Below are 144,179 nucleotides of genomic sequence, written 5' to 3'. Positions count from 1 at the left end.
ACCTCCACTATTATCCTAGGCATGCCTTGGTTGCAGGTTCATTCCCCGCAGATAGACTGGGCCACAGGACAGTTGACAGCATGGTCACCTCATTGTTTCCAGCAGTGTTTGGGGAGACTGACATTAGGTCTAACTAAGGTACAGGTGGAAGGTATACCGGAACAATACTCAGATTATGCCGATGTGTTTTGTCCCAAGGCCGCGGATAAATTACCCCCGCATCGCCCATTTGACTGTCCCATTGACCTTCGTTCCGGTTGTATGCCTCCTCGAGGCCACCTGTATAACTTGTCTGGCCCCGAGAAACTAGCCATGCAGGAGTACATCCGTGAGAACTTGGCAAAGGGCTTCATCAGGCCGTCCCGGTCCCCCGCTGGGGCAGGCTTCTTTTTTGTTAAAAAGAAAGACGGGGGTTTACGGTCTTGCATCGATTATCGTGGCCTCAATAAAATCACAGTGAAAAATCGCTACCCGTTACCACTCATAGACGATTTGTTCACACAGGTCACTGAGGCTAGGATATTTTCAAAGCTGGATTTACGGGGGGCATACAACCTGGTGCGTATAAGGAAGGGCGATGAATGGAAGACGGCCTTCAATACCCCTGATGGGCACTACGAGTATAGGGTGATGCCCTTCGGTTTGTGTAATGCCCCGGCCGTCTTCCAGGAACTCATCAATGAGGTTTTTCGGGAGGTATTGGGAAAGTTCGTTTTAGTCTATCTAGACGACATTCTCATTTTTTCTAACAACCTCCCGGAACACAGAACCCATGTCAGGATGGTATTAGACAAACTGAGGCAGAATCTGTTATACGCCAAACTCGAGAAATGTATTTTTGAGGTCACGTCGGTTGCCTTTCTGGGGTATATAATCTCCACCTCAGGTTTGTCTATGGACCCTGCCAAGGTCTCCGCGGTCCTGGAGTGGCCGCAGCCGGTGGGGTTAAAATCATTGCAACGGTTCTTGGGGTTTGCGAACTATTATAGAAGGTTTATTAAGGGGTACTCCACAGTAGTCGCCCCTCTCACTAGCCTTACTAAAAAAGGGGCAGACACCACTCATTGGTCTCCCGAGGCCTTACAGGCTTTTTCTAAGTTAAAAGGATTGTTCTGCTCAGCACCCATACTCAGGCACGTGGACACTTCTTTTCCGTTTATTGTTGAGGTAGACGCCTCGGAGATCGGGGTGGGGGCTGTGCTGTCCCAGCGTTCTGGTCTCCAGGGTAGACTACACCCGTGTGCCTATTTTTCCCGAAGGTTCTCTCCGGCAGAGAGAAACTACGACATAGGCAACAGGGAGCTCCTAGCCATCAAATTGTCCTTCGAAGAGTGGCATCATTGGCTAGAGGGAGCTGAGCACACTATCACGGTTTATACCGATCACAAAAACCTGGAATACATCGAGGGGGCTAAAAGGTTAAGCCCAAGGCAGGCTCGATGGTCACTATTTTTCTCGAGATTTACATTTTTGATCACGTATACGCCAGGTAGTAAGAATACCAAGGCAGACGCACTTTCTAGGTGTTTTGAGCCGGAGACAGCACAGCCCTCTGTTCCTGAGACCATTGTCCCACGAAGTGTGGTGTTAGCCGCCACCGAGACTTGGGAGGACTGGAAAGAGACTTTGAGTCCTTTTCAGCAGGATATCCCAGACGGGAAACCAGACGGGGTATTATTTGTTCCGTTACCATTCCGTCTCCAGATCTTGGAGATGGTTCATTCCCATAAAAACGCGGGACATCCGGGAGCGTCTAGAACGCAGGATCTTGTGGCCAGATGTGCATGGTGGCCTTCGCTAGCCGCTGACTGCAAAGAGTTTGTCAGGGAATGTGCGGTGTGCGCGAAAAGCAAGCCCTCCCGGCTGGCATCTGTAGGTACTTTGCAGCCTTTGCCCACCCCGAGTGAACCATGGACCCACTTGTCCATGGATTTCGTGGGAGAGCTTCCGAGATCTGAAGGCATGTCAGTTATTTGGGTGGTGGTCGACCGTTTTAGTAAGATGGCCCATTTCGTGCCTCTGAAAGGACTCCCCTCGGCTCAGGAACTGGCCGATTTATTTATCATCCATGTCTTCAGACTGCATGGCATTCCAGAAGACATAGGCCTCGATTCATCAACACTTAGCAAATTTGTTAACAACAGTTTGGTAAAATACCGAATTTGTTAACTTCATTTCAGGATTCATCAAAGTTATCTACAGCTGTTAGCGAACATTCGGTAACGATTCGGTAACGATTCGCTAAAACGGAAGAAAGTGCAATCCATGAAAATGAAAGTGGGCGTGGTTTAGCGTTACATTTAGAATTAGTTATCTCCTTCACTGCTCTGTCGTTATTCCTGTCAGATCATTGCTGACAGAGAAGATGGAGCCATTTGTAAGTGGTTATGTATCAGCTGAGAGTGATTCAAAGGCGCAGAAGGGCAAGAATAAGGACTACAACATCAATTTGCAAGAGAATAGATTTATTTGCTATAACAGGACATCTGCATTTCTCTTGAATCATCTTGTAAGAGAACACAGGCAGTGCCAGGGTTAACTAATTTGCTAGCTGCACTATATATTTTTTTAGAAAAGGCTCCTATCAAATTGTGGGATTGTCCCAAGCCACTTACAGAATCCTGGTCCAGGTGTTAAGCCCTATTCAGAATGTTGCTACGTAGTGTTCAAAGGACTGCCTTTTACCCACAATTCCATGGGAATCTTATGGCCTTGTGTTAAATTACCGCTGTAAAATGGAAATATCGACACGTTACCGAATGGTTAGCGAATCGTTATCGAATTCACACCGAATGAGGAAAAACCTTGATGAATACAACTAGAAATCGCTAAACTTCGAATTCGGTAATTTAACAAACTGGAAAAAGTTATCTCAAAGAGAATGATGAATCGAGGCCTAAGTATCCGATCGGGGAGTTCAGTTTGTTTCGAAATTTTGGAAGGCATTCTGTCACCAAATGGGCATGAAATTGTCATTTTCCTCGGGGTACCACCCACAGACAAATGGCCAGACGGAGAGGGTCAACCAGTCGTTAGAACAATTTTTGAGATGCTACGTTGCCGAGGCACAGAGTGATTGGGTTAAATATTTACCTTATGCAGAATTTGCCCACAATAACTTAAAGAGTTCGTCCTCAGGTTTCTATCCATTTCAGATTGTGACAGGTAAACTGCCTAAATTCTCCCCATTGCCAGTTGCGGCCACTCCATTCCCAGCCTTGGAGACGTGGCTAAGGTCATTTAAGGACATGTGGTGGACCATCAAGAATAACCTTGTAAAAGCTTTCCAGAGTCAGAAAGGTCAGGCTGACAAGAGACGCTCGTTAGAGTGGAAATTCCAACCAGGAGATTTGGTTTGGGTGTCAACCCGTCACCTGACCCTGAAACAACCCTCTGACAAACTTGGTCCCAGGTTCGTGGGTCCATTTCCAGTTACTAGGAGGATCAACAATGTCACATATACCGTTGATCTTCCCACCAGCATGCGCGGAGTAAGGTCTTTCCACGTATCACTTCTCAAACCCGCAGTCCAGGTGGGTCCCACTCCTCCTCCTCCTGTCTTAGTCGATGCCCAATCCGAGTATGAGGTGGAAAAGATCATAGATACACGTACTGTACAGAACTCGGTGCAGTATCTCGTACATTGGAAGGGGTACGGCATTGAGGAGAGGCAATGGGTACCTGGGAACCGCATGCATGCGGACGAGTTAGTGAGAGAATTTCATGCTGTACATCCAGAAAAACCTGGAAGGAGCTGTCCGGAGTCCACTCCTCGGGGGGGGGGGGGTACTGTGAGAAAACGCGGAGGAGCCGCCGCCATGAGCCAGCGGCAGGCGGCTCCTTCCGCACACAGCAGTCACTCGCACGGAGAGGCAGCCGCCTCCTCGCATCATGAGGCGGCTGCCTCCGTGCAACAGGTTACGGAGCATGGCGAAACCGCCGCGTTGGACGCGGCGGTTAGCACGCATGTCCCCGCTGCGGAGACACCGCAGAGCGGGGCTGTGGTGGCTGGGACACGTAGTCCCTCAAGGTTCAGAGTGACGCGCGCGCGCGCACTCAGACAAGATTTATAACACCCAGGAGGGAGTCAGCTGACCAGGCAGGTCAGCTGACTCTAGCTCCACTCCCCATTGGTCCAGCAATTAGGGAGGTGCTGGGGGACATCTGTGGTATATATACTGCTGGCTGTTCGCTCATCTCTTGTCTGGCGTTGCGATCACATACGTGGGAGCACCCAGATCCGTAGTCAGATCCGTTAGTGTGCCGGGACCAGCTGGAGCTGTAATCCTAGACTAAGCTAGATTCTGTTGATAGCTTAAAGTACTAGTTTGATTGTGATTATCTGTTATGACCTTTGCCTGCCTCGACTATCCTCCTGAACTCTGACCTTGTACCTCGTTATATCTGATACTCTGTTGCCGAACCCCGGCTCGTTCCTTGACTCTGCTTCTGCCTCCTGATTTTGTACCCCGATATATCTGATACCCCGTTGCTGAACCCTGCCTGTACTTTGACTCCGCCTTTGCCTCCTGATCTTGTACCTTATCTGTCCGTGTGTGTACGACCTGGCTTGTCCGACCTCGAGAACCGACCTTATTGTTAGAGGCGGTTCCTCGCTCTGTTAGTAATCCTTCCTCCTGAAGGTTACTTCCAGTCTGTCCTTCCCACTGTCAGTCTGACTCCTCCCGTCTTGGAGAGCTCAGATCTGCGGAAGGAACCTGTGCAGTCCTCCTTGCTGCACTGAGGCTTGTCCTCTGTATTACTGTTGCACCAATCACAACACTCTACTCAGGTGAACAGAGGTTAGCTAGTATATTGGATTATCGGTGATACTGCAGATCACATATAATCTGGTATACGTCTGTATTTCCTGTGATACTGCAGATCACCGGTAATCAGACCTCTCTGTGCTTCACCGATCGTTACAAGTAGGTTATATTTTCAAACTTGTCAATGAAATGCCTTTTAAACCGCAAGCAAGCAAGAAAACACTTTAAATAATTCTCTGACAATACTTTTTCAACAACCTTTTGTTACTTTTTAAATTGCAAAGTGGCAAAAGTTCTTTTAATAGAAAATGAAAGAAGATAAGAAAATATGCTCAGTTCCCAAGAGGACTAGTTTGTGGTTATGTCAACCAAGTAGGTGAAAAGTAACATTTTAGAATTCGCCAACACCTTATTTTGGCAAGCTCCGCAATTGCTTAGGGCCCCACCCTTATCAGTTTTAGCTTGTGAGGCCATTTTATCTTTCCTCTTGCCAAATGCGCTCTAAGCTCAGCTGCATTATTGTTTTGGCATGAATACTTTGCCAGATGAAGTGGGTTCAGCCCACGAAATACATCACCATTGTCTAAATAAATGATTCTCAATAGTAGTAAAAATCCACTGCGCTCTCATTCCATAGCCACGATCTAAAATTGAAGAGACAAGCTACACATCGCGTGATATTGTAACAACATAAATGCAGTAAGACCCGTGTAGTTGTGAACACTCTGTGCTTCCACTCGTGACACCACCACCCAATACTGGGGAGGCTCACCAGATTCAAACCACCTCGCTTTGCAGGTGGATCTCTCGCTTTGCTTTATGTCTCACTCAAGCACATCAGTGAGGCACATCCGTTTGTAGGTATCAAAAAGATTTAATGTCTTCATAAAATAACAACTAAAACATAATAAGATAACACCTCATTGCGCAGTAAGTTAAAACAATTGGCACATATCCGTGCTTCTCGCGCCTCCTAACTACTCACAAGCTCCACAAAGGTATCAAGCGTGTCACAGCGGCTCTCCTAGGGCCCTTGTAGATGTACTCCAAATCCCTGCGGCGTCCCGCCGGTTGGAAACTCCACTCTGCTCCGGGCTTCCGCTTGCTCGCCTAAGGGGGCGTGTCTAGGTCTGGTGTCTGGCGTACTGGCTCCGCCCTACGCGTTTCGTCATCAAAACAGACTCATCAGGGGCTCCGGAATTATCTCTCCTTATACTTGCAATAAAAAAAACATTCAGGGAAGATAATTCAAGAATAGTGATGAATGTAATCAGCTAATTACGATTACACAAAATTTCCCAATATGCCTATACATAATTATCATTTGTAAATTCAAGTGATTTTGTGTGCACATTCGTAATTTTGCGTACATTTTCACGTAATCTTCATGTAATTTTGTGCCAACTTTAGCAGTGACTAGCAAAGCCCCCATACATGCTACTATTGGTATGGTATACTATCTGGTATGTACTACTATCTGCATTGTGTGGTGTATCTTATTGCTATTACCTGTATTGTTGTATCTATGGTCTGTTACCTGTATTGTTCTGTCACCCCAGTTATCATTGTCTGTAATCCACTGCTGCGTAATATGTTGGCGCTATATAAATCTAATTAATAATAATAATAATATTGACACCACAATTGCTATATCAGTTAAGGAGAATCTGAGAATAAGTTAAGAAAATACTTTTTCAAAAATAATTTGTAGTTTTTGGGAAAATTGATTTTAAAACTGCAAGATTGTAACGAATGGGGATTTATTTCCGTGGTCAGCGCACAGGACGCGCGCCGACACTACAGAAATCCTCCACAAGTGTGTAAATTGAGAGAACCAAGCTATGATGCTATGCACCTGTAGAGGGAGATTCCCACCGGCAGATGGAGCTGTGGAGTGCAGACGAACACGGCCTCTGCACTGCCACAGATGCCAGATGGGACTTGTACGAGTTGAAACAATGCAGGGCAAGATCGCCCTTAAAGAGAGAGAGAACACAGAGACCGAATGTATGTGTGTCCACCAATCTAGTCGCCACCCAGCGACGGTGAACACACAACAACGGAAATGAAGTGGGAACGCAATCGCCAGAGTGGCGATTGCCAATAGTGACACAAGACCGAACAAGACAGAGCACAAGTATAAAGAAAGAGCACAGAGACAGAATGAATGTGTGTCCACCAATCAAGTCGCCAGCCAGCGACGGTGAACACACATCAGCAGAAACAAAGTATAAATGCAATTGCCAGATTGGCAATAGCCAACAGACACAAGACTGAGCAGGACAGGGCACGAGAGTAGCAAAAAGCACAGCAAGCAACAACAATCAGAACATCAAGGAAAATAACAAACGCTAGCTAAATGCGAACACCTCACTCATTTACAACAGCGAATGCGTTTTAAACACGACCACCACGCGTTAGGTGCCCAGTGATAAGCGTGCCACCCTAACTAACCAATACCACACAAACACAAAATAGAGAATAGGAGCGCTTGCTAAATGGTTACCTCACCGAGCCTACAGCAAGCGTTCATACCAGACAAGACAGAGAGAAGGAGTAGCCAGCAGCAACCGCAGCTCTGGCCTACACTCCCAGACAGAGCACAGAAGGAACCACCGCTGCTACCGCTAGAGCGGATGCGATCCAGACAGACAAACAGATGGGTCTACCAGTAACAACCGCTGCTCTGGTTAGCACCCCTAAGGCAGAATACAGAAGGAAGCACTGCCACTACCACTAGGGCGAATGCAATCCAGACAGATGGAGCTGCCAGTAGCAACCGCAGCTCTGGCCTACACTCCCAGACAGACAGAACGATTTCCTGGCGACCGCCGCTGGCGACAAGACAATCGAGACAGAGAGACAGAACAAGGCAATACAGATAATACAACCTGACTGCACTATAAGGGATGCCTAGTGCAGTCCCCAGGAATTACTCTAAGATAATCTTAGCAAACGACAGCAAGGCTGACACTCCAGGAGAGTTTGCAGGAACAAACCATCATGACCAGCAAGGGATTCTGGGAGCAAATGGTATTTATACTGCAAGCCATCAGAGGAGTCAGCTAGGCAATTTGCATGACAAGTGTATGCAAATTCGGCAGCAGAGCAACTCTGAAACTTGCAAAGCGAAGACAGGTCTCTTTTCCAGAGACCTGCAACACTCAGACCTAAAGAATGGGCAAACAGCTGTCTGCCCGTGCAGACAGCTGAGCAGATCATTACAAAGATAAAAAAAATGTTAAACTTGGAAAAATGACTGAATTGATTTTCTCGAAAACTACTAAGTATTTTAGAAAAATTATAATTTTGTTTACTTCTTTCCAGTATTCCCCTTAACATACCTAGCAATTGGGTGTTTATAACATGTATGGAGGTTATTAATGTTAACCGCCAAAGTTGGCATGAAATTACACAAAATGTTGCACAATTATGCAAAATTATGGATGGATTACCTGTACATGGGAAATTATTACAAATTTTCCCAAAATGTTGCATTGAAATTTTGAATCAAATTGAAATTATTGACAGGTTTGAAAATATCCCCTAGGAGAAAACTCAGGAGAAAAAGTTACTTGCATATAGGACCTTATCTGTTTATCTCATGAATTATTTCTCCTTATTTGTTTATCTCATGCATTAGCTCTCTAAAGGTCCATACACGCCTGATCAAAGGCAACAACAGGTCCGTCGTTACCTCCTGCTGGGCGTGTTTTCAGCAGACAGTCCACCGACAGACTGTACACACGCTGTACTGTCTGCTGAAAACACGCCCAGCAGGAGGTGACAACGGACCCGTCGTTGCCTTTGATCAGGTGTGTGTACAGACCTTTAGTCTTTACTGTTAAGTTGAAAAATAGGTAAACTTTGGGAATCAACCCCTTAAAGTGCAAACTCATAATGTCCTCTCTGCTCTAAAACATTAGCCAGAGCATGATAATGGATTTATGGAAAACAATTTTTTCATTACAGTTTATGGAGATCCTTAAATTTTACTTAGGTCCACTTTTGCAGAAGGCAATGAAAGGCGTACCAGAGATATCGGCGCAGGAGACTTGGGTGCAGGATTCAGCCAGTATATGGCTGATCCTGCTGCCGCACAAGTTCCCGGCCGTGCTAAATACTATTCCCTCTCCAGGCCGCCATGGATGTTGGGGAATTAAATAATTTGGCTTCCAGCAATTGCCGAATTATTGTGTTTTAAAAGTATCTCCAGCTTCGCCTTCTGACGGCGCCAAAGTTACTCCCTGTGCGCTGCTATAGCCATAATACCTATTACGGCCTATGGTGGCGCCGGCTGCACCCAAGTCTCCAGTGCTGTTTGAATGAAAGGGCTAAGCATCAGTGTTTTCTCTATAGAGAGCTGCCATGGCAGAGCTCCCCTGCAGTTTATTCACAGTTAATGATAACAGCAAATTAGACCCCTTTAGTTTATCTCATGCACCATTGTTTTTAATTTTATTGTAGTATCCCATGCAGTTTAGTTAGGAGGGGGGCAGATGAGAGGGAATATCCTGCACGCTGGTGCCCCCTGCTGGTCATATAGCCATTGTCTATATGCAACTGAAGCCCTCTCCAACTGACTGGCTGACTTGCTCAGCTTCTGCTTGATTAATCACTGCAAGCTAGGTGTATTATATGTGTGCATTTCTCATTGGCTTATAAGCAGCCTGCAGGCTTTATAAAGCAGCAGAGAACTGTTTGGGAGTGAGTCTCTCCAATTGTGTGTTTGGTAAGTTTTAGAGCAGTAGGAGACAGGCCTTGGGGGTGGCAGCTCCAAGGATTTGGCTGCGCTCACATATGGTGTTAGATGCTGGTTCTGGGGCCCCGGGCAGTGAGAGTTCCCGGGGCCCCAGGCTGGCTCATGCACCATTGTTTTTAATTTTATTGTAGTATCCCATGCAGTTTAGTTAGGAGGGGGGCAGATGAGAGGGAATATCCTGCACGCTGGTGCCCCCTGCTGGTCATATAGCCATTGTCTATATGCAACTGAAGCCCTCTCCAACTGACTGGCTGACTTGCTCAGCTTCTGCTTGATTAATCACTGCAAGCTAGGTGTATTATATGTGTGCATTTCTCATTGGCTTATAAGCAGCCTGCAGGCTTTATAAAGCAGCAGAGAACTGTTTGGGAGTGAGTCTCTCCAATTGTGTGTTTGGTAACCCTTTAGTTTATCTGTCTGAACAAACACAGAACACATAAAAGGGAATTTCTTCAGCAACTATATGTGGATTAAAGGCTTTTCACGGTGTGCTTAGCAAGAGTTTAAGTCCGCTTTAAGCTCATTTGGACAGGGTCCTATTATCCTTCTGCTCATTATTTGCAGTTGTTCAATGCTATGTAAAATTTTTGGTTTTTATTATGAAAAAATAATCACAGTAATAATAACAACAAGTTAATTGCACATGGCTGCATGGTTTAAGTGCACCTTTGTGTTAATACAACAAACAAATAAATCATAGCTAGCATCACATGAGAGCATGAGCATTGGATGCACTTTAATGTATGTTCACTCATAATGTCTGCCAGCTTGAGCCACAGTCATCAATCTACACACAAGTCAGCTAAGCATGATCAAAAAGTATTTACAGGAAGGTTATACAGTGTAGAGAAAGAATATACCTAGATTAGGGAGCTGAACTGATGGGATATATGCTTAAATGAATATAAATTAGCTGATAACGTCCAAGAAAAAATAACATTTCCCTCTCCTTTGTTATTTTGTTCTATTTTATAGATCATTGGTTTTTTGTATCTGTAATTCTCTCCTATCAGGATATATGAAATCAGTCAGCATGGATATATCATTCTCTTACTATCTAGAATGATATTAAAACCATGCAGCATTTTTTTTTTATCCTTTTAAGAAAAAGCCTCCCCCTCCTCTATTTGCTTATCAGTGTATCCACCATTACATTTTTAAATGAAATTGTATGATTTCTTCTCTTATTCTCGCACCCTCCCCATTTTCCAAATTCCGAGATGTGGAACAGAAGTAAGAAACGCCTTCTCGCGTCTGAAAATAGTGACTTAGATTCAATTACAGATAGTCACAGAGCCTACATTTGCATATATTGCCCTCCATTAAGAATATCCAATTGAAACAAACATTTTAGCCAAAAACATTGGTTTAGAATTATTATTGTTAATTATTATTGTTATTATTACTAATACTTATTTTGTCTAATACTCCTATCACTATTTCTTTTTGCTCACAGCAAGGTGAAGGTGAATATGAGAATGCAATTAATGTCTAAGGCAGTGTTCACACTCATGCATGTGAGTCCCCCATGTGATTTACTGAATTTTTTTCCTCATATGTATATCTGGGTTTTGTGATGTTTTTGTCATTTGAGTTTTTCATTGTGATTTTGCCATTTTTGTGTGTTTTCATATGTGTTTTCATATGAATTTTTGAATTTTGACTTTTCTGTGTAAATTTCTGTATTTCTTATTGTAAATGGGCCTACCATAGCTGTAATCGGAAATTGGTCTTGAAAAATTGGGATTCAGCTGAAATACCGCATGAATGCAACTCACAGAGCTCAAAAGTATTTAACCAATCACAGGCTGCAGAATTTTTCAGTGAATACCGCAGAAGTTTTAGATTAATCACAAGTTCAGTAGAACTTGGTAGTATCCAACTAAAAAATTTCTGTGGTATTCCGATTTCCGGGGTAAATTACTGCACTCTCTGATTAGTCAGATACTACTTAGTATTTCTGAATTTCAAGTGTTTTGATTGGCCTAAAATTGGAAATTTTAGGCCAATCATAGGACTCTCTCTATTGTTAGATGAATCAAAGAATGCGGAGGTTTACCTTGGAATAAAGAAACATTCTACAGCCTGTGATTGGTCCAATGCTTCAGACTCGGCCAATCAGAGAATTTGGTAGTAGATCAAGGATGTCCGAATAATAGCAGGCATACGCAAATTCTGCAAAACACCTTTAATAAAAAAAAAACCATAACTTTAATAACAAAAAGAGCAAAAAAAAAACGTAAGTGGAAATCGCTAGTTGGTATTGTAAATTCAGATTTCCATGGTAATCTGCATTTTTGTTAATCAAAATTTCTGCAGAATTGGAAATCAGCATTTCCAACCAACCCTACTTAGAGGACAAATTATTTAATTTACTGCTAAACTCAGGGAGGACTATAAACAGAATATACTGGGTTTCTTCATGAGGTAAATAAAACCTACTCTTTATTCAAACATGCTCTGACACAGGAGAGAAGAGAAAATGTCACGCCTCAGCAAGTGGTTGTCCATGGCAACTCACCAGCTCAGGACTCTTTCTACAGAACTGTTTTCCATTCTAGGACCTTTAACTGTTCCCGCACCATCTATTGTCTGCAATGTGATATGCATCCCTTTTTGCACATGTGAGCTCACTTCCTGAATTATGTTTTGAAAGTGCTTCCCTTGCTGTGGCTCACTGCCTGAGCAACATGTTTCCTGTTTCCAGAGAGGCTTATATCTTTTAAACGGATATCCCTGCTTTTGATCTTGGTAATACTATGACCACCCATTTGTTCTTCATTCCTGTACCTCGCCTGACTCGGACTAATTTCCTTATGATGAATGTCTGGCTTATCCCTGACTATATCTTCTGTCTGTTGTTCCTGTACCCCACACTGGACTATCCACTTCCACTCAGCACTTGCCTTCGGGCACACCCATCTGGTCTTCAGGGCTGGTCCCACCTGGACACACAGAGGATTACAGGTACATGACAGAGAAATGGCAAAAGGCAGTGGCCGCTTAATTCTTTTATAAAACTATCCAACAAATGCTTACTTGGATGCAACATAAATATATTAGGTGATATTTTAAGTGGGGCAACAAACCAGGCTCCCTTCTGGCATGAATAGCCAAACCCCAAATTCAAAAGGATGACACCGTCTCAATCACTGGCCCAGACACAGGGATTAAAGTGGAATAAAACTCTGACATAACATTTAATAAAAATGTGTTTTCCTACTTTTATTACCCATTAGGTACCATATTTGCTGTTGTGTGCACAAGTATTATTGTCTGTCTACAAATTACAAGTTCCCAAAATAAAGATAATCTGCTCTGAAAGATGGCCTTGTATTTCAGCCAGCTAGTAAAGTTTCTGTGTCTGTTTGTCAGCTGTGTGTAGCCATTGCTGGCTGTAACTAATTATCTGTTGTTTACATTGCTGTGTTGATACAATGTTATCATCTCGGACCACAAGCTAAAAGTTTGGATCACAAGCTTTCACTGCAGAATGAAGTGCTGTGTTTAACTGTTTGAATGCTGCAAATTTTTGCTGGTGGTTGGTTTAAGCCTGTAAATAATCTTTTAGAGCAAAGAAGAATTTCTGAGTTTCAGACCACTTTAACTGGATGCATTGTGTGACACGGTCGTCCCCCTGAGAGGCAGAAAAGCGATCGGCTTTCATAGGCTGATGCCTATGACAGCCGATCATGGTGATTGGCTGGCAGGGGGAGGGAGGGGCGAGTATAATAAAAATAGTAATATTTATTTAAAAAATTACAAATAAATAAAGAAAAAAATAAATAAACATGCTGGTGGGGATCAAACCCCACCAACATAAAGCTCTGTTGGTGGGCAGAAAAGGGGGGGGGATCACTTGTGTGCTGAGTTGTACGGTCCTGCAGTGAGCCCTTAAAGCTGCAGTGGCCTAAATTGTGAAAAATAGCCTGGTCACTAGGGGGGTGTAAGCCTACAGTCCTCAGGTGGTTAAAATGACCTCTTATAAACAAATCCTAGAACATATAGAAACATTTGATTCAAACTTATACCAAGCTGACTCTTCAAACCTCCCCCCTTTTCATCAATTATTGAATAAAATGAATCTTTCTAAAATTAATCCGGTTAGTGATCACCAATTTAGCTGTGATTTAGCTGTGATCGGCCGTGATCAGAGTCAAACCATCTTTAAATTTCCCTCCAAGGCTCCCCATTGGTTCTTTAATGACCAATGGGGAGCCCTTTGTCCATGGGTTAGACAAGGGCTCCAGGGGGAAGGTGAAGGCTTGGCCGCCCCTCTCCCCCAGAGCCCCCCATACCGTGGACCAATGCGGGCTGGTATAGTCAGGGTGTGTAGCCCCACTCGGCAGGGGCTCCACATTCTGGCTATCCCAGCCTGCATGGGAGACAAGGGGTTAAAAGATCCTTGGGAGGAGGGATCCCACGTCATTTTTTTTTTAAATTTTCCATCCTCTGAACATTAAAAAAAAGTTTTAAAAAATAGGTAAAGTTGCCAGGGATCTTTACACAGCCGTATTGCGGCTGTATAGCAATCCCTGGCCAATGCGTTGCTGCTTCGGAGGGGTTTCCAGGGGGTCTGTATGCACTGGAAACCCCGTCATTAAATTAATTTCTTGTGATATATGTAAAATTACACTACCGTTAGGTTTGCTACATTAATTATCATTTACCGCATCTAATCAATACTTTTCTCCTTTTAAACTTTAAAATCAATTTTTTTAAAAACTATAATGTATTTTAAAAAAAAATCCTCTTGCTCCCACTGTTCTTCTAAACATATCTTCAAATTTGGTGTTTCTACCATGTAAGGAGGCTTTGCTATTATCTGCTAAAGTCGGTGGGTTTTGGCGGGTTTTTAATCAAGAATACTTTTTTCATTTGAAACTTTTAAAGCGGAATATAACCCTGCATTTCAACTTTGCTCTAAAACATTATTTACAGTATATTATATGCAACCAGCATTTTTTTTTTACTAGACCAGCATTGGAAGGGTTACACAGGGCTTTAAAGTTCCTGGAGATTTCTGCAGACGCATCCGAAGCTGAAATAGATACATTTTGTTTACATAAATGTATCTAAGTGTTGAATGTGACTCATCTCTCTGACTGAGATGGAGCTTGGAGGACAGCCAAAGAGTGTGTAACATTTATCAATAGATACATATAACTAGATAGAATGTAACAATCTGAACTTCTGCATATCTCTCCACGGAACTTTAAACCTCTGTGTTTAACCCTTCCAATGCTGGTCTAGTAAAAAAAAAAATGCTTTTTGCATATCATATGCTGTAAATAATATTTTAGAGCAAAGTTGAAATGCAGGGTTATATTCCGCTTTAAACCGATTTTCTCAAAAACTATATCACGCTGGTGCGTGAAGAGGACTAGCGTAATAATTACAATACACAGTGCTAGTGAGAAAAGCGTAGTCAGAAACAGGCCGAGGTCGTACACGAGAGCAGATAGGAACAGTACAGAAGGGTTAGGCAAAATCTTAGTCGAATAACAGGCAGAGCCATACACATAGGTCAGATGTCAGACGTATTGGAGGGGTTACACAGGAGCGAAGTCCGAAACAGGCCGTGTCATACACAGATATCAGATGTCAATACTACAGAGGGGCTAGGCAGATTTGAGGTCGGGAAGGCAGGCAAAAGGTCAGTACACAGATAAATGTACAATATTACAAATATATAATACTGACTGACTAGAGTACATATATGTGCAATATATGAAATGTAGCTCTCACAGATTCTCACTAGGCTAAGGGCCAAGAGCCAGAGAACTGATTAGTATCAAGGCCAGTGAGCAAATTACTCACTTGGCCTGAAATACCCAAGAGTCACAGCAAAGGAAAAGCGGCGCCCAATATATATATATATAAATCTCCTTAAAATCAATAAAATAAAGAAGGTTGAGGTGGCTAACCTCATAGACGACAAAATGACTTAATTAAGGAAGTTTAATGGATAATTAAGCACAGACAACGCGTTTCGCCAGACTCGAGAGGCGCCCCGAGTCTGGCATATATGGAAACTTCAATTGTGACAGCACCAGTGGAGTTCGACGTGCAGTGATCAACCCTGGAGTGCACAGGGTACTGTATCAAATAGGATGTCAGGATCTGCACAGTCTAAAATGAAGTAATGTATATTCTGGCGTATAAGACTACTTTTCAACCCTTGAAAATCTTCTGAAAAGTCAGGGGTCGTCTTATACGCCGGGTGTCATTGATGCCGGGTGATACGCCCTATCCTGTTACCGCCTCTCAGATCTCTCTGCTGAGGACTCTAGTTAAGGGCTGCAGGCGCACATGTGCGAGATCTGAGAAGCGGAGGAGATAAATAGGATACAAGGGCGGGCCAGACATGTGAAAGGGGCATGTTTTATGGGCACGGTGTGATCTATTCTTCCATACCGCTCTGATAAACAGGTAGACAAGGAGAGCTGACCAATGCACTTATGGAGAGAGAGAGAGTTTACTAATCCAACCAGTCATACACCTGTATACTGTTATATACTGGGTACCACATACAGTACAGCACCAGTATCTGTGCATACACAGCACCAGCATATGATGGGTTTTTTTTTTATTTTTATTTGGTGTGCGTTGGAAGAGGGGTAGTCTTTTATGGCGAGTATATCTTAAATTCTATATTGTAACTGTAAAAGTTGGGGGGGTCGTCTCATACACCCAGTCGTCTTATACGCCGGAATAGACGGTAATTTATTAAGACTCATTAAAATCCACAACAGGCATGATCTAGGCTTTATTTATCCCTCCTTGATGGTACGTATACAATATTATATATGTGAATAGATTGTATGAATACGCAATATATGGAAATATTATCATATGGTTTCTGCTCATGAATATGGATATATGCAAATGCTGAGATTTTTTCAATCTTCCATCAGGTCCTCTTCAGTGCTTTATTTAGCAGGCTTGGTGAGATGTGTATTAGAGTGTGTGCCTATACCATCTGAAGAAAGAGCTATACTCAGAAACGCTGTGCGTCATGGTGACCCGGCTCACACTTATTTATGCCTGTTGTGGATTTTAAAGAGTCTTAATAAATTACATCATTTTAGACGGTGCGGATCCTGACATCCTTTCCGAGTCTGGCATATAGACGGCTCTGGCACTTTTAATTGACCTGAGGAAGTGGGCATGGTCCCGCGAAACGCGTTGCCTGTGCTTAATTATCCATTAAGCTTCCTTAATTAAGTGAGTTTGTCGTCTATGAGGTAAGCCACCTCAACCTTTTTTATTTTATTGATTTTAAAGTGTTTTATATATATTGGGCGCCTCTTTTCCTTTGCTGTACCCCACTCCCCCACCTATCCAGGAGGGGGGCTTTGCACACCTGTTTTGGGTGCGCAAAGTTTTTTTGCTAAGAGAGCCCCTAGTGCAACCCACAGTGTGTACCCTTTTTTAGAAGTACTTTTGATACTCAATACTTGTGACATACTGCACCATTTGGGCTCCCGTTTGTCTTTGTCTTTTCCGTCCAGTACTGTACATACCTAAGAGGCAGAACAGATCCCGCCCCAGGACGACAGCCCCTCCTGTCAGACACGCCTCCTCAGCCTGTAAAGGCTGCTCTGCCCCGCGCGCACCGACAGGCGGAACTGCGCATGCGAGTCTGTTGATGCACAGCCGGAGGGATGCCGGGGATGCCATTGGAAGCCGGCAGAGCGGAAGTCCCATCGCCGGAGATGCTGCGGGACCCACCGCTGGAAGGTAAGATCGTTACATTACCCGCACCCTGAGGAGTGGTCTCCGAACACTCTCTACCCGATTTATCAGGGTATTCAAGATGAAAATTATGCACCAATTGATCTGCATGAACCTGACATGCAGGGACCAAACTTTTTTCTTCAGGGCCATATCCCTTGCAATCCACCAAGTACTGTAAGGAACTACGGACCTTCCTGGAGTTGAGAATTTTCTCTACTTCATATTCAGGTTCTTCATCCACCTCAACAGGAGGTAGAGGAGCAGAAGATGAAATTACGTTAGCAGCCAGTTTCAAGAGAGAGACATGAAATGAATCGACTCCTTTGATGGACTGAGGTAAGGTCACCCGATATACCACGTTACTAATCTTTTCACGAATAGGATAGGGACCAATAAACCTAGGGCCCAATTTTACAGAAGGCTGACGTAAAGGAATATTACGCGTGGAAACCCACACACAATCTCCAGGGGAAAATTTATATTCAGGTGAATGTCGGGCATCAGCGTAGAACTTTTGATGAGAAACAGCGTTCTGTAAATTCTGTTGAACTGGGAATTCCATTCCTCTAAAGCTGGAAAAAGAGAAGGCAAGGATGGAAAAAACGTGAATCTGGGATTATGAACAGTAATGATCCAAAAAGGAGACAACTTAGTAGAAGAACTGGAGAGATTGTTGAAGGCGAATTCGGCAAAGGGTAAAAAATCCAACCATATTTCCTGGAAATCTGAAACAAAAACAACGGAGGTACTGCTCTAATGATTGGTTAGTCCTTTTCATCTGCCTATTGGTTTCAGGGTGAAACACAGAAGAAAAGGATAAAGAGATACCCAATAGAGCACTGAAGGCACACCAAAAACGGGACACAAATTGAACACCCCTGTCTGACACTATGTTTTCTGGAATTCCATGTAACCAGAACACATGAATCACAAACAATTTAGCCAGTTCTTGAGCAGAGGGCAGACCAGAGAGGGGTACAAAATGTGCCATCTTGCTGAAACAGTCTACAACAACCCAGATTACATTTTTACCCCCCGAGGAAGGCAAATCTACCACAAAATCCATTGATAAATGGGACCATGGTCTAGCTGGAATAGGTAGATGCATAAGATGACCTCGGGGAGCGACCCTAGAGACCTTATTTCTAGCACAAGTGGCGCATGCTGCCACAAAAGCCTTACTGTCTTTCTTTATGGAAGGCCACCACACATGACACGACAAAAGTTCTTACGTCTTGGTCTGACCAGGATGCCCTGCCAGCTTAGACTTGTGAAATAACTGTAGAATTTTAAGTCGAAGGTGTAAAGGAACGTAATCTAAGTTAGGAGGCTTTCTAGGAGGACTCTCTTGCTGAAAGGACTGCAGTGAATCATATAGATCAGGGAACTCTTGCGTGTGAATGACCGCAATAACGCAATGAGAGGACACAATCATTTTAGGAGTGGTAACTTGAGATATTTCTGGTTCAAAACTTCTAGATAAGGCATCAGCCTTTACATTCTTGGAACCTGGCTTGTATGTGATAGTGAAATTGAACCGGGAAAAAAACATGGCCCATCGTGCTTGCCTGGGATTGAGGCTTTTGGCACCCTCAATATATTCCATGTTTTTGTGATCGGTATAAACTGTGATAGGATGAATAGCCCCCTCCAACCAGTGCCTCCACTCCTCAAAAGCCATTTTTACAGCCAACAGTTCCCGGTTCCCTATATCGTAGTTGCGCTCAGCTGGAGAACATTTCTTGGAAAAGAACGCACATGGATGTAAGCGTTCAGGATGGCCAGAATATTGCACGATAACTGCTCCCACACCAAGCTCAGAGGCATCAACCTCGACAAAGAAAGGCAAATTGACGTCTGGATGAGTAAGGATGGGAGCAGAACAAAAGGCTGATTTGAGGTCAGAAAAAGCCTTACAGGCCTGAGAGGACCAGTTAACATGATCTGCGTCTTTTTTAGTCAAATCAGTGAGAGGAGCTAGAAATGGCCTGAACGGTTCGCCGGCGAACGGTTCGCAATCGCGAACCTTCCATGGTTCGCAATCGCGGAGAACCGCAAACTTTTCTGGAAGTTCAGTTCGCCCCCAAAGTGCATCATGAGGGTCAACTTTCACCCTCTACATCACAGTCAGCAGGCACATTGTAGCCAATCAGGCTAAACTCCCTCCTGGAGCCACTCCGCCCCTTGTAAAAACAGGCAGCGTCAGGCTTTTCACTTACTTGTGTGCCTCCATTAATTAGAGAAGGGAGAGCTGCTGTGCAGAGACCTATAGAGAAAGCTTAGTTAGGCTCTTGTAGGCTTCTTAGCTTGCTCCTTGCTGATTCTTATTGCTAAAAAAGCACCCCTCAACAGCTGTTTTGAGAGCTAATCTTGTTCTTGTGATCTATTTTTTTTTTTGTGTGTGTGTGGCCCACTTGCGTTATATACAGCCCTGTCAGTCAGTCGCAGCTGGTCTTTAGCCCCTTGGTGGTATAATTACTGCGGTGCCAGGTGCACATTATAATACCCATCACTGCATATACCTACCTGTTGTTCACAGTGCACCCACCTACATACGTGAGTGCACCCAGTGTGATATACCACTCCGTGCATACCTGTTAACTGCACCTGTGTGACTGCACATTGTATTAGTCAAGTCAGTGCATACCTTTCACTTCATCCCTCCCAATATGGACAAAACAAAAGGCAGAGGCAGGACACCTGGCAGGTCTGTTCGAGGTCACGCTGTTGTGATTTTGTGTGGCACTCGATCAAAATACAGCGTTCAGAAGAAGACACGTGCCATCAACCTCCAGTATTATCAGGACGTAGTTGACTATTTAACACAGAACACCTCATCTTTCTCAGCTTCCGCACGGAAGCGTGACATATCTTCCTCCTCCTGCTCTGATTCTGGCACCCCACTTTACACTCAGTCGGCCGCCACCACCAAAGTGCCATCACCCCAAGGCTCAGAGGTGGGGAAATGTTTGTGTGTGTCTGCCTCAAATGAGAGCAATGCCATCTGTACTCTCTGCCACCGAAAATTGAGCTGTGGAAAGACCAAGACCCACGTGGGAACAACTACCTTACAAAGGCACATGATTACAAAGCACAAACTGCAATGGGATGACCACCTGAGGAAAAGCAGCACACAAAAGCAAAGCCACACACCGCAGTGTAAGATACCATCATGCAATTTTTTCTCAAAAGGCAAGTAGGAAGGCAAGTAGTGACATCTCTGGCACACAGCGTTGGGTCAAGGGTCCATCTGACCACGGATGTCTGGTCTGCAAAGCATGCTCAGGCCTGCCCAAAGACTAAGTCAGTCCCCACACACAGCATCTCTGCCTGCACACTGTATGACTGCCTACCCCAAGACTAAGTCGCTCCCCACACAGCATATCTGCCTGCAGGCCGCTTGACTGCCTTCTCTGCCACCACCAACAGGGTCCAGGACTCCAGGTGGATTCTTGAATTTTTAAGGCTGCTGCTAGCAGCGGCCGCTATAATAATTTTTCTGGTGCATGATCATGCCTGCCTAATTTTTCTGGCTGCACTGCAGCTGCAACAACAAAACAAAAGGCATGGACATGCCCCAATTCCCCTTCGTGATCATTACCTTGCTGTGGTGAAGGGGCTTCCATATCACAATGAAGCAATGACCGATGGCTATATGAGTGTGTCGGGGGGGGGGGGGCACACCCACGATAATAAAGTCGTTGCTTCATTGTGGACAGACCAAATTTGGCCAGCTGGACAGTCACTGTGCTGTCATTCAGCTACCTCAGCCCAGCGACCATATGGGCTGGAAAGCCGCCATCACCTGCACTCTTGTCATGGTGCACACCAGTCCAGCACGGCCGTCACTACACAAACAGCTGTTTGCAGTCACTGCATACCTTTCACTGCATCTTTGACTGCACATTGTATTATACCTGGCAGTCAGTGCAAACCTTTCACTTGAATGGATGGCAGACTTGCCCTCCATATCAGATTCTCGTTAAAGGACTTAAAGTTGGTTCATCTCATATACAGCAGGGCCTCGAAAGTCCTCCTGTATTGTTATTTTTGGTCACTACCTCGGGACGTGCATGCCATGCCTGCTGCCTTCCTTGGATGTGTGGTAGCCGCTCCTGCTCCTTTGCCCACAGCATGCCTGCTGCCTTCCTTGGATGTGTGGTGGTGGTAGCCGTTTCTCAGGATCCCACTTCGGACCAGAATCGAACCAGGATTCCCCGGCCATTACGCGTGGTCACTCACAATGGCAGACTTGCCCTCCATAACAGATTCTTGTTACAGGTACTGAACAGCCAGCAGAAAATGTAATTTAAAAAAATAGATTTAAGCTTTAACAATGGTAGAGAAATAACCATCAAAAGTTGATAAGGCGTTCAGACATTACCTGGTATCACTGAGGAAGAGCAATCTCTCCATGGTGCACACCAGTCCAACACGGCCGTCACAGCTGTTTGCGTTGCGTTACACAGTGAGTTTGGTGTGTTAGTGTGAAGCCGTACTCTAATTACTCTCTGATTGATGTATAAACATGCAAGATGTTTTAAAGCACTTTAGGCCTGCAATTTAGCATTCAATGTGAATTCTGCCCTTAAAATGCTGCTTTGCGTCAAATCCAGATTTCCCCCCGGGACTTTTAGCATCTATCGCACTCCGCCATGCCCCTTCCAGGTGTTAGACCCCTTGAAACATCTTTTCCATCACTTTTGTGGCCAGCATAAATGTTTCTAGTTTTCAAAGTTCGCCTACCCATTGAAGTCTATTGCGGTTCGCGATAGTTCGCGCAAAACGGACTTTTGCGGAAGTTTGCGAACCCGGTTTGCGAACCGAAAATTGGAGGTTTGGGCCATCTCTAAGAAGATCAACCAAGGAGAAGAAATTAATGATAAATCTACGGTAGTAATTGGCAAACCCCGAAAACCGCTGAATAGCCTTGGGTTGTGGCCAGTCCAGAGCTGCTGACAGTTTTTTCTCATCCATCAAGAGTCCTGTGTCAGAGATTACATATCCTAAGAAAGGTACTCATGTGACCTCAAAAAGACATTTTTTGAATTTTGCAAACAAAGAATTTTTTTTAAGTTTTTGCAATACAAATTTTACATGGCTTGGAAGCTATGATAAAGTATTAGGATACATTAAAATGTCATCTAGGTAAACTACCACGAATTTACCCAAGACATCCCTGAAAACATCATTTACAAAGTCCTGAAAGACAGCTGGGGCATTACACAGGCCAAAAGGCATCACCAAATACTCATAATGGCCGTCCTGGGTGTTAAAAGCTGACTTCCACTCATCTCCCTGGTGTATTCTAATCAAGTTATATGCACCCCGCAAATCCAATTTGGAAAAAATTCTGGCTCCTGAAACCTGAGAAAAGAGCTCATCGATCAGAGGTAGAGGGTACCGGTTTTTGACAGCTATTTTATTGAGCCCCCTTTAATCAATACAGGGGCGCAATCCCCCATCTTTTTTCTCTACAAAAAAAAAACCCGGGGGGGGGGGGGTAACTTATCAGCCGACTGAGGAGAAAACACGTCAGAAAAATCTAGATACGGTGATGGTAAATCAATTTTTTTTACCCCTAAACTAAGGAGAGGAACGCTCCTTAAACAAATCCCCTGGCAATGATGTGACCAACTGGTAAGTTGTCCTGAACCCCAATCTATTTTAGGATTATGTACCTGTAACCAGGGCAGGCCTAGAACCAAAGGGCTAGATGGCATCCTGAGTATGTTAAACTGAATTTTCTCAAAATGCATAGCCCCGACCTGCAAAGAGACTTCAGGAGCAATTGAAATGTTTTTTTTAGTCTGTAACGGAGTGTCGTCAATGGGCATGATGTAGAGTCTGTTCTGTAAAGATATGGCAGGAATCCCTAACTCTGCGGCAAAGGTAGTATCAATGAAATTACCAGCTGCCCCAGAATCAATGAAAGCCTCAGAATGGAAAGACTGATTGCCCCAATGAATAGTAACTGGTAATAAAATGTTCTTTATTTTAAGGGGAAGCAATGGCTCACCCAAGTGAAGTTCCCCTACTTCACCTAGGCGCTGGAGTTTTCCAGAGCCTTCTTTGCATAACAAGACTGTGCAAAATGACTCTTCCCACCACAATACATACAAAGACCTTCCTGTCTTCTTCTGAGTTTCTCAGCGGAGAAGAGTTTGGAGAACCCCAGTTGCATGGGCTCTTCGCTAGAAGTGGGAGAAGAGCTACTCGGCCTAACATTTCCTGAAGCAGAGTAAGCCCTACTACCCTGACGTCAGTGCCTAATCTGTCTATCTACCTTTATAGCCAAAGTGATAGCCTCCTCTAAAGTCTTGGGTTCAGGGTGACTTACATTCACCGAATCGGCTAAGCCGAACAAAAATTGATCTAGAAGTGCTGCCCCACCCCATTTAACAGAAACTGACCATCTCCTAAACTCAGCAGCATACTCCTCGACAGTATGACGGCCCTGACGGAGGTCTCTTACTTTACGAGTAGCGGTAGCTGATATGTCTGGATCAGCATAAATGATTGCCATGGCATCAAAGAAACTTTCTACGGAGGTGAGCGCTTTATGATCAGGACTCAAACCATAGGCCCAGGTTTGAGAGTTACCCTGAAATAACATTTTTATTAGTGTGATCTTCTGTGACTCGGTTCCAGAAGGTCTGGATTTAACTTCAAAATAGGACATACAACGATTCCAAGTTACTGAAATCAGATCGTGAACCCATACATTTCTCTGGTAAGGGCATTTTAGGCTCGAAGACAGGCATGATAGGAGCGCTTGGAGGAGCTTGCGGATTATTGGCATTAGCAGAGACATTCATCTGAGCTAGAGTGGTAGACAATTGAGTCAACTGGGTCTGCTGGGTGGAAACCTGCTCAGCGAGCCAATTGACAGCTTCTGTGAGTGCCAAAATCTGGTTTTGCAGCTCATCCATACTTATGGGCCTTGATAATATCACCATGGTGCGTGAAGAGGACTAGCGTAATAATTGCAATACACAGTGCTAGTGAGAAAAGAATAGTCAGAAACGGGCTGAGGTCATACACGAGAGCAGACAGGAACAGTACAGAAGGGTTAGGCAAAATCGTAGTCAAATAACAGGCAGAGTCATACACATAGGTCAGATGTCAGACGTATTGGAGGGGTTACACAGGAGCGAAGTCCGAAACAGGCTGAGTCATACACAGACATCAGATGTCAATAGTACAGAGGGGCTAGGCAGATTCGAGGTCGAGGAGGCAGGCAAAAGTTTGGTACACAGATAAATATACAATATTACAAATACATAATACTGACTGACTAGAGTACATATATATCGCGCTGATGCGCAATATATGAATTGTAGCTCTCACAGATTCTCACTAGGCTAAGGGCCAAGAACCAGCGAACTGATTAGTATCAAGGCCAGTGAGCAAATGACTCACTTGGCCTGAAATACCCAAGTGGCAGAGCAAATCCCGCCCCCAGGACGACTGCCCCTCCTGTCAGACACGCCTCTTCAGCCTGTAAAGGCTGCTCTGCCCCGTGCACGCCTGACAGGAGGAACTGCACATGCGAGTCACGTTGATGCACCGCCGGAGGGATGACCGGGATGCCATCGGAAGTCGGCAGAATGGAAGGCCCATCATCGGAGACACCATGGGAAGGTAAGATCGTTACAAATTAAAAGTTCTTTTTGAATTTTCTTTTAAAGTTGTAGCCACATCTCACCTTTATAATCCATGCAATTTTGGTAATTGTAGCATGTGTGGTGGCTTTGCTATTAACGTTAAAGTCTAATCCGTAATCACGGCCATAATCATGGATTCTACATGCAATCATGGGTAACATCTGAATCGAATTAGGAATCCCGTTTCAAATCCGGATCACGATCATGGCCTATCCGGATTTTGATACTGCCGTGGGCGGATTCACTCGAATCCATGATTGGGGGTATTCGAGCACCACTGTTTATCAGGGTAATAATACAAGACACAGAACATTTATATCACTCTTTTCTCCTGGTAGAATCAAAGCGCCAGATCTACAGCCACTAGAGCACACACTATATGCAGTAGCAGTGTTATGGAGTCTTGCCCAAGGTTTTCTCACTGAACTCTGCACAGACATGAGATAATGATGACATGCTCACTTCAGGTTCCCTTTAAGTGTATATTTATGTGCAGGGTCAGAAATGGAAGTGGGAAAAGAACACTGGCATAAAGGCATAGCATATTAGCCCCCCATATCCCTCTCACTTCAGGTGCCCTTTAAAATTAACCCAAGGAGTGAGACCTATGGAAGCTCCCATATTTATTTCCTTTTACACAACACCAGTTGCTTGGCAGTGCTGCTGATCTTTTTGGTCAGTAGGGTCTAAATCACACACCTGAAACAAGCATGCAGCAAATTTTGTCAGATTTGTCATAGACATCTATCTGATCTGCATACTCGTTCAAGGTCTGTGGCTTAACCACTTAAGGACCAGGGGATTTGCAATGATCGGTGCTGTGTGGGCTTTACAGCCCGCAGCACCGATCAGGAATGTGGCAGGGCGATCAGACTTCCCCCCTTTTTTTCCCACTAGGGGGATGTCCTGCAGGGGGGGTCTGATCGCCGCCGGCTACTATTGATTTGTGGGGGGGGGCTCCTCAAAGCCCCCCTCCGCAGCGTTTTCCGGGCTCCCCTGCTTTCCCTCCCTCTCCCTTCTCCTGTGTGCGACGCAGGACGGATATCCGTCCTGTGCCTGATAGGATAGGCTTCTGCCTATCAGATGCCGGCGATCCCCGGCCAATCAGAGGCCGGGGATCGCCGATCTACATCACGGCGCTGCTGCGCAGCAGCGCCGTGTGATGTAAACAGCGGGGATTCCTTCCCCGCATGTTTACATTATGCGTGCGAGCCGCGATCGGCGGCTCGCACACTGTTCACGGAGGCAGTCTCCGTGAACTGGCATGGAAAGGCCGCTCGATCGAGCGGCCGTTTCCATGCTATACCACTAACGACCCGCCAACGCCTATGGGCGTTAGGCGGTCGTTAAGCCAGGAAAAAAAATGAGTTTTACTCACCTGGGGCTTCTACCAGCCCCCTGCAGCAGTCCTGTGCCTTCGCAGCCACTCACTCATCCTCTGGTCCCCCGCAGCCAGCTAGTTTCGCTTTTGCCGACAGGCCCATCAGGACTGGCCATGCATAGCTTTTTCCGCATTCCCGACTGTAATTAGCGCTATTGCGTACAAAAATACGCGTTGCCACATTACGCACGCATAGATATGCTACAACGCGTATTTTTGTACGCGTTGCGGCCCGCAATGGCGCTAATTACAGTCGGGAATGCGGAAAAAGCTACGCATGGCCAGTCCTGATGGGCCTGTCGGCAAAAACGAAACTAGCTGGCTGCGGGGGACCAGAGGATGAGTGAGTGGCTGCGAAGGCACAGGACTGCTGCAGGGGGCTGGTAGAAGCCCCAGGTGAGTAAAACTCATTTTTTTTTCTGGATTAAGGTTCACTTTAACGTATTAGAGGCAGAGGATCATCAGGACAGCCAGACAATGTGCTTTATTAAAAGGAAACAAACATGTCAGCCTCCATATCCATCTCACCTCGGGTTCCCTTTAAGTCAAGTAAAAAAAAAACATACATGCAAATACTGTATGTACAGACAAGAAAATATTTCTACAAACCGTATTACTTTCATGCTTAAAACATTATTAAATAATAAATAATAATAATAGTAATTGTATGAAACATTCTGTACATTGGTAAATTTTGGAAAAAACTAAAAACTTACATTTGTGTGCACCACTCTGCTATTCAAGAGTGTTTCTGGGGAAAAAAAAAATATAATGTACAGAGCTTTCAGATGAGGGAAGAAACTGACAACCATCTTCTTCTGAGGCCAATACAGCAGATGAATGTTCACAGAGCACAGATAAGGGCAATGTGGTGTTGTTAGACGAAAAACACACAACTATGTCATCCTCCAGCCACAAGCATCCTCTCCTGCATTATGTAGTGTACGGCTGTGAGGATGGCAGATGGATGGGTGCCCTTTACAAAAGATTAGTAGATACAAGGAAGAACTGTTTTCAGGAGACAGAACAAACAATGTGGTTCCGCTGCACTGTCGTTATAAAAATGACACATGAGCTGTAAACCGACCCTACAGCGTATTTACAACAATGGCCATGAAATAACTTTATTTTTGAGCAAAACTTCACTACAGTTTGTAGAAGCAAAGCATTTTACTGCTTCAATATATACCATAACTTACTAGAGTTGATCTGCCAAATTCACCAAATGGAAATTTACCTTAAACTTCCTGGTTTTGCCAAAAGGAGAATTGAATTTTGGCAAGGATATTTTTTTGCAAAAATAGCAATGGATTATTTGCCTGCAAATTTTTGTAATGTTTAGGGCATAAAATGTATCATTTTTACATTTGTAACCAGTTATACAATATACAGTATATATATTTTTATTTATTTGTATCACAATCACAGTCCCTAGCAACAAAGCAGAATTTAACTCTCACAAAGAGCTCCCTCTGTTGTCTGCACAAAATACTTCATCTGGTAGGGCAGAATTTACATCTCAACAGCTTATTGACACAGAAGGCTTAAAGCTTTAAAGTGGGATGAAATTCCATATTAACTAAAAAAAATATACAATAAGAAATTACTTATTTAGCTTACCTATCCTATTCTGCTGCTTTTTATATTTACTGTTTCTCTGTGATCCCAAAAGTGACATCACTTCAGCCTTTTCCTTTTTTTGTCAATCCAGCTCAGTGCTAATTTCCCCTCCCTACTGCCACAGCTTACTGCCCCTCCCACAGAAAACCTCACTCAGAAAACTGTCTTACATCACTCTGTAAATTCTTGGATTACCTTCTGGTCATAGTGTCCTTATCTTATCTAAAATAAGAAGTTTTCTGTTATTTGCATGCTGAGGTAAGCTTGTTACTGTAGCTAAAAAAACCTAAAACCTTCCCACAATCCTGCTGGCACGACACAGTTCCTGCAGTTAGGCAAAGGCACCCAGACTAGGTAAAAAAAATGGGGGACATATAGAGGCCTATTTTAGAAAAAAAAAGGGGGTTACATATATTTTTGGCACACCAACTGTTTTTTGGCCATTTTATATTTTTGGATGTTACAACCTCCGTTAAACTCCAGCGCTCATCACTATATGCTGTGCAATTATTTATTGATTTATTGTATTTATAAAGCACCAACATATTACGCAGCGCTGTACATTAGTTAAGGTTACAGACAATATTTAGGGGTAACATACAGCAGTAAGACAATACAGGAATACATGCAAACCAGATCACAAGGTAATACATGCAAACTAGATCACGCAGCACAGTATGAGTACAAGGTAGTGCTTAGTCAGTCATTGGATGGGAACATGGAGATTAGGCAAGTTGAGTTCACTCAGATCCATAGGATGGGCGTACGGTAATGGAAGTGCGTGACAAACAGGTAGGAGACATAAGAAGGAGAACCCTGCCCAAAAGCTTACAATCTAGAGGCCCCCTTTTTATTTACAGGCATAGGAAGAAAAATTAGCAAATACAAAAATGTAAAAAACAAAATAGGGACTTTAACAGAGATGTAAGTACAATCTAGAACACAACTGTTAATGTGTTTTGTTCTTAAAAAGTGGGGAGAAGATGTATATAAAAACGCTATCATATAAAATATAAATACAGCCGTTACATAACATAAATCAGTGAAGGCCTGCAACGTGTTTCACAGCTCAACAAGGCCACTTCTTCAGAGGCAGGTTCAAGTGATATAGCTTAGCTGTGATATAATCAACAATGAATTCTTATATACAATTGAAGTCAATGGACAGCCATAAAGTCAGTCAACAGAAAACCAGGCCTGCTCGGGGACACAAAGATTATGGTGCCACAGTGTAGATTGTTTGAGGCGAGACCAATTATAGGACACCACCACAATCAAATATGAGAAAAAACAATGTGTATTGATAGAAAGTTTGCCATGCAACATGAGTGAGAGACCCCCTCTTGAGTCTCTATCCAAGCAAATACATATACAGCAGCTATTCAGAGGCTGAGCACCAGTGCCCAAAATAAACAAAGAGCTTTATATAGCCATTCATTTGGCTTGGCTAATGCTCAGGGCAGTTTCTAGGCTAAAATTCACCCAGGGCGAGGGTGTAAAAATTGCGCCCCCCCCCCCCCCCCGACTCGGTACGGACCAAGTATAGGCAGTCAGGCATGGGGTTCCCCAGTATTGGTAGCCAGGCATAGGTGCCGTCAGTATAGTTAACCAGCTGCAGGTGCCCCAGTATAGATAATAATAGCAAACATTTGTATAGCGCTTTTCTTCTGTCAGACACAAAGCACTCAAGAGCTGCAGCCACTGGGGCACGCTCAAGAGGCCACCCTGCAGTGTTAGGGAGTCTTGCCTTGAACTCCTTACTGAATAGGTACAGACCCTAGCCAGGATTCAAACCCTAGTTTCCCATGTTCAAGGCAGTGCCCTTAACCAGTACACTATCCAGCCACTAGTGTAGGTTAGCCAAGTATAGGTGCAGCCAGTATAGGTTAGATAGGTATAGGTGCCGACAATATAGGTTAGATGGGTATAGGTGCCAACAATATAGGTAAGCTAGGTATAGGTACCGCCAGTATAGGTTAGCCAAGTATAGGTGGATAGCTGGGCACAGTGACTGCCAAGTCTAAAAGGTATCCATTACCAGTACCATTCCAGAGCGAATCAATCGTTTCTGATCACCTTGGTAATCGACTGGAAGCAATCAGTCGTGCCTATTAACTCACGATTTCCTGCTAACTAGTTACATTAGATCAATGGGATTGATCCAAAAAACAGATCAATACCACTGATCTATTTGATTTGGTTAGTGGGAATTCAGCAGTTGACAGACACAAACAATTGCCGCAGCAATCAGAAACAATTAATCAGCTGCAGGATAGTACTGTAAATGTTCACCATTAGAATGCTAAACATAGGAATGGTAAAAGGGACACTATAACATTTTAAATTAATACGACACACACACACACACACACTGCCAGCAATACAACGCGCGCACACACGCACACACACACACACTGCCAGCAATACAACGCGCGCACACACACGCGCGCGCGCACACACACACACACACACACACACCATATACACACACACACCATATACACACACACACCATATATACACACACACACACCATATATACACACACACACACCATGCATGCATACACACACACACACACACACACACACACACACACACACACCATACACACCATACACACACACACACACACACCATACACACACACACACCATACACACACACACACCATACACACACACACACACCATACACACACACACACACACACACACACACACCATACACACATACACATACACACACATACACACACACACACACACACACACACACACCATACACACAATACACACACACACACACACACCATACACACACACACACACACACACACACACACCATACACACACACACACACACACCATACACACACACACACACACCATACACACACACACACACACACCATACACACACACACACACACACACCATACACACACACACACACACACACCATACTCACACACCATACTCACACACCATACACACACACCATACACACACACCATACACACACACCATACACACACACACACACACACACACACACACACACACACACACACACACACACACACCATACACACACACACCATACACACCATACACACACACACCATACACACCATACACACACACACCATACACACCATACACACACACCATACACACACACCATACACACACACACACACACACACACACACACCATACACACACACACACACACACACCATACACACACACACACACACCATACACACACACACACACCATACACACACACACACCATACTCACACACCATACTCACACACCATACTCACACACCATACACACACACACACACACACACACACACACACACACACACACACACACACACACACACACACACACACACACACCTCCAGACTTCTCCCCCCTTAGCACACTTACAGAGACAGGATACTGCAGGCATTTTGGCTGCTGCTCTGTTTGATGAAGGCTGGCTGCACACAGGTCTCTCTTCCAGCTGAAGGGGACACACAGGCAATGCTGGATGTTGCAAAGATTCCAAAAGCCCGCGGGAGGAGGGGAAGCAGTCACATGACTGTGTGATGGAGGCTGTCAGAGCAAGACAGCCTCCCAAAAAGTGTCCTCAGTGCAAGGAGGCTGTGGTCTCCTTGCCATAAACAATACATACAAAGCTGGGCTACAAAAACATGGCTGCCGCTGCTGATAGTAGCAGATTGCTCTCTAGTGACAGCTGCACAGATAGGAGTTACTGTGCAGTCATGTCATGTCGGAGAAGTCTGCCTGGGGGAGAGAGGCTAGAAGGACCTGGGGGGCGCCGCTGCTGTAGGGCTGGCATCAGAAATAGCACTATCGCTGGTAAGTGCTAGCCAGCCGCCCATTGCGCTGATTATAGTTGTCGTCCTAGGCCACGCCCACAAAACCTCGGAACTCCTGTTTGATATTCAGCCCTGACTGCGCCCACGTCCCTCACAGCGCTCAGGGCTGTCGCACGCCTGGCACACCCCTAGAAACGGGGCTGCTAATGCTATATGGTAGCCTAGTAGCATTAACAACACTGGTGAATTCCCCAGCATTGACTGTCCTCCTTTTGTGCCCTTTGAGGGAGACATGGGTATGTTAGGGTGACATGAGCAGGTGACACAACGTGTGAGAGATTATGGGAGGGAGCAGTGTGGGTGTGCGGGGTCAGGGGTCACCTTTCAGGCAAATATTCCATCCATTGTTTTCTACAGGAGGGAGTTGTGGCTCATTGGCAGGCAATCAGGATGGTACACCAGTGCGGTCCACTCGGAGGAGGGATGATGTAGCTCACAAAGTTGAAGACCCTCTGCTATCTATACATGCCGGTATAATTAATGTGTTACGCATATAACGTTATTATGACACTTGATGTAATGCCTAAGTTAATGTGTTGTTTATTTTTGTATGTTCTATTTATGTGCACAAACCAAATCGTGTGCAGCTAAACTAAACTTATGTGTTGAAAAAAAAAGTTGAATACCCTCATAAATGATTAAGGGGAAAGTTTTGGGGGCCTAATTTGTGTAAGGTGGGAAGGAGGGAATTTAAGGAACAAAACTCTTGAATAAAATGTGATTATATAGCTAATGTAACGATTGGTGTCAGTACGCAGAGAGAATCTGATTATTGGTGATCTGCAGTATCACCAAGAATACAGATATATACCTGATTATTGATGATCTGCAGACTCACCGATAATACAGATATATTGCTAACCTCTGGACACCTGAAGTATGTGAGTGTTTGGTGTAGCAGTAGAAATTGGACCATCGGGGTAGCAGGTGGTCCAATATGTAGAGACAGACTCTACTGCAGTCAAGGACTCCAGGAGAAGGAGACCCTGACTGGTTTAGCAGCAGTGCCCCCTCTGAGAAGCAGAGGGCCCCTGCAGGGAGGCTGAGCACCCAAGGGGTGGGTGACAGCCAGAAAGGTCGGGCAGGCCGGGTCGGCAACACACTGACAGATAAAGTACACAAACGGTAAGCTGATTCGGTACCCAAACCCAAGGCAAGCAGGGTTTGGCAACGGAATATCAGAAGTGCAAGGTACCGAATCAGAGATCAGAGGAGTGGTCAGGAAAGCAATACGTCATAACAGATATCAAACAATGCCTAGTCTGGGTGTGAGGTCCGTGGTCTCTACACCCTGGAACTAGTCTGATGTATAACAGGATGATAACACAAGTTCCCTAGTCTGGGGTGTGAGGTCCGTGGTCTCTACACCCTGGAACTGGTCTAAGGAATAACACAGATGATACACAGTATTCCTAGTCTGGGGTGTGAGGTCCGTGGTCTCTACACCCTGGAACTGGTCTAAGGAATAACACAGATGATACACAGTATTCCTAGTCTGGGGTGTGAGGTCCGTGGTCTCTACACCCTGGAACTGGTCTAAGGAATAACACAGATGATACACAGTATTCCTAGTCTGGGGTGTGAGGTCCGTGGTCTCTACACCCTGGAACTGGTCTAAGGAATAACACAGATGATACACAGTATTCCTAGTCTGGGGTGTGAGGTCCGTGGTCTCTACACCCTGGAACTGGTCTAAGGAATAACACAGATGATACACAGTATTCCTAGTCTGGGGTGTGAGGTCCGTGGTCTCTACACCCTGGAACTGGTCTAAGGAATAACACAGATGATACACAGTAAACTGGCTAAGTGTGGATTCCCAGGTCCTCCTGGTTCCACCACACTGAAAGATCTGACTAGGTCTGAATGCTAACACATAGGTATTCGCAACGCCAGACAACCAGCAACTGAACAGCAAGAGATATATATAGTGGAGCGCTCTCCAGCGCCACCCAGCTCCCATCAACCAATCAACCACTGAGCTGGGATCAGCTGACCGCCTCGATCAGCTGATCCTTCTCCTATTGGTATAAAGAGCCTGTCTTGCGGCGCGCGCGCGTAGCTCTCCATCTGTGCGCACTACTGGGTCCAGCCAAACCAGACGCATGTTGCTGCGGGGAAACCGCCGCTCTGTGCGCGGACACCACCGCCTCACTGTCAGAAGGCGCGGCGGTTTCTCCGCAATCCGTCACAGCTAAACTCTGGTTTGGGACTGTAGAAGAGGCAATGCTCTGCTTTATTTATATATTCAATATTTATGTAAATATTTAATATACCAGAGGGCTAAGTTACAGGTAGTGATGGTTTGGAAGTCCAGATAATCTCTCCAGTTGTTATTCTTTTGAGGAGGTCAACAGCAGATCCGGTGGAGGTCCACAGCAGGTCCGGTGGAGGTTCACAGCAGATCCAGTGGAGGTCCACAGCAGGTCTGGTGGAGGTCCACAGCAGGTCTGGTGGAGGTTCTACATGGGAAAACAATTACTACAGAGACAGCACAAGACAATGACTCCTCACTACAACAGACAGTCACTAGAGGTCACTACACTCATTTACTTTTTCCCATTATCTTGAATGACCATGTCTTGTTGCAGATCTGGAAGTAGAAATAGGACTGCTGACTATATAAAGACTACCCAGATAGCTCGTGGTGTCCCAGAACCACTTGGAAAGTATAGGGGCTAAAAGCGACCGAAATGCCAAATTACATTCTAACTATGTAAAGAATGCAGTTCAGTTATCCTCCATATATATTTTACATTTTTTGCTTGTTGCGGGGATTTAGTAAACCTTTAAACATACCGACTATTTAGTAGGCTAGATTACAGCAGTTACAGCATTAAGTGCTCAGTGGGATACCAAGCTAGTCAGGGTGCATTCTCTACTAGATTATATTTATCAAACAAAGAACGAATTTTAATTCTTTAGACTGAAGAATTCATCCAGTTAGAAAAGCTAATACAGTATTGTCCTTTCTTTACACAGGTAAATAAGTCATTAAGTTGTCAACACACCTTTCCTGAAGGGAGAATATATCTACAAAGAAATGCCACTGAACAGATTAAAGGTGTCAAATGGTTATATTTTTATTCAGTCGACAAGGCGCAAAACAGTACACAAGCCTAAAATCTGATCCTTATCTACAAGCTAAGCTGTATAAGTTGACTATATTTTCCCTTTCCTCTTTTTTATTTTTATTAGTGGTAGTGTTATCAGTAAAAGCAGAAGCAAATGTTGTAGTAACAGTAATGGTAGATGGATGGTAGTAGTAGGAATAGCAGTAGTATATGTAATAGTATGTAGTATGTAATAATAGCAGTTATTGTAATAATACTACTAATGTGAGGAATCATGTTGTAGTAGTCATAATAGTACCAGCAGTAGGAATGATAGAAGTATTAGTAAAAGTTGTAGTAGCTGTGATAAAAGTAGTTAGGCCTCGTTCAGACTATATGCGCTGACATGCGCATTTCGGCAGCGCGTATAGTGTGCGACACGCAAGAACGGTAGAAGGGCATAGACAGCCCTCCTACTGTTCCCATCATATGCGCTATCCCACTGCTGCATGCATTTTTCGTGAATTACAGCGCTGACCCATGCACTGTAGTGAATGGGATCAGCAGCACAGTGCATAGTAGCGCAGACGGTGTGAAATCATGCGCATTGCGTTCCAATCGCATGGCCATCTCCATTAAATGATGTGAATGAGGCGTAAAGGTAGCAGTGATAGGAGTAGAAGCAAAAGGAGGAGGAGTCATAAAAGTAATAGTAGCAGGAGGAAAGGCCATTTCTAGCAATTTGGTGCCCCAGGCAAGGCACCTTTTGTCCACGCAATCATGGGAATAGGAAGATCACAGCCTACATTAAACAAATAAAAAAATGGTAAGTAATATACAGAAATGATAATGTTTAACCACTTTGTCCTCCTTGACGTATAAAAACGTCGAGGAGGACAGGCGCGCACCCGCGCGCTCCCACGGCCGATCACGCGCGTGCACTTCCGGCCGCGGATTCGGTAGGTAGCCCAGGAATCAATGTATCGGGCTATGGTGCCCGATCACTGATTCCTCTCCCCTGCTGAAAAAGTGACAGCTTCTCTCGGAAGCTACGCTTTTTCTGAGACTATGTCCCTCTAAGCGTACATTGTAATTGTACAAAATTACATTACACACACTTTTCCCTAAATAAAACACTATTTACTCCCCCCCCTCCAAAAATACCCACATAAAATGTTTGATAAAAAAAACAAAAACATTACAATTAAAAAAAAAAACAACACATAAATATTTACCTAAGGGTTTAAACTATTTAAATATCTATGTAAAGATGAAATATTTCTATATATTTTTTTTTATAAGCTTGTAAATAGTGATGGATGCAAAACGGGAAAAATGCTCTTTTATTTGCAAATAAAATATTGTCGCCATACATTGTGATAAGGACATAATTTAAACGGTGAAATAACCGTGACAAATGGACAATTACAATACATGCGTTTTAATTATGGAGGCATGTATTATTTTAAAACTATAATGGCCGAAAACTGAGAAATAATGAATTGTTTCCATTTTTTTCTTATTCTTACTGTCAAAATGCATTTACAGTAAAGTAGCTCTTAGCAAAATGCACCCCCCAAAGAAAGCCTAATTGGTGGTGGAAAAAACAAGATATACATCAGTTCATTGTGATAAGTAGTGATAAAGTTATAGGCGAATGAATGGGAGGTGAACATTTCTCGGATGCATAAAGTGAAAATGACTGAGAGCTTAAGTGGTTAACAAATAAGTCTATAAAGGATTCACAAATTATTGACACGATAAACATCACCAAACCAAACTCACATAACAAACCCTGTTCTGAGCAGTGTGTGTAGCCACTAGCAGTTGTTTATAAGAATTATATAAAGTGCAATGTGCTTAGAATAGCTCTGTGGCGTAGCGTCCCCTTCTACAGGTGTCCCCAAAGCATCTGCATGTTCTCCTATGCCTAAAACCTGCCCGCCTAGAAGTCTTAGAAGAAGAAGAAGTAGAAGTGATAGTTCAAGTAGATGTTGTAGTAGCAGGTAGGGCCAGGCCGGGGCAGAGACAAGAGAGGCTCCAGCAAAATTAAAAACAATGGTGCACAAGCCAGCCTGGGGCCCCGGGAACTCTCACTGCCCGGGGCCCCAGAACCAGCATGTAACACCATATGTGAGCGCAGTCAAGCCCTGGAGCTGCCACCCCCAAGAGCCTGTCCCCAACTGCTCTGAAACTTACCAAACACACACAAAGGGAAATACTCACTCCCAAACAGTCCTCTGTTTTCCTTTGTAATATTATTAGTGCTCGAATGGGTATCAATACTGGAAGTCTCCAGAACACATATACCCTACAGTATTTAGGGAATAAGGTAATTTTGATTGCCACAATCATTCATAACCACTTTCAACACTTAAGTAGTTGTGTCAGGTTCTTTTGTGAGGCTGGGTAGTTTGCTTGGCAAAGGGTTTAATACTCTCTCTAGTGAGGAAAATCCCTAAATAAGCAGCTTCATAGAATCCCACTGAGAATGGTAATTGTCACTTGCTCTTAGGGATATCTTTATGTGTATGGCTAAATTCAAATGAACTGCTTCACTTTTAGAGCATTGATTTTTAGACACATAATTCTGCAAAAAAAAGCATCCAAGATTGTGTACAGCTGGACTCAGGGCCGGGCCGAGGCAGAGGCAAGAGAGGCGAGAGAGGCGAGAGCCTCAGGGCGCAGTGTAGGAGGGGGGGGGGGGCACAACTCACTCAGCTATCATTTCCCTATTGTGTTTGAAGCAGAGAGAAATAAGCAAAGGGGATACATGGCAGTGACTGCAAGCCTGATAACTAGAGATTAAGGTGTTGGGGGCTCTTGGGCGCCTCCTAGTCTAATAGCAATCACTGTGTGTGAGGGCTGGGGTGGGAGGGATGGAGGGGCGCACTTTGGTGTCTCAGGCTTGGGTGCTGGAGGACCTTGTACCGACTCTGGGTGGAGCAGCGAAGTCAAAAGGTAGGATATCACCAGAACTATGCTGAAGAGTGAAGACAAGCTTTATGCTGTTTCCCAGCAACTTCCAACCCCTTCATGTCTAGTAAGGTCCACATTAGCACTGGGTATTCCAGCTGTTTAATTCTTGTATCTGGGGAGTGGGGACCAGTTGCATGACTACAATTCATGCCCCCCCCCCCCAGCTAAACTTTGATGGGGCCTTCCCAATGTTCACACCCCTTCCCTTGCCTCCCTTTGATACACAGCCTTGGGACCCATCTCGCAAGTGTCATAAAACAAGTGTGGCCATCATGTGTAGCCACAAAAACACTTGATCTGAAGTACAGTCGTCTGTATCGGAGGAAGAGCAGGTTAGTAATTTGGGGGCCCCCCACAGCTCTGGACCCCTGTGCCATCACAGCGGCTTGTCCCCTCTAGTTCTGCCCCTGCTGGGGACCACACAGCTGTCTTCTACTGGTAGTTTGAAGACAAAAATACATATATCCAGGCACATCACCCCAGGTTAGGACATTTAAATAAGTTATTAGGGAGGTGCTAAAGGGGGTGTGTCCAGTAAAATAGAAAAAAAAGTTAACCCTTTGCACACTCACATGCAAATGTTCAAACAAATGCATTCACATGAATCAATCATCCAGGCACCACGGCTGTCCCTACAGTTACAGTAAGTTAAAAGTCAGGGTCTTAGTTACAAAAGAATGCGTTCCCTTGAGTAGTCACCTACACTGCGCAGAAGTATCCTGGTATTCATAGGTGTCCTAACTCTCGCCCTGTAACATGCATAGTGCAGACATGCAAACATTCATTGCATCAAACTTATCAAAAAGATTAGGAGCACACATCCTGACGTCCTCTCCTGGGACAGATAGTGCATCAAACTAAACTTACAAGGGAGCTCAAGAAATATATTAATTTCCAATATACACACACCAGCATAAGCTGTGTGCGTCCTGGCAATGGTCACAGACAGGGAAAAGAGGGAGTGCACTAGATTACAATTACCTCAAGTTAGGACATTTAAATAAGTTATTAGGGAGGTGCTAAAGGGGGTGTGTCCAGAAAAATAGCAAAAAACAGTTAATGCACCCTCACATGCAAATGTTCAAACAAATGTATTCACTGATATCAAACATCCAGGCAACACTGATTTCCCTACAGCTAAGTTATATGGTAGTTCGTGCTGCATATAAAAGCCAGACTGCCCCTAAGGCAGTACGATGGATAGTGGTTGGACTGAGATCTTCCAACTGGCTTGAGTACCATTTCAGCTGATAAACTAGGAGGCTGCAGAGGGGGGGGGGGGGGGGGGGGGCAGGGTTCATCCCTTTGCTCGCAGGCCTGTATGATCTGAATCTGGCTGTGTGTAGAGGAGTGGCAGCAGGGTCAGTTCTAGACTTTTTGCTGTCTGAGGCAAACTTGTGAGGATGCACTCCCCCCCCCCCTTTCAACAAACAACAATTTACTCTGCTACATGAGATGCTGCAGCTCAACACAAAAATAGCACACTAGCACATAAACAAACTGCTCACCCTCATCCACTCCATTCCTCCCCAGTAAGGACAGCAGTGCCACCTCCTCCCTTCTGCTGTGCAAGACAAATGAAACACTGCTGCTCTCCTACCTCTCCCCTCCTCACTCACTGCCAGACTCCTCACACAGCACAACAAGCTGCTTTTCTCTAGTGATGACCTCTTCACCTTGCTCACTCTCTGTAACGATTGGTGTCAGCATGCAGAGAGAATCTGATTATTGGTGATCTGCAGTATCACCAACAATGCAGATATGTACCTGATTATTGATGATCTGCAGAATCACCGATAATACAGATATATTACTAACCTCTGGACACCTAAGGGTAATGAGTGTTTGGTGTAACAGTAGTACTTTGAGAAATGCACCTGCGGGGCAGGTGATATAGGCAGCAAAGGAACACTGCTCTGAGAGCACAGGAACCTTCCAGCAGCCTGAGACTCTCCAAGGGGTGGAGTCAGGCTGGAGACAGGAAGGGCCAGAGAGTGAGTGACACCTGAAGGTGGGTGTCACTCTCTGGTCTGGAGACTATCTCTTAAGGGGAGAGATAGCTCTCGAGGTCGGACACGCCTGGTCGGTAACACACGGACAGATAAAGTACAAAGACAGAAGGCTGATTCAGTATCCAAGGCAAGCAGGGTCTGGCAACAGAGTATCAGATATGCGAGGTACCGAATCAGAGGACAGAGGAGTAGTCAAGAAAGCAATAAGTCATAACAGATATCAAACAATGCCTAGTCTGGGTGTGAGGTCCGTGGTTTCTCCACCCTGGAACTAGTCTGATGTATAACAAAAGGATCGCACAAGTTCCCTAGTCTTGGGTGCAAGGTCCGTGGTCTCAGCACCCTGGAACTAGTCTGATGTATAACACAAATGATTATACAGTTCCCTAGTCTGGGTGCAAGGTCCTTGGTCTCAGCACCCTGGAACTAGTCTGGAGTATAACACAAATGATAATACAGTTCCCTAGTCTGAGTGCGAGGTCTGTGGTCTCAGCACCCTGGAACTAGTCTGGAGTATAACACAAATGATAATACAGTTCCCTAGTCTGGGTGTGAGGTCCTTGGTCTCTACACCCTGGAACTAGCTTAAGCATAAACAGAATAACAGTTCAAGTAATCTGGCTCAGTGTGAATTCCCAGGTCCACCTGGTTCAAACACACTGTAGGATCTGACTAAGGTCTGAGTGCTTCCACGTAGTGTTTGCAACGGCAGACAATTTGCAACTGGCCAGCAGTAACTATATATGGAGTATAATTGATCAACCAATAGTATCCTGCTCTGGAGTCAGCTGATCGGCGTGATCAGCTGACTCTCTCTGCCCAGTATAAGAATTCTGCCTCTCAGAGCGTGCGCGCGTATTCCTAAGCCTGTGTGCACTAACAGACCCAGCCACACCAGACACATGCTGCTGCGAGCAAACCGCCGCGCTGGACGCGGAACCAGCGGCCTTACTGTTGTGGCATGCGGTGGCTTTTCCGCGTTCTGCCCTGCTACCAGACACACGCTTCTGCGTGCAAACCACCGCATTGGACGCGGAATCAGCCGCCTCCTCAGTAGCACACGCGGCGGCTTTTCCGCGTTCTCTCACACTCTCCTTTCGCTTCTTCTCCTACTCTGACTGCATGCTGTAAGTGTAAACGCAGTAGAATCATGCTGCCCCTGTAATCTCTGTGCCTGATGCAAATGTTTCACCTTGTGTTATTAGAGAACTGGCCCTGCCCGGTAGTTCCAAATCTGGCAATGCCACCTTTTGACACCACTGTACACATGCTTTCCCATTAGCAAACACGGTGTATTCAAAGTGGCACTTTCAAAAAAGAAGCAATTTTTAAAATTATGTGTAAAAAAACAAAATAGTGACGTCTCTCTCTCTCTCTCTCTCTCTGGTGCTCTAAAAACCCCTTGCCCCTCATGTAAGCCAGAATGATAGCCACAATGTGTCTCAATGGCTATCATTCATAAAGCGTTCCCGCATGCGGAAATGCTAAAAACAGCCGACTTTACCGACCACCAAGCAAAATGTGTATTCATAAAAGCTGTTTCCGCATGCGAAGCGGACTTTCCCGAGCAGAGCAATAAATTACCGCTTTATGCGGTGATTCCATGCGGTAATGTAACAAAATATCAATTCATAAAAACTAACACAGGTGGTATGTGGACGGGGATTACCGCTCCCCTGGATGTAGCGATAGGCATGCGGAGTACATGTAAGTGAATAGGACAGACCTCCCAAGCAGCAGCAGAGAGAACACCGCATGGAGGGACTCGGCCAGCTTCTCCCGTTTCCGCATGCCTACCGACAGCCTACAGCGGGATATCTCCGCACTCCTACCGCAACAGGCAACATTTTTATGAATTACCACCCAGAAGGCTGAAATACCGACAGCGGTGTTTCCCCGCATGGATTTCATTTACCGACAGCACTTCTATGAATGATAGCCAATGTGCATCACTGCTAATTGCTTCTCCTTCTAGCCACCTTTTAGCCACCTCAGTCTTTGTTCCCCACTTTTTCTCATTTTCCTTGCACTGGTGGCTTTTTTTATGGGTGTTCCTGCATTTCCAATTACAGTCTATAACACAGGTAATGCATAAAGAACATGGGTAGCACTGTAGATAACCCTAAACAGGTGGAATATTTTACAATAAACTCAACAATGACCTAATTACTACACTGCGATCATTAATGCTAACATAACACTATGCCCTAATCCTAACTGAAAACGCTAGACTTAAGGTGGCCACTCACGATACAATAAAATGATCCGATTTAACAGCAATTAAATGAAAAAGATTGTGTTTCCTAAAAAAACGAAAGCTTTTTTTTTTATTCGAGCAAGAAATCCGATCAAATTTCAAGTTTTTATTCAATAAAAGTCAACCAGGAATGGTGGATTTTTCTGATCAATTTTTATGAAAATTGGATGGTGTGTGGCAGATTGTTAATCAGGGCCGGTTCTCTACCTACAATGGGGCCCTGGGGCAAGAGTAACCTGGGGGCCCCCTGCCCCTATTATAGTAGTCAGATGTGCCTCTATCGACACCCCCCACCCCCAATTTAATAGTCAGGTGTCTTCCCCCGTGTTTTGAGCCGAAATTTTTGAAATTTCGTGTTTCCTTAATTACGGACGCAAATTTTGACGCTACGACACAAATTCATAATTTCGGAATTGCCATACAAACCGTAATTTGGAATTCTGTCAGCGAAATTTCGGTTTCGTCGCAAATTCGTGTTTAACGTAAAATTTTGTAATTTTGTGTTTTCTATAGAAACAAAGTAATTTTAGTTACGAAAATTTTGTTTCTAATAGTAATTATGCACATTTAGGTAATGACTAAACTCAGAAAAGTCACTCATTGATTGCAATTACTGATTGCAATTACTGATAACGAAAGGCCCCTGCACATGCTGTCGCTTTAAATGTATCTGCAGTCACTTCTAAGACAGGTGCTCTTTGTCAAGATGCACTTAGTGGTCATGCATGCTGAAACACTTGGTTTTGGGCCTTGCAATATCTGATAATGCAAAGGTACCTGCAAGTGCTGTCGCTTTAAATATACCAGGACTGGAACACAATTTTGAGAATGAAAGCAAAAACATACAGTAGATACTATAGGTACACTGACCTTTACCAAGCAAGAAAGACATACAGATGTTATGTCCAAATATGTATTTATTTCACTTTATGTCATATAGGGCACAGTATATAAATTGATTACGAGTTTAGAGTTCATAATCTGCATTTGATATTTTTTAGAGTTTTTCTTATATAAACATTGGAACACAATAAATCTGCTAGTGTAGGCAGATGTTATTTTATTATATGTTGTTATTTTATATTGCAGTTACTCCTATCTTTATTATTGCCTAAGAAAACAGGCTAGAGACCCATGAAACGTGTTGCATTTGTTCTGGAGTACGAATTAAATCTTGTTTAAACCATACATAGTGGTTGTGTTTGGTTATTGCGGAGGTAAGTCCACCCTTGCCCCCCAACTTTTATCTGTTTACCTATGATCAATTTTTACTCTGCTGGCGCCTCTGTTTTCATTGCAACAATTTTGAGAAAGGTTGAATTTGCGTGTTAAACACGAAATTCTGATTTGTTTGTGTTACGTAAACGATCATAATTACAAAAAAAGATCATAATTATTAAATTCCCCATAAACATGAAATTTCGTGTAATTTCGTGCAATTCATGAAATTTCGATTACGGCCATAATCGTAATTTCATGAATTACACAAAATATCGTAATTGGGTCATTACGCTCATCACTATGCTCCCCTCTACTTCCCCCTAGTATAGTAGCCAGATGTTCTCCCCCCTTCCCAGTATAGTAGTTAGATGAGCCCACTCTCCCCAGTATATTAGCTTGATGTGCTCCCCCTCCCCCAGTATAGTTATATATGCCCCCTTCCACCCCCCGGTATAGTATCCAGATGTGTGCTCCTCCCTCTAGTATACTAGTCAGATGCATCCCCTAATGACCTCCCCCCTCCCCCCAGTGTTACAAAGAGTAGCGGGGAGAATAAGCACTCCCTCACCTCCTCCAAGTTCCAGGCACTGCAGGGCCGTCAGTCTCTGTCTCCTCTGTAGTGAGGTGGTGGTGGACACTTGTTGGGGGCCCCTATGGATGCAGGGGCCCGGAGCAATTGCCCTCTTTGCCCTTATGGTAGCGCCAGTCCTGTTGTTAATTCATTAATACATACACCCAAGCAATTTTCTCAGAGTTTCCAACCATTTTTTTCATAATTGAGGAAAAATTGGACATATGTGTGGGTACATTGGTAAAATTTTGCAAATGTTACAATAAGTCAGAAAAATGTATTGCAATTCTTGAATTTAAGAGATATTTAAAAAATTGTATGGTGTGTGGCCACCTTTAAGGTGGCTATACATCAGGCGACTTGGTGGCTGATCGACAATCCGATTCAATTATAATCGGATTGGATGAAAATTGGTACCACGAGCATGCCTGATCGGTTTGGTCGCATGTATTGATCGGAGATGCTTCAAGATGTAAGCTGACATGCTCAAACAGGTGCATGGTGGTAATGGTGTGCGATATCGGGATGAATGAAACGGAACACCCGGCGCTGGCTCTTTGCCGTATACTTTACCTGTCAGTGTCTGTCTGGCTCTGTGCTCTGTCCACATACACGTGCTTCACGTGGTTGCTGGCGGTTATGTGGGGCACGTGTATGTGGACGAAGGACGGAGCACAGAGCCAAGCGAACACCAATAGGTTAAGTATACTGCACGGGGGACTGGAGGGCACATTTTACATTTGGGGTTTGGCCCCGGACGCCCATGAGGCGGGGTAAGGCAGGTTCCACAGGTGGCAGAAGTAGAAGGCCGGCACCCACCTGGCCGTGGGTGGGGGGGCACCGAGCTGGAGGGAGTAGCAGCCAGGAAGAGGGGCAGCGGGCACAGCGGTGGGGAGGGGGGTCATCACTTCCTGCAATGCTGCCCACTGTAAGTGCAGGAAGTGAAGAGCGGTGGTACGCAGCGCTGGAACGCGGAAGAGGTAAGTAATTACTTCCCCGCCTGCTGCCTGACACACGCTGCACTCATAGCTGCTGGGGGAGAGCGGATGTGGGGACCCAGGTGAGGAAGGGGGGGTCTGACCTCACTCCCCACCATTGTGCCCACTGCCCCACTTCCAGGCTGCTACCCCCTTCAGGCTACCTATACTGGGGCAATTATACCACCTATCGGGGTGGGGGGGGGGGGGTGCGGCATCCTCACAAGTTTGCCTCAGGCGGCAAAAACGTCTAGAACCTGCCCTGGGCTTAGAGGTGGCAGATGCGGCGTCACAAGGCCAATTCCTGAGAGATTGCATGCTGAAATGAATCGGCCTGTGGTGTATGTGCAGGCAACAGATCTCTCTCTGATCAGATTCAATCAGAGAGAGATCTGTCAGAACTTAACCATATCAGTTACTGGCAGCTATATATCAGTTGCTGTCAGTTATAACTGAAAGGACAACTGGTGAGCAAGGCAATGTGTGAAAGGAGAAAGAGAGTAATGAGTAGAGTACACAGGGAGTAAGTATGGTGCGTAGATGTTTATTTTGGCTTTTAATTTTCAGTTCAGGTTTGCTTTAAGCTTGATTTAATTACCCAGAGTATGATCAGCGGTGTATTTCTACTAACCTTTTTCTATAGATAAATAGATATACTTACTGACCCCTTCCCCCCCCCCCAACACACACAGACACTCACAGACACCAGACAACACCAACACACACACACACACATGCTGCCTCAGCAGTTTTAAAACAATAATAACACATATAAGAGGAGAAAAAGGCATAAAACACTAGAATGAATACAGTAAAACCCCATGGAGCATTCCTTGCTTCGATACATTACACGGCATCTTGAGAACATTGCAGGAAAATGTCGGCGTCCCAACTTCTCCAAACATATGTTGCCTGCAGATAAGTGAGGAATCTAAATATGGAATGAAAATGTTAATTACTGCGGTAATACCATTACACCTCAAGTGAGCACATCCTATCGCTGAGCACTGTGACAATGGCAGGAGAAGGAGGGGAACACAGCACAACAAGCAAATACTAATCCCTGCTTGTTTATTACAAAACTTCAATTGTCTCCCAGCCCTGTCCATCTGAATAAGCTTCATCCTCGGCTATAATAAGCAATAACTGCTGATCAATCTGAAATGCCCTTCACAGGAGTTAGAAACAGAATCCTGCCGTGCCTCTTGTCAAGTCTACATTGAATTACACAATAATGTTTGCAAGACCGTGTTAAGCCTCCGGGGCACCGATAGACCCCTGATTATCTATGGGGATGAGCAGGCCGTAAAATTAAGCCATGACAGAGAGGCTGCATTCTGTAGCATTTGTTTACTAATGGGATATAGGCAAATCAGTGCATAGATGTGCAAAAAAAAAAAAAGGAAGATCTGGCCAATGCTGTATATTTACAGCCCTGTAGAGCTACAGAATAATACAGCTTTATGAATGTTTCATTTGTGGACGATTTTAAATGTCAATTTGCAAAATGAAATGCTTTGTTTTGTTAATTGCAATACAGGTATTGAGTAAAATGTAATTATAAAGATTGCATTATTTAAGTTAAAGCCTATCAGCTCCATTCTCCGTACCTAAAGCTACACATGGCGGAATGAACTTGGCTGCAGCGGATGATAAAGACCACCTTGGCTGAGAATCGTGAGTGACTCTGCTATGTTTACAGAGGTGGTCTGATGTCTGCTAGTGATCCCTTACAAAATCGAGAGATGCACAGTGCATACACAAAATATAATTTTCCAAGCCGACGATCGTTTCAGGGCCTATACAGTCCCCTTTATCAAGGCATAAGCAGACAAACCTGTACAAACACCAGTGTGTAAACTCACTTAAATAATACTTATCAGCAGACCCTCCAGTCTCTGGCTGAGAGATGATTGGCCACTGAGTGTGCATACCAGGGTTGCTCAGCAGGACCCCGAATGCAAAGTTTCCCCGAAAATTCGGGTGTTTTTTTGGGTTTGCCGCATGCGAACCCGAACCCGAATGCTGCAATCTGAGCCGAACCCGAATATGACGCCTGCCGAATGTGCGCACACGAATTCGGCCGGATGGACCTGTGGGTTCGGCATTCGGGGATGACGTGATTGGGCCAATCAGAAGTCCTCCTGCCGAGGACTTGGCAACCCTAGCAACCAATCAGAGAAGGGGAGCCTGGCCCTCCCCTCCTCTTTATAAGGCGGCGGCCATGTTGCGGAGCCACGCACTTGTGTGACTGCTGCTGGTACTGAGAGATTCTCCAGTGCTGTGCTGTGTCTGAGCAAGTGCTTTTCACTGCTAAACCTAGCGTTTTGCTTCCTAAACACCTCCTTTATTGTTGTCTTATATAATTAGCTAGTATTTTGATTGTTTATAGTCAGCTAGTGTATAGTGTATACTGTGCTAGGCTAGTGTTAGTCTGTGTGCAGGCTAGGCCTGCTAGCCTAGGTAGCCTTAGCCTACTACTAGCTTAGGTAGGTTAGGGATTCTAGTTAGTTGTGTACTTAGTACTAGTGTATGGGAGAGCAGGCGGGCACTCGGGGTGGTATAACTGAAAGTCAAAATTGGTACCCAGTACACTATGTGCTCAAGACTAGCAAAGGAGAGGATTCTTCAACAGTCAATAGAACATAGAAGACGTCTGGCACTATAGTGTTTATTGTTCAAAAAATGTGACACATCAAGTGGATTGAAGTGCATCAGCAAGGCATATGTGCATTCATTGATCATACAGTAAAAACATACCAACAAGGTGTCTTCATTCTCAACTGGGTACGAGTGGGAGGCAGCGGTGGTGGGTGCCGCAGGGTGCACGGCCTAACGACCATTTCGCATGGCTTGCGCCAAGCTTTGTCAAAGGTGAAATGTGCAACATTTCACCTTTGACAAAGCTTGGCAGGCTGTGGTGGAAATGATGGCGGGGCAGGAAGCCACCTTTTCCAGCCAGGCCTCCAGCACCAGCGAGACCATTGCCACCAGCACTCCTGTCCGCAGCAGGCCTCCACCAGCGCTTGAGGCCATGGTCACGGTGACCCCATCGACCAGCCTGCCCTCAATGAGCACGCTCTTCTCCCCTGAGACTTTGACCATGTACAGGGATGTTTTTGAGAAGTATGAGTTGGAGATGATGGAGCCATCCAAGGAGGAGGAGGAGGAGTTTGAGGTGCAGAAGTTTGTTGTTGGCGCTGAGGAGGAGGGGCGTGATGCAGGGGATGTTGGGGTAGAGGAGTTGGTTGAGGCGGACTCACAGGATATGTTTGGGGTTGATGATGATGACTTGATAGATCCTTGCTATATGCCACCAGTACCACCAGCACAGTTGGTTGAAGGCAGCTCGTCACCGGAGGAGGACGCTTCTCTGGCGCGGAGGCGCAGCAGCAGCAAGGCGGCCAGCACAGGGCGTGGAAGGCAGGAGCTACAGCCTGCTGCTTCAGCCACTACCACCACCCACAGCAAAACTAAAACCAAAAAGGCACAATCCTCCAAGGGCACCCAAAAACCCCAGCCCTCAAGCTCAAAGAGCAGGTTGAAGTCCCCAGTCTGGCGGTACTTCACCAAGTGCCCAGTGGACCCGACCCGTGCAATTTGCAACAGTTGCATTCTCAGTCTCAGCAGAGGTCGCGATATCCACAAATTGAGTACCTCGTGCCTGCAGACCCACTTACAGAGCAGACATTTTGAGGACTTTAATGAGTTGGAGAAGCTTATGCAAAGTGATGCAGGCAGTGGTCAGAGCCAGACAGCCACTGCACAGATTTCAGCAGCAGCCGACCCTCCTGCCCATCCAGCAGCAGCAGCAGCCCCTCCTGCCCATCCAGCAGCAGCAGGAGCACAGCAGCAACTCACTCCCCTCCCCCCCCCCCCCGGGCAGCCAGTCCTCAGTGGCCTCATCATCTCCCTCCACAGTGGCCTCCTCATCCTCCCGTGCAGACAAACGCCGCCAGACCCTGCTCAGAAAAGCATTCCCCGGTGTGACCAAGGTGCTGCCTCCCGACCACAGGCGCATCCGGTTGCTGAATGGGTTGCTTACCCGGGCCATGTGCTCCCAGCTCCTGCCATATTCCATTGTGCAGGAGGGGAGTGACATCAGAGCGCTGCTGCAGGTTGGGATCCTGGAGTGGCAAGTCCCCAGCCGCCACTATTTCTCCCGCAGGGCAATCCCAGCACTGCACCCCTCTGCCATGGAGAACGTGGGCCGCGCGCTGGATCACGCTGTCAGTGCGCGGATCCACATAACCATGGATTCCTGGATCAGCCGGTTTGGGACAGAGCGCTATCTGTCCTTTATGGCCCATTGGGTCAGCCTGGTGGAAAGCCCAAGCGAGGAAGCAGCAGGTCCATCCTCGGGCGCAGCAGCACCAGTCGCCCACTACGTGGTGCCACCGCGAAGGGTCAGGGGAGAAGCAGCAACTCCTGCCGCCAAGGGATCCCGTCTCTCCAGCAGCGTGAAGGCCCGCCACTGCCAAGCGCTGCTGGAGATGAAAAGCCTGGGGAAAAACTCCTTGACGGCATCAAACGTGCTCCAGTACCTCAGGGAGCAGGAGAGGACGTGGCTGACCCCCAGAGGCCTCACTGTGGGATTGGTGGTGTCCGACAATGCCGCCAACCTGCTGTCTGCCATCAGCAGTGGAGACTTGCTCCACGTCCCTTGCTTGGCCCACGTCCTGAACCTGGTGGTGCAAAAGTTCATGCGCACCTACCTGGGGATGGAGGAGCTGTTAGAAGCGGCGCGGAAAATTGTGCGCACTTTCCGCCCCTCAGCAGCTGCCGCAGCAAAACTGGCAGACATCCAGCAGCAGGAGGGCCTGCCATGACACCGCCTCATCATAGATGTGCCAACTCGCTGGAACTCCACCCTGGCAATGTTGGAGCGGCTGGTTGAGCAGAGGAGGGCTGTCAACCGGTACATCTATGATGCCACTGTCACCGGCAGCAGAAGCAGCACCACACTCCAGCTCCTCACCAACGAGCAATGGGGGCAGATGCAGCTGGTCTGCTTGGTGTTGGCTCCCTTCCTGCAGGGAACCAACCTGGTGAGTGAACAACGGGCGGCATCCCTTTACCAGTGGGTTCCCTTTGTTTGTCTGCTGGACAGGGCACTTGGCGATTTGGTGGATTTGGGAGAGGAGGCCCTGAAGCAGCTGGAACAGCAGCCACCTGCGCAGTCTACTGCTCCGCAGGTATTTGAGTCCATGGAGGAGGAGGAGTTGGAGGTGCTGGACGTTGCTGCTGGGGGGGAACATCGGAGCGCAGCAGCAGTGGTGCGAGGGTGGAGAGAGAAGGAAGAGTCTCAGGGGGAAGAGGAGGAGGAGGAGGACACTGACCCTGATGTCTCTGTTAGACGGTCCACCCTGTTCCCCATTGCAGCGCACATGCTGCGCTGCCTGCGCACAGACCCCAGGGTCAAGCGGATGCAAGCGAGGGAGGATGCCTGCATCAGCATGATCCTGGACCTACGGCTGAGGGGGAGGTGGGATCAGTTTCTGCCTGCTAGAGACTGTGAGCAGCGAGCAAGGGAGTTGCAGGAGATCCTTGTTCAGCGACTGGAGGAAGCCTTCCCCCCGCCTTCCACTCCCTCTGTCCCTGTCCAGCAGCCAGCAGCACAGCAGCTGGTGCCTGCAGCCAGCAGCAGCGTAAGGCGCCCAGGAGACCTGCTGTCATTGACGCAGGTGTTCTACATGAAGGTACAGCAGCCGAGGGAGGAGGTGCGGGCAGCAGCCACCTTCGGTGAGAGTCACAGCCAGCGCATGATCCGGATGGTGGCCGACTACATGGGGTCCTTCAGTGGGCTTGACACCAGCAGCGAGGAGCCTGTGGACCCCATGGAGTACTGGGTGGAGCGCTTGCACATCTGGAGGGAGCTTGCGCAGTACGCCCTGGAGGTATTGTCTTGCCCCCCTTCCAGCGTGCTGTCTGAGATGTGCTTCAGTGCGGCCGGTGGCGTGGTCACCGAGAAGCGCTCTCATCTGTCCATAGAGGGTGTGGACAGACTGACAATTTTGAAGATTAACCAGGCCTGGATAGAAGGCACGTTCCTGGCACCTGTTATCGGCGAAAGGAGGACATGAGGTGCCTGCCTGGAAATTACAATACATTGCCTGCTGCCTGCCATACGTGACGACTCCTCCTCCTCCTGCTGGCCTGCTGCATTGATTTACCTATGAATTTATTTATGTATTTATTGTATTTCTACCTGACTCCTGCTGCTGCTGGCCTGCTGCATTGATTTACCTATGAATTTATTTATGTATTTATTGTATTTCTACCTGACTCCTGCTGCTGCTGGCCTGCTGCATTGATTTACCTATGAATTTATTTATGTATTTATTGTATTTCTACCTGACTCCGGCTGCTGCTGGCCTGCTGCATTGATTTACCTATGAATTTATTTATGTATTTATTGTATTTCTACCTGACTCCTGCTGCTGCTGGCCTGCTGCATTGATTTACCTATGAATTTATTTATGTAACATCGGCAAGGAGAGAAGGTAGTCTGGCACTGTAGCTTTTAATGTTCATCAGCAAACATTCATAGGTGAAGACAATGATGTGGCATCAAATAACAAATTTGTACACTGTGTCACAAATACTCATCGTGCTGCTGCTGCTGAGGTGAGGGAGGGACGTCCGTGGGCGCCAGTGGGTGCACGGCCTTACGCCGTTTCGCTATGGAATAAGCCTTGCTTCTACCGAGGCCTGTGTGCACGCAGGCCTCGGTAGAAGCAAGGCTTATTCCATAGCGAAACGGCGTAAGGCCGTGCACCCACTGGCGCCCACGGACGTCCCTCCCTCACCTCAGCAGCAGCAGCACGATGAGTATTTGTGACACAGTGTACAAATTTGTTATTTGATGCCACATCATTGTCTTCACCTATGAATGTTTGCTGATGAACATTAAAAGCTACAGTGCCAGACTACCTTCTCTCCTTGCCGATGTTTCATGATACTACTCATTTACAGTCTTGAGCACGTAGCTTCTGCTGAGGGCATACGTTCTACTTGCAAATATTTGCTGTACTTCATCTCCGAGTCAAAACCCTGAGTGCCTGCCTCAATCTTCTCCAGATCTTTGAATTTATTTATGTATTTATTGTATTTCTACCTGACTCCTCCTGCTGCTGCTGGCCTGCTGCATTGATTTATTTATGAATGTATGAATTGATTTACGTATTTATTGTATTTATAAAGTGACAACATACTACACCTCCTCCTCCTGCTGCTGCTGTTGTATTTATCCTGCTGCTGTCAGTGGTCCCACCGCCAGGGTCCACACTATGCATTGCAGGCTGCCAGTGCCACACGTCACTCCTCCTCCTCCTCCTGCTGTTGTATTTATCCTGCTGCTGTCAGTGGTCCCACCGCCAGGGTCAACACAATACATTGCCTGCTGCCAGTGCCACACATCACTTCTCCTCCTGCTGCTGCTGCTGTATTTATCCTCCTGTTGCTGTATTTATCCTCCTGCTTTCAGTGGTCAAACCGCCAGGGTCCACACTATGCATTGCCTGCTGCCAGTGCCACATGTCACTCCTCCTCCTGCTGCTGTATTTATCCTCCTGCTGTCAGTGGTCCCACCGCCAGGGTCGACACAATACATTGCCTGCTGCCAGTGCCACACGCCACTCCTCCTCCTGCTGCTGCTGTATTTATCCTCCTGCTGCTGTATTTATCCTCCTGCTGTCAGTGGTCCCACCGCCAGGGTCCACACTATGCATTGCCTGCTGCCAGTGCCACACGTCACTCCTCCTCCTGCTGCTGTATTTATCCTCCTGCTGTCAGTGGTCTCACCACCAGGGTCAACACAATACATTGCCTGCTGCCAGTGCCACACGTCACTCACTCCTCCTCCTGCTGCTGCTGTTGTATTTATCCTCCTGCTGTCAGTGGTCCCACCGCCAGGGTCAACACTATACATTGCCTGCTGCCAGTGCCACACGTCACTCACTCCTCCTCCTGCTGCTGCTGTTGTATTTATCCTCCTGCTGTAAGTGGTCCCACCGCCAGAGTCAACACTATACATTGCCTGCTGCTAGTGTCACACGTCACTCCTCCTCCTGCTGCTGCTGTTGTATTTATCCTCCTGCTGTCAGTGGTCCCACCGCCAGGGTCCACACAATACATTGCCTGCTGCCAGTGCCACACGTTACTCCTTCTCCTGCTGCTGCTGTATTTATCCTACTGCTGTCAGTGGTCCCACCGCCAGGGTCAACACAATACATTGCCTGCTCCCAGTGCCACACATTATTTATCCTCCTGCTGTATTTATCCTCCTGCTGTCAGTGGTCCCACCGCCAGGGTCCACACTATGCATTGCCTGCTGCCAGTGTCACACGTCACTCCTCTTCCTACTGCTGCTGTATTTATCCTCCTGCTGTCAGTGGTCCCACCGCCAGGGTCAACACAATACATTGCCTGCTGCCAGTGCCACACGTCACTCCTCCTCCTGCTGCTGCTGCTGTATTTATCCTCCTGCTGCTGTATTTATCCCCCTGCTGTCAGTGGTCCCACCAACAGGGTCCACACAATGCATTGCCAGCTGCCAGTGCCACACGTCACGTTTTTAGTTTTGTTTTTGTTAAGTACACCTATTACAATGTGATTTCCCTTTAAAAAAAAACACAAAAAAACCCCGAAGTCGCGAACACCAGTGGTGCTCAAATACCCCTTTTCAAAATTCGAGTTAGGTCGAATTCGAATAGTAAATTATTCGAGGTCAGTCGAATATTCGAGTCGAATAATTTTTACTATTCGATTCGACCTCGGAATTCGAGCTCACTATTCGAGTCGGTATTCGAGCTCATTATTCGAGCTGACTATTCGAAATGGCCTTAAATAGCTTCCAACACTTGTTTTGAGGGTGAATGATGCAAGAAACCTCTTTTTTTCCAAGTAACAACAGCAAGTGATTATGTGGGGATGTTCCTTTAAAAAAAAAAAGTTGAAAAGAGAAGTTGTGTCCAGAAATTTGTTCAGTACTGTATATACTTCTTCTTCTTCTTCTTTATCTTCTATATCTTCTTCTTCTTCTTCTTCTATATCTTCTTCTTCTATATCTTCTTCTATATCTTCTTCTTCTTTTATATTGTCTTCTTCTTCTTCTTCATCTTCTTCATCATCATCTTCTTCTTCTTCATCTTCTTTTTCTTCATCTTCTTCATCTTCTTCATCTTCTTCTTCATCTTCTTCATCTTCTTCTTCATCTTCTTCATCTTCTTCTTCTTCATCTTCTTCATCTTCTTCATCTTCATCTTCTTCATCTTCTTCATCTTCTTCTTCTTCTTCATCTTCTTCTTCTTCATCTTCTTCATCTTCTTCTTCATCTTCTTCATCTTCTTCATCTTCTTCTTCATCTTCTTCATCTTCTTCATCTTCTTCTTCATCTTCATCTTCTTCTTCTTCTTCTTCATCTTCTTCTTCTTCTTCATCTTCTTCTTCTTCTTCATCATCTTCTTCGTCTTCATCTTCTTCATCTTCATCTTCTTCATCTTCTTCATCTTCTTCTTCTTCATCATCTTCATCTTCTTCTTCTTCTTCATCTTCTTCTTCTTCATCTTCTTCTTCATCTTCTTCATCTTCTTCATCTTCTTCATCTTCTTCATCTTCTTCTTCTTCATCTTCTTCTCCTTTTTCTTCTTCTTCTTCTTCTTCTTCTTCTTCTTCTTCTTCTTCTTCTTCTTCTTCTTCTTCTTCTTCTTCAATATCGTCTTCTTCTTCACTTATTTCTCTTTTCAAATTTTTTTTTTTAAAGAAATGCAGCTATTTTTGAGCGTAACAAATAGCTGGTGGCGCACGCATGTTGGAAGCGCCATTGTATGTGCTCCCTGGCAGTGGAAACACACAGACAGCAGGAGGTAAATTCAGCAGCAGGAGGAGGAGGATGAGTGTGTGGCAGCAGGCAGTCAATGAGGCAGGCAGCGTGACATAATAGCCCTGGTACCTAGCGGTGATACCAGGGCTGTAAATAAACACAGCAGGCAGGAGGTCCCAGACAGCGGTCGTGCAGCCCACATTGTGTCCAATACACAACTGGGACAACACAGTTTTCAACCCGGGCACCTCAGAAAAATTAAACCTTTTTTTTTTTTTTGGTTTTTTTTGTTTTGTTTTTACAACAAATTACACAGATATAGCTATTTTTTGACGTAATAGCTGGTGGCAGAGTGGCAGCAGAAGGTAAATCTGTGTACCCTGGCAGTGGGAAACACAGACAGACAGACAGCAGCAGCAGCAGCAGGAGGAATGGAGGAGTAATTATGTGTGCAGCTATTGTTTGACGTAATAGCTGGTGGCAGACTGGCAGCAGAAGGTAATTCTGTGTACCCTGGCAGTGGGAAACACAGACAGACAGCAGCAGCAGGAGGAATGGAGGAGTAGTGTGAGTGTGGCAGCAGGCAGGCAGCGTGACATAATAGCCCTGGTACCTAGCGGTGATACCAGGCCGTAAATGAACACAACAGGAGGTCCCAGACAGCGGTCGTGCAGCCCACATCGTGTCCAATACACAACTGGGACAACACAGTTTTCAACCCGGGCACCTCAGAAAAATTAAACCTTTTTTTTTTTGGTTTTTTTTGTTTTGTTTTTACAACCAATTACACAGATATAGCTATTTTTTGACGTAATAGCTGGTGGCAGAGTGGCAGCAGAAGGTAAATCTGTGTACCCTGGCAGTGGGAAACACAGACAGACAGCAGCAGCAGCAGGAGGAATGGAGGAGTAATGTGAGCAGCTATTGTTTGACGTAATAGCTGGTGGCAGAGTGGCAGCAGAAGCTAATTCTGTGTACCCTGGCAGTGGGAAACACAGACAGACAGCAGCATCAGCAGGAGGAATGGAGGAGTAGTGTGAGTGTGGCAGCAGGTAGGCAGCGTGACATAATAGCCCTGGTACCTAGCGGTGATACCAGGCCGTAAATGAACACAACAGGAGGTCCCAGACAGCGGTCGTGCAGCCCACATTGTGTCCAATACACAACTGGGACAACACAGTTTTCAACCCGGGCACCTCAGAAAAATTAAACCTTTTTTTTTTTTGGTTTTTTTGTTTTGTTTTTACAACCAATTACACAGATATAGCTATTTTTTGACGTAATAGCTGGTGGCAGAGTGGCAGCAGAAGGTAAATCTGTGTACCCTGGCAGTGGGAAACACAGACAGACAGCAGCAGCAGCAGGAGGAATGGAGGAGTAATGTGAGCAGCTATTGTTTGACGTAATAGCTGGTGGCAGAGTGGCAGCAGAAGCTAATTCTGTGTACCCTGGCAGTGGGAAACACAGACAGACAGACAGCAGCAGCAGCAGCAGGAGGAATGGAGGAGTAATTATGTGTGCAGCTATTGTTTGACGTAATAGCTGGTGGCAGACTGGCAGCAGAAGGTAATTCTGTGTACCCTGGCAGTGGGAAACACAGACAGACAGCAGCAGCAGGAGGAATGGAGGAGTAGTGTGAGTGTGGCAGCAGGCAGGCAGCGTGACATAATAGCCCTGGTACCTAGCGGTGATACCAGGCCGTAAATGAACACAACAGGAGGTCCCAGACAGCGGTCGTGCAGCCCACATCGTGTCCAATACACAACTGGGACAACACAGTTTTCAACCCGGGCACCTCAGAAAAATTAAACCTTTTTTTTTTTTAATGGTTTTTTGGTTTTGTTTGTAAAACAAATTACACAGATATATAGCTATTGTTTGACGTAATAGCTGGTGGCAGAGTGGCAGCAGAAGGTAAATCTGTGTACCCTGGCAGTGGGAAACACAGACAGACAGCAGAAGGGCAGTACACAGCAGCCCACTGTAGGTGTAAAATGTGTGGCTGCAGGCGACGTAATAGTCAAAGTGAACCAGGCTGGCTTAGTGAGCAGGAGCCAGGAGGTGGTAAAGGGTGGTAAGGCACATTAACGATGGTTCTTAGCCAGTTCATGTCCCCCTCTCGCCGACAACAGGGGCCAGGAACTCGCCTTCCACCCACGCCTGGTTCATCTTGAGAAACGTCAGTCTGTCCACAGACTTGTGAGACAGACGTGAGCGTTTCTCGGTGACCACACCACCAGCTGCACTGAAGCAGCGCTCGGACAGCACGCTGGAAGGGGGGCAGGACAGCACTTCCAGGGCATACTGCGCCAGCTCGCTCCAGATCTCCAGGCGCTTGACCCAATACTCCATGGGATCAACAGGGGCATCGCTGTCAAGCCCGCTGTAGGACCCCATGTAGTCAGCCACCATGCGGGTCAGGCGCTGGCTGTGACCGGTGGAGGATGCTGCTGCATGCACCTCCTCTCTAGTCACTGCTGCCGGAGCCTCTACAGTCCTGTAGAGCTCATGGCTGAGAGACAGCAGGTCTGTGGGGCGCTTGCTGCTGGATGCAGGCACCTGCTGCTGCCTCTGTGCTGGCTGCTGGACAGTGGGGGTGGAAGGCTGGGGGAAGGCTTCCTCCAAGCGCTCAACAAGGGCCTGCTGCAAGCTCCTTATTTGTTGCGCTGGGTCTCCTCCTGCAGGCGGCAGGAACTGGCTCAACTTCCCCTTGAGGCGTGGGTCCAACATCATGCTGATCCAGATGTCCTCCCTCTGCTTCATCTGGATCACCCTGGGGTCTCTGCGCAGGCACGTCAGCATGTGCGCTGCCATTGGGAAGAGGCGGGCCACGTCTGCTGGCACATCGACGGCAGTGCTGCTGTCCTCATCCTCCTCCTCTGCCTCGTCAGCCTCATCCTCTCTCCACCCCCGCACCAACTCAGCTGCACTGTGCTGCTCCCCCTCATCACCAGCAAGGTCAGGGACCTCCACCAAGTCCTCCTCCTCCTCCCCCTCAGAGGTGGACTGTGCAGCTGCTTGCCGCTCCTGCTGGTCCAAGGCTGCCGCTCCCTGTTCCAGCAAAGCATCGAGGGCCCTGTTCAGCAGACAAACCAGGGGCACCCACTCGCAGACCATAGCATGGTCCCTGCTCACCATGTTAGTGGCCTGCAGAAAGGGAGCCAGCACTAAGCACACCTGCTGCATGTGCCTCCAGTCATCATCGGGGACGATGGACGGGATGTTGCTGGTCTTGTCCCTTCTCTGAGCGGCGGAAACAGTGGCCAGGGCAAGGTACTGGTTGACAGCGTGCTTCTTTTCAACCAGACACTCCAACATCGCCAGGGTGGAGTTCCAGCGAGTCGGAACGTCAAGGATCAGCCGATGGCGTGGCAGATCCAGCTCCTTTTGCACGTCTTCCAGGCTCGCACAGGCTGCAGCCGAGCGCCGGAAGTGACGCACAACGTTCCTTGCCGTTTCCAGCAGTTCGCCCATCCCCTGGTAGGTGCGCAAGAACTTCTGCACCACCAGGTTCAGCACGTGGGCAAGACAGGGGATGTGGGTCAGGTTTCCCCTGTCTATTGCGGCAACCAGATTGGCCCCATTGTCAGCCACCACCTCTCCGACTCTGAGGCCTCTGGGGGTCAGCCAAATCCTCTCCTGCTCCTGGAGTTTGGCCAACACATGGGTTGCCGTCAGCTTGGTCTTCCCAAGGCTGACCAAGTGCAGCAGCGCTTGGCAGTGGCGGGCCTTCACGCTGCTGCTGAGGCGGGGGGTTTGGCCAGGTGTGCCGGAGGATGGCAGAGGATCGGAGGAACCTGCTGCAGTTCCCCTGACCCTGCGGGGTGGCACCACCCACTGTGTTGCTGCTGCTGCTGTGCCCGCTGCTGCTCTCCCATCCTCACCCCCTTCCACCAAGCTGACCCAGTGGACAGTGAAGGACAGGTAGTGGCCTGTCCCGAAGCGGCTGCTCCAGGAGTCCATGGTGACGTGGACCCTTTCACCAACCGCGTGCTCCAGCCCTCGCTCCACATTGGCCATCACAAAGCGGTGCAGTGCAGGAATGGCCTTGCGGGAGAAAAAGTGTCTGCTGGGGAGCTGCCAGTCTGGGGCTGCGCAAGCAAGCAGCGCACGAATGTCGCTCCCCTCCTGCACGAGCGTGTACGGCAGGAGTTGGGAGCACATGGCCCGTGCCAGCAAGCCGTTCAGCTGCCGCACGCGACGGCTGCTGGGAGGCAGAGCCCTAACCACCCCTTGGAAGGACTCGCTCAAAAGGCTCTGGCGTGGCCTTTTGCTGGCACGGGAATCAGCAGACACAGCGGAGGAGGCCACTGAGGACTGGCTGCCAGAACAGGCCTCAGTGTCGGCGGCAGGAGTTGCAGAGGGGGGAGGAGCAGTGCGTTTCCGCACTCCTGCTGGTGCTGCTGGAGGAGCAGGAGGGCGGGTGGCTGCTGTTGCTGCTGCTGCTGAAGGCTGTGCAGTGATGGGTGTGGTGCCACTGCCAGCACCAGATGCCTTCAGTCTCTGGAACTCCTCATGCTGGTGGAAATGTTTCGCAGAAAGGTGGTTGATGAGCGAGCTGGTGCTGAACTTTAAGGGGTCTGCACCTCTGCTCAACTTCCGCTGACAGTGGTTGCAAGTGGCGTACTTGCTGTACACAGTGGGCATGGTGAAATATCGCCAGATTGGTGACAGAAACATCCCCCTACGGCATGGAAGCGCTGCTGCCTGTCTCCCTGTGGTGGTTGGGGGGGGGGCTTGGGGGGCTTGGGTGCGGCTGGTGGTGGTACTGGCAGATGCTGCTGCTGCTGCTGCTGAGCCTGAGACACCAGCAGGCTGTGGGACCTGCCTACTGCTGCCAATGCTTGCAATGATGCGCCTCCTTGCAAGGCCTACAAGAGCATCCTCCTCCTCCTCCTCAGAGCTGCTGAGGACGACATCCCCTGGAGGTGGTGGCACCCAGTCTCTGTCTGTCACCGGGTCATCATCATCCTCCCCCTCCTGAAACATGTCCTGCTGGGATGATGACCCCCCAAACTCCTCTCCTGATGCATGGATTGGCTGCTTGACTGTCGCCACAGTCTTGCTGTCCAATCCCTCATCCCCCAAAGTGCCCATCAGCATCTCCTCCTCAAAATCGCCAACAACAGCAGACAATACCCTGATGGTGCCTGGGGTAAAAATACTGCTGAGTGACAGGTCGCCAACTTGTGACGGTGAACTGGCCTCCTCCCCAGACCCTGCTGGGCGGCTGCTGCGAACAGGGGTGGTGGTGGTGGTGGTGGTGAGGGTGGAGGCCTCGGATGCAGAGCTGATGGCGGGCTGCTCATCCTCCGTCATGAGTTGCACCACAGTGTCTGCATGCTTTTCCTCAATGGGACGTTTCCGACCCGGCTGGAGGAAAATCGGAGCAGGTGCTACACGCTGCTGCTGCTGTGTCTCTGCAGCGTGAGTTGCAGATGCTCCTGCTGGGCGGCGCCCAAGGCGTCCACGGCCAGTGGCTATGGGAGGAATGTTAGCCACTGACGCTGCTGTTGCTGCTGCGGAACTGTGCATGGTGGCGCGGCCGCGGCCTGCCACAATGCTGCTCCCTCTCCTCCTGATTCCCTTGCTGCCCTTCCCCTTGCTCAAACCGCGCTGGCTGCCACTTCCAGACATCTTCGATGTTTTGGGCGTATAGACAAAAGTTTTTTAAAAGGGCGGGTGAAAAGTGGGGTACTTTAATGGAGTGGGTTGGTGGGTGAGGTGACTGAGTGAGTGTCCCTAGTACAGTAAGTAAGTAGTAACAGTCAGGAAGTACAACTAGCAGTTACAATAATCAGTAGTAATCACAAGTAAATTTAGTGTGTGTACACTACAGACAGTGAGTGCACGCACGCACGCGCAAACACGCGCAGGAGCTAGCCTATGAACAGTGACTGAGTGAGTGTCCCTAGTACAGTAAGTAAGTAAGTAGTAACAGTCAGTAAGTACAACTAACTAATTACAATAATGAATCAGTTATCAGAAGGAAATAGAGTGTGTGTAGTGTGTGTACACAGACAGTGAGTGCACACACGCAGGAGCTAGTAGCCTATGAACAGTGACTGAGTGTCCTAGACTCCTAGTACAGTAAGTAGTAACAGTAAGTACAACTAACTAATTACAATAATCAATTACAATAATCAATCAGTTATCAGAAGGAAATAGAGTGTGTGTAGTGTGTACACAGAAAGTGAGTGCACACACGCAGGAGCTAGTAGCCTATGAACAGTGACTGAGTGTCCTAGACTCCTAGTACAGTAAGAGTAAGTAGTAACAGTAAGTACAAACAACTAACTAATTACAATAATCAATCAGTTATCAGAAGGAAATAGAGTGTGTGTAGTGTGTGTACACAGACAGTGAGTGCACACACGCAGGAGCTAGTAGACTATGAACAGTGACTGAGTGTCCTAGACTCCTAGTACAGTAAGAGTAAGTAGTAACAGTAAGTACAACTAACTAATTACAATAAGCAATCAGTTATCAGAAGGAAATAGAGTGTGTGTAGTGTGTGTACACAGACAGTGAGTGCACACACGCAGGAGCTAGTAGCCTATGAACAGTGACTGAGTGTCCTAGACTCCTAGTACAGTAAGAGTAAGTAGTAACAGTAAGTACAAACAACTAACTAATTACAATAATCAATCAGTTATCAGAAGGAAATAGAGTGTGTGTAGTGTGTACACAGACAGTGAGTGCACACACGCAGGAGCTAGTAGCCTATGAACAGTGACTGAGTGTCCTAGACTCCTAGTACAGTAAGTAGTAACAGTAAGTACAACTAACTAATTACAATAATCAATTACAATAATCAATCAGTTATCAGAAGGAAATAGAGTGTGTGTAGTGTGTACACAGAAAGTGAGTGCACACACGCAGGAGCTAGTAGCCTATGAACAGTGACTGAGTGTCCTAGACTCCTAGTACAGTAAGAGTAAGTAGTAACAGTAAGTACAAACAACTAACTAATTACAATAATCAATCAGTTATCAGAAGGAAATAGAGTGTGTGTAGTGTGTGTACACAGACAGTGAGTGCACACACGCAGGAGCTAGTAGACTATGAACAGTGACTGAGTGTCCTAGACTCCTAGTACAGTAAGAGTAAGTAGTAACAGTAAGTACAACTAACTAATTACAATAAGCAATCAGTTATCAGAAGGAAATAGAGTGTGTGTAGTGTGTGTACACAGACAGTGAGTGCACACACGCAGGAGCTAGTAGCCTATGAACAGTGACTGAGTGTCCTAGACTCCTAGTACAGTAAGAGTAAGTAGTAACAGTAAGTACAAACAACTAACTAATTACAATAATCAATCAGTTATCAGAAGGAAATAGAGTGTGTGTAGTGTGTACACAGACAGTGAGTGCACACACGCAGGAGCTAGTAGCCTATGAACAGTGACTGTGTCCTAGACTCCTAGTACAGTAAGTAGTAACAGTAAGTACAACTAACTAATTACAATAATCAATTACAATAATCAATCAGTTATCAGAAGGAAATAGAGTGTGTGTAGTGTGTACACAGAAAGTGAGTGCACACACGCAGGAGCAGCTAGTAGCCTATGAACAGTGACAGTGAGTGTCCTAGTACAGTTACAGTATATAACTACAATACTAATACAATCAGTAGTAAAGGACAGCAGAAATATATAGAATAGAGAGAAATAAACAGAGGACAGGAGGACAGCTGCCCACACAGGCAAGGCCCTGAGGCCTAAAGCTGTAAGCCTGCAGCAGCTGGCCTGTCTCTATGTAACACAAATGCTACTAACTAAAATACAATGTCTAACTAACTAACAACAATATAGGTGTGTATAGGAGGTGTATGTGAGCAAAAACGCTAGGTAAATGACCACAATAGAGCTCTTGCTAAGCCAAAGCACAAAGGAGCAACTCTCTCTCTGTACAAGTCTCAGGCAAGCACGGAGAAACGGAACATGGCGGCCGCTATTTATATGGTAGGGGCTGGCCAGGGTCCCCCTCTGTGATTGGCTGCCGTCAGAGGGCCTGGGAGCCCTCTGATTGGCTCTAAGGACATCAATCTGGGCTATGACGCTATTCGAGCTCGGTACCGAGCTCGAATAGCGCCGTTTGCTCGAATAGCTCGAATAGTGAATGGGCTATTCGAGTGTACGCGAATAGCCCATTCGAATAGCTACAGCTATTCGGAGCTCGAATACCGAGCTCGAATAGCTGGAAAAGAGCTCGAATATTCGAGCTACTCGAATATTCGAGCTCTGCTGAGCACCACTGGCGAACACGAATTTTTACCGAACTTTGAGGCGTAACCCGAACCGAATATGAATCCGAACCGAATTTTATCGGTCGAAGGCGAATTCGAATTCGAATGTCATGTGGACCCGAATTCGAATGCACCCGAACCAAATTTTGGTACATCTGAGCATGCCTAGTGCATACACGTCCAGGAGGCCACGCCCACATCGGGAATCATGGTGGATGCACGGATTCACTTCACAACGCTGGGTTTCTCTGACAGGCATGCTTGCAAGACTGATTTGTCATTCAACAAATAATTCTGAACCTTTGATTGTTACACCACCCGATTAGAGGCAGTGTTAACGGGCAGTTGGGGGTGTGTTGCTCCACTGCTATGTATTATTTAAGTGGGTTTGCACACTGGTGTTTGTACATGTTTTTCTGCTTATGCCTTGATAAAGGGGATCGGATAGGCCCGAAAAAATCGTCTGCTTGGACAATTAGATGTTGTGTATGTGTGCATTGGAGCAGTAAAGTTCACGTTGTTCCTGAAATCTGTGTGTGAATCCCTCTCTCTATTTACTGAATTACTGTTACTATGGGACCCTTGCACCAGCCTCGCTTCACTGCAGGTGTGCGGTTCTTTTGATTGTTTGATTGCAAGTGATCCCCAAAGCCATTGTTCTCCCTGCTCAAGGGAATCCGCGCTGTCATGCGCCACTCACTCTCCCTTTAACCTCTCCATAGCAACAAACCAGTGGTGTAACTACAATTCATGGGGCCCCCCAGCGAAGCTTTGATGGGGCCCCCCAATGTCCCCCTCCTCCTTCCCTCTCCTTGGTGCCCTTCACCGCCTTGGAGCCCATCACACAATATTCATAAAACAGGTGTGGCCATCATGATCCTTACACCCATACCAGTGGGTAGCCACAAAACACCTGATCTGAAGTATAGTCCCCTGTACCAGAAGCAGGGAAAGTTAGTAGCTGGGGCCTCACAGAGCTGTGGGCCACCTGCAATCGCAGGTTACTCCCCTGTAACAAACGCGTTGCTAGCTTGGAGGCTAGTAACTCATCGGTACAGCATCGGTACACCACTGTCAGCCAAGGGATCATATACTGATCATGTACTCATGTACTGATGTGTGATGTGAATTGCCCAATGTTTAGGGAGGTTTAACTGTAACAGGGCCCCCACCCCAAAGCACTACTGTTATATTCCAACCCAATGTTCGAATTGTGATAGCTTGCTGGGCTTTTTGGCTGTTTGTCCACTGGCTTCTGAAGGAGAGTTTCTGTCTTTTGGAAGTGAGCGTAGCAAGACCATTGCAGTAGAACTTGGCCGTTAGAGCCACTGACCTCCCCCTTCCAGTCTATTCATTTGCTGGGATGGAGGGTGATAGAGGAACAAGACATTGGTGGATGTTGGGAAGGTTTCTGGGAGTGCAGTGCAAGGGGGTTGTGGGAAGGGGCAGCATCACACCCTTCATAGAGCACTCTCGTCCGTGTAAATGGACTGGGGCTCATCCTTCCTCAGCTCCAGTGACCAGGAGGAGATGGGTGTAACTATGGCCACACATGTGGCAGTAGGCCCCAGTGAGTGATTTATGCTAGAGGGCTGTCCCCCAGGTTACATGGGTATAGGTTACATTAATATCTATATATATAAAATCGGATGTGGGAATGTGTGTGTGTATGTATGTATGTACGCGATCACTCGAAAACGGCTTGACCGATTTGAACGAAACTTGGTATGCAGATCCCTTACTACCTGGTATGATATGTTCTGGAGGTCTCGCGTCCCCCCTGCACATGTGGGCGGAGCTAAAAACAGCAAATCAGATTTCACCCATTCAAGTCAATAGAAAAAATGTAAAAGGCTGCCATTCTCACAGTAATCAAGCCAGAGTCCCCACACATGGCACAGTTGATCACTTAGTGACCGAGGTTACAAATCCAGGAAAAGTGGGCAGAGCATAAAACAGCCAATCAAATTTCAGCCATTCATTTTAAATGGGAAAATGTAAACTGGAGCCATTCTTAGACAGTTAATCGCAGGGTTCTCAAACTTGCCACAGTTGGTCACTGGGTGAATGAGATTAAGATTCAAGAAAGTGGCTGGAGCCTACAACAACCAATCAAAATTCATCTATTGATTTTCAAGCGGAATATTTAAACTGCTGCTATTCTTACACTTTTAATGGCAGAGGCTTCAAACTTGCTAAAGTCGGTCATTGGGTGACTGGGGTTCAAATTCACTAAAGAGATGGGGCCACAAACAGCCAATCAGATTTCCTTGGTGGCTAAACTGCTTCCATTCACACATTTTTGATGCCAGGAACCTGAAAGCTCACAAACTTAGTCATTGAGTGACTGTGTGTCCAGGTCACAAAATGTGGGCACTGGGCAGAGCCAAAAACAACATTTACTGGGAAAATATAAACTGCAGCCATTCTTACACCGTTAATGGCAGGGTTCTCAAACTTTGCACAGTTGGTCACTGGGTAAATGAGATTAAGATTTTGGAAGGTGGGTGGAGCCTACAACAGCCAATAAAAATTCACCTTTTGATTTTCAAAGTGTAATGATCCGCTCAGCTGGATGCACTGGCAGACAGCTGTTTGACCATTCCTCTAGTCTGTGGGCTGCAGGTCTCTGCAAGAGAGACCTGTCTTTCCATTACAAGTTTCTGGTCTGTTCTGCTGCTGAGGAATTTGCATACACTCGTTATGCAAAACCCCTACCTGCCTCCTTTGATGACTGGCAGTATAAAGAGCTATGTTTCCCAGAGTCCTTTGCTGGTCATAAGAGTTAGTCCTGTGGAACACTCCTGAGTGTCAGCCTTGTTCTTTGTTTGAAGATTAGCTTAGAGTAATTCCTGGAACTGCACTAGGCAGTTTCCCTAGTGCAGTTAGGATTGCATATCTGTTTTGTTTGTCTGTTGCGATTGTCCTGTCCCAGCGGTGGTCAACAGGAAGTCGTTCTGATCTGTTGTTCTTGGAGTATAGCTGGAGCAGCGGTTGCTACCAGCTATCTCATCTGATCTGTCTTGCCAGGATCGCACTCGCCTTGCGCTAGTGCTGTGGATCCGTCTGATCTCCACCTCTCTTTCTATACTTGGATCGCACTTGCCTTGCACTAGTGCTGTGGATCCTTCTGGTCTGCTACTCTCTTGCTGTACTTGGATCGCACTCGCCTTGCGCTAGTGCTGTGGATCCTTCTGTTCTGTCTTCCTGGATTGCAATAGCCTCTTGCGCTAGTGCTGTGGATCCTATCTCTCACTTATTCCTGTTTTCGTGTATCTGTCTTGTCTGCTACGAACGCTTGCTGGAGGCTCGGTGAGGTAACCGTTAAGCAAGCGCTTGCGTCCTCTGTTTCATGTTTGTCTGTCGGGGATTAGTTAGGCGTGCTTGTCTCTGTTGTGCTTATCACGCGGAGACCGCACATAAACGCGTGCACTGTTGCGAATGAGTGCGGTGTTCGCGTTTAGCTAGCGTTTGTTATTTTCCGTATCTTCTCATTGTATGATTTGCTGTGCCTTTGCTACTCTCGTGCTCTGCCTTGCTGTAGCCTTGTGTCACCTCTGGCAATCGCCTCTCTCTCTCCTACTTCATATCTGCTGTTGTGTATGCACCGTCGCGGGTTGGCGACTAGTTTGGTGCACACACATACAATCTGTCCCTTTGCTCAATCTCATTCAGGGCTATCTTGCCCTGCATTTCTTCCCTTCGTGCAATTCCTGTCTGGCATGTGTGGTAGGGCAGAGGAGCGGTTCCTCTGCACTCCACAGCTCCACCTGCCGACAGGAATTTCCCTCTACAGGTGCATTGCACCATTTGCTGGGTTCCCTCAATTTACATGCTTGTGGAGGATTTCTGCAGTGTCAGCGCACGTCTTGTGCGCTGATCACGGAGAGAATTCCACAATCGTTACAGTATGACCAGCCAAACCGAAATTCCCAGTGTAGAGGGAATTTCCGATTTGTACGATTTGGTCGAGTATGGGTCCTGTGTCTTTAAGAGCTTTAAAAGGCTAAACTCAGAGACTAAAGCAGAATTTCTCTCTGAATGTGTGAGGTTTTGCCTGAATCCCACCTTTCAGATTACTGATCCGTCTACGTCGGCTCTTCAGTTTGCCTATGTGCTCTTAAAAGGCGATTTGTTCACCTGGGCGTACAATGTGTTAAAAGACAATTCTTGGAATGATAATCTGTATCAGTTTCTTGCAGTGATATTCTCTCACTGGTTTAAACTGCCTGGCTTACCACCTGCTCTGATTGAATGTGTAGCTGCTGATAAGTCAGCTGATCTTTCCCTTCCATGCAAAACCTTTCAGTATGACAATCAGTTCAATGTGTCGGTTGCCACTTCAGGTTTTAAACAGCAGACATGCAAAGTTGCAAAAAAGGTAAAGACAAAAAACCGCAAGCATCTGAATAAAACACTCCCTATTGATGTTTGCAATGATGTAGCTCAGTTTTTTACCCCAATCCAAAGCTTTTGTGGATCCTTTGATAGGCAGAATTATTTTCTGTATTAAAGGAGTAAAAAAGTCTATGCATGTACCTGACCCCAACCCGTATGAGAGCTACTTAGATACTGGCTTGTTTGAACCTCCATTTGCCTCATGGGAAATCGGGGCCTTGATGGAGGAGTTTGATTTTGATTGGAAAGCCTTTTGCGATTTTTACCTCGCAAAAGCGAAGATGTCTTGAATGATTGTCTCGATTCTATGTACCTTTTGATTGATTCCGATGAGTGTGACAGGTGTTTTGTGGATCCAGTGATGTGTGTGTGGCAGACGATTTTGGATGAGTTGCACACACACCAATCAATTGATTCCAATAAAGAGACATCGTTGTCAGATGATTGTTCCTGCCTTTCTGGGGTAAAGCATGTGAGTCTTGACATTGTGCGATCTGAAATGAGTGGGTGTGCCACTGTGGTTGATTCCAGTGCGAATCCTGGAGGATTCTCTCCTGACTGCGTGCAGTTTGAATCTGTGCGATCTGATGCCTGTTTCTCGGATGTTCCTGCAGATTGTGATCGGCATGGATGTGCCAGTTTTCTCAAGGATGTGTGGGACCCCTTGTCATTTAGAGACAGATCTTTAAGATCTTCCATCTGTGATCCTGCTATGGGGAAAATTCCTAAATTATGCAGCATCAAAAGTAAAATTAATATGTCTAATAACATTTTTCCTGATGTTGTCGCTATTTCTACTGCAAATGCGTCTTTGTCTCACCCTGTTCACACCTGTCAGGACCCGTTGCCTGGTGACAGTTGCTCCAGTGTTTCTGTCCTGAACGCCTTACAGTCTGCCCCGCAGATCGCGGAGGTTTGCGCTATGCAAGCGTCAGTTTCACAACCTAAAGCGATTTTTGATTCGCAAGTTTTGCGTTCTGACTCCTCGGATTTAACATTGTTAGCCGAATTTAAGAGTGAGACAGCGCTTCGGTTTTGCGAATCTGAAGCTGAAGCTTCTTTGCTTTGCCCAGAGAAGCTTTCTCTGAATCTGCCCTGTACCATGAATGAAAACCTGATCTCCACTCGCACTGACATTTGTGAGTCCCTTTCTTGTTCTGAGGAAAATGCTGATTCTGCACCCTGTACTCTGGATGAGTTAATATGGCCTTGTTTAGAGTCTCCTGCAGTGTCCCTAGAGGCTCGTCTAGGTATTGCTACTATACTCACCTGTTTTTCTGCAGTTTTGGAGTTGCAAGCTAGTTTGACTGCTACGCAGAATTCTGGGTGCAGTGAGATTAAAGTTAGGGAGTCAGTGTATGTTCCAGTAAATATTCCTGTACATTCCGCTCATGATGATGAAATTCAGTCTCAGTTTATGGTGAAACTTTCCCTTAGACATCTGCCCTGTCCACAAAATAAAGTTCCAGTTTTGCCCTGTAACATGGATAGTTCAGAATCCTTCTTAGAAAACTTGGAAAATGATGTTCCTGAGGTCTTGTCTGATGTCCTGGAGACCTCCGAGTTCCTCCCAAAGGGTGCAGAACTTGTAGGAGATGTCTCCTGCCCCCAAGTCCTTCTGAGGTGTTGCCCACTTCAGTAGGCATTGCTGCCTTGCTGGCTACTTTTTCAGCTCTGGTGGAACTTCAGTCGTGTGTAGTCAATGCTCCTGAGGTTTTGTTTGATGTTCTGGAGGACTTCGAGTTCCTCCCAAAGGGTGCAGAACTTATAGGAGATGCCTCTGGCTCCCCAACTCCTTCTGAAGTAATGCCCACTTCAGTAGGCATTCCTACCATGCTGACTACTTCTGTAGCTCTTGTGGAGCTTCAGTTATGCATAGTCAATGATGAGTTTTTGTCAGATACCATTTCAGTCACTGAGACTTCTAAGCCTGAGTCCGAGTTTTTTTTTGAAAGTCCAGTGCTTGAGACCACTGCTCATGATGATTCTCTGCCCGGTTCTGATTTTGGTCTTGTCGTGACAGACTCTGAGGTTGGCAGTTCCTCGATGTGTCCTGAGGTTCCCCTTGGGCTAGTGTACCCCGATGTGTTCTGTGACCCAGAAAGCCCAAGTGTGTCTCGGTTGCCAGCCTGCTCAGATGCTTCCTCAGTGGAAACCTGTTCTGATGTTGCCTGCCTGCCTGCATGCCCAGAGGTGGTCCCTGAAGGCCCTGTTCTTGATGCTTGCCCTGGTAATTCTGAATCCGGAATTGTCATTGGTTCCATAGGGGTTCTTGATAGTTCTCCATGTGAGCCTGGTGATCGTTCTGCCCTCCTGGGATCTCTGCGGAGCTTCAAAGTGTTCTGGGAGATCCTGGGAAAAATATTTTCTGGTACCTTGGATGAGATCAGCAGTGGGTGCTTTGTGGAAAGGGACACTTTGAATGGGTATTGTGGCAGGTTTGGTGTTTTTGGACGGTCCTTGGAAGGTGGTGGGCATGGCTCGGTGGGTGTCGATGGCTTCTTCTCTTGCATTCACAGTACTGATGGGTGTTACGCTGAGACTTGTGGTGCTGATGGGCATGTTTCGGTGGCTTCTCCTTCCGATGAGGTCGGTTTCGGGTGGGCTGACTCTGGAATTGGGCCTTGTTGGGCTGCCCCGACCTTCATGAGTCTTCAGTTAGAGTCTTTTGCAAATATCAGTTTAAAGGCTCGTCTGGAATCCGACCCTAGAGGGGGGGGGGGGGGTACTGTAATGATCCGCTCAGCTGGATGCACTGGCAGACAGCTGTTTGACCATTCCTCCAGTCTGTGGGCTGCAGGTCTCTGCAAGAGAGACCTATCTTTCCATTACAAGTTTCTGGTCTGTTCTGCTGCTGAGGAATTTGCATACACTCGTTATGCAAATCCCCTACCTGCCTCCTTTGATGACTGGCAGTATAAAGAGCTATGTTTCCCAGAGTCCTTTGCTGGTCATAAGAGTTAGTCCTGTGGAACACTCCTGAGTGTCAGCCTTGCTCTTTGTTTGAAGATTAGCTTAGAGTAATTCCTGAAACTGTACTAGGCAGTTTCCCTAGTGCAGTTAGGATTGCATATCTGTTTTGTTTGTCTGTTGCGATTGTCCTGTCCCAGCGGTGGTCGACAGGAAGTCGTTCTGATCTGTTGTTCTTGGAGTATAGCTGGAGCAGCGGTTGCTACCAGCTATCTCATCTGATCTGTCTTGCCAGGATCACACTCGCCTTGAGCTAGTGCTGTGGATCCGTCTGATCTCCATCTCTCTTTCTATACTTGGATCGCACTCGCCTTGCGCTAGTGCTGTGGATCCTTCTGGTCTGCTACTCTCTTGCTGTACTTGGATCGCACTCGCCTTGCACTAGTGCTGTGGATCCTTCTGTTCTGTCTTCCTGGATCGCACTAGTCTTGACTGCTACGAATGCTTGCTGGAGGCTCGGTGAGGTAACCGTTAAGCAAGCGCTCGCGTCCTCTGTTTCATGTTTGTCTGTCGGTGGTTAGTTAGGCGTGCTTGTCTCTGTTGTGCTTATCACGCGGAGACCGCGCATTAGCCATTTATTTAGGAAAGGGTTCTTTACAGTAAGAGTGATTAAGATGTGGAATGCATTGCCACAGGAAGTCGTTATGGCAAACTCTATACCTGCATTTAAAGGGGGCTTAGATGCTTTCCTTGCGTTGAAAGACATCCATGGCTACAATTACTAGGTAATGCCTAATGATGTTGATCCAGGGATTTTATCTGATTGCCATCTGGAGTCGGGAAGGAATTTTTCCCTTTAGGGGCTATTTGGACCATGCCTTGTAAGGGTTTTTTCGACTTCCTCTGGATCAACAGGGATATGTGAGGGAGCAGGCTGGTGTTGTACTTTATACTGGTTGAACTCGATGGACGTATGTCTTTTTTCAACCAAAATAACTATGTAACTATGTAAACACGTGCACTGTTGCGAATGAGTGCGGTGTTCGCGTTTAGCTAGCGTTTGTTATTTTCCGTATCTTCTCATTGTATGATTTGCTGTGCCTTTGCTACTCTCGTGCTCTGCCTTGCTGTAGCCTTGTGTCTCCTCTGGCAATCGCCTCTCTTGCGATTGCGTTCCTACTTCATATCTGCTGTTGTGTATGCACCGTCGCGGGTTGGCGACTAGTTTGGTGCACACACATACAATCTGTCCCTTTGCTCAATCTCATTCAGGGCTCTCTTGCCCTGCTTTTCTTCCCTTCGTGCAATTCCTGTCTGGCGTGTGTGGTAGGGCAGAGGAGCGGTTCCTCTGCACTCCACAGCTCCACCTGCGACAGGAATTTCCCTCTACAGGTGCATTGCACCTTTTGCTGGGTTCCCTCAAATTACACGCTTGTGGAGGATTTCTGCAGTGTCAGCGCACGTCTTGTGCGCTGAACACGGAGAGAATTCCACAATCGTTACACAAAGGGAATATTTAAGCTGCTACCATTCTCTTATACTGTTTATAGCAGATGCCTCAAACCTGGTACAATTGGTCACTGGATGACTGGGGTTCAAATTCAGAAAGGGGGCGGAGCCACAAACTGCCAGATTTGTTTATTTTTCAATGGGAATATACAAAGTATTGATCCCAAGGACCCCAAAGCTGATAAACTTGATAACTGAGTGACTGTATGTCATGGTTAGAAAAAGTGGGCAGTGCCAGCAACTACATTTTTAACATGGCAGGGTTCCCAAACTTGGCACAATTGGCCACTGGGATGAATATTCAGAAATGTACGTGGAGCCTACAACAGCCAATCAAAATTCACCTATTGATTTTCAAGGGGAATATTCACATTGCTACCATTCTTACACTGTTAATGGCAGAGGCCTCAAACCTGATAAAGTCAGTCATTGGGTGACTGGGGTCCAAATTCACTAAAGGGGTGGAGCCACAAACAGCCAATCAGATTTGTTAGATTGATTTCAGCCATTCTGTTATTGGCAGGGTTCTCAAACTGGGTGGATGACACAGTTGGTCACTGGATGACTGGAACTAATATTCAGGAAAGTGGGTGGAGCCTACAGTATCCAATCAAAATTCATGTTTTGATTTTCAAGGGGAATATTTACATTGCTGCCCTTCTTACACTCTTAATGGCAGAGGCCTAAAATCTGCTACAGTCAGTCACTGGGAGACTGGGGTTTAAATTCTGAAGGGAGAGGGCCAAAAACAGCCAATCAGATTTGTTTAATTTCAATGGTAAAATGCAACTTATTGATGCCAAGGACCCCAAAGCTCATAAAATTGGTAAGTGAGTGGCTGTATGTCAAGATTACAAATAGTGGGCGGAGCCAAAAAACAACTAACTTTTTTCATGGGAAAATGTAAACAGCAGTTTTTCTCACACTTTTATTGGCAGGGTTCTCAAACTGTGCACAGTTGGTCACTGGGTGACTAGGATTAATATTTGGAAAAGTAGGTGGGGCCTACAAGACTCAATCAAAATTCACCTATTGATTTTCAAGGGGAATATTGAAACTGCAGTCATTCTTACACTGTTAATGGCAGAGGCCTCAAACCTGGTGCAGTTGGTCATTAAGTGTCTGGGGTTCAAATTCAGTAAAGGGGTGGAGCCACAAACAGCCAGATTTCTTTGTTGAATAAACTGCTTCCAGTCACACAATTTTGATGCCAGGAACCCAAAAGCTGTGTGTCAAGGTTACAAAAAGTGGGTGGAGTTAAAAACAGATTTTTCTGGGAAATTGTAAACTGCAGCCTTTCTTCACTGTTAATGGCAGGGTTCTCAAACTTTGCACAGCTGGTTACTGGGTGACTGGGATTAATATTCAGAAAAGTGGGTGGAGCCTAAAATGCCAATCAAAAATTACATGTCGCTTTTCAAGGAGAATATTAAAATTTCTGCCATTCTTGCACTGTTAATGGCACACGCCTCTTATCTGGTACAGTTGGTAATTGGGTCACTGAGGTTCAAATTCAGAAAAGGGGACACAGCCACAAACAGTGAACCAGATTTGTATCATTTCATGGGAAAATACAAATTATTGATGCCAAGGACCCAAAAGCTCACAAACTTGGTCACTGATTGACTGTGTGTCCATGTTACAAACAGTGGGCGGAGCCAAAACAAATTTCACTGGGAAAATGTAAGCTGCAGCCATTTTTACACTGTTTATGGCAGGGTTCCCAAATTTTTCCCAGATTAATATTCAGGGAAGTGGGTGGAGCCTATAATAGCCAATCAAAATTCACCTGTTGATTTTCAAGTGGAATATTTAAATTGCTGCCATTTTTACACTGTTAATAGCAGAGGCCTCAAACCTGCTACAGTTGGTCATTGGGTGGCTGGGGTTCAAATGCTGGAGAGGGGGTGAATCCACAAACAGCCAATCTGATTTGTTTAATTTCTATTGGAATATACAAATTATTGATGCCAAGGACCCCAAAGCTCACAAACATGGTCATTGAGTGTTTGTGTGTTAGGGTTAGAAAGTGGGCGGAGCTAACATCATTCAAATACATTCCCGGGCAATGCCGGGTCATAAGTGGGTGGAGACAAATACAAATTTCACTGGGAAAATGTAAACTGCAGCCTTTCTTACACTGTTAACGGCAGGGTTCTTAAAGGATACCCGAAGTGACATGTGACATGATGAGATAGACATGTGTATGTACAGTGCCTAGCACACAAATAACTATGCTGTGTTCCTTTTTTCCTTTTTCTGCCGGAAAGAGTTAAATATCAGGTAAGTAAGTGGCTGACTCAGTCCTGACTCAGACAGGAAGTGACTACAGTGTCACCCTCACTAATAAGAAATTCCCCTTTCTACCTCTTTCTTGCTCTCAGAAGCCATTTTCAGCTAGGAAAGTGTTTTATAGTAGGAATTTCTTATCAGTAAGGGTCACACTGTAGTCACTTCCTGTCTGAGTCACGACTGAGTCAGACACTTACTTACCTGATATTTAACACTTTCAGGCAGAGAAAGAAAAAAAGGAACACAGCATAGTTATTTGTGTGCTAGGCACTGTACATACACATGCCTATCTCATCATGTCACATGTCACTTCGGGTATCCTTTAAACTTTGCACAGTTGGTCACTGGGTGACTAGGATTAATATTCAGAAAAGTGGGTGGAGCCTACAAAAGTGAATCAAACTTCACCTATTGCTTTTCAAGGGGAATATTTAATTGCTGCCATTCTTGCACTGTTAATGGCACAGGCCTCAAACCTGGTAAAGTTGGTTATGGGGTGACTGGGGTTCAAATTCAGAAAAGGGGGTGGAGCCAAAAACTGCCACTCAGATTTGTTTCCTTTTAATGCAAATTATTGATACCAAAGACCACAAAGCTCAGAAACTTGGTCATTGAGTTATTGTGTGTTAGGGTTAGAAAAAGTATGCGGAGCCAACAGCAGCCAAATACATATCCGGGCAACGCCAGGCAATCAGCTAGTCATTAATAAAATGTACCTTCAAAGTTAATTTATCTTGATGTGATAGTCTAACAAGAAAGTCTATATCATGAATAAATTGCTACACAAGCTGCTACACTATGCCTATTGTGCCACATTATCATGCTATCATGGCTTTCATGCTACACATTGCTAAATTAAGCCTATCTTGCCATATGTTTGTGCAACTGTGGACTTCAGTGGTGGAAACTTAGTGTGCAGGTAGGTAGAGTTAAAATCAGAACAGAACAACAAAGTTGGATGTGGCTTTGTCATGACAGAAAAATAAGTGAAAGTAGCCCCATCTGTTGTATTTCAGTCCTTCATCTGAAGATTATTTATAAATTATAAATATCCTTACAATTATAACTGGATTGTAATTGTGTCATTATTTCTGATGCATGAGGGTCATTTGATGGTATCACACATATCTACTAACCACTTCTGCCCATCAATACTGGTCCATTTATAATTAAAGGGGACCTGAACTCTTGCACCTACAGAAGGAAAAAATAGAGAAATGCACCCTGTATGCATTTAGAGAGTTTAGACTTCCCAGTTCCCCCTCATCTGTGACTAATCACAAGTTGCAATTTGATCTCTTCCCTGTGTCACCTGACTGCCATGGCAAATAAGGCAGATAAGCTAATTTGGAAGCACATGATATTCACAATATGTCTGCTTCCATGAAAGCAGGAAGTAGTCTGCAGATTTATTGTAGGATTTGTATCAGTTGTAACAAAGAAATGTTTTTCTGTAAAGGTTATTATGCTGGTGCGTATCTGTTAGAGCTGAGATGAAGTTCTGAGTTCAGGTCCGCTTTAACCACTTGCCAACCGCGCACTCATAACGCGCGTCGGCAAAGTGGCAGCTGCAGGACCAGCGACGCAGTTCTGCGTCGCCGGCTGCAGGCTAATTAATCAGGGAGCAGCCGCTCGCGCGAGCGGCTGCTTCCTGTCAATTCACGGTGGGGGGCTCCGTGAATAGCCTGCGGGCCGCCGATCGCGGCTCGCAGGCTAAATGTAAACACAAGCGGAAATAATCCGCTTTGTTTACATTTGTACAACGCTGCTAACAGTAGCAGCGTTGTACCAGATCAGCGATCCCCGGCCAATCAGCGGCCGGGGATCGCTGTCACATGACGGGCAGGAGCCTGTTAGAGGCTGCACAGGACAGATCCGTTCCTGTGCAGCCTCGGATCTCCGGGGAAAGGGAGGGAGGAGAGGGAGGGGGGGAATTTCGCTGCGGAGGGGGGCTTTGAGGTGCCCCCCCCCGCAACACCCAGGCAGGCAGGAGCGATCAGACCCCCCCAGCACATCATCCCCCTAGTGGGGAAAAAAGGGGGGCGATCTGGTCGCTCTGCCTGGTGTTTGATCTGTGCTGGGGGCTGCACAGCGTACGAGAGAGAACGGCGCCGGAGACTTGGGCGCAGGACACAGCCAGTATATGGCTGATCCTGCTGCCGCACAAGTCCGGGCCGTGTTAATTACTATTCCCCCTCCAGGCCGACATGGATAGTGGGGGAATGAAATAATTCGGCTTCCAGCAATCGCTGGAATCCGAATTATTGTTTTAAAAGCAACTTCAGGTCCGTCTTCTGACGGCGCTGAAGTTACTCCCTGTGTCTGCGATAGCCATAGTTCCTATTACGGCCTATGGTGGCGCCGGCTGCGCCCAAGTCTCCTGCGCTGGATTTACCGTGTTCGGCTGCACAGCCCACCCAGCACAGATCAGCTAAAACAGCGCTGGTCCCTATGGGGGGGTAAAGGCTGGGTCATCAAGAGGTTAAACAGACTTGTACAGCATATGAAAATAAAATGCTAAGGCAGTGTTCAGATGAAATTGCAAAAACACATTTGCTGCAGATGTTATGTATATCAATGGCATTGCATGCCTGACTTTGTGTGAATTTGCAAATTTTCTACATATAAAATTTGGACAGCAGGTGTACTTTTTTTCATGTGCAATGTGCAAGTCGTGTTTCTATGCAAATCAGTAGGAACACGGAAAATTTGGATAAAATTCCCATTTTGCATGAAAATTTGCATGTGATTTGGTGTTAATTAGATGGGCGTTTATGTAAATTAACCTCACTGGTATTCACAGAAAAATCGAATGTAAAATTTCACATTCAAATAAATAAAAATTGCAAAAAAAACTAAAGTTTGTACAAAAGACAATAAAAACATTGCAAATGCAGAATCACACATGCAGAACATTGCATGCTTTCTCTGCAAAGACAAATGTCAATGGTCTGTTATGCTTAGTTCACACTGAAAATCACCTACCGCCATCACAATCACGGTGTTTTTTTTTTTTTGTTTTTTTTTTACAATTTTCTTCACTTTTTTTTGGGGGGGGGGGGGGGGGGGGCGGAGGAGTGAGATTGACAATTTTGTAGGTGTTTATGATTTTGCAACATTTTTATAAATCCTATCACTCCAGTGGGGTCACTCCCATAGGATTACAATAGCAAAGTGTTTTTTGAATTGCCAGCAATTTGAAAATGCTCAGAAGTGCTTGCAATGGGAATCAACTCTAAAGATTATCAAAAAAAATGTTATTGTATATACAGTGGCTTGTGACTAGCTATAACTACACAAAAATGTTCTTTTTACCTTTTGCCATCCTCTACTTAGGTAAGTATGTGATTTTTGTAGTTATTTTACGCCACAGGTACTCTTTAAGATGTGGCTGTTGTGGTGGCAGACCTGTGGTAAATGTCTGAGTTAACAGTAGCAACATGAATTGAGACATGATTGTTGGTTTTGCAGCTTGATGATGACATGAATGACACTCAGAATGAATGTCACATTCTGATACTAACGTGTGGAAACATTGGGTCAATGCAGTAGTAATTAATATTGTGGCGGTTGTGGTGGCAGCAACAGCAATTATTGGCATCCTTCTGGCATCAATCTTTGACATCAGCATTGGGTGGCTGGTAAATGTTAGTAACCCACTTATCTTTTTTTCTTTTTTTTAAAGTGAGATAATTGAGGTGACATTATCCGATAATTGTTATCAACCATGACCAAACTGTCAGCAGAACTGAAGATTCTCTCAGACAGAACACTGGATGCCAGGCAAGAAAGAACTTGGATGGCAAATTGTGCTAGTTGTGGGCACTGGGCAGATATTAAGCCTGTTTCCCCAAGACTATGGGGTCACCTTTGCTCAGGCATGTGTCATTATTCCCATCACCACCAGCATCACCACCAACAAAGGAACCCAGATAATCATGTGCCATTCTTTTCAGCAGCCATTGTCAGTGGCTATGGCTCTGTGATTAAGATGCTTGCGATGGTCACAGTAAATGTAGCCTCTATAAGATCCCTCCCAGCTCCTGCATAGGACAAGAGTGGTAGAATTGTGTGACCTCACCTAGTGCAAGAGTTGGTAGTAGAGGAGGAGGAAATGGTGATTGCCTAACATCCCCGTGTGGATTTTGGTGGGAGAAAGTTTTCACACAGCTGTTCACAGAGTACTTTGGTTATGTGAGTGCACTTTGCTTTTTCCTTAACTGTGCTCAGTATAAACTGGGGCATTTCCCTTGTAGTGGAGATCAAGAAGGGTGAACAGTCAATAGTCATCCCACTTTTTGATACTGCAGACACAGGCCACCCTGCATAAGCATTGCAACATGTGCACAGACATTAGAAATAGGTGGCCTGGGCCTGTACTCCTTGCTAATGCTCATAAAAGTTCCTTCTTCATCCTCCCTCTCTTCTAGCGGCATTATAAACAAACAAACCGAGTGCCCAATATAGTGTAGTATGTATTGGAACCGGGAGGAAAAGTGACGAGTAAGTATTATACTTACAAACATGGGTTACCGCTTAGGCAACCACTGAATAAGCAGGTGGGGAGATTAGATCTGTCCCCACTCAGGAATAAGATGTCGCTCTCTGTAGAGAAGGAAGAAGAGGGTGTGTCACCCTTCCACCAAGGGTGGACGACTGGATATATCGATGTGTAGAGGCGCCAAAAGGATAAAATACGCTAAAAAGTTTAAAATATTTAGGTGGTGGTGGTGGACCAGCCACTCTAAAATAGACACGATGCTGTCACTTGAAGTCAAAACAATTTATTCACATACTCCGAGATAAAACTACAACGCGTTTCACGGGCAAGATCCTGCTTCATCAGGCATTAAATAACAGGAGTATCACACAGTATCACACAATGGGAATCAATAGTGTTTGTGTTGTTTCTCTGACCTGTACATCTTCCTAAACAAATTCACCCTCATCCCCTTCTTCTTCTGCCGCCTCCTTTTCCTCCAATGATAATGATGTTTACTCTAACTTATGAAGACTGTGAAGTAGGGAATGAAATATCTCTCTCCTTCTCCTCCCTATTCTTCTGCTCTGTACTTGAATTAGTTCAAACAGTGTATGATAGATTAAAAGACTAATAAGTGGAATAACATCGTTCCAGCCTGACTGCTCCTGACTCACAACATTAGTGGCCTCACTGGCCTGCTCTAAGGGGCCAAGATCTTGCACAGCATGAGAACCACACTTAGTTGTTGCTAAAAAAAAAGTCAAGTGTACCATTTTTTAGGCCAAAAGTTAGGGGTCAACGTATGCATGAGTGAGCTTATCTGCGAGCATATATTCTATCTGGATGAACATTATCAGGGCCACATATTAAAATATTAACCAAATTTGTCATATATAGAAAGTCCGCTACAATTGAAATTACAATATATCAGGGATACAAACAATGTTGTCTTCATGTACACATTATACATTATATAATTGCTGTTAAATGCTACTGTTCTGTATAACCTGTTATAAGTAGTTAAAAAACGCTTTAAAAGCACATTGAAAACAACCAAAAAACAATGTTTATACTACAGTATATGTCCAAATCCAGATTTGCCCAAAAGTAAATCAAGTAAAGGAAGCAGGAAATTTAGGAACCCGCAACGATTTGGGCACCCTATAGGCACTAAAGCAAATATTCTTAATACGGCTCCCAAAGCAGAAATTTGGGCACCTGATGAATATTGTTTTAAACATTAGAACATTAAAGTTTTTGAAATATGTTATCGTTTTGTAACTTACAATGTTATAGTATTGTAATATTATTTCATTTATATGTAAACATTTTACATTTATATGGGTGTTTGTGCAGGGGGGGTACAGTTGGGGTTATGCATCAGGAAGGGTGTTTGTGTTGAGGGGGGGGTTAAGGTTAGGGGAAAAAATAGACCTTTTTATTTAAAATAAATAAATCAATAAAAAAGAAATAAAGCCTGCAGCAGCGATTAGAACCCACCAACAGAAATCTCTGTTGGTGGGCATAAAAGGAGGGCAGATTCATTTGTGTGCAAAGTTGTATGGCCGTGCAACACACTGTTAAAGCTGCAGTGTGCTGAATTGTAAAAAATAGCCTGATCACTAGGCAGGTGTAAGCCTGTGGTCCTTAAGTATTTGTATGTAGAACAGAGGCGCCAGCAGGATAAAAGTCAATAACATTTTTAAAAATTGCTTGGAGGAAGTGATTGGCTTGCCTCCCACAAACAGACACGAGATCCTGTCTTCATATAAATCAATACATTTATTATACGATACCCCAAAAACAGTGCAACGCGTTTCGCAGGCCCAGCCCGCTTCATCAGACAATAAAAGTGGGGACAAAACAGAATTTCGGCAATAACCTGTGGTCCTTAAGTGGTTAAAAACCAAAAAATATTGGTAGATATTCAAAATATTTTATTAACAAAAAGGATATTAACAATATTTTTATTAATGAAACCCTGTACCCTTTTCCCCTTGCGCCCTTTTTCATGCATGCCATATACCCATGTTTCACCATGTTTAACTTAAGACTCAACTTGCAAACAAATTCAAATACAAACAATTTCCCAGAACAGAACCTGTTTGTAATTGTAAGTAGTCACCTGTACTTAAAAAAAATCAAAAAGGTTCAAGTAAGGAAAAAAAAAAAGAGACAAACCTTCCAGAGGGTTATTGAAACATGCATCATACCATAGCTAACTCCATCATATAATTTTCCTTTTCCTATGATACGATCCTTGTTTTACTTCCCTATGAAGTGTGATCTGTCCTTTTTTCCAAATGTCATTAAAGATTTTTACCATTCCTTGCAATCTTGCAAACATTTCTTCGCAGCGACATTGCAACTTTGCGCCATATAACTTCAGGTACGTTCTGAGCAGTTTGTTGTTTCCAAGAGTTCAGCTATGTTATGCTTGCTGCATTCATAATGTTGATAGTTATGACTTTAAATTGTGTTTGTACAGATTCTTCATTCAGTTACTCCTTCCAAAGCTAGATTATAGTAATGGCCTGAGGTTCATGGCGAACATTCGCCATTCACATTTAATGCAAACTTTATGCAAAGTTTGCATCCACCCCACACCGTAACATGGAGCCATATTTTGACGCTTCAGGAGGGACATGACAGACAATTAAGCATTTTCATCACGTGAGCCTACCACCCCCCCCCCCCCCCCCCCACACACACACACACACACTTCCCAATAAAGGAAACTAACCTGGAAGCCATTTTAGATTCTGCCTGGAGCCAGTGTAAGTAGAGCTGTGTTGCTAATTGAGGGACACAATCTGTGACACAGTTCTGTGTTATCTAGTGCTGACACTGTTCTGTGTTATCTACTGCTGTGTAGCTGTTTCCATAGGTGTTCTGCTCCTTGCAGTTTTGAGTAGTGAACCTGCTGTTATTACATTTTAAGTACATTTTTAATTTCAAAAGTTGTGTATGTTGATACCTTCCTATAGTATGTGTAACAGAAAACCTCAATTCTCCAGTCCCTCCACCATAACTGTCTCCCACTTCCTTTTCAAAGCTGTTGGATTAAGGTCATACTCCCATTTCAAATAACAGCAATTTATAGAAGTTTTTATGTTTCATGAAGATATTATAAAAAAAAAATCTGGGTTCCATTTTCTAGTTGTTGGTACTAGTGTTGGGCGAACAGTGTTCGCCATTGTTCGGGTTCTGCAGAACATCACCCTGTTCGGGTGATGTTCGAGTTCGGCCGAACACCTGATGGTGTTCGGCCAAACCGTTCGGCAACATGGCCGAACTAAGAGCGCATGGCCGAACGTTCCCCGAACGTTCGGCTAGCGCTGTGATTGGCCGAACGGGTCACGTGGTTCGGACCCGAACGCGCTCTGATTGGCCGAACTGTCACGTGGTTCGGGTAAATAATTACCCGAACCACGTCATATATCCGCCATTTGTCTGTGGGTTTAGCTTTGGGTAGGCAGGCAGGGTAGTTCGCGCTCCAGCCACGCTAGCCAGGGTCCCCCCAGTCATTGTGTCGCTGCTGGGAATAGTAGTACACCGCTCGCTCAGCCACACTATATAGCATTGTGTTTACTGCCACTCTGTGTACCTCGCTCAGCCACACTATATAGCATTCTGTTTACTGCCACTCTGTGTCTGCTGGGAATAGTAGTACACCGCTCGCTCAGCCACACTATATAGCATTGTGTTTACTGCCACTCTGTGTACCTTGCTCAGCCACACTATATAGCATTGTGTTTACTGCCACTCTGTGTCTGCTGGGAATAGTAGTACACCGCTCGCTCAGCCACACTATGTAGCATTCTGTTTACTGCCACTCTGTGTACCTCGCTCAGCCACACTATATAGCATTCTGTTTACTGCCACTTTGTGTCTGCTGGAATAGTAGTACACTGCTCGCTCAGCCACACTATATAGCATTGTGTTTACTGCCACTCTGTGTACCTCGCTCAGCCACACTATATAGCAATGTGTTTACTGCCACTCTGTGTCTGCTGGGAACAGTACTACACCGCTCGCTCAGCCACACTATATAGCATTCTGTTTACTGCCACTCTGTGTCTGCTGGGAATAGTAGCACACCGCTCGCTCAGCCACACTATATAGCATTGTGTTTACTGCCACTCTGTGTACCTCGCTCAGCCACACTATATAGCATTGTGTTTACTGCCACTCTGTGTCTGCTGGGAACAGTAGTACACCGCTCGCTCAGCCACACTATATAGCATTGTGTTTACTGCCACTCTGTGTACCTTGCTCAGCCACACTATATAGCATTGTGTTTACTGCCACTCTGTGTCTGCTGGGAACAGTAGTACACCGCTCACCCGCCACTGTATAGCATTGTGCTCTGTGTCGCTGCTGGGAATAGTGGTACACCGCTCACCCACCACTGTATAGCATTTCTGTACTGCCACTGTACTGCTGCCCGTCAGCGTGTACTTTAAGGATAAGTGAAATGAGGAAGAAATCCGGTGAAAGAGGGAGGGGCAAGGGAAGAGGTGTTTCCCCTGATGGTTCACGTACAGGCCACAGGGGAGCACCCAAGAAAACCCACTCAATACCGCCCATGTTGTCCAGGAAAACAACCCTCACAAATCCAAAAGAACAGGACCAGATAATTACTTGGATGACCTCTCAAGCGTCCAGCAGTGGGTTAAGCAGCACCAGCACATCACGCACGAGGTCTGAGTCCTCAGCCAGTTACAAGGAGCCAGTGGGCACAAAGCTGACACAACCGGCAGCGACACCACGCACACAACTGCCAGATAACCAGTCCGATGAATTACCTCAGGACACAATGGGGTATTCGCAGGAGCTATTCCCAGCCCAACAAACTTCCACCTTTCAAAGGTCAATGGAGGAACAGCCAGAAATGTTGTGCCCGGATTCACAACCATTAACTGTGGGAAATGCACCGCGCACTGAAATACAAGGCGAGTCCGAGGAGGACTCGGAAACCCAAATCCCAGAGCAAGTTGGGCAGGAGGGGTTGCAATTGCAGGAGGTCGGCCGACAAGATCTGGAAGACGACGTTGGAGTGAGCTGCGCAGAGGTTGTTCTGGGGAGCTCTTCTCCATGGCGGCGGCCCCCCACAATGACATATGACGAGTTTCAGGAGATGGAAGAGGAGGGTATGGACAATGTGGACATAGACCCAGATTTTGTTTGTGAACGAGAACATCGCCGTCGTAGCAGCAGCACAGATGAGTCTGTTGAAGAACCCACTGTTGCACGAGTTCGCCTTGTGCCACAAGGCAATTTCAGGCACCACAAGCGTGGAAGTTCAAGTGAGAGGCAAAAGAGGCGCAAACAGAAATCGCCAGCAAGGCAGGTGCTCCAAAGTCTGGGCTTTCTTTGAAGACTGCACTGAGGATGGTACTATGGCGATTTGCAAGGTGTGCAAGACCCGCCTGAGCAGGGGGAAAAGTATTAACAACCTCTCCACCACCAGCATGAGCCGCCACATGCTATCCAAACATCCCACTCTGTGGGCAAACGCGGCAGGACAGGGTACCAGCAACACTGCCTCCCTTGGGGTCACCAGACTCACCACCAGACCCACCTCAGCATCAGCAGTAGCCCAGCCATTGCGTGGTTCACAACATTCACAAACATCAGACGACGCTGACACTGTCACTTTCCGGAGTAGTGCTCTTGAGGTCTCCCAGTGTTCATCAAACACAACAACAAACAGCCCTTCAGTGTGCAGCCCTACGGTTCAGTTGTCTGTGTCGGAGATGTTTGAGCGCAAGAGGAAATTGCCAGCAAATGACCCCCGGGCCGTGGCAGTAACAGCCAGCATAGCCAAGCTTCTGGCCTGCGAAATGCTGCCATATCGAGTGGTGGAGACAAACAGCTTCAAGGGCATGATGTCAGTGGCCATCCCACGTTACGTGGTTCCCAGCCGCTACCACTTTGCGCGCTCTGCAGTGCCTGAGTTGCATGAGCACGTGGTCAGCAAAATAACCCGAAGTTTGAAGAATGCCGTTGCCTGCAAGGTTCACCTCACCACTGACACCTGGACGAGTGCGTTCGGCCAGGGTCGATACATCTCCCTTACCGCGCACTGGGTGAACCTTGTGGAGCCTGGCAGCGATTCCTCACCTGCTATGGCGCGGGTGTTGCCCACGCCGCAAACAGCTGCACCGCCGTCCCTCCCACTGGATAATAAAAGCAGCACCTACCTCTCTGACTCCTTCTCCTCCAACTCATCTCAAAGCTGTACCTCATCCGGAAACGCTAACCCAGCAGCAGTAGGATCGTGGAAGCAGTGCAGCACAGCTGTTCGCATGCGTCAGCAAGCGTTGCTGAAGCTGATCTGCCTTGGGGATAAGCAGCACACAGGGGAGGAAATTTGGAGGGGAATAAAGGAACAGACGGATTTGTGGCTGGCACCGCTGGACCTGAAACCGGGCATGGTTGTGTGTGATAATGGGAGTAATCTCATTCGCGCTTTAAGGTTGGCTAAGCTGACACACATCCCTTGCCTGGCGCACGTGATGAACCTAGTAGTTCAGCGGTTCCTGAGGACATACCCAGGCGTGGCCGATCTTCTGTTGAAGGTGCGACGAGTGGCCAAACATTGTAGAAATTCCAGTACTGCTTCGGGGGCACTCGCCAAGATGCAGGAGCGCTTCAATCTCCCCCACCATCGCTTGCTGTGTGATGTCCCTACGCGCTGGAATTCTACGCTGCACATGCTAGCCCGCTTTTGCGAGCAGAAGAGTGCAGTGGTCCAGTACATGACGGCGCAGTACCGAGGCGCATCCGGACAGCTGCCAAGCTTCTGTGGATCCGATTGGGCCAACATGTTGGACCTCTGCCAAGTCCTCCAAAATTTTGAGCAATCCACGTTGCTTGTGAGCAGTGACAACTCTTCAGTCAGCATTACCATACCACTGCTGTGTTTACTGAAGAGGTCAATGTTGAAAATCAAGGAAACAGCTGTCATGATGCAACTGGGGGAATCTGAAGGAGAAAACGATCAGCGTGATGGTACCAACATCAGGCCATCCGCCTCAGGAAACGCTGGCCCCAGCAGCTATGACGAAGAAGAGGAGGAGGAACAGCTGGAGTTGGAGCAGGAATTTCCTGCCACCACTGACGAGGGCCAGAGCGGTGCACATTGGACTTCCACAATTCAGCGCGAATGGTCAGCAGAAGCAGACCAGGAAGAAGGTGACAACTATGATGCATCACAACAACTATCACAACGCTCACAAGAGGATGATGAGGATTCTGGCAGGACTCTGGCACACATGGCTCAATTCATGCTAGACTGCATTGAACGCGACCCACGCATTGTGCGCATTCTGGACAACACCAATTACTGGGTTTATACCCTTCTGGATCCACGGTACAAACACAATGTTCCAAAACTGCTTGAAGAAAGAGTCAGACAGGTCAAAATGGAAGAATACCAGCAGGCCCTTGTGGAGACTTTAGAGAGGAGATTGACATCCTCCCCCTCCTCTAGCCAGTTGTACGCCGACAGACTGACTTCCGCAAACCCAGGACGACCAGGAGGGCAGCAAACAACACAAGCCGCAGCTAGTGCCCAAAAGGGAATGGTATCGGCAGTGTCCTTGGAGTGGGAAAACTTAATGACACCCATGCAGCAGCAGCCCACAGAACAGCAAGCGTGCAGATCCACCTCCAACACCGATCACCTGGAGAAGATGGTCAAGGACTACATGTCAGATGGCGTAGCTGTGTTGAACAATTCATCTGCACCCTTCAACTATTGGGTATCGAAGCTAGACACCTGGCACGAACTGTCAATGTACGCAATAGAGGTGCTGGCTTGCCCGGCAGCCAGTGTTATGTCGGAACGCTGTTTCAGTGCTGCCGGAGGCATCGTCACAGATCGGCATATCCGCCTCTCCACAGAAAATGCAGACCGTCTGACTCAAATTAAAATGAATCAATCCTGGATTGGAAACGACTATGCAACACTCCTGGACCCCAACCAAGTAACATGAACAATGACCATCTGTGATGGGTTAGCATTTCCGGTCCCTGTTTATGGAACCTCTTATCTTTATTACATTTATGACTGCATGGCGGCAAAAAGCATTGCTATATCCGCACGCTTTTTGTCCTCATGCAAGGCCTGGGATGTTGTGTCTCAAAAAGCGTGGCCTTCTCCTCCTGCACCTCCTCCTGTTCCATCACGTGTTCTGCTGCTGGGTTAGCGTTTCCAGTCCCTGTTTATTGAACCTCTCATCTTTATTACATTTATGACTGCATGGCGGCAAAAAGCATTGCTATATCCGCACGCTTTTTGTCCTCATGCAAGGCCTGGGTTGCGTCTCAAAAAGCGTGGCCTTCTCCTCCTGTGCCTCCTCCTGTTCCATCACGTGTGCTGCTGCTGCTGGGTTAGCGTTTCCAGTCCCTGTTTATTGAACCTCTCATCTTTATTACATTTATGACTGCATGGCGGCAAAAAGCATTGCTATATCCGCACGCTATTTGTCCTCATGCAAGGCCTGGGATGTTGTGTCTCAAAAAGCGTGGCCTTCTCCTCCTGCGCCTCCTCCTGTTCCATCACGTGTGCTGCTGCTGGGTTAGCGTTTCCAGTCCCTGTTTATGGAACCTCTCATCTTTATTACATTTATGACTGCATGGCGGCAAAAAGCATTGCTATATCCGCACGCTATTTGTCCTCATGCAAGGCCTGGGATGTTGTGTCTCAAAAAGCGTGGCCTTCTGCTCCTGCGCCTCCTCCTGTTCCATCACGTGTGCTGCTGCTGGGTTAGCGTTTCCAGTCCCTGTTTATTGAACCTCTCATCTTTATTACATTTATGACTGCATGGCGGCAAAAAGCATTGCTATATCCGCACGCTATTTGTCCTCATGCAAGGCCTGGGATGTTGTGTCTCAAAAAGCGTGGCCTTCTCCTCCTGCGCCTCCTCCTGTTCCATCATGTGTGCTGCTGCTGGGTTAGCGTTTCCAGTCTCTGTTTATTGAACCTCTCATCTTTATTACATTTATGACTGCATGGCGGCAAAAAGCATTGCTATATCCGCACGCTATTTGTCCTCATGCAAGGCCTGGGTTGTTGTGTCTCAAAGCGTGGCCTTCTCCTCCTGCGCCTCCTCCTGTTCCATCACGTGTGCTGCTGCTGCTGCTGGGTTAGCGTTGCCGGTCCCTGTTTATGGAACCTCTCATCTTTATTACATTTATGACTGCATGGCGTTAAAAAGCATGCTATCCGCACGCTTCTTGTCCTCCTGCAAGGCCTGGGTTGTTGTGTCTCAAAGCGTGGACTTCTCCTCCTGCGCCTCCTCCTGTTCCATCACGTCTGCTGCTGCTGGGTTAGCGTTGCCGGTCCCTGTTTATGGAACCTCTCATCTTTATTACATTTATGACTGCATGGCGGTAAAAAGCATGCTATCCGCACGCTTCTTGTCCTCATGCAAGGCCTGGGTTGTTGTGTCTCAAAGCGTGGCCTTCTCCTCCTGCGCCTCCTCCTGTTACATCACGTGTGCTGCTGCTGGGTTAGCGTTTCCGGTCCCTGTTTATGGAACCTCTCATCTGTATTACATTTATGACTGCATGGCGGCAAAAAGCATTGCTATATCCGCACGCTTTTTGTCCTCATGCAAGGCCTGGGTTGCGTCTCAAAAAGCGTGGCCTTTTCCTCCAGCGCCTCCTCCTGTTCCATCACGTGTGCTGCTGCTGGTGCTGGGTTAGTGTTACCGATCTCTTTTCCTGGAACCTCTTCTCTGTATTACATTTATGACTGCATGGCGACAAAAAGCATGTTACCTGTGCAAAGAAACATGACATTTTCCACATTTAAAAGACAGTTTTTCCTTTGAAACTTTACAATCAATTTTCTCAAAAACTATAAGCTCTTTTTCAAATATTTTTTCCCTCTTGTACCCACTCCCAAGGTGCACATACCCTGCAAATTTGGGGTATGTAGCATGTAAGGAAGCTTTACAAAGCACGAAAGTTCGGGTCCCCATTGACTTCCATTATGTTCGGAGTTCGGCGCGAACACCCGAACATCGCGGCGATGTTCGGCGAACGTTCGCAAACCCGAACATCTAGGTGTTTGCCCAACACTAGTTGGTACATCAAGGGTTGGTTTTTTTTGTGTATTTTAAGAGTAAAAGAGTAACAGAGTAAGTGGATGGATTACAGGTAGTCCTCGGTTAACGAACGAGATAGGGACTGCCCACTCGTTCTTAACCTGAATCTGTCCGTAAGTCGGGACTACCTGTTCTGGCCCATTGAAAAGGAAGAATATGGGCAGCGGAAGGTAAATAGAGGCCTACTCACCGGATCTTCCGCGGTAGAAGGTGCCCTCGTGGTGCACGGAAGGTCCGCAGCCCGTCCTCTCGGTTCCTCCATTGTTCCCCGGCGGCTCCTGGCTTCACATGCGATGCATAATGACGTAATCAGGAAGAGCCCTCTAGTGGCGGCGCTTCCTAATTGCGTCATTATGCGCCGCATGTGAAGCCAGGAGCCGCCGGGGAACAATGGAGGAAGTGAGAGGACGGGCTGCGGACCTTCTGGGCACCACAAGGGCACCTTCTACCGCCGAGGATCAGGTGAGTAGGCCTCTATTTACCTTCCGCTGCCCATATTCTTCCTTTTCAACGGGACAGAACAGGTAGTCCCCGGCGGGAGTGACGTCATGCGACGGGGCGGAGCTATGGTAATGGTGTTCATATCGGCGGGTCGTTCGTAAGTCGGGCTATCGTAACCCGGAGACTACCTGTAATTGGTACCGGTTAAGGGCTCTGCCTTTGACATGGAAGACCAGGGTTTGAATCCTGGCTAGGGTCAGTACCTAATTAGTAAAGACGTCCTAGGGCAAGACTTCCTAACACTGCAGGATGGCCCCTTGAGTGCACCCTTAGTGGCTGCAGCTCTTGAGCGCTTTGAGTCCAACAGGAGAAAAGCGCTATACAAAAAATGCTAGGATTAAAAATGGATTCTTCTTAAGTAAAATACCATACATTAAATATTTTTAAATCTCCATCTGCTAAGTTTTTTTTGTAGAAAGCTTAAATATCTCAGTTGCCATTGCTTAATGGTGAAATTGGAAATCACACAGGGCCATATCCTATGCTAAGCACTGGCGAGTTCTTAATTTACCCTATGGGGGCATGCCCTAATCCTAATAAAGTTAAGATCCCCCCCCCCCAGGTGGAAATGAACTTGCGCGATATAATCGCCCAGCGCGATATTTATACGGAATCCAATTACCTTTTTCATGCCTTTTTCATGCCGGAAAGCATCGACATGAGCATTTACTTCGACCTGCAAAGAGCAGGTCTAAACCAGCTAACGCATATCGTCGCCTGAGTAATGCTCCTTAACGATTGCCCATCGCGCGAAGGATATGGGCAATAGGATTTGCCGGTAATCCTCGCGCGATGGCAAGGTGATAAGTAGCTTGCATCTGCAAGTTACTTATCACCTTGAATAGGATATGGCCCATAGTCTAGTATCCTTATCAGAATTTCTCCAAGGGCGGCCAGCTAGGCAGTAGTGGTTTAAAAGATTTTCAATCAAGTTCAATTTAAATTGATTGAAAATCTGTGTGCAGTGTGTGGGTAGCTAATAGATCCCTCTCTGATCAGATTTGATCAGAGATGGTCTATCTGGGGACCATCTAAAAGTGTTTGGCCACGTTCAATCTCAGCTGCACATTAGTAGGGCATTCAATTGATGATTTCCAGGAGGTTACAATTAGGTAACTGCTAAGATATGGAATACCAGTGACCTGAGATGTACTGGAATATTATTCACTCCTATATTTATTATAGCTAAAGTTGTGGAAAGGACAAAGGGTGGTAAAACAAATGGCCTGAATAATATTCTACCTTTGTTCCAGAAGGCAGCTATGGGCAGTCCTATAGAGAATAAACTAGAGATTAGTGCTAGATTCACAATTACAATGTGAAATCATAATGCAAAATTTCAGGAAAAATCATAATTTAATTTGCAAATGTAATTAGGAACTGTAATTTTGCAATATTGCGTAATTTTTGTGTAATTTCCTGCCAAAATTAGCAGTAACTAGCAAAGCCCCCATACATACTATTGTCACCAAAAACTATGTTAACCTATTTTGGTTCCTGGACGTAGAAACTACGTCCAGGAACCATGCACGCTACCGCGTGCTCCCGCGGCCGATCGTGCACGTGCACGCGCACTCCCGGCCGCGGATTCGGTAGCTACAGAATCAATGTATCAGGCTATGGTGCCCGATCACTGATTCCTCTCCCCCGCTGAAAATGTTTACCTAAGGGTCTAAACTTTTTAAATATCAATGTAAAGATGAAATATTTCTATATTTTTTTTAATCTTAAACTTGTTAATAGTGATAGATGCAAAATGGAAAAAATGCACCTTTATTTCCAAATAAAATATTGTCGCCATACATTGTGATAGGGACATAATTTTAATGGTGTAATAACCGGGACATATGGGCAAATACAATACGTGAGTTTTAATTATGGAGGCATGTATTATTTTAAAACTATAATGGCTGAAAACTGAGAAATAATGAATTTTTCCATGTTTTTCTTATTCTTCCTGTTAAAATGCATTTACAGTAAAGTGGCTCTTAGCAAAATGTACCCCCCAAAGAAAGCCTAATTGGTGGTGGAAAAAACAAGATATAGATCAGTTCATTGTGATAAGTAGTGATAAAGTTATAGGCTAATGAATGGGAGGTGAACATTTCTCACGTGAAAAAGACGGAACACGAATGGGTTAGGGCTGGTTCAGACAGACGTTCAGAGGCGTTGCGTTCGTTGGCGTTGCGGTGGTGATGCGTTCGAGCTTTCAGCAGCGTTCGCGTTGCGTTCGGATGCGTTCGCGTTTTTTCTTCTCCTAGGGGGACATTACCCGTCGCGGTTAACCGCCCCTGGAAGCTACATGTAGCTTCCAGGGGCTCCTTGAACGCCAGGGAAAATCGGGACCCGAACGCCGCGTTCGTGCAAACGCGCATAAAAGCTTGGTACAAACACTCCCATTCACTTGAATGGGAGCGTTTAACGACAAGCCCTGAACGCTGGCGGTAAACGCTGCACAAGCATCCGTCTGAACCAGCCCTTAAGGAAGAGGGGAACAAGTCTAAAAAATATTTTTTTGAAAAAGACCTTGTAGTTTTTGAGAAAAGGGCAAAGGAAAAATGTTTTTTTTAATATAAATTTAGGAAAATGCCAATTTAAAAGACATTTTTCCTTTGCCTTTTTAAAATTGATTTTGTCAAAAATACAATTTTTGGGGGGAAAATTATTTATTTTTACTTGTTTCCACTCTTCTCCTTAGTCCATACTTACCAATTTTGGTGACAATAGCATGTATGGGGCACAAAATTACGCAAAAATAAAGCAAAATTACAAATGGATTACACAAAATCAATTAAATGTTTAATTCATAAATATGTATAGCTGTAATTGCAAAATGTACGCAAAAGTTTGCGTAATCGTAATTAGCAGATTAAGAGCATCACTACTAGAGATCCTGTTTGGCCACAGTTGCGGCAACCCCTTAGGTCAAAGCTGGCAATTCTGCGGGTTGTGTAAAACATTTGGAGCTATAGTTTTTGCAGGGCTTCCCAACGCGACCACAATGTAATCATCTAGTGTATATTTGTAAAGTAAGAATGGTCTGCAAAGAGGATGTTGAGGTGTTAAAATCAAAAGACCAGATGATAATGTATCTATCAAAAGTGGAACCTTTCAAATCCCTACTATATTTTTATACCCCAAAGATATGCCATGTTAAATTTAGTGTCTCAAAGTCTAGTAGTTTGTCTTTTGCCCACATGGTATGTATTTAAAGCAAACCTGTGAGTTTGCAAAAAAAAGAAAAATTCCCCACTCCCTGCTGCTTTTTTTTCTGATCTAAAATCAATTTGTAAAATTTGATTTCATCTGGGACGATGGCCACGGCCCAGGAATTAGTTCCCGGATATGTTTTTTAAGGGCTCATACAAGAGCGTAGCCAGATGAGGTGGGCGCATCTTTGGCTGCCAAGGGAGTGCCCTGGGCATGTACTGGCTGTTCCCATTGCAGCTGATGCCTCTCCTTCCTGTTCCTCAGGCGACAAGTGGTCAACAAGCTTCATTTACCGGCAGATAGCAGCGAATCGTGGCAGTGTCATGGCTTGAAATCTAGTACATAATCTGAAAACAATCTCTTAGAATCGCTTCAGGTTTCCTTTAAAGAGTAGATTCCCACCTCAATCTATTTGTAAAAATCGATATTTCCCATTAGATTTTTTCCATCTGGAGACCATTTTAACATATACTTGGTCTATGCAATAGTACATACCAGTAAAGCTTTTTTCTAAAGTAGCCCCTCCATATCTACTGCACGACTGCGTCATGCCGACAGATGGGACCGCGGCGGCAGCCCTAGGACTGCCTAATGCCAATTGGTGTCAAGTCCTGGGTGGGGATTTGCAGGAGATCGCATGTGCTGATGCGCGCGCATCTCCACTTGAATGACGAAGCTCCGCTCCGTTATAAGTCTCCCAGAGGTGACCACCACTAGGAGACTGTTAGACGGTGAAACCACCATCTATTTACTGTGTACAGCGCTGCGATCTATGGCAGCACTGTACTGCGTAAGCCGTGTGACACGGCTGTCCCCTCTGGAGCCCGGGAAGCAATCTGCTATCGTAAACTGAAGCCTATGACAGCCAATCGCGCTGAGGGGCTGGCGGGGGAAGGGAGGGCAGAGTTTTAAAAAAAAGTAAAATGTATTAATAAAAAAATATAACAAATATATATATAAAAGAAACATCCTGGAAGCTCTAGGGATCCCTTGAGTTGTACAGCCCTGCAGTGAGGCCTTAAAGCTGCAGTGGCTTTTTTGTAAAAAATGACCTGGTCATTAGGGGGTTTAAGCCCAGGGTCCTCAAGTGGATATGTAGTTGCACTAACTTCTCCATCCCATGGTTACCATCTAAAAGGCAATGTGTACAACCCTGGATCTGATTTAGTCAACTTTTCTTTCTTCTAGGATTTTAACCAGTTTAAATCCTCCACTTGAACTCACTTCCACAACACGTTTGACACTCACCCATCCTTGAAATCTTAACATGCATCTTAGAAGATCACTTCTTCAGGCTCAGGATGTTTGGAAATGCCACGGTATACCGACGATAATCTCTCTCTCTCTCTCTCTCTCTCTCTCTCTCTCTCTCTCTCTTCCATCCATCCATCCTCTTATATCATCAAGTAGGGAATTGCAGATTTTCAAAACAGCTTATATACCATAGCTGGGATTTGAACCCAGGACGCAGTGTGTAGTGGGTATCTGTCTTACCCTCTAGACCATGAACCACACTACATGCTATGGCCTAGCATAAACCATACTACCATTATGATCAATTCAATAGAAAAAGTAGCATGATTAAGGATTTGTACTTTTTGAAAAGCATGCTTATATACCATAGCATATCTGCTCTGATTCTGGCACCCCACTTAACACTCTATCGAAAGCCATCACCAAAGTGCCATCATCCCAGGGCTCAGCGGTGTGGACATTTTTTTGTGTGTCTGCCTCAGGTAAGAGCAATGCCATCTGTACTCTCTGCCACCGAAAACTGAGCCGTGGAAAGACCAAGACCCGCGTAGGGACAACTACCTTATGAAGGCACATGATGAAAAAGCACAAACTGCAATGGGATGACCACCTGAGGAAAAGCAGCACACAAAAGCAAAGCCACACACCGCAGTGGAAGATACCAGGCCGCAATTACTTCTCAAAAAAGGAGTTACCCAAACTGTACCATGATGTTGAAAGGCAAGTGGTGTCATCTCTGGCACACAGCATTGGGTCAAGGGTCCATCTGACCACGGATGCCTGATCTGCAAAGCACAGTCAGGCCTGCCCAAAGACTAAGTCAGTCCCCGCACACAGCACCTCTGCCTGCACGCCTTTTGACTGCCTGCCCCAAGACTAAGTTGGTCTCCACACAGCATCTCTGCCTGCTGACTGCCTTCTCTGCTACCACCAACAGGGTCTAGGACTCCAGGTGGTTTACTGCGTTTTTAGGGCTGCTGCTAGCAGTGGCCGCTATAATAATTTTTCTGGTGCGTGTACATGCCTGCCTACTTTTTCTGGCTGCACTGTGGCTGCAACAACAAAACAAAAGGCATATACATGTGTTAATTCCCCTTTGTGATCGTTACCTTGCCATGGTAAAGGGGCTTGCGTATCACAATGAAGCAATGACCGACTATATGAGTGAGTTGGGGGGGCACACCTGACCCAAGAAGATAATAAGGTTGATGCTTCATTGTGGACAGACCAAATTCGATCAGCTGGACACTCAGTCACTGTTGTTCTGTCATTGAGCTACCTCAGCCCAACCATATGGGCTTGAAAACCACCATCGCCTTCACTCTCACCATGGTGCGCACCAGTCCAGCACGGCCATCACTACACAAACAGCTGTTTGCAGTGCATTACACAGTGTGTTTGGTCTGTCAGTGTGAAGCAGTACACTAATTACACTCCCTCATCCATGTATACACACGCAAGATGTTTTCAAGCACTTTAGGCCTCCAATTTAGGAATGCAATGTGATTTCTGCACTTTAGGCATTATAACCCTGCTGTGCGTCAAATCCGTAATTTTCCCGGGGACTTTTGCAGAAGTTTGCGTTCGCAGTTCACGAACCAAAATCTGTGGGTACATAATGTCTATAAAAACCAATACTTTACATTACAATATACTTTTAAACAGTCAATTGGCTAAATACTTTAGTACTCAGAAGCATTCAACCATTCGATTGCCGTGTTAATTATAGGCCAATCAAAAGACTCAATATTTCTGAAATTATCCCATTTTTGCAGTAAATCACTTCTCTGATTGGTCCAATACTACCGAGTTTTTCCAATTTCTTCAGAATTTTTGAAGTAAATCAGTAAACGGGAAAATCAGAAATACTCGGTAGTATTGGATCAATCAGAGAATGCGGTGATTTACCGTGAAAATTTGCAAACTTTAGAAATATTAGGCCAATCAGAAGACTCGAAAATATTCAGCTGTGTCCAAGTCTTTTAATTGGCCTATAAATAAGTTTTCCGTTTTAACAATTCAGCATTATCTAATTGGTTGAATGCTTCCGAGGACTGTGATTAGCCTAAATTACCAAGTTGTGATAAATCAGATTTCCGTGGAAATCCGATTACTGAATGGTGATTACCAATTTCTGATTTTCTGATTGGAAAGACGTCTTTCGAAAATTTCCAAGCATGTAATCAGACCTTGGACAACTCACAGAGTACTGACCTGCCATTGTTTCATTTTCAGCTATGCATACTCAAATCCATTAGTACACAGCTTTCTTATCCCCCTTATCTCGTTTCTAGTTCTCAGCAGGCCTGGACCACCATGAGCCAGGCCTGCTGTGCATCAGGCAGATTCATGCGTCAGGCGGCATCCAGCCTGCTTCCCTCCCTCCGTGGCCACTGTTCATTTACCTTCTGAGCGCTGGCCCCCTCCTCCAGGACAATCCAGGTCCCCCTTGCTACTACTACAATAGACCTCAGATCAGTGGTGCACTGAAGGGAAGAGAGCAACTCCCATAGCAGCGCATAAGATGAAGTACTTACTTCCTGTATATGTGTCGTTACCAGGGGAATTGCTCTCCTCCCTTCACAGTGAAGGGGGGGTGAGCAGTTCCCCTGGTAACGGCGCATATACAGGAAGTAAATATCTCCTGTAATGCACCGCTATGAGAGACGCTCTGCTACCTTCAGTGTGACGCTGCAGGTTACCGGTGATCTGAGGTCTATTGTAATAGTAGCAAGGGGCACCGGGAATGTCAAGGGAGGAGAGTCAACCAAGGGCAGCTACATGGCTAACCTATACTGTAGGCAACTATACTGGCTACCTATACTGCAGGCAACTATACTGGCTACCTATACTGGGGGCAACTATACCTGGCTACCTATTCTGGGGGCAACTATACCTGGCTACCTATACTGGGGACACCTATCAGGCTAACCTCTACTGAGGACAACTATACTGGCTAGCTATACTGGGGCAACTATACTGGCTCCCTATACTGGGGGCAACTATACTGGCTACCTATACTGTGGGCACGTAAAAATGGCTTCCTATACAGGAGACACCTATACCTGGCCACCCACCTATTTATCCTGAGGGTGTTTTTTTATTGCACTGCAGCTATAACAGTGCAAATTGTCGCGTGCTGTGCTATCATTCCAAATCGGATGGGGGTGCATCCTCACAAGTTTGCCTCAGGCAGAAAAAAGTCCAGCACCGGCCCTGCTTCTCATCTTACATCTAGACACAAACCTTTTATCACCCTAAACAATCATATGTGTCAGCATCAGTATTTTGCAAGCCGTTTGGTGGCTGCCTCACCCCACCCCCTTTCAATTGGCTGTTAGTTGGCTGATAGTGTAATGGTTAAGGGTTCTGCCTCTGACACAGGAGACCTGGGTTCGAATCTCGGCTCTGCCTGTTCAGTAAGCCAGCACTAATTCAGTAGGAGACCTTTGGCAAGTCTCCCTTACACTGCTACTGCCAATAGAGCGCGCCCTAGTGGCTGCAGCTCTGGCGCTTTGAGTCCGAAAGGAGAAAAGCGCAATATAAATGTTATTTGTCTTGTCTTGTCTTGTCTTCAATCACCATATCTGCCTGATGTTCTGTCTTCCCCTCTTGCTCCGCTTCTCTCTCGCTCTCTCAGATCAGGACCCCTGCAGCCTTTTTCTGGTGTCCCATAGCAGTTACTGTAGGAAAATGGCCACCAGAGTCTGTGAATGTGGACTTCGACAGCCATATTTTTGAAGTCCTACAGTAATTACTAGTAGATTATGCCAGGATTGCAGGACAGAGCAGCCACAAGGGATAGCAAAGCAGAGTGGCAACATGATATAGCTGAGCTGTGACACATTTAGTATCTCACAAAAGTGAGTACACCTTTCACATTTTTGTAGATATTTTATCATATCTTTTGATGGGACAACACTAAAAATATTACACTTTGATACCATGTAAAGTAGTCAGTGTACATCTTGTAGAACGGTGTAAATTTGCTGTCTCCTTGAAATACTGTGCATTCAATGCACAGCCATTAATGTTTAAACCACTGGCAACAAACATGAGTACACCCCTAAGTAAAGAATGTGAATATTTTGCCCAACTCAATATTTTGTGTGTCCACAATTCCTTAACTCTATTAGACATGGAGTTCACGAGAGCTTCACATGTTGACTTGCCACTGGATTCCTCTTCTTACCCTTAATGACAAAGCTGCTGGTGAATGTTAGGGAACTTGCCTTCTTTCACCTTCCACTTGAGGATGCCCTGGGGCAAACTGAAGTGTGGGGGCCCCCTCCCCAAGATGCATCCCCCTTCCCCCGCCGTGGCCATCAGATGACTGCTTCCCAGGTGCGAGTGTAATAGCTGTGGAAATCATCTCTCCCGGCGGGCCGGCAGGAGGGCAGCAGCTGCACAATCCATGCACGCTGTCTCCCTACTTCTGTCTCCCTGCTTATGACCCGGCACGCCAGGTCATAGAGAAGGAGGGAGACGGCATTGTGCAGCCGCTGCACTCCCGCCCATCGAGACAGATAATTGACGCAGCTATTACACTCGCAGGGACCCAGGACTCACACTGACTTTGACAGGGGTGCGGCACTTGACAGGGTTGGCTGTGCGGGGCCCCTGCAGAGATCGGGACCCTGGGGCAATTGCCCCCTTTGCCTCTATGGAAGCTCCGGCCCTAAGGATGCCCAACAGATGCTCAATAGGGTTTAGGTCTGGAGACGTGCTTGGCTAGAACTGCATTTTTACCTTCAATTTCTTAGTGGTCATCTTGGAGGTGTGTTTTTTTTTTTTTTGTCATTATCATGTTTGGATACTGACCTGCTGTCCAGGGAGGGGATCATGCTCTGCTTTAACATGTCACCATACATGTTGGTATTCATGTTTCCCTCAACTAATTATAGCTTTCAAGTTCCAGTTGCACCACCGTGCTTGACTTTGGCAAGACAAACTTGTATTTGTACTCCACTCTGGTTGCCACCACACATGCTTGGAAGCCTCTGAACTAAATAAATGTATCTTGGTCTTATTAGACTAGAGGGCATGATTTTAGTACTCCCTGTCCTTAGTCTGCTTGTCTTCAGCAAACTGTTTATGGGCTGTTTTCATCATCTTTATTTTTAGAATTTGTTTCCTTCTGAGATAATATCTATGCAGACCAATTTGACACAGTGTGTGGCGTATGGTCTGAGCTCTGACACTCTGACTGACCACTCCTGGTCTCCTGCAGCAAAAGACAATCTATGGACATGATGCTGAGCATCAGTACTTAGGTTATTGGTTGACCCCAGCAAGGGCTGTTCTGAGTGGTACATGCCCTAACTGCTGTATGATCTTGACCACCATGTTGACACCTAGGTTCAGGGTGTTGGCAATATTCTTATACCCTAGGCCATCTTTATGCAAAGAGTTCTTTGTCATATGGTGCCATGTTCAACTTCCAGTGATCAATGTGAGAGACTGTGAAAGCGATAACAACAAATTTAACACATCTGCTCCCCATTCACAGCTAAGACCTTGTAACACTAATGAATAACATGATGTCTAACTGGGCCAAATTTCAACATTCCTCACTCGGGAGTGTACTCACTTTTGTTTCCAGTGGTTTAGACATTAATGGTGGAGTGCTGAGTTATTGTATTTTAATAGGACAGCAAATATACACCATTATACAAGCTATACACTGACTACTGTACATGGTATCATAGTGTCATATCTTCAGTGTTGTCCCATTAAAAGATATAATAACGGATTTACAAAAATGTGAGTGGTGTACTCATTTTTGTGAGATACAATATGGGCTGCAACCCTTCGATTGGAAATCACTGGCCTAGGAAATAGTAGTATATATGTAAAATTTTTCTTTGCTGCCTTTATTGTTACCTGATTATTCTGTCTTTTTTTCAGTTTTACACATAGGTTTTTTCAGACTGGGCTAGTTGAACATCCTAGGGTACACCTTGTTTATGGCTAATTATCCCTGCTTGGGCGTAGATTTCAACTTCTGTGTTTGCGCACACACTTCACTCCTGTCGTTCATGTAGATACCTCAACGCTGCAACCCACTCGCTCTACTGACGCTCTGCTCATGCTGACAGCACAGCTCCATAAACATCAATTTTATTGGCTCCTGGCCCTGTGATCACTGAGAGCCAATCACAGTGATCGCTACTCGTTTTGCTGAAAACATTTCTGGTCTTTAAGGGGTCAGAGACCGGCAGCCTGTCATAGAGTCATAGAATATCAAGAAAAGCATGAAACAATGTGCTTTATAAACAATGCAGGTAAACTTTATTTGTATTAACAATTGACACTAACTCCCCCACCCCCTTCCTTCCTGTTTCCAAAGAAAAAAGGAAACAAAATAATGCAGTTTAGACATCTGCTAGTGAAATCCATTAATTTTTGGCTGTTGAGAAAAGGTGGACAAAGCTACATCAGTTGCTTCTAGACATTGCAGGTAATTATTCAAAATGGCTGCCCTCCCTTTGCATCTTCTATTACATCTAAAATGTATCTGGACATAGTAAATGTGTAACTTTATTAAAGTGATGCTCTTTAGCAGTTTATAATTCCCGTCAGTGAAGAAAGCCAATAAAATGAAGGACAGGGATTAAAATTGGAGACTGAAAAACGGCAGCATGATTGAGCTGAAATGAGTAAACAATTAGAGGAATCTGTTTTTGAGAGAGGAAGTCTGGAATAAGAAAGGAAGAGTTAAATGGGGCGAAGCGGTGGATTTATGGTAGATAGGATGATATGCAGAAGAAAGAAAGCAAAGCCTGCTATGAAATAATACATGGAGGCTTCAGAGGAAAGTAGACAAACATTAAATTACTGTTGCTTTTCCGCTGGGGCTCGTTTATTACATCTAAATTAGTATCTACTGACTGTGCATCTGACATCTATTTTACATGTTAGTCTGTGATTGAAAGCTGAGCTGTTCCTTTCCTGCAGCGTTGTGTGTGGCTGGGGCTCTCTCCCTCTCTTCTTCTCCAGCTTTCCATTTATCCGTCATCCCTTCCCATTTCATCTTTCTCCTGTTTTCTATTTTTTTTCTTTCTTCTTTTTTTTTCTCTTTTTTTCTCTTGCCTCCCTTGCTCTCCTCAAGAGATCCCTTTATCTTCTTTTCTTCCTCACAGGACTCATTTCTCAGTATATTCCTTCATCCTTCTGCACTATTTCACATTCAATTCATCTCCAACTAATGTATCTTTTCCTATTATCTTATCGCTCGCTCTCTTTCCTTATCTCTCGTTCTCTCCTTTTCTCTGTTTCGTGCTGTATTTCTCGCAACTCGACCTCCAGATTTCCTGCTCCCCTCTGGTTTTTCCATTCATATTCCTAGCTATGTATATCTTGTGTTTTTGTGTTAAGAAAAACAAATCAATTTTTTAATGATCTGACTATTTAATTTACCATTTTCTTTTCTATTGATTCCCCTCCTTATCGAGCATCAATTATTTCTTCATCTCTTTCTCTTACTTTTCGTCCTTTCCTCAGGCGCACTATTCCATAATTTGCTACAATGATAACGTACACTGATCTAATGCCATCTAATGTTGGCTGTCTTGAGCTTCTCGCCAATGACCTGTGAACTGGTCCCCATGTCTCACTTTCTGCATTGACCAATTTCTTTTCTCTTCAAGCCCTCACTGGCTGGGTAAACAAAGAGGGGGAGCTCCGGCTGCTTCTCTCTTGAGACTGTGTTTTGTTTGATCTGAGAGGGCTGACAAATATCTGGCTGCATCCCAAAGCGTAAAAAGACCCATGAGCTGGAGGGCGTCAGGGGCTTTCAGCTGAGATGCAGTCAGGTATCTTGGATGCCTGTGCCCCTGGCTAAGGGATCAGCTTTCACGGTTTAATCTGCCTCTCCACGTCCCTCATATCTACAGATGGAGCTGTGGGGAGAACATTCTAAACGGGTTCTTATTTACTAACAGCGCTAGTCTTCGGTACTGACAGACGTCAGGAAGAAAGTGCTGATTCAGCATTTAGCCGCTCTTCCCCACACGTGATTCTGTGCATCTTCTGTTCCCCTTTCAGTCTTGTTCATCATCGTAGGAATTATTCCACGATCATCAGTTTTTCTGACTTTTCAGAGTTTCCTGTATAGAACCCTTTAACACCCAGAGAGGAGTGAATCACATGAATTAATGCCAGAGTATTCATTTGTACAGCTAGAGTTCTGACATTTAAAGGTACAGCACCATACATTTCATTTAACACAATAAATCCCACCTTCGTGTTCCCTTTGCTATACCTATTTTTGGTAAAAAACAATAACAAAAAAACAACCCAATAATAATCACATGGATTGATGTGTTTTTACTGCAGTAATATTTTTCTAAAAGTACTTGCAGGTGAGAATAAAAACCAATTCATCGCTTTAATATAGGTGTTTTAAGGATAAAAGAGAATGAAAATAAAAATATGCATGCACACATAAACATATAAAAAAAGCAAATTAAATAGCTACATACAGTCATACCAATAATTCACACATCCCTCCATCTCCCATATCACGTGGACACTTTTGATTGACACTTGGGTGTGTGTATAGCTATATGGATAACAGCGCTGATGTCTGTTCTCATGTATGTACTGGCAGGTATCAAACAAACATCATTTTGGTGTTGTTTGGCTTTCTTGGAACCTAATCAGAGTTAATATAAGGACACAGTTCATGAGACAGACAAATAGTAAACACACAAGTACATTCGGATGAATGAGTGAGACAGATCCTGCCGTGTGTGTGAGGCTAAGCTACCCATAGAATACACAGAGAGAAAGCAGAAGTCATGAATGGAATGGATAGTAATAGCGATGAAAGGAGTGCCGGCCATCTCTTGTGTTAAATGATTCCATCGCCAAAAAGAGAGCCGGTTGCAGATAAACAGGTTCAGCATGATTCAGTTATTCCCTCCAGGGAATATTCTCTCCGTCCCCAACAGAAAACATCAAACATACAATGTTCACTTCATCTTCTTGTCTTGTAACTGTTAATTTCAGCTCTAGTTAAAGACAGAGCAAAATGCCAAAACAATAATATAACTTGCTCCACTTAAGACAAGCATACTAACAAAAATAATAATAAAAATGCTACTCTTTCTTGTCCTTAATTATATATGAAAACAATTTGAACTGTAAAATATAAAGCACACCTGATATGCCCCCTTTTTGTATGTCCTGTTCATAATTCAAAATAGAAAATGATTTTTAATATTATATTATTTATCAAGTTTTGTGCAACCAGTTTAATTATTAATATACAATTTCTTAAATTCCACAAAAATCTTGTTTATACAAAATATATCTACTGATATATTAGGATTAGCTGACCTGCCTAGAGCAGGACTGCACTGAAACTTGGATGTATCCTAACAGCCTAGTTTTAATAAAAAATTTGAGTATGTTCTAATGTAAGAAACTGGGCATCGAACAATATTATGCTGAAAAAGTCTTCAAATTGTGAAAAAAATACCCCACTTGTAAGCCAACACATGGGATTTGCTTCGGAGTATGGACCAAAACTATGGTGCTGAAGTTACCAGCACACACAAGATTGGAGTTTATTTAAGTGATTAGTTAAATCTCAGTTTGTTTGTTTTTCTAGGAAAGGTTATAGCAAGATTTAGTAACATATAATTCTAAGCAGAAAGTGCATATTTAAAGGAGAATGAATGGAAAATGAGACAGAGGAGGAGAGTGTGGATGATCATGCCAATAATGTATTAACATCCTTTAGAGGCTGATAATGGGAGTCAGTGATGTCTGCCTGTTGCTAGCACTACTGACAGCTGCTGATGCTTTCTCGTCCATGTCAGCTTCCTTGTTAAATGTATGGGGATACAATGGCATCGAGCAGGACACTTGCCCTTGATGACCCTTCAGTCTATCTATAAAGCGTACCTGATGTGAGATTTCATGAGTTAAATTAAATGTGTTGTACCTTGAAATATCAGAACCCTCTGCTATGGTGTTTCTTGCCTCCTCTCCTCCTCCGGTTCCTCTATCAGCTTGCAAATTATTGGACTGGCAGTCAAATCTGTGTCCCTGGAAGAAAGTTTCTGTCTCACTCTCTCCTCCCATGCCCCCCTCCGCTCTTGATAAGCAAATGCACATGGGGCTCAGCTACCACAGCAGTGCATGTGCAGAGCTGTCCCAAAGTCACTACATCTCTTAAGGGAGCCGTGTCCCAGAAAAATGTTATTTATAGTTATTATATTAACTATAAATATGTAGAATAAGGTAATGACTTTCATGCAGCTAGACAAAAATGTGTGTGTATATATGTGTATATATATATATATATATATATATATATATATATATATATATATATATATATATATATATATATATTTCATATAATTCATATAAAAAATGCTTTAATTTTTTTTTTACAAACTTGTGCAATCAGTATGTTAAGAATTACTAAACAAGAAATGGATAAATTGTAGTTCCCCTTTTTTCCCCATGTCTAGGGGATTGTGGGTAAAAATGTGGACGTGGTGGTACAATATTGGCATTTATCCTAGCGCTGGACGCCATCGTTTAATCATCATCATGCTCTGCACACATTACTTTCAACATCATTCGGTCATCTTATTGGTATCTCAAGGTAACCCCTCTACTGTCAATTAACATGGAAATTCTGCACTTTTTTTGCATGATAATTTACCTATAGCAGCGATGGCAAACCTATGGCACGCGAGCCAGACCGGGCACGCGTAGCCTCATCTGCAGGCATGCCATCGCTGCTTTGGTATGCCCTGGGAAATTTAACTGGACGCGGCGTCTAATAGACGCTGTGCCAGTTCGTAGCCCGGAGTCCTGCTACAGCCTGCATAGTCTTCCGGCAGGCAGAGCAGGGCTACGGGAAGATGGCGTCCGAAGCCCTGTACTGGAGACCATTTGTGTCTCCAGTACAGGGCTTCGGGCACCATCTTCCCGTAGCCCTGCTATTCCATTCAGCGTGGGAGATATGCAGGATGATCATCCGGGGAGCTGTGCGCCAGAGGCCAGCCGGGAGAGGAGATTTCTGTCAGGTGAGTAAATTATTTTTTTTTGCAGGTGAAATGTTGCCCAAATTGCATTTTTTTCGGCTGAAATGTTGCCCAAATTGAGTTTATTTTCTGCTGAAATGTTCCCCAAATTGCGTTTATTTTCTGCTGAAATGTTGCCCAAATTGCATTTGTTTTCGGCTGAAATGTTGCCCACATTGCGTTATTTTCTGCTGAAATGCTGCCCACATTGCGTTTTATTTTCTGGTGTCTGGGGTAACTGTTGCTGCATTAATTATTTAATGGTCATAGTTGGCTATTTTTGATGCTTTGGGGTTACGGCGGGTATACTAATAAATAGCATCACACAGTTTCTGAACACCCATAATGCCAATCCTCGTTTCACCACATCATGGCGGAAACACTGCTTTCTTATACCTCGCTGTTACATCACTACGTTAGCTCCACCCGTACATACACCCCCCCCCCCGGCGCCCTGTTTTTGTTTCTTTTTAGTTCAGATAAACAAGCTGTGACATAATTAATGGCATCATGGTGAAATACTAGCCCCATAGAATTGTAGCAGTTCGTTTATATGAAAATTAGGATAAATAATAATTCCTTGCCGCATGTGCTACAATCCCTCATTATTTCTTTATTTATTTTAGACCTCAAAGTCTATTACTGTCATGTATGCAAAGAGTATGCTGTTCACACACTAGCATGGGGTGTCCTTGTGCCACCATTGTAGCATTCAACAGACACTATTCGCAGCATCTTTGAGTCATTGCTTATGGTAAATTATCATGCAAAATGCTGCTTACATTTTTCATGTTAATTTACCATAAATGAATGAATATGGGATACTACGAGATGATCTAAAGACTCTGCAAGTAGCTTGTGCAGGGCGTGACAACCATCAAGACACATCCGTGTGAAAGCCATGTGCTTTGCCTATGTGGTTATAATAGCCTTTAAAACTCTTACAAAAGAATAAAAAATTGGTGCATTTGTAGCACGTGACTCCAATGTTGCCTTTTTTATTATTATTTAATTTTATGTAGTTGTTATTCTAACATAATGTAATTTATTATTTCACTTTTTTTTTATCTGAAATTAAAAAAAAAATCCTTGCAGCACTGGAGTCTTGTGCTACAATTCCAATCACTTTTTTCATTAATTCAAAGTCAATTATGGCCACATATGCAAAGTGTATGGCCTTTACACTAGTATGGGGTGCCTATATTTAACCGTCATAGCATTCGGCAAAAGCTACTTTAGGTCATCTCAGGGGGGTCCAGTTGTAAACGATCATATAAAATAATGTGTATATCCTCCATGCTAATTTTATGTAGTGGGATTACCATGGGATGCCTGTGAGTTGGCCTGAAGATGATTGCATGCAGTAAGTGCGAACCATGACCACGGTCATGTGAAGGAGTCAAACACTAGTGTAAACACCGCGCGTTTCACATCAGGCTATAATAGACTTTGAATTCTTTTTAAAAAAAGTGGATTTGCAGCACAGGACTCCAGTGGAGCAGAGATTTTTTTTTCTTAAATTTCAAATAAACAATCTGTAATATAATAAAATAAACTCATAGTAGAATAGTAACTACATAAAATTGTCCCAGTCTATTTATCTGAAATAATAAAAAGAAAATCCTTGCAGGAATGGTGTTGTGCTACAAATCCATTTTTTTTAAAGGGGAACCTTAACTGAGAGGGATATGGATGCTTCCTTTTACTCAAAACCAGTTACTTGCCAGTACTGCTGATATCTTTGGCTGCAGTAGTTGCTGAATCACACACTTGAAACAAGCATGCAGTTAATCCATTCTGGCTTCAGTCAGAGCACCTGATCTGCATGCTCGTTGAGGGGCTGTGGCTCAAAATATTAGAGACACAGGATCAGGAGGAGCTCAGGCAACTGGTATTATTTTCAAATGAAACATCCATATCCTTCTAAGTTTAGGTTCCCTTTAAAGAAGCAAGTCACATGACAATTTCAAACACTGGTGTAAATGCCAGCACTAAACCGCAATGTGTGCATTTTTGTCCACAGCCCCCTGAACATGGGAAAACATGGGAACTGCTGACTTTAAACATCAAATTTGACTGTATTAAATGCACAGGTTTGTATAAGGAATAGAATAGTTTAAATGTCAATTTGTATTTATTATTTAATGAATAATTATTAGTAATTAATGATTAGAAAATATTCACCAGTGTAATTCAAATAGCTTCCAGTGATGTATTTGCTTGACTTCCTAAAAATGTTTATCTGTTATTATTTATTTAAAGTTAGCATAACTTTTAGTTTTTAGGGGTTACAGTCCCTTTAAGAGAGTTGGAGGGGAGAGGAGCTCATGTACTGCGGTGGGTGCTGAGACATATTTGTTTTTTTAAGAGGGGAGGGGGGCATGGGAGGAGAGAGTGAGACAGGAAGCTTTTTCTGACACTGATTCGACAACAGGCAGTCGAAAAATTTTACAGGAGTAAAGAGGGAGAAATAGATGCACAGTGAGAGTTCTGTCATTTAAAGGTACAACACAATACCCCTAATGTGACATATTACATCTGATTTGGGGTACACACCCAGAGAAGATCACCCAGAATACTACTTTCTATCATATGTACCCCGTGCTAATTATGTATTTAGCTATAATTATAGTCCCCCCCAGACATGCAGCATATAATTATTATTCTTTTTTCCCCGTACCATACCTATTTTTGATAAAATATGATGCAGTTCAGTGGCAGAGATTTCTTGATGTGTGTTTCCTGCAGTAATATTCGTGCTAAAGTACTTAACCACAGGTGAGAATAAACACCTGAATTTGAGAACCAATTGATTGCTTGAATATACACGTGATGGGGTTTTAAATAACGAAACTAAATAACATGTACATGCACACACATATATACAGAAAGCAAATTAAATACCTAAATAAATATAGTCTAGAAATACAGTCGTACCAATTTATCAATCTCTAAAACCACTGACACCAGAGTGTGTATGTATGTGTGTATATATATATATATATATATATATATATATATATATATATATATATATATATGTATATATATATATATGTATATATATATATATATATATATATATATATATATATATATATATATATATATATATATATATATATATATATATATATATACACAGAGTATGTGTGTAGCTATGCAGCTGTCAGTAGGTGACGTCAGTTATTACTTATATACATGAAATAGCAGGTATCAGAAGAAACATAGCTTTGGTGTTGTTTGGCTTCCAGCAGCCTGATCAGAGTCCATAGTATATGGACAGCAGACAGACATATAGTGGACATACATATATTCAGAGATCTTGTAGTAAGTCTGAAGCTATCCATGGAAAACTCAGAGAGAAAACAAAAGTCATGAATGAAATGGATAGTAATAGTGATGAAAGGAGTGTCGGCCATCTCTTGTGTTTAATGATTCCATCGCCAAGAAGCGCAGGTTGCAGATAAACAGGTTTGACATGATTCAGTTATTCCCTCCAGGGAATATTCTCTCCGTCCCCAACAGAAAACATCAAACATACAATGTTCACTTCATCTGCTTGTAAGTGTTAATTTCTCCTATAGTTAAAAACAAAACAAAATACTAAAACAAAAGTATAACTAACTTGTTCTCAAAAAGACTAACAAAAATTAAACAAAAAATAGTTTTTTTTCCTCTACTTTTTCTAATATTAAAAAATATACAGCACTAAAACAATTTAGGCTGTGTATAAAACACACCTGATAAACCTTTTTCTGTATGTTTTATTAATAATATAATAGAAAACCCAGGATGTGTTTTAGTAATTAAAACTCTATTTACATCATTTTCCTTGCAACTATTTTAAAGGTGCTTTTATATTAATAGCTCAAAGATTGTTTGTGTGTGTGGATCACTTTGTACATTAGCAGTTTCTGAAATGCTTTTGGAATTGTATGACATTTTATTTTCAATGTATAGAAGTATCCTAGGTGAGTATACAATATACGTACTGATGCATAGACGCTGTGTTTTTAAACTGAAATATTACACATATGCACTTGATTACGCACACAACATACACATATATGTACACTTTACACTCATACCTTTGTGTGGGTATTCATCAGCACATATTTCATACAATTGTACTTATGCCACAAATTCCATAGTTATTTTATCAAGGCAATGTTATTTAATATTAAACCTAAATTATAAAAAAGAATTACAATATTTAAATAGAAATATAATTTGGTAGAACTAATGGTGTTTTCTGTTATTAAGGTGTATATCAGCCTACTTATCTTTAATATACATACATACATACACATACATACATACACATACATATATACACACACACACACACACACACACACACACACACACACACACACACACACACACACACACACACACACATTTCATATAGTAAGGGGCTGACATAAAGAAATTAATGTTAGGTAAATTACTGAGCTCAATATTTTTTTTCATAGTTCAGCAATAAACAGTTGTAACCAAAGAAAAGGGGATCACGGGCATCTAAGAAAAATTCTGCTGGATCTTTCTTACTTTGGGACAAGTCAATAGTTAGACCAACACGTGGGCTTTTCTTTGGATCGTGGACCAAAACCATGGTGCTGAAACTCATGCAAGGCTGCAGTTTATGTAACTGCTTTATAAAAAATGCTTTATAAAAATGCTTGCGTTTTAACTAAGACAGTTAAAATGTAAGCATGTTTTATTATTTTCTAGCAAAGGTTATATCAAGAGAAAGTAACATGGAATACTCAGCAGATAGCAAAGATGTAAAGGAGAACGAATTAAGAACAAGACAGAGGAGGGATGTGCGAACGTACACGGCAATGATACATTAACATCCTTTTAAGGCTGATAATGGGAGTCAGTGATGTCTGCCTGTTGCTAGCATTACTGACAGCTGCTGTTGGTTTCTTGTCTTTTTAGTGGTTGTCAGCTTCCTTGTTAAATGTATGAGGACACAATGGGATCAAGCTGGACACTTGCCCTTAATGTCCTTTCAGTTCCTCCAGTTATATTTGTTTGGAGTTGTTAAGGGTCTTCTATTCAGAATGACGCTCAACAAAGCCTCATTCATGGGGGCTAACCTCTGGCTTTTTAGCATCCTTGATCCTGGCTTTATTAATACATCTATTATCCCAGCCAGTCCAGTCCAGAGACGAGCGCAGTTTTTAATTGTGCTCTGCCATCTCCGGTCTCCAACACAAGTGCCGTACAAGACGCACCCATCATGTATCATTTCCCTGTACCGGGGGCAGCAGATGGATAACAGCCATAGTCTAATGAAAATCCACTTCTCACAAAGGACCAATAATGAATTTATTCCAAGAACTCCTCATGCTAATTGTTTGACACAAAATGCTAATCCACTTCTTATATTGCAGGATAAATCAGCTGTTCTCAGCTGAGCACCTATCATTTTGCCATTTAACTACGGCAGCCTTCTCTGACCCCGAGCAACAGTCAGCCGTAACTATATCTGAGCTTTAGTACACGGGCTATCTGCAGTCATCTGCTGATTGCTCAAGCACACCTGTTGATGTATAGGTCAATCAGAAATGAATGTAAACAAACGTAAATATCCCAATGCTAACATGTAATGGTATATCTTGCAAATTAAATATCCTAAAACATACTGAGAGAGAAGGAGACAGAAAAATACATTTTTTAAGACAAGGGTTTATAAATATACACATTGGTATGGGCTTGTGTGATATATACAGTATATATATATATATATATATATATATATATATATATATATATATATATATATATATATATAATTGAATAAGAACATCACTTTAAAACCTAAAATTTCAGAAGAGTTGGCATTAATATAGTTATGGTGATATATAAACATATATGGTGATTTATAAATATGTATATATTTATGTGTGCATGTGTACTTAAAACTAGTTTACCAGCGTATCATATGTGTTAAATCAAGTACAACAAATAATAGAGAATATGTGTATGTACAATATATATATATATATATATATATATATATATATATATATATATACATGCACATTTTTTTTCTCAGAGAGGGGCACATATCACCCTATCACCACTTTGATGATCTACATTCAGGAAGGTATTATTGTACAATGCATATCCCACACGTAACGTTTTTCACAACAAGGTTGTCTTTATTCAAAAGATTGTTGCTCAACATAAAAGAACATGTTTTGAGTAGATAAAAGGGAGATAAAAGTGTGTACAGTCATTCCCCCAGTACATGAAGCCCGTCAGTCACATTTCTCGTTTAGATCAAGGTTGACTCATTACACTTTTCTCACTTAGCAAACCCTAGGAAACAGCACCAAAGGTAGCATTACTGCATCATTATTTGCCCTCACAAAATAGTTATTTCTTTAGGGAATAAATATAGGGGCACACTGAGAAAGGATTCTTTCGTTATAAAGCTCTGAATGCTAAACTCACTTAAAAGAATCAGATTTTAGGGCAAAATATCTAACAGATCCCACTCAGCGGAGAAGGAAATAAAATGTGCAAAATAGGTCAAAATGACAATTATACTAAATCTTAGTTTCTTAAATAATTTAATATCAGTTTCTTCAAAATTCGAGGTCAGAATCACAAATAGAAATTAAAAGCAAACTCAAATAGACATCGAAATTCAATAAATTATTACTGTCCAATCTGGATAGTAGCTAAAATGTAAAAGGATGAACTTGTACAATTCTTACAATTTGTCCTGACAATAACTTTCAGCTATCCACATGGCTTGGGGTGAACAGTACTGGATAGTTCCTTTCATACATGTTAAGTGCATCAGTCTGCCAGGGAGACTACGAGTGACTTTGTTCAAGTATCCTCCCATCTTTCTGTTCTAATACCTACATGAGTTGTAGTCCTTCTGCATATGCACTGACAGTTCAGATTGCAGCTTCCTCTATATTTAAGTCTTTTTACATGGCTGCAGCGTGTGCAGAAGAATAAGGGTCTAAACCAGCTTTAGTCATGCCAGGAAATAATATATAAGCAACTGGGGGCTGCAAGTTAGATGCAGACCATGCTGAACAGTTACAGGGCACCACATAGCCTGGGTTGGTGGGAGAAGGGTGCGTGTGTGTGTGCTGGCTGGGACAGCTCAAGCCCCCAAAAGCTCCATTTTGGTATCCCAAGGTGGAGGCATAAGGGAGAGTACTTGTGGCCAAGGTGTGCGGCATCTCTGTCATCTTCTGGATGGTAGAAGAGCTAAACTGGCTTGGGTCCAGTAAGGAGTAAGGTGCTGAGGTTGGTGGCAAGAATGCTCTTGCCTTCTCTGAAACCCCCAAGATGGACTCAGTGGCACTCATGGGAAGTCCTGTCTTAAGTGGGTCATGGTCTCCAAGGTAGGGCAGTGGAAAGACATACCTATCTTTCTTTAGAAGGTTCTTGGGCTTGCGCCTTGGTCTATATTTATAGTCAGGATGCTCCTTCATGTGCTGTGCCCTAAGCCTTTTGGCTTCATCAATGTAAGGTCTTTTCTCGGCTTCAGACAGAAGTTTCCACTCAGCTCCAAGTCTTTTACTGATCTCCGAGTTGTGCATCTTGGGGTTCTCCTGGGCCATCTTCCGCCTCTGCCCTCTGGACCACACCATGAAGGCATTCATGGGTCTCTTGATATGGTCAACAGGCTTAGACATGGTACCGTTCAATCTCAGCGACCAGCTCCAGCCAACTCCAACTCCCCCCCTTTTCGTGTCCTTTTGAAAATGAAGAATGGAGTCTTAACTAATCATGCCATATATTCAGGAGGAACAAAAAAATAATTTTCAAGTCAACTGTGGACCTTCCCACCGGGCAATTGTCAGAGCTGTCTTGATTGAGGTGCAGCTATGAAGCAGAGAAGATCCAGCAGACGCCCTCCAGGTCCAGTACAAGCTCTTGCTGGAGGTCCAAGGTGTACGCGTGTTGTGTGCTTGCCTGTCTGCGATGAAAGGAAGAATGGAAGAAAAAGGATCTCATACAGATTGTTTCCTTACTTCTTCCTGAAGGTGTCTTGTTTAGCAAAGCACCTTGCTGGGAATGAGGAACAGCACATTGAAAAAAAAATATACACTGAGCCAAAAGTGGAGAAGTTCAAAGCCTTTTTCCTGCTTAGTGCAGCATGTAATCCAGTAATCAAAAGGGTTTACACCCCTACGATAGACACCCAATCAGCTTGCAGCTCAGACAGAATACCTTCCACACCAAGGCATCGTCCGCACACAACACTGAGGAAACAGGAGGCAGAGAAAGGGAAAACACTAAATAGAGCAGATTAAGGAGGCAGCTTTTGTTAGCTGATCCACTAATAGAAGCAGCCAAAACTCCTCAGCTCCTCCTGCTTTTATGTGAAGGGTGTTAGGTGAGCAGTCTAATGTCAGGAGGAGCTGGGGCACCTCTGATGGGCTCACAGAGGTGTCTGAGTGTAAACCAGGTGTGTGCTTACTGCTTTCGCTCACCTATCATAAGAATCTGTGTACACAGACACACAGATGACTGTATACAATGAATATTTCAGCATAGCTCTGTGTGTGTGTGTGTGTGCCTGTGTGTTTATCACTTTGTACTCTAACTGTTTCTTAAATGCTTCTGGAATTCTGAATTTGCAGAAGTATCTTAGGTATGTATACTATATGTACAGATACATGCTGTGTTTTTAAACTGAAATATTACACGTAGGAGCTTGTGCGTACGCACACAACATCTATATGCATGTATATTTTGCACACATACATTTTTTTGAGTGATTTTTAGTGTGCACATATTTTTAAACAATTTTGGATGCATGAAATTATACTTATGCCTCATATTTTGTGCCTATTTCCGTGGTTTCGTAATATTAATTTAAAACAAGTATTATTTAGGAGCTAGGTGTATTTTTACAGTCCATAAAGTGTATATCAACACAATTTTTTTTTACTATCAGAAAAATAAAAATAAAATTAAAATTTGTTTAAAAAAATGAATATATATATATTCCACAGATAACTCCTCAGCTCTGTTCTTTTCTCTCAGTCTACTGACAGCCTTGTTCCACTTTTTTTTTTCTCTTCGTTCCACTTTTTGTCTCTCTTAATAGATTTAAAATTACAAGTCAGCGCATTATTCAGACGGCTTGTTTGGGGGTGTGTAAGCGTATCTTTAATTGAAAATGCCCTTGGGAAGAATATTTGTGAAGGGAAACAATTATGGTCCTCTCCACTGGGATCCTCACAGAGCTCTCAGTGCGTCTGCACCTGCCTAGTTAAAAGACCTGTCCCCTCTCCCCCCCAAAATCAGAAGAAAAATTAAATTGACCTTCTGATATTGTTCAATTGCCCAGTGTCCTTCAATAAACATTCTTCTTGGAATTGCTCCGCATTGCTTATAAGACAGAGAGCCGGGTTCCTCGTGACAAGTAATTAATCTATTATAAGAAAATAAAAACATCTTTAGAACGCTCTGCTCCTTCTATTCTGCTGCCTTCTCTGCATGTACAATGCAGCAGATAGGACTAGGATCTGCTCAGCCATGGCCAGGACCAAGTGATAATGCGGAGAAGACTTTAGCTAGGAATGAACACATCAGCCTCTGGACCTATGATTAATGTTCTTATTAATGCTTGTATTCAAAATTCACCTGTTTAATATTCCTATCTGACAAAAAAGAATGGAAATTACATATATAGAATACTGTAAAGAACCCTGTGATATATATATATATATATATATATATATATATATATATATATATATATATATATATATATATATACACACTCTGTATATGTACAGCAGCCATGCAATAGTCCTATGTGATGATTACTTGCATGCTGGTATTCACACCCACCCCTTGAAGTTGCACCTATCCTATCATTAGCTGCAGTGTGCACATACTTTATCTCCATCAATTAGTGTACCTATCAAATTCTGGCTTTAATTACAGTTGTGCACAGAATAACTAAGCCACATTTGTCGGGTATCAATGAAGCTATTCACTAAAGTGACAGACAATTAGCAAATATTGTTTGTTAATCTTAAACAGTATTCTGAAATCCCGTGGCAGATTATCTTGAAATCCCTTTAGTTATCACACCGTTGTGTTAATAAGCTTATTGTGTTTGAAATGTGTCAAAACTGGATGACCTTCTTGTCACAAGCAAAAACTTCAACTCTTTCTCCTATTGATTTGCTGGAATACAACAGAACCTGAACTGGTGCCTGTTTGTATTTTTTCATATTTTATGTATATTGCTCGGATCCATAAGGTGACCATTTTCCCCAGATAGAACTATTGGACTGTTTGGTTTGCTGGATGTTTTAGCACATCAGTTTGCCAGTTGTTTCTGGCAGTTGCATAATTGCAGTTTAAAACATCCAGAGTACAACTTTTTTATGTTTGTTATTTTTTGTATTCTTATTATGCTGGGTTGTGGAACTTTGCTTTCATATCCTATTCAATAATAACAAATCACCCCGTGTGGTGGATCCTGGGCAGCCCACTGCCAGCAGGTAGTGCTGTGTTGTCAGTTCTCGTACAGTAGGAAACCCCACTTCCCTGCATTGTGTTGGGATGTTAGAGGAGGAATACAGTGCTGCTGTGGCCAATGCATTGGGCACAGAGACCTACCGCCTAGGCATATACCTTTATACCAACCCTAATGTTTAGTAGCTGCTCTGATATTATAGTTATCATCAATCCTCAATGAGTAGGCTTTATAGTAATCGAGAAGTGACAACACAGCACTATCTGATGGCAGTGGGTGGCCCAGAAACCAGCAAGGTGTGATTGGTAATTATTGAATGGGATACAGAGGAAAAGGTACACAATATGGTATAATAATAATTTTAAAAAAATCCCGAACACAAAAAAGTTGTATTCTGTATGTTTATGCAGCAATTTCCCCACTGACAAACTGATCCACTATAACACCCAGCCATTTAAATAGTCCTGTCTGTAGGAAAAATGTTAAAGGACAACTGCAGTAAAAAAGAATATGGAGGCTGCCCTATTTATTTCCTTTTAAGCAATACCAGTTGCCTGGCTGTCCTGCTGATCCTCTGCTCCCTATACATTTAGCCGTAGACCCTGAACAAGCATGCAGCAGATAAGGTGTTTCTAACAATATTGTCAGATCTGACAAGATTAGCTGCATGCTTGTTTCTGGCGTGATTCAGGCACTACTGCAGCTAAATGGATCAGCAGGGCTGCAAGGCAACTGGTATTCTTTAAAGGAAATAAAGCGGACAGCCTCCATATTCAGTTGACTCCTTCACTTGTCCTTTAACATCATTGTTAGTCAGTGATACAAAAAGGAACCAAGTAATATACGCCAAATATGAAAATACACAACTGCAGGTTCTGTATTCCAGCAAATCCATAGGAGAAACAGTTGAAGTTTTTGCTGGTGACAAGAAGATCATCCCGTTTTGAAACATTTGGAACACAATAAGCTTATTAACACAACGGTGTGATAACTAAGGGATTTCAGGATAATCTGCCTCGGGATTTCAGAATACTGGTTAAGATTAACAAACAATATTTGCCAATTGTCTGTCACTTTAGTGAATAGCTTCATTGATAGCCGACAAAGGTGGCGTAGTTATTCTGTGCAGAACTGTAATTAAAGCCAGAATTTGATAGGTACACTAATTGATAAAGTATGTGCACATTGCAGCTAATGATAGGATCGGTGCAACTTTAAGTGGTGGGTGTGAATTTATCAGCATGCAAATAATCATAGGTATGGAGGCGTGGATATTTAAATTACATTCAGTATATATATATATATATATATATATATATATATATATGTATTTTTATATATATATATATATATATATATATATATATATATATATATATATATATATATATATATATCACATAGGATGGGTCCTGTATAGTGTTATATGTGCCGGGTGTAATTTTCTACTCTTCTTTGTCAGATAAGAAAATAAAACAAGTGAAATTTTAATACAAGCATTAATAAGAACATTAATCATAGGTTCAGAGGCTGATGTGTTCATTCCTAGCTAAAGTCTTCTCCGCATTATCACTTGGTCCTGGCCATGGCTGAGCAGATCCTAGTCCTATCTGCTGCATTGTACATGCAGAGAAGGCAGCAGAATAGAAGGAGTAGAGCATTCTAAAGATGTTTTTATTTTCTTATAATAGATTAATTACTTGTCACGAGGAACCCGGCTCTCTGTCTTATAAGCAATGCGGAGCAATTCCAAGAAGAATGTTTATTGAAGGACACTGGGCAATTGAACAATATCAGAAGGTCAATTTAATTTTTTCTCCTGATTTTGGGGGGAGAGGGGACAGGTCTTTTAACTAGGCAGGTGCAGATGCACTGAGAGCTCTGTGAGGATCCCAGTGGAGAGGACCATAATTGTTTCCCTTCACAAATATTCTTCCCAAGGGCATTTTCAATTAAAGATACGCTTACACACCCCCAAACAAGCCGTCTGAATAATGTGCTAACTTGTAATTTTCAATCTATTAAGAGAAACAAATAAGTGGAATGAGGAAGAGACAGTAAGTAGGACAAAGTTGTCAGTAGACTGAGTGAAAGGAACAGGGCTGGCGTGTTGAATATTCAGAAAAAAAAAAGAGTGTGCTAATATGCAGTCTTAAACTGTAAAAATACATCCAGCTTTTTCAAACAGTATTTGAAATGTGAAATATGACATGTGTAGCATAAATATAATTTCATGCGTGCAGAGCTATGTGAACATATGTGCAGACCAAAACCCAAACAATTGCGTGTGTGCAAAATGTACATACATATATTTATGCTGTGTGTGCACAAGCTCCAGTGTGTAATAGTTCAGCTTAAAAAATTTTGTGTGTGCACAAGCTCCTGTGTGTAATAGTTCAGTGCAAATACACAGCATGTTAGCTGTACGTATTGTATACATACCTAGGACACTTCTACATAATCAATAAATATTTACACAATTCCATTAAAGTACAAAGTAATACACCCACACTCACATAAACACACACACACACACACACACACACACACACACACACACACACACACAAAAACAAAAACACTAGGATACTTCTGCAAATTCAGAATTCCAGAAGCATTTCAGAAACAGTGTACAAATTGATGCACATACGTGGACGGACAGACGGACACACACACATACACACACACACATACACACACACACACACACACACACATGCACACACACACACAAACATACGTGCACACACACATGCACACACACAGGCACACACACACTTACACACACACCCATGCACACACACATGCACACACACACCCATGCACACACCCATGCACACACACACGCACACACACATGCACACACACACACACGCACATGCATGCACGCACACGCACACACAGGCTCACACACACTTACATACACTTGTAGCTATGCTGACATATTCGTTGTGTACAGTCATCTACTGTATGTGTCTGTGTACACAGATTCTCATGATAGCTGAGCACAAGCAGTAAGCACACACCTGGTTTACACTCAGGCACCTCTATGAGACCATCAGAGGTGCCCCAGCTCCTCCTGACATTAGACTGCTCACCTAATACCCTTCACATAAAAGCAGGAGGAGCTGAGGAGGTTTGGCTGCTTCTATTAATGGATTAACTAACAAACGCTGCCTCCTTAATCTGCTCTATTTAGTGTTTTCCCTTTCTCTGTCTCCTGTTTCCTCAGTGTTGTGTGCGGACGATGCCTTGGTGTGGAAGGTATTCTGTCTGAGCTGCAAGCTGATTGGGTGTCTGTCATAAGGGTGTAAACACTTTTGACTACTAGAGTGCATGTTGCAATAAGAAAGAAAAAGGCTTTGAACTTCTCTGCTTTTGGCTCAGTGTATACAGTACATTTTTTTCAATGAGCTGTTCCTCGTTCCAAGCAAGTTGCTTCGGTAAACAAAACACCTTGAGGTAGAAGTAAGGAAGCAATTTGTGTGAGATTCTTTTTCTTCCAATCTTCCTTTCATTGCAGACAAGCACACAATATACATACACCATGGATTTCCATCAAGAGCTTTTAGTGAACTTGGAGGGTGTCTTCTGACTCTTCAATGGTTTTTAGCTGCACCTTAATCACTTGAGTACTGCGTTGTTAAACCCCCCCTAGTGACCAGGCCATTTTATTACTAATTGGGCTACTGCAGCTTTAAGGCCTACCTGCTGGGCCACACAACTCAGCACACAAGTGATCCCCCCCCCTTTTCTCCCCACCAGCAGAGCTCTCTTTTGGTCGGGTCTGATCGCTCCCCAGTTGTCGTTGTTTTTTTTTATTATAAATATTTTTGTTATTATTTTTAAATACGTTTTCTTATTTTTGTATTTATTTTTGCATTGCCCCCTCCCTCCCTTCCCCCACCAGCCAATCAGCATGATCAGTTGATCACGTCCTGCACTACAGAGGGGACAGCCTTGTCACAGGGCTGTCCCCAGTACAGCACTGCCTTTGATCGCAGCACTGTACACAGTTATTTCTAACAGTCTCCGAGCGGCGATCGCCGCTGGGAGACTGAAGGCGGAGCAGAGCTCCATCCTCCAAGCGTTGATGTGCGCGCATCAGTGCGCGCAATCTCCTGCTAGCCCTATTGAAAGCCATTCATGCCAATCGTGGAGTGGTCATTGGGCTGCTACTGGGTTTACGCCAAATGGTGTGGAGCAATTGCCAAGTAGTTAAACAAGGCAGGACTGACTACAGTCCCATAGTAAGGTCTGCATTTGACATCAAGACTTTTTTGTTCCTTGTATATATATATATATATATATATATGTTATGATTAATTTAAGAATACATGAGGTGAAGAAAATAATAGCAGATTTATTTACCTGGGGCCTTCTCCAGCCCCTAGAAGCCTATATGTCCCTCACCACAACTCCACTCTCAGCCAGTCTCCGGATGTCCCCTCTGTAGTGGCCACTGACCCAACTGCAAAAGTACTGTGCCTGCGCGGAACACTCCCGGTAACGGGAAAGCAAAGGGTCTGGGTTCAGCGCCAGAGGAAGCTACGGTGAGGACCCAAGGAGACTGCCTAAGAGCGGAGCTGTGGTGGGAGGCACATAGGCTTCAAGGGACTGAAGGAAGCCCCAGGTAAGTAAATCTGCTATTACTTTCTTCATCTCCTGTATCCTTTAACTAATCATACCATATTTTTACAAGGAACAAAAAGGTTGTGAAGTGAAGTGCAGACCTTCCCATGGAACAACAGTCAGGGCTGTCTTGATTGAGGTGCAGCTATAAACCATTGAAGTTCCACAAGATGCCCTCAGATTTCCTCCAAGTCCACGGCAAGTATCCTTTAAAAAAGTGTACCTGAAGTGAAATCAACCTCCCTGGCAGTACGCAGTTTCGGTGGTTGCGTCCGCAGGAGTATTTTTTTGAATAAAACTTGTTGTAAATCTTGTAGCTAACACTAGGCTAGCTACCTGTGTCCCCCCCGCACCTCTCTGATCCCCCCGATATCCGGCGCTTATATTTACCCAGCCGCGATCCCGCAAGAGCCACAGCCTCCCCAATCAGCTTCAGTCGTCACTATGGCGATGATCAGACATGACGTCTGACGTCATCGATGTCATGACGTCGTGCGCAGTCCCGATCCTCCCCATAGCAAAACCTGGAGGTAATTGGAGAGGCTGCACTATCGCGGGATCCGGGGGGGGGGGTGGTACGTATAACGGTGGCTATCGGGAGGATCGGAGCAAAGCGGAGGGACTTGAGGGACACAGGTAGCTAGCCTAGTGCTAGCTACAAGGTTTACAACAAGTTTTATTAAAAAAATTCCTCCCGGGGCCATGTAATCTTGTGGGGCGGCTACCCCGAGTGTAGGTCGGGGTTACAATTTAATTTAAAAGAATAAAAGCACACGGGACAAATTCACAACACTATTATAAAATTTACGTTTGCACACAGCATGTAACTCATTATACAAGCAGTGTGTGCATTTTGTACGTAATGTAAGTTGCGCTTTTGGCTCGTATCCTATTACATAGTTTGCATGAATGCTGGTTTCAGCAGCAATGTAACAGGCTGTCAGGTGTGTTTGTTTTTTGCCTATGAATAAAGGCATTTGATGGGAACCAGCTAACTAATTTACATGGGCTGTCATATCTAATACATTTTCAACAGCAAAAAAATTGCAGAACATTGCATTAATAACAGTTACCTGGCAGTGCTGCTGATCTTAATGGTCAGTAGGGTCTAAATCACAGACCTGAAACAAGCATGCAGCTAATCTTGTCAGATTTATCCTAGACATCTGATCTGCAAGCTTTTTCAACCAGGGTCCCTTGAGGACTCTGCAGGGGTTCCTTGGCATTTTCCCCATTGTGGGGGAAGTATAATAGAGCACATTATAATAGGGGGTACTGTAAAAAGAAGTACTAAATTGGGGGTCAGAATAATAATATGAAAATTAATAAAAAGCACTGGGGTGAGGACTGGAGACAGTATAATGCGTGGCAGTGTAATAGGGGGTGGTGAAATAAACAGCCTAACCTACTTTTAATGACCATGCCTCTTGCAAAAAAAGCAAGGGTTCCTCGAGATAAAAAAAATTGTTTGCAGGGGTTCCTTGAGATCCAAAAGTTATCTGCAGGGTTCCTCCAGGATACAAAGGTTGAGAAAGGTTGGCTTAAAGTAATAGAAGCAGAGGATTAGCAGGACAGCCAGGCAATGTGCATTCTTTAAAAGGAATATAAAAGAGAGATACCGAGAGCCCGATATGGTGTAGTATGTATTGGAAACAAGGAGGAATAGTGATAGTAAGTAATATACTCACAAACATGGGTTACCACTCAGGCAACCACTGTGTACGCAGGTGGGGAGATTAAACCTGTCCCCACTCAGGAATAAGATGTCGCTCTCTGAAGAAGGAAAGGAGGGTGTATCACCCTTCCACCAAGGGTGGAAATCTTGACAAATAGATGTACAGAGGCGCCAAAAGGATAAAAGTATGCTAAAAAGTTTAAAAATATTCGGGTGGCGGTGGTGGGCCGTCCACTCCCAAATAGACATGATGCTGTCGTTTGAATTAAAGACAATTTAGTCACATACTCCCAGAACAATGTCGCAACGCGTTTCACGGGCACAATCCCGCTTCATCAGGCATTAAACAAACGGAGTATCACAGCTAGTGGTCCAGTATATGCTTGGCACCTCTGTCACCACCACCGCCACCCGAATATTTTAAACTTTTTAGCATACTTTTATCCTTTTGGCGCCTCTGTACATCTATTTATTCTTTAAAAGGAAATAAACATGTCAGCTTCCACATCCATCTCACCTAAGGCCCCATATGCAATTAACTTTTTCTCCTGCGTTTTCTCCTAGGTGATATTTTTAAACTTGTCAAAAAAATGCCTTTTAAGCCACCAGAAAGCAAAAAAATACTCAAAATAATTTTTAAAGGACAAAAACGAGACCGAGAGCCCGATATGGTGCAGTATGTCACAATGGAACAGAATTAATGAAAATTAATAGTAGATGTACTCACAAGGTTGGGTTACCACAAAGGCAACCACTGGAACGGCAAGTGGGGAGAATTATAACCTGACCCCACTCAGGTATTTAAAATGTTGCTCTCTGTAAACAGGAAAAAAAGATGGGGATGCACCCCTCCACCCAGGGTGGACTTGATCAATGGAAGAAACGAACACGACAGAGGCGCCAGCAAGAATAAAATATTTAAAAACCGTTTAAAAGGAGGAATGTAGGTGGACTCACCTCCCTCAGGTAAAGACCAGCCAATGAGCCGTCAATAAACAACAATATTATTTATTGGGGATTCTCCAAGTATATGCAACGCGTTTCACGGGCAAAGCTCCCGCTTCATCAGGCAATCAAGAGTGGAGAAACATATTAGAAAGTCAAGTTCTGGTAAGAGCGCCTCTTGTTTATTGACGGCTCATTGGCTGGTCTTTACCTGAGGGAGGTGAGTCCACCTACATCCCTCCTTTTAAACGGTTTTTAAATATTTTATTCTTGCTGGCACCTCTGTTGTGTTCGTTTCTTCCATCAAAATAATTTAGATAGTATCTTTTCATCTACTTTTTGGTACTTTTTTATTTGAAAAGTGATGAAAAGTTATTTAAATCGAAGATGAAAAATTATCTCCTAGGAGAAAAGTCAGGTGAAAAAGTGAATTGCATATGGGCCATAGTGCTGTACCTTAAAATGCCAGAACTCTTGCTGTCCATTGGCTCATCTCTCTCCAGTTCCCCTTACAAGCGTGTGTATTATTTGACTGTTCCACAGTGAGTCTGTGTTCCAGGGAGAAGCTTCCAATCTCAATCTCACCTCCTGTACTAGTAAACAGGACATTTGGGTCCTGGGGCCTGAGGCACCACAGAAGTTTGCCTGCATCTTATATATTTTATCGGGAAAGGATGGTCAGAAATTTACATTTCCGATTCCACGGAAATACCGATTTCCTCCAATGCCTATTTCTGAATTTCCATTTTTCCGATTTCCGAGGCATATTTTATTTGTAATTTTTTTGCAAAGAAAGCAAAAAATGCCAAAAAATTGGAAAAAGGAAAATCATTTTTGTGATTGGTCTAAAATGACCTCATTCTTGGATGGGTCCAATGCTTCCAAGTTCTGTGATTGGGCTAAAATTACTGAGTTGTGGTAAATTGGATTTCCGCGGAATTCCAATTTCCGTTTTTTGATTTCCAAATGGAAAAGCTGACTCTTTCCGTTAGGCAGAGGAGAGGGGAGTTTAGTGTTAGGCAATGAAGAGAAGACGTTAGTGTTAGGTAGAGGGAAGGGGTGGTTAGTGTTAGGCAGAGGAGAAGAGGGTTAGTGTTAGGCAGAGGAAGGAAGTGGTTAGTGTTAGGCAGATGAGATGGGAGGTTAGTGTTAGGCAGAGGAGAGAGGGAGGTAAGTGTTAGGCAGAGAAGAGCAGAAGTTAGTGTTAGGCAGAGGAGAGGGGAGGTTATGGTTAGGCAGAGGAGAGGGGAGGTTAGTGTTAGGCAGAGGAGATGGGAGGTTAGTGTTAGGCAGAGGAGAGCAGAAGTTAGTGTTAGGTAGAGGAGAGGGGAGGTTATTGTTAGATAGAGGAGAGGGAAGGATGGTGTTAGGCAGAGGAGAGGGGAGGTTAGTGTTAGGCAGAGGAAAGGGTGTTAGCTTTAGGCAGAGGAAAGGGGTGGTTAGTGTTTGGCAGAGGAGAGGGGAGGTCAGTGTTAGGTAGAGGTGAGGTTAGTGTTAGGCAAACAAGAGAGGGAGGTTAGTGGTAGGCAGAGGAGAGCAGAAGTTAGTCTAAGCCAGAGCAGAGGGAAGTTAGTGTTAGGCAGAAAAGAGAGGGAAGGTTGGTGTTAGGCAGAGGAGAGGGGAGGTTAGTGTTAGACAGAGAAAAGGGTTGGTTAAAAGGTTAGTGTTAGGCAGGGGAGGGGGTAAGTGTTAGCTAGAGGAAAGAGGTGGATAGTGTAAAACAGAGGAGAGTGTAGGTTAGTGTTAGGCAGAGGTGAGGTTAGTGTTAGGCAAAGGGGAGAGGTAGGTTAGTGTTAGTGTTAGTCAGATGAGAGGGGAGGTTAGTGTTAGGCAGAGGAAATGAGTGGTTAGAGGTTAGGAGGTTAGTTTTAGGCAGAGGAGAGATGGAGATTAGTGTTAAGCAGAGAAGAGAGTGGAGGTTAATGTTAGGCAGAGGAGAGGTTAGTGTTAGGCAGGTCCATTTTTCAGCAAAGGCACTCCAGACAACAGCCTGGAGCTCTATTTACTCAAGAGGCGCCACTGCCACTTACTGTATATTGTCACTGTCTCACACTGGCACAGTTCATTACTTCCTTCTCGGTACTGCTGCTGAGCATGCATGCACGTGGCTCCACCCTTATCCACTTCCCCACCCATTTCTACTTTCCCCTTCCCTTCCAAGTTCCCAGCTCCTGGAAATATGCACAAGAAGTTAGGCACCCGCACCATCACCTGATCGTAGCAGATGATGCTTCATCGTAAGAGGTGAGGACAAAGAAGACACTGAACACCGGCCTGTGTGTGAAGGAGCTGAAAGCAGGAGAAACTGCTGGCAGGACAGCATAAGCACATTTCAGTGAGTTTGTGCATAGTGACTCACTGTGCGCCTCTTATTGCTGTCTGGCTAATCAGCTGCTGCCAGCCTGCGGCAGATGCGTTCTTGTGAGATGTGTTTTTTGGTTTCATACGGGGAAGGGAGGAGGAAGATGTCAGGCCGCCTGTCATAAGTAGGGTTTGGGGAGCAGTATTCTAGGAGTAGGGTAAACCTCGGGAGAGTGCTTTACACCAAGCACTCTCTTATATGGTCATACAAGAATCAGCTGGATAAACATCAAAACAACCTGTGTTAATCGGCCAAAAACATTAGAATCAACTGCCTAGTTGTAAGTATGATTGCTCATCTAATAACTCAAGGTAGTTGTTATCAAAGTCAGGTTTTCTCCACAAGAACTTTTGCAAATCTGTTGTGTGGGTTGTGCCTTAGCTGGGGGTTAGTATGATGGGGAAAGTAGAACATGGCAGGAGCAACTGTATTTAGAGCTGATGGAGAGCCCATTAATTACTCGATTTTTGACTTCGATATCCCGATGATTCAATCATAATGATCGAATCTGGCAGTGATTGGTGCAGCAAAGTGGCTGCCCGATCTTCATTGCAATCATTTCTGTCTAAAAACATCTGATTCAGTGCATGGGTGATGATTAATCTTCACATGGGTGATGATCACACAAGGACAAAGCTATCTGCAAGAATGCATACAATATAAAAAAACAAACACTTTTTAAATTTTCTTTTTAATTTTTATTTTTATTTTTTTTACTTTTTTTACACTTAGAATTTTTTATATTGGATCCAATACAGTATTGGATCCAATACAAAACATTTGAATCTGCCACCTGATGTGATTACACTGCATGCACCCGACACCAGGGGGCACACGCAGTGTCATCAAGGGAGACATGCGCGTACATGCAAAAAGGGCGTCGGGAAAAAAGGACGCGGGGTGTAAACGATAAGTGGCAATAACGTTTATAAAAAATGTTGTGTTATATTTTGTTTGCAATAATGTTTTACAAATTTAAAACCTCTAATAATGTCTATGAAATTGCAAATTGTGAATACGATATTCTTTCCTGTTTTGAAAGTGAAAATTTACATTTGTTAAAAAACGATAATATATGTATAATCATTATAATTGTATGATATTGTATATAACCTTCATTTATCGTTTCTTCATGTAATAAAATCTGAAAATATTGTTTGTAACAATGAAAAATAACTGCAGTAAAATATTAGTAAATATTACTAACATTTTACTACAACTAAACCTAACCCTACTCTCACACAGAACCCTCCCTCTACCTATCCCTAACCCTTAGACCCCCATGGTGGTGCCTAACTCTAAGACCCCTAGTGGTACCTAACCCTAACCACCCCCTGGTGGTGCCTAAACATAAGACCCCCCTGGTGGTGCCTAAACCTAAGACCGCCTGGTGGTGCCTAACCCTAAATCTCCCCTGGTGGTGCCTAACCCTAAGACCCCTCCTGATGGTGCCTAACCCTAAATCCTCCCTGGTGGTGCCTAACCCTAAGACCCCCCCTTAGTGATCGCTTTAGTGTGTGGATAATAATGTTTTACAAATAGTGACTGTAAAAAATATATTATGATTTACTTACTGATCGCTTTTTATGTGGATAATAATGTTTTACAAACAGTAAGTAATAAAATTTTAAATAACGGTTTAGCTAAATACGATAGATATGTTTAGTATATTTGTAAACGTGATTTGTCATGGGGGCAGTTATAAAATGTTAATAATCTCTGGGCGCAGATATAAAACACTAATAATCTCCGGCGCCCTTTTTTCCTGTTCGGCGCCCATTAAACGATATTTACTATGGGAGTGAATGGTGGAGCCCTTTTCGTCCACTAGCTGCCAGCGCCCTTTTTTACTGCTCCTGGGACACGCTGGGGATGTGATGGCCAGGGGACAGGAATCTGATAAAGAATGAAGAGGACAAGATCGCCACTGGGGATCACTGCTAAGAAGACAGGAATCCACGTGCAGGGAAGGTGCAAGGTGCTGGTGAGGGATCCCGCATGCCAGGGATGTCGCAGGTGAGTAATAGGAATTACTGGCCAAGCCTGACTCGAGTACAGCTATTTTTTTAGGACAAGTCAGGTTCGTCCTTACAGGTAGGGAGGTTAAACTGTCATTTTCCTGAGTTTAAAAACATTTTTCTTTTGCATTTTTAAAATTCATTTTCTCAAAAACTACAAGATCTTTAAAAAAAAATATATTTTATGCCTTTTCCACACCCTTTTTGATAGCATGTATGTGGGCTTTGCTATGACCACTAAATTCTGCATGAAATTACACAAAAATTACATGAGATTACAAATTGAATTACACAAAATCAGTTGAATGTCCAATTTGTAAATAAGTATGGCTGTAATTGAGAAAGCTTGCACAAAATTTTAGTTAGCAGTGTTCAGTTTCTTGACTGACTACCGGCTCATAGGCAAACGCAGGGGGGTATTACAGCTGCCCAGATTCCCCCCTCAGACCAGGGCCGGTGCAGTGTCTGGAGACAGGCATGAGTTGAGACACCAGAATATCTGCAGGTAACCTGCAACTCACAGCACTGCCCCATTCTTTCCCTGCTACAGTTGACTTTGGATGGAGCAGCAGCCTGTGTACAGAGTAGAGTTGGGCCGAACCTCCGATTTTAGGTTCGCGAACCGGGTTCGCGAACTTCCGCGGAAGGTTCGGTTTGCATTAAAGTTCGCGAACCGCAATAGACTTCAATGGGGATGCGAACTTTGAAAAAAAAAAAATTATGCTGGCCACAAAAGTGATGGAAAAGATGTTTCAAGGAGTCTAACACCTGGAGGGGGGCATGGCGGAGTGGGATACATGCCAAAAGTCCCCGGGAAAAATCTGGATTTGACGCAAAGCAGCTTTTTAAGGGCAGAAATCATATTGAATGCTAAATGACAGGCCTAAAGTGCTTTAAAACATCTTGCATGTGTATACATCAATCAGGTAGTGTAATTAAGGTACTGCTTCACACTGACACACCAAACTGTTCACTGAACAGAACAGGTATGCAGTGGCGGGTTCACTGAACAGAACAGGTATGCAGTGGCGGGTTCACTGAACAGAACAGGTATACAGTGGCGGGTTCACTGAACAGAACAGGTATGCAGTGGTGGGTTCACAGAACAGGTATGCAGTGGTGGGTTCACTGAACAGGTATGCAGTGGTGGGTTCACAGTACAGGTATGCAGTGGTGGGTTCACAGAACAGGTATGCAGTGGTGGGTTCACTGAACAGGTATGCAGTGGTGGGTTCACAGTACAGGTATGCAGTGGTGGGTTCACAGAACAGGTATGCAGCCAGGGACAAGCTAAGCCTAACTAATCTTTCCCTATGAGAGTGTTACGATTCATATTGTATCATCTCCTGCCTGCTGGTGGTGGTATTGAGTTGGACTGCCCTGGACTTCCACTATCCACCAGCAGGTGGCTTATCATTACATTTAAGGACTTGCAGTTCTTTGTATGGCCTGCAGAGGCCTCTAATGTGTCTTTGAGCAATTACCACCAGATGCTTCCTGTTACATGGACTATATAAGTCTGCCTCTTCCTGCAAGTCATGGCCAGAACTTCCTTTCTACAGGTCTGAGTCTCTGGTCACCTCTGTTGTTTCATACCTGGTTTCCTGTACCTGCTCTGTGATCTGATTACCTGCTGCTGAACCTCTGCTAGTCCTGACTCTGCTTCTGTCTATTCCTTTGTACCTTGCTTGTATCTGATTACCCGTTGCTGACTCTGTTATTCCATTTTGACCTGTCTTTGCCTGCTCCCTTTGATACCGCGTTATTGTATATATATATATTTGCTTGTACATATATATCTCCTGCATGCCGTTTGTAGATAGATAGATAGTCAGGGTTTTGGTTATATGTGTGCACACTGTTTTGTTTGGTTTGCGGGAGATTCACTGTATATATTGTTTGCATATGGTTGTATGTTATTTGCATGATTTGGTCCTTAATAAAACACCTTTTTGCACATTCCTGTCTCAGTATCAGTGTTTCTGCAAACTGTGGTCATCCATTGCAATACCTGTTGTTCCGTAACAGTAAGTTCTGGCCATCATACTGACCACTGCAGACATACTGTGCACTGATACCTGTTGTGTCCAAAAATGGATCCGCAGCAAATGTATTATTATGCTTTACTGGCTGATGAGGAAGAGATTGAATGTCGTGCTGAATTTGCTGGTTTTTCTAAGGCTGAAATACAGCAGTTAATTTTCCAAGCCCACAGTTATGTTAAGTTGGGAATCTTTAGCACCCAAGATATTGAAAATTTAGCCAGGATCTGGAATGACCTTGTACACCCCAAGATAACAAATGTTTGTTTGCAACCTGATTATGACAGAAGTATAGTCAGCGATTATGAACCACCTTTTGACAACTATGCCATAGAAGCTCTAATTAATTTGTTTGAGGATGACAGGGAATGTTTTCTTGATTACTACTCAGGCAAAGATAAACAGAGCGTGCAGGCTTGCATTGATTCCCTCCAGTCCCTGATTACTAAGGGAATATGCAAGTATGGGAAAGCCTCTCTTTTGCTAAATGCATGGCAGAAAATTATCAGGTTCCACAGCTCCTGCCTTACCTGTTATAAATCCTGTCCAGGTTGACTTTACTTCCGAACAAGTTAACATGTACCATAGTTATTTGAAAACAGACAGAAAAGCATTTTTTCACTTTTACATTAAGCAAAGCTTTGCATTTGTTTCTGGATGTAAATGTGCGGTTGAGAGTCTATTGTTTGAAAGAAGATGTAAGCCTGAGTCAGCTCATGCCCTGATTGATGCATATTCTGAAATCCTGTCATTATGCAAATCCCCTGTTAACCCTCTGGCTACCTCTCATCTAGTTCAGAACCCTCAGTCCTCTGCAGCTAAAGTTCCTAAATGTCAGTCTTCCAGAAAGGAACGTTTGGATTTTGTATTTAACTCTGACCAGATTGATCGTTTGTTTGATTTTATGAAGAGAGATATGGAAGGTTTTTATGAATGTTACTCTGAAAAAAGTGAAGTGTATGTATCTGCCAGTATACATGCAACTGAAGATTTGTTGAAATATAAGCTTTGTAAGCAAAAATCAGCGGTTGCTCTGATCTCTGCCTGGCGTGAAATCCTGTCTTCCCGTTCTCACTCTCTTTCTTCTGCTCATTTTCCATATACCTCTTCCTGTGTCCAGAACTCAGAACCTGCAATAGTGAAAAAACCTGTAAAATCAGCACCCTTGCAAACCGCTATCAGGTCCACACCCTGGTCCTGGCAGTATCCAGCTACATCTAATAAGCCTGCTGTTGCTCCAGTTTCCAGAGTGATCACCAGGACTAGACGCAAATACTTTCCTACAGCTTCCATTACTCCAGTCATCTCACCTCCTGTGCAGCCTCCAGTCATCTTACCTCCTGTGCAGCCTCCAGTCATCTCATCTCCTGTACAGCCTCCAGTCAACTCATCTCCTGTACAGCCTCCAGTCAACTCACCTCCTGTGCAGCCTCCAGTCATCTTACCTCCTGTGCAGCCTCCAGTCATCTTACCTCCTGTGCAGCCTCCAGTCATCTTACCTCCTGTGCAGCCTCCAGTCATCTTACCTCCTGTGCAGCCTCCAGTCATCTTACCTCCTGTGCAGCCTCCAGTCATCTTACCTCCTGTGCAGCCTCCAGTCATCTCACCTCCTGTGCAGCCTCCATCCAACTCCTGTATGATGCAGCCTCTGGTTAATGTTTCGGTGACACCTGTTATACAAACTCTTGCCTTCCTCTCACAGCTCTTGCAGACTTGGTATGCTCCAGAATCCAGTCCAGCCGTGTGTTTGTCTACAGAGCCTTACCTCCAGTCTGCAGAGACTTCTAGTCAACCTGCAGAATCCTGCTCACAGTCTGGAGAGTTTTGCATCCAGTCTGCAGAAAACGGCATACAGCCTACAGAATTTCAATCTAGTATCCTGCCCACTCAGTTTCAGTTCCAGCTCGCACAGGCCCAGTCCGCACAGTCTCAGTGCCAACTCGCACAAACTGTATCAGGGTCTCAGCCAAAGGTCCAGTCAAGCGCTCAGCCAACGGTTCAGCCATGCGCTCAGCCAACGGCCCAGCCAAGTACTAAGCCAAAGGTCCAGATCCATGCAGTTATGCAGTCTGTTGCCCTGCCTGAAACTACTGAGCCTGTTGCCCTGTCTGAAGTTTCCCAACCTGTTAACCTGCCTGAAGTTTTCCTGCCTTCTGTTTCACCTGATGTTATGCAATCTGCTGCCCAGCCGTCACAGACTTTTGCTGCTGCCCAGTCTCCACAGACTTTTGCTGCTGCCCAGTCTCCACAGACTTTTGCTGCTGCCCAGTCTCCACAGACTTTTGCTGCTGCCCAGTCTCCACAGACTTTTGCTGCTGCCCAGTCTCCACAGACTGTTGCTGCTGCCCAGTCTCCACAGACTTTTGCTGCTGCCCAGTCTCCACAGACTTTTGCTGCTGCCCAGTCTCCACAGACTTTTGCTGCTGCCCAGTCTCCACAGACTTTTGCTGCTGCCCAGTCTCCACAGACTTTTGCTGCTGCCCAGTCTCCACAGACTTTTGCTGCTGCCCAGTCTCCACAGACTTTTTCTGCTGCCCAGTCTCCACAGACTTTTGCTGCTGCCCAGTCTCCACAGACTTTTTCTGCTGCCCAGTCTCCACAGACTTTTGCTGCTGCCCAGTCTCCACAGACTTTTGCTGCTGCCCAGTCTCCACAGACTTTTGCTGCTGCCCAGTCTCCACGGACTTTTGCTGCTGCCCAGTCTCCACGGACTTTTGCTGCTGCCCAGTCTCCACGGACTTTTGCTGCTGCCCAGTCTCCACGGACTTCTGCTGCTGCCCAGCCTCCACAGATTTCTGCTGCTGCCCAGCCTCCACAGACTTCTGCTGCTGCCCAGCCTCCACAGATGTCTGCTGCTGCCCAGCCTCCACAGATTTCTGCTGCTGCCCAGCCTCCACAGATCTCTGCTGCTGCCCAGCCTCCACAGATTTCTGCTGCTGCCCAGCCTTCACAGACTTCTGCTGTTGCCCAGCCACTAGAGACTCCTGTTATCAACGCTCCTGATGCTTCCAAGACTGCTGTCTGCCCTGTTAGTACCAAGCCTGCTGCAGCGCCTGATGTCTGCCAGTTTCCTGCTCTGTCTGAGACCTGCCAACCTGTTGTCCACTCTGATCCTGTCCAGTCTCCTCCTCAGCCTGATGATGCATGCCAGTTTCCTGCCAAGCCTGTTGGTGCCTGCCAGTCTCCTGTTCAGCCTGATCTTGCTCATTTTCCTGCCAAGACTGATGATCCTGTCCAGTCTGCTGTTCAGCCTGTTTCTGTCCAGTTTCCTGCTCAGCCGGATGATGCCTGCCAGTCTCCTGCTAAGCCTGTTGGTGCCTGCCAGTTTCCCGTTCAGCCTGATCCTGTCCAGCCTTCTGCTCAGCCTGATGATCCTGTCCAGCCTTCTGCTCAGCCTGATGATCCTGTCCAGCCTTCTGCTCAGCCTGATGATCCTGTCCAGCCTTCTGCTCAGACTGATGATCCTGTCCAGCCTTCTGCTCAGACTGATGATCCTGTCCAGCCTTCTGCTCAGACTGATGATCCTGTCCAGCCTTCTGCTCAGACTGATGATCCTGTCCAGCCTTCTGCTCAGACTGATAATCCTGTCCAGTCACCTGCTCAGTCTGAAGATCCTGTCAAGCCTGATGATACCTGTCAGTCTCCTGCTCAGCCTAATGGTCCTGTCCAGTCTCCTGCCAAGCCTTATGCCTGCCAGTCTCCGGTCCAGCCTGATACCTTGTCTGATATCCTCCAGTTTCCTGAGATCCTGTTTTCTACATTGCTTTCTGTCCAAAAGATGCTGGTCTGGATTTGGTTGGCATTATTTCCCTCCCTGCCCACCCAGGTTTGCCTTTTACTGCCTCCTGTATTTGTTGCTGCTTTCTGGGTCCTGCCTGATGTTGTACAGTCTTTTATCCAACTTGCCATCCTGCCTGGACATTTACAGCTTATGTTACAACATCCAAAGACCAAGTTTTTAAAGTGTTTTCCCTCCCTGCCCTCCCAAGCTTGGCCTCTGCGACCCACCTGGCCAATGTTTAGGTTGTCTGCCCTCTTGTGGGACCCTGGTGGACATCTTCTAAAGACACTGTGGAGCGTCCTGAGGCCGCTCCTTCAGGGGGGGGGTACTGTTACGATTCATATTGTATCATCTCCTGCCTGCTGGTGGTGGTATTGAGCTGGACTGCCCTGGACTTCCACTATCCACCAGCAGGTGGCTTATCATTACATTTAAGGACTTGCAGTTCTTTGTATGGCCTGCAGAGGCCTCTAATGTGTCTTTGAGCAATTACCACCAGATGCTTCCTGTTACATGGACTATATAAGTCTGCCTCTTCCTGCAAGTCATGGCCAGAACTTCCTTTCTACAGGTCTGAGTCTCTGGTCACCTCTGTTGTTTGATACCTGGTTTCCTGTACCTGCTCTGTGATCTGATTACCTGCTGCTGAACCTCTGCTAGTCCTGACTCTGCTTCTGTCTATTCCTTTGTACCTTGCTTGTATCTGATTACCCGTTGCTGACTCTGTTATTCCATTTTGACCTGTCTTTGCCTGCTCCCTTTGATACCGCGTTATTGTATATATATATATATTTGCTTGTACATATATATCTCCTGCATGCCGTTTGTAGATAGATAGATAGTCAGGGTTTTGGTTATATGTGTGCACACTGTTTTGTTTGGTTTGCGGGAGATTCACTGTATATATTGTTTGCATATGGTTGTATGTTATTTGCATGATTTGGTCCTTAATAAAACACCTTTTTGCACATTCCTGTCTCAGTATCAGTGTTTCTGCAAACTGTGGTCATCCATTGCAATACCTGTTTATTGTTCCGTAACAGAGAGAGGGCGCAGCAGCTCGCCCTACTCTCACTAATGCAGGCACACGAGTGACCGTAATGGTCGTCGCTGCCTGCCTTTTAGTAGGGGGGAGTGGCTCCAGGGGCTAGTGTAGCCTAAATGGCTACACTGGGCCTGCTGACTGTAAGGTAGAGGGTCAAAGTTGACCCTCATGGTGCATTATGGGGCGAACCGAACTTCCGCAAAAGTTCGCCTGCGGGACGCGAACGCAAACCACGGAAGTTCGCATGGAACCGTTCGCACGCCAACCGTTCGGCCCAACTCTAGTACAGAGCATGCTCTGGGGTATGTCAGGTATGAGCACAGCCCTGTGCCCTGCTGTGTGAATGCTTCACTTTCCCCTTCATTACCAATTTCGGCTGTCCTCATTATTATCTGTATCTAAACTGCTCCTGATAGATCCCATTGTCGATCGGGAGCAGATCGGACATTAAGGAAATAATTGTTAGATCTTGTCAGTCGGAAAGGAAATTGCATTATGTGTACCCAGCATGATGCCCTATCATATTATTATACTGTATTGTGCGTGGCTGAGGGAGACCTTTCTAGAATCCCCCCCTTGAAAATCCTGGGTTTGCCCCTGGGCTGATCTCCCGGCTTTTAAAATGTGTACCCCAAGCTGTGTTAGGCAAAGGAAAGGGGTGGTTAGGAAGTTAGTGTTTTTAGGCAGAGGAGAAGTGAAGGTTAATGTTAACACTAATGCTAGCATGGATGGATAGTGTAATGGTTAAGGGCTCTGACACAGGAGACCAGGGTTCAAATCTCAGCTCTTCCTGTTCTGTTAGCCAGCACTTATTTATTGTATTTATAAAGCGCCACCATATTCAGTAAGGAGTTCTTTGGGCAGGACTCCCTAACAATGCTACTGCCTACTGAGCGCACTCTAGTGGCTGCCTTGCAAGTACTTTGAGTCCGACAGGAGAAAAGCACTATACAAAAAACTAGAATTATTATGATTATCAATTTATGTTAAGCAGAGGAGAGGGGGAAGATAGTGCAGACAGGAGGAGGTTAATAAAAACTACATGGTCCAATTTTGAGGGGGCTTTTTCGACCAGAGAAATCTTAAGAATTTTTCCACTTCATTGAATAATTTGAACAAAAGAAGAAATATACCATAAAATCGATCATATTTATGAAAAAAAAATAGAAAGTATGGCCACCTTTAGATGTGAGGAGAGCTTAGTGCGAAGGTGGTCATAACCAATACAATCAGTTTCTTATGCAAAGTAGAATAACAATGCCCATGCCCATGTGAATTTAACTTCTTGGCCACTCTCTCTGTAATGTGCAAAAGATGTTTATAAAGCTTGGTGGCACACAGTTTTTTTCCCTACTTTTCACATACCGGTACTTTATACTGTTTTAAATTTTATCAAATGTTGTGAAGACAACTCCTTATAGACAAACACTCATAACAGAACTTTTTTAATCTGTAATTTTGCTAGTTCAGCTCATAACATTTCACAACATACTGTTCAGCAAATTGTATTCACCGCAAATTGTTTTACTGCCTGCTGTGATCACTGCCATCCTTAACGTTTTAGTTCAGATGCAGTGTTCAAAAAAGTCTGGATTTAAAACTACAATGCAAAAATGTAATCTTGATGTTTTGAGTACAAATGTATTCTATCCTTCTGCCGCATCTGCTCCTGCCACAGAAAACATGCCCTTCTCTCAGAGCATTTGCCCCTAATGTTTATAGAGGTAGGGGAAAACATAGAGCAGTTCTTGGGGGAAACTTTAGAGATGGCTTAGGAAAGAGATATTCTGTCACTCCTTCCAGAGTGGTTTCTGAGCGGCTTTCAAAGTGGCAGGTGGAGTGGTCACCGACATCAGGACATACAGTATACCCTAATTGTTGGGTGTGGTATGCTGCTTGGTATTATTCACTTGAAAAAATACAGTAAGGTGAGGCTCTCATTTTATTATTACTGGCTGAAATGAATACTGTAAGTCCATTTGATTTTGGGTTCTTGTCCTTCGTACCGTACGCATCGCCGGTGAATTACGCGCCAAGAGAGCTAAATGATGGCTCTCCCTGCTGCTGCAAAACTCCCTGGCATGTTAAATACTATTCCCTTTCTGAGTTGACGCAACTCAGAGGGAGATGTAATTGAGATCCGGCAACTTCTGGAGCCCTGAATTACCTTTATGCACCCCGCGCAGCATTATATTGCTGCTATGGAGCGCCTGGTTTTGGTGCCCGGCGGTGAGCTCCGCCTCTGTGCGCCTGTTGCACTTCTTACACCTACTAATAAAACAACATTTTTCCCACTGCCAGACTGAAAAAGGGAAATTTTATGGAGGAACTCAGTGCACAGTTAATACCATTACTTACATTTCTTTAAAAATGATCAGTGCAGTAGAAAGCTGCATGAATATTTCTTGAGCACTGCTCCTGCCCAAGATGATTCTCGTTTTTACAGATTTGTGTTAGATTAAGTGTTTAATGTCAGATGTAATATCTAATCTTTTAAATCATTCTGCGTTCCGTGTTCTGGTATTAGTCATGGAGAGAATCCGAAGACATAACAACAACAGTTCTTTAGGTGATACCTTTAACGACTAACTGTACAAGATCTTGTTCAGTTAGTTATTAAAGGTATCATCTAAACAACTTTCGTTGTTATGTCTTCGGATTCTATTACAATATGTTACAGTATATATTGTAGTGGCCTTTACAGTGGCAGCAGTTTTTTGAGCCAGCAGTGTTACGCTAGGGTGTGGTTTAGTCCTACCTAAATAGAGCGGCACTGAGCCTATTGGTGGGAACTTGTAGAAGTCATAGAAGATTGTAACAGGATCCAGGATGCAGCATGCCAAGAACCTGTGTGGCATATCTCCCAAAGCAGTGTTTTGTCTATGCTCATTTGTTCTGCTCATAATATTTTACCTATTTTCTTCCTGGTGTGATGCTCCTGTCATTTGGAACTGCTACATCCATCATCATTGTATGGACTTTGGACCTTGTCTACTTCCACAGTAATCAGTTGACTGGCCAAGACCTGTCTGTATATCTGGACCTAGATGTCCCACAGGATCTTGTCCCTGTTATTTTAAATGAACTTCTTTGGAAACTCCCATCTAGACTTGGGTGGTTTAGCCCATATACTGTTCACATGTTCCTGTACACAATGCCAGCCACTTGGTTGTCCTGCATCTTACAACCTGCCATTATGTGGTGGACTGTCTCTGAAGCCTCTCTGTATCTTAGGTCCTGCCTAGCGCAGTAGATGCCCACTTTTACAGATCTGGTGCTTAGTGCCAATTCTTCTTGTGCTGCTATGATAAGCATGTCTGTGCTCTAAAAGCCCAACCCGCTTTAGTCACTGATAGGTTTTCCTAAAGATAAACACCTCAGCTATCTGTTAATGACATATCCCGTGTATGGCTTTGTCTTGTTATGGTCCTTACTCTACTTGGTGTATACACCATGTTTGCCACTGCCTTCGACATTGTTTCTGCAGCTGTTCTTTGTATGCCATCTTACTTATACACATACTTACATAACTTTGGATTCCATCTTACTTAAAGGAATACTATCGATGTATGCATTTATTTTTAAATGCTGTATGTTGTAGCACACTTTAGGGCAAGTACTAGGAGCCATTTGATTCCTCACACAGCTGTTCCTCTCAGCTGTAAAATCCTCCGTCAGTTTTGGCGTCAGTGTTGGATACAAATGTATCTAATACTGAGGGCTCCCAGAGGGCTAGACCATGTCTCTGCAAAGGGGAGATGCTATCAACTCCTCAGTTTATAGTTTAATTATCACCTTGCTGAAAGAATCTTGTTGATATGGTGGTAAGGGGTTAAAGATTCTAGCAATGTGTGTTTATTATCTTTGCTTCTTTTTACTGATAAAGATACTAATAATGCTAATTGTGAACAGTGGTCTGCCCCTCTCAGCAGCTTGTAAAGTGGATGCAGCCTGGAGTGAATCTCCTCAAGCAGGCAGCCAGTGTAACTAAACACAGACTATTGTTACAGCTAGTTATATTCCAGCAATATTCTAGCTCATTTAGTTACCTGTTACCACCTCAGATCAGCCTATTTCTCCTCATGTCTGCTGCATGCTGTGAGTGACACAGTGAAATATATTTGTGAGCTGTGTGACAGAGTAACCAAGCAGCTCAGGGTGACCCAAACTACTATGAGCTGTGTGAGAAATGAATTTTTAAGCAGGGATAGTGAGAGAGAGACCTGGGTGAATAAATAAAGTGCCCCTAGCACTAGTGGTAATGTGTACACTAATATAGAGTATTAAAAAAAAAAGTCGTTTCAATCGATAGTACTCCTTTAAGGTGGCCACTAACGATCCAATCCTTTTCATCCAATCTTACCAAATCTATGTAGTAGAAGAGTAAACTGAGTGAATATATTGAATGTTTACTGTAGGCAGTCTCTTATATTACATAGAAATGGTACGATTGGATGAAAAAGATTGGATCATTAGTGGCCACCATTATACACATGCTTACATAACACTTATAGCTGTAAAGAAGTGGTCTAGGCGCTGTTCAATGTCACAGAGCCTCTCCAAATTAAACATCTCAAGCTGTTGGGAGGATCACTATACAGTGGGGATAGCCCTCCCCTATAAGATGTAGAAGAAAAAATCTGTACAGCGCTCACTCCTCACAGTAGTACATAAGTTTCATAAACCACAGAAATCCCCCTGTCTGCAACTGCCTCCAGTCTCTAGTAGAAATGAATACTCTTACCCGCGTTCAGAGGCTGATTTGCCACAGATCAGCTGAACACGTATTTTTGTTGAATTCCAAATGTTGCTCTCTTCCCTCTAGCACCACGATCTTGGCTCCACTTTTCCTCAAAAAGACATACAATAGAACATAGCGTAAAACTGTAACTTTAAATTTCCCAGTTCCCTTGCATGCCACAGTGAGTGCACCTCTACACCATAAGTGCTCCCGACTGTGTGTGTCTGTGCTACGGCCTCCACCGAACTGTGTATAAAAAATGCTTCCTCACCAGATAAATATGCTGTCCTGTTACAGATCAGCAAACATTCGTATGGATATCACTACTCCAGTTGTTCAAACGGCAGGATTCCACATTGGTAGCAATTCGCCTTGAAGTATACCTCAGAAAGAAACAACAGTATACATAGCATGAACCTGTCACACTTCACAGTTCCTAATTACTCTGCTTGTGCAAAAGTGAGTGCACCCTCTCCTCCGTGCACACCCTTCACACTCAGTGTCCTTACTTCGATTTTCCCCAAACCAAAAAATGTCCCTAACCGCTCACCAGATAAGCTGCTGACCTGTCATGGATCAGCAAACAGCGCTTTGGTGTCAGCGAAGGGGTTTCAGCCAGATCTTGTCACACTGTGCCTGCAGGACTAATACACATCTCTCATAGCGTAACACTGTTTTATTTCCAATAAAATTGATTTAAAATACACTCACATTTGGTAAAAAGTTCATGCGCATATCTAAAAACAAGTCTTGGACGTCCTCACCGGCGCTCAGCTAGTGTCCGCTCGTCTGCCGAGGCCACGCCCTACCAGTTTCGTCAGGATGACTCATCAGGGGCTTTGAAAAGCTGACACCAAAGCGCTGTTTGCTGATCCATGACAGGTCAGCAGCTTATCTGGTGAGTGGTTAGGGACATTTTTTGGTTTGGGGAAAACCGAAGTAAGGACACTGAGTGTGAAGGGTGTGTACGGAGGAGAGGGTGCACTCACTTTTGCACAAGCAGAGTAATTAGGAACTGTGAAGTGTGACAGGTTCATGCTATGTATACTGTTGTTTCTTTCTGAGGTATACTTCAAGGCGAATTGCTACCAATGTGGAATCCTGCCGTTTGAACAACTGGAGTAGTGATATCCATACGAATGTTTGCTGATCTGTAACAGGACAGCATATTTATCTGGTGAGGAAGCATTTTTTATACACAGTTCGGTGGAGGCCGTAGCACAGACACACACAGTCGGGAGCACTTATGGTGTAGAGGTGCACTCACTGTGGCATGCAAGGGAACTGGGAAATGTAAAGTTACAGTTTTACGCTATGTTCTATTGCATGTCTTTTTGAGGAAAAGTGGAGCCAAGATCGTGGTGCTAGAGGGAAGAGAGCAAAATTTGGAATTCAACAAAAATACGTGTTCAGCTAATCTGTGGCAAATCAGCCTCTGAACGCCGGTGAGAGTATTCATTTCTACTAGAGACTGGAGGCAGTTGCAGACAGTGGGATTTCTGTGGTTTATGAAACTTATGTACTACTGTGAGGAGTGAGCGCTGTACAGATTTTTTCTTCTTACATAACACTTACCTGCCTGCAGCCTCCTGGGATATGCATGGAATGAGTGATCGGGTGAGTAATTACACACCGACCACTGCTCAGCCATGCAGGGGTGCCACAGGATGGGGGCCCATGTGGAGGGAGGGAGAAAGATGTCGGCTCCCCTCCCTGTAGTGGCCCTGATCCCTGCTACCATACTTGAGGCTCCTATGCTTATTACCTATGCTGGGGCAACTATACCGGCTACCTATGCCTAATACCTATACTGGGGGTACCTATACCTACTACCTATATCGGGGTACCTATACCTGTTATCTATATGGCGTCACCTATACCTGTAACCTATACTGGGGCACCTATTCCTGGCCATCTAGACTGGCTGCACCTATATCTGGCTACCTGTACTGGCGGCACCTATACCTGGCTACCTATACTGGTGACACCTATATCTAGCTACCTGTATTGGCGGCACCTATACATGGCTACCTATACTATCTGCACCTATACCTCGCTACCTGTACTGGAGGCATCTATTCCTAAGTACCTATTCTTGCTGCACCTATATCTGGCTACCTGTACTGGGGCACCTATTCCAGGCTACCTATACAGCTTGAACCTATATCTGGCTACCTGTATTGGTGCACCTATTCCAGAACAGGAAAAGTGAGATACCAGTACATATCTGGTATTGTTGGATTCAGCAGAATCAGGGCTTTCCAAACATTAACATTTTTGTCAGTAAATGTAATTTGTCTTTCAAATAAAAGCACAACAGTAAAATGTTTTATTTGTATTTCACTTTTTTAACATATTTCACTCAAAAATGTTGTTATATTTTCAGAAAAAGTACAAAATGTTGTTTCAGTGTTCAAGCCCAATTCGTTATGGAAAAAACAATATATAATATGTCTTATTTCATATAGGTTTTCTTGTAAAAAAAATCCTAAGTAAACTTAATGAGTGCAAAATTTCTAAAAACTACTTGGCAGTAGATGTTCGCATTTAGGACAAATTGGCTTGCAGAGAAAGGGTTAAAAAATAACAGGGCCATGGCCCTGAGATCACAATGTGGAAGGAGTTTCACCACGATATTATCCATACACATGTCCCTGATGATTTACAGTATTTGAGATAAGGTAAAGATTTCTAGTGGGAAAGGGGATATCGGCTGCCGATTGGGATTAAGTTCATTACTAGGTTAAAGCGGAATATAACCCTGCATTTCAACTTTGCTCTAAAACATTATTTACAGTATATTATATGCAACCAGCATTTTTTTTTTACTAGACCAGCATTGGAAGGGTTACACAGTGCTTTAAAGTTCCTGGAGATTTCTGCAGACGCATCTGAAGCTGACATAGATACATTTTGTTTACATAAATGTATCTAAGTGTTGAATGTTACTCATCTCTCTGACTGAGAAGGAGTTGGAGGACAGCCAAAGAGTGTGTAACATTTCTCAATAGCTACATACAGTATAACTAAATAGAATGTAACAATCTGAACTTCTGCATATCTCTCCACGGAACTTTAAACCTCTGTGTTTAACCCTTCCAATGCTGGTCTAGTAAAAAAAAATGCTTTTTGCATATAATATGCTGTAAATAATGTTTTAGAGCAAAGTTGAAATGCAGGGTTATATTCCGCTTTAAGGTTCCTCTTTAATTGGTCGGAACTACTGATCAATTATAGTGCAGCCCAATCCATGTTTAGATGTTCTATGCAAGCTTTGAATATGGCTTTTTCCCTGTATTCTAATATTTATAGTATGAGAAACGACTATTGCTCTAATGAAAAGCAGGCAAATATGTTTTACATTTTTGAAAAACGTTATACAACTGTCAACATGTATCACTTCTCCACCACATGTTATAAACATAAGGCTTTGGATGGAGACTGTGTCCAAATGTGGTTTATGATAAATAAAGAGCATTCGATGATTTGGTGTCCATCCTCTGTATATTAAAGCAATGTAAAATAATGCTGGAAAAAGCAAAGGTTGAAAAATGAAAAATTTAACTTTTGTCTTATAACAGAAAACACGGAAAATGGTAGAAAAATCAAGAAAGCAGAGGAGCAACTTTGATAACAGACACCAAGCGGAGAGATGCAAAGCAAAGGGCCCATCTAATTTTTCTGCTTGAGGCAGAACAAAATAAAATGACTCCTTTTAGTGTCTTTGCAGCCATCTGCCATTTAGATTAGTAAATATAACTAATTACTGTTTATATATTAGTTAAAAAGTCATTTTTTGCGCCTTAAAAAGAGAGTTCTTTAACCCCATCCTTACTCCAAAGAGAGTTCTTGCAAATCATTTTCATGCAAACTATTTGAAAAGTGTCGTATCAATTCCTTTGACACTTCAATGATATTGCTACATCAAACAGCACAAACACATGATCGAGTGCAGAAAGTAAATGGAAACATCTTCAAAATGAAGTTCCTAACACATTTTCCTGCTGGCTTTTCTTCCTCATACACTGTGAAGATCTGATGTTCAGGTCGTTCGAATAGAAAATCATTAACAAAGATTTGAGAGGGAAAGAAGAGAGGCAGACATCAATGTGGTCAGGAAGCTGAAAGCTGACAAGTTAACTATTTTAAACGTGCAACAGCCAAAGTATCCCGCATCAATATAAATAGAAATTAAGTAAATTATTCTTCAAGCATGACAGTACATTTAGCAGGACAGATCTACAGAGAAAAGAATAAAAAAAAGGTCTTGAAAAGTTAAAAGGAACTCTTTTAAGTAATGACTATTCTGCGTATATTTGTAGAAGGCAAAACAAATTTACATTTAAGATGCTTACAGACATTTGCTGGCCCTATAAGAGGCACTGTAGTGACATATAGTTGAATGCAGTAAAGTATTTAGAATGCAGGGCCGCCATATGTAATTTGTGGCCCCTGTACTATGCAAACCTAAAGCCACTCTTCTCTGCCCCCCAAAATTAGCCAGCATTCCCCCACACAATCAAAGTCATTTACTCTTAGGCCTCTTTCAGATGGGAGGCTGAACTGCGCTCTTGTCGGGCAGTTAAATGTCCCGTCTGCCTCCCCCGAGTGACATCCAGGTGTAAATAAAGTGCAGCCAAATGGCCCATTTTCTCAAAAACTACAAGGTCTTTTTGGAATTAATTTCCCCACAGTTTTCCTTAACATACTTAGCAAATTTGGTGATTATAACATGTAAGGGGGGCTTTGCTATTCACTGCTAAAGTCGCTGTATTTTTCAATGAAATCTGACAAAAGTTTGGTAAGTGAAAAAAGGGCCAGGGCTCTCTCACCCTGTTCTGTCTTGGAATTTGGTAATCATTCTATAGCTTGCGCTCTGTTATATATTTGAATTATCATGTTACATGTGTCATGGTAATCACCAGTTCCGTATTTTGTACCAGTGTCCATATTTGGGGCTTGATTCACAAAGCTGTGATAATTCTTATAATGGTCGCGCTAGCGTTATAGCACGCCTGATTTTTGCCGCGCCGCGATTTTGCATGCAAATTCGCATTTGCATGCGAAAACTGCAAAACGCTAGCGAGACCGTTATAAGAGTTATCATGGCTTTATGAATCAAGCCCTTGATGTTTGTCATTGTCTGCATCATGTACCCCTTGTTGTTTTCCGACTTTGCCCAGTGCCACTGAATATGTTGGTGCTTTATAAATCAATAATAATCACTCAGAAGGACTACATGCATCATAGCAATGTCTCTTCTCCCATAAATACATGATTAAATTTTTTGGGGGGTGGGAAGGGGTTAGCATCAGGGTGGGGATAAAGGGCCTGTTGCACCTATTTACCGGGAAGTATTGCATCCAGAGTAACCTGTGGCCTGGTGGGGGTTTTACAATTTGTAGGTACAGTCAAGATACCTTCCTCCTTCTTGACATTGTTATTATTATCATTAATGATTTATAAAGTGCGAAGATGTTCCGTGGCACTGTACAAAACAAGAAACAAACAAGGTGTACAAAATAATACAGACAATGGTATACACCAATATACAAGATATAGAGTTGGTACAAAATACAGAGTCGGTACAAAATATAGGATTGGTAATTACAGTGACAAAAGTAATATGAATAAAATGTGTAACAAATTCCGAGACCCAAAGGGTGAGAGAGTCCTGCCTTTGCTCGCTTACAATCTGAAGGAATGGGGACAAGAGATGGGGTAGTATACAATAATAATACATAGA

The 144,179-nt window shown here is 44.5% G+C and overlaps 1 protein-coding gene and 1 long non-coding RNA gene across 2 annotated transcripts; one reads left to right on the top strand and one right to left on the bottom strand.

The window, feature by feature from the left end:
- Positions 1-45,368: 45,368 nt before the first annotated feature.
- Positions 45,369-142,119, top strand: LOC137570460 (uncharacterized). The gene is made up of 3 exons (XR_011031054.1): positions 45,369-45,442; positions 106,730-106,799; positions 142,015-142,119. It is a non-coding gene; the product is annotated as an uncharacterized lncRNA (long non-coding RNA).
- Positions 108,267-112,440, bottom strand: SOX14 (SRY-box transcription factor 14). Its single transcript, XM_068279127.1, has 2 exons — positions 112,114-112,440; positions 108,267-108,287 (listed from the first exon to the last, which is right to left on the bottom strand). Exons 1-2 carry the CDS (start codon positions 112,383-112,385, stop codon positions 108,278-108,280), a joined length of 282 nt encoding a protein of 93 aa, XP_068135228.1. The 5' UTR covers positions 112,386-112,440; the 3' UTR covers positions 108,267-108,277.
- Positions 142,120-144,179: the final 2,060 nt, after the last annotated feature.

Source organism: Hyperolius riggenbachi, chromosome 4 (assembly GCF_040937935.1).
Source record: "Hyperolius riggenbachi isolate aHypRig1 chromosome 4, aHypRig1.pri, whole genome shotgun sequence".
NCBI lineage: Eukaryota > Metazoa > Chordata > Amphibia > Anura > Hyperoliidae > Hyperolius > Hyperolius riggenbachi.
The sequence above is the reverse complement of the archived record's forward strand: the minus strand, read 5'-3'. Positions and strand labels throughout refer to the sequence as shown.

Bases quoted from the DNA above. Each gene is read 5' to 3' on its own strand.
- SOX14 (XM_068279127.1), bottom strand. From the start codon at position 112,385: ATGTCTAAGCCTGTTGACCATATCAAGAGACCCATGAATGCCTTCATG.